This window comes from Neofelis nebulosa, chromosome X (genome assembly GCF_028018385.1).
Source record: "Neofelis nebulosa isolate mNeoNeb1 chromosome X, mNeoNeb1.pri, whole genome shotgun sequence".
Taxonomy (NCBI): domain Eukaryota; kingdom Metazoa; phylum Chordata; class Mammalia; order Carnivora; family Felidae; genus Neofelis; species Neofelis nebulosa.
In genome coordinates, this window is record NC_080800.1 from 11771461 (window position 1) to 11893356 (window position 121896).

The window sequence follows — 121896 nt, forward strand, 5'->3', positions numbered from 1 at the left end:
AAGAACTGACATTCTAAAAATAAATGAATAATTAAATACATGTAAAAAGTTTCACAAAACAAACACTTGAAAGACGCTTTTGTGTAGGGACATGTTGTCTGACACTGTAATTGGGTGGCCATGTTGTGAGCATGGTACCTAACCTATAAACTGTCACTTCAGTTTAGTTATTGGTTAGTTCACAACAAGTGGCCTCAGTTAATCTGGCCTTTCTGAGCTCTGCAACTCTTGTCCTCGAGCAGGGAAAGGTCTTCCGAATATATGAAGAAAAGAAGGGGACGGCGGAAAATTTGCGACGAAAGACATGATGGGGAACTCCTATCCCCTCAAAGTCCCCTCACGGAAAGAGGATCCAGACGATATCTAGCTGCTTTCATAGCAGGGCTCAGATTTGAGTTTGATGTCATTGTTAGAAAAACAAGGAGAAGCCCATATCTGGCATGAAGACGTTTTGAAAGTGTACCTCCATGTTCCAAGTTGAAGCGCCTTGACGCGGTTGGTCGCTTTGTATAGCTCTTTTCCCTTCTCCTTTTGTGCCATCTGCCTTACGCGTCCGGGATACCTGGACTCCGAAATGCTGCATGAGCTGCTCTGGTGTCACTATTGTGCGGCTTTCAGCAAAGCAATGGAAGTGAGAGGCACAAGGCAGTAATTGGCTTATCTCACGTTTTGGCAGAGAGACAAATCTATTCACTGCTGTTGTTCACGGGAGGCGTCTCCAAAATGTGTGGCTTTGATGTGAGATTCGTCTGGCGACTGGTAAAGACTCCAGGGAGGTTGGAATTTATCAGCCCAAAATGAACTGACATGAAAGGGTGAGTAGAGAGAAGAGGAATATGCAGTTAGAATACAAAGCCAGGCTGGGACTTCACTGCTTCTGTAGACCTCGGGGGCTTCTCTTCCTCTTCTGACACTGGGAAACGAAGGAAGCATTTCCTGCCTGGGCCATTTCCGCTTGGAGTGGAGTGATGCTTTCCAACGCTAGGAGTTGCTTTGAGATAAGTTATTCGGGTCACTATCTGTGCCTCAGTTTCTTGGTTCAGAAAATGGGGGTGGCAGGTGGACAGAGACCTGTCGCAAGGGTAAATGAGTTCATGCCTATAAAGAACTTAAAACAGTGCCAGGCACCTTGGAAGCTCGGTCACTGTTAGCTGTGGTTGTTCATGATGATCATACTATTATTGCCACCAGAGCACGATACAGGGAGGGGGCTTTTGAAGTAAACAGAGCACAAGGCTTTGCAGTCAGAACACGTGGGGCAGGGTACCAATTCCACCACTCGCCAGTTGAGCGATTTGAAGGAAACTCTCAGTGGCCTCAACAGTAAAGGGATTAGAGGTATGGATGAGGCTTATAAGAGAAAAACGACAGATTGTTCCATGTAAAGTAACCATTATTTTTGTCAGCATTAAATTAGTGACTGGCAGAATTTAGTGATGTTCTAAGCTCTGTCACGTCACAGGCTGCACTGGTGGCCGTTGGTCCTTTTCTGTAACGTAGGAGTGGATGGCCTTAGACATACCCTGAAAAGCCAGGGGCGGAAGAATCTTGAGAATCACCTGGCTTCCTTGTTTGGGACATTTTAAGCATACTGCCGTTGGGCAGTAAACTACACCCAAACCTCCGTTGGGTCAGGTTTCTAGCCCAACCTTCTCCCAATTTCTGAGATCAGGCCGAATCCAAGTAAACGAAGCCTGGCAAGGTGGTTGAAGGCATTTGGGTTACAACGAATAGAATTTTCCCAGCTGTGTTTGTTTCATTTGGTCAATCTACCCATTCTTATTTAGAGACTGTTACGTGACAGCTTTGAGGCACACACACACACGAAGAGGGGAATTAGTACGCAGGAACTGTGAGGCCCAGGACTATAGCCTTGCTTGTACAATTTTATGCCAGGACTCCGCAAACGACAGCCCCGCACTCTAAATTCAGACCATCTTCTATATTTGTGAATAGAGATCTGTTGGAACACATGCAGACTCACTTGTTCATGTACTGCCCATGGCTGCTTTCCTGCTATAACAGAGTTGGGTAGTTACAACCAACACTGTTTGGCGCCATAAGGCCTAAAATATTTACTCTCTGGCCCCTTAGAGAAAAGGTTTGTTGACCCTTGACCTTTGCAGTCTCACTCCACAAACCAATGCAGTAGACAAGAGCATCAAACACCATTTACTTAAATGGGTATCTTTTTAAAAATGTGGGCACCAGGCTTAGAAAATTTAGCATAAAATCCCTAATTCTCAATACTTCTTAAGGAAGGAATGCCACTTGGTAAATTTGTTCTCTAAGACCAGTGCAATAAAAAGAAAATACGAAACTCGAATATGCTTGTGCGTTTGGAACATCACAGAAATGCAATAAAAATAAACAGCTATGAGGTATTTCACACTCCTTACGAAAGAGATACTATAAAAAAGCACAGAGAAATAGGTAAACGGGCCATGTGTCATATGCTTCAAAGCGTCTAATGCCCGTCAAGTTATTCTCTCATAATGCTCTTTAAAACTGGACATCAAAAGACTGTGGAAGCTTATAAGCATAATGGGACAGCGTAGACACTTGGAAACTAACATAATGGGGTGGCATAGACACAGAGAAACAGGGTAGATATTACTTTGATTATTAGCATCCCTCCCCTCAAATTCACAAAGAACTTTTAACAAACAAATGATTACAATCATCAGTTCATCTGCTGAAAAGAAAGTTAAATAAAACAATATAACCTCAAAAAGCTTTCTAAAACTCTACCCAAACCATCAGTCTTTCTCAGATAGACTCTCAGGTGCTTCACTTTGAATTTGAGAGAGCAGAAACATTTTTAGCCCTGGGAAGATCATTGTCATTTTCTATCTTTGATCAGGTCAAATCCTTCTGATTTGTGTGACCCATCGAAAAACTTCTGGTTGCTATTTAGATTTAAAAGTTTTTATTTATTTATTTGGGAGAAGGAAAGAGTGAGAGCGAGAGAGGACGAGTGGTAGGGGACAGAGAGAGAAGGGGACAGAAGATCTGCTGACAGCAGAGAGCCCAATGTGGGGCTTGAACCCACGAACTGCGAGATCATGACTTTTCTTTTTAATTTTTTAACGTTTATTTTTGAGAGAGAGAGACAGAGCACAAGTGGGGGAGGGACAGAAAGAGGAGAGGGAGACACAGAATCCAAAACAGGCTCCAGGCTCCGAGCTGTCAGCACAGAGCCCAACGCGGGGCTCAAACTCACCGACCGTGAGATCTTGACCTGAGTCCAAGTCGGATGCTCAACCGACTGAGTCACCCCAGCGCCCCACCACTTGGATTTTAAAATACTGCATTTTCTCCTGCAAAACTTCTCATTCACATATGAATTGCATTTCCCAGTAAGCTGAGAGGCTTGTACAGAATGAGGAATTTGGACTGACCATCTGCTGTCATGACTGAGAACTTAGGCTCTGGAGTCAGAAAGCCCTGGTGCCACATATAAGATTTTATGCCAGGTACGTAGAAAAGTACCTGGACGGAGGAAGTGCTCAATACTTTTAACTGTGTGCTTAAACATTCTCTTTAGCATCACTTTAATAAAGTTAAAATGAAGAGCACTGCCATATTTGTCGTAGGAAAATCTAAGATGAAATGTTGAGGGGTGTGTATGTGCTTACGCGCACACACGTGAGTAAGAGAAATCCTCTCTGCAAACGATTCTTCTAATCTTGTTAAATTTTACCAGATTTTTTACTACACATTGCAATCACCTGGGTACACTTAAATATCCTGATGCCAAGGCCACATTGCAGACCAATTCGATCAAAGTCTCTGAGTGTAGGGTCTGCAGCATCTTTTAAAATTCCCAAGAGATTCCAATGTGCAGCCAAGATTCAAAACAGATCTAAAGTGACCTTTCTCCTGAGAAGTTAGGAAGATGTTGACATCACAGTATGGCTCCTAGCTGAGATACAAACGAGAACCCAACGTCGCTATCTTTCCACAAATCCCCTAAAAAATAGGTTTTATTTTACTTCTGGATTTCCTATCAGTGAATGACACCATCAGTGTAATTCTACATTTCTTCTTCTTCCTCACTCTCTATTTCTCACATACACCGAGGCTCCAAGTTCCATCAGCTGGCATCCATCTTGGTATCTTGTAACCACCACCTCTTCTCTATTACCTCAGCCTCATCTGAAGTTCAGATCATTATCTTCTCCATCTCAGGTGGACACAAGTATCTCACAGATGGTCTCTATATCCCTGATATGTTCCTATTCAACTTCTCTTAGCTTAGGCTCTCCAGAAGCAGATCCAAAGACAAGGATTCAAGGACAGTAGTGCGTCTAGGAGGTGAACCCAGAAAACATCTGGGGGAGTGGTTTTAACCCATAGGGGGTAATAATTTATGCCCCCGGGGACATTTGGCAATACCTGGAGATATTTTTTGTTGTTACGATTGGGGGAGGGTGCTATTGGACTGTAGTGGGTAGAGATCAGGAATGTTGCTAAACTTCCTACAATGCACAGGACAGTTCCCCCTACAACCACCAAAAAAAGTATTGGCCAACTTCAAACGTCAAGAGTGCCCATGTTGAGACACCCTACAGTTGGGAAGTAAGGAAGCAAAATAAGGAAGAGAAAGAAACCAAATAAAGGTATATTATCCAACTAGTTAGTACTGTGGGCAACCATAGCTCAGTCCTGCTACTCTAGGAGAGAGTATAGACCACATGCCTCGAAGTTATCCCGCACCAGGGATGTGAGAGCAAGGGTATTTTTACACTAATCCCTGTAACTTATCAGTGAGTACTGCAGCAGTGGATGTAGGAGTCATAGAATGCTCTCATATTTCTAGTCTGCTGAGCACAGGAGCAGAGGAAAGATAGGGTTTCATCAGTCAGAGAAGCCCATCGCACAGTTGGTCAGAAGTCTACAGCGGTAAATTCCAAGGTATATGAGTGGGACAGCACCTGCTGAACATCCTTCACACGAACGCCAGAAGAATCATTCTAGAGCCTACCCATAGCATTCTTCCATTGATTTTACATTGTCCTTAAGACAAAAGCCAAGTTCTATAAGGTGATGTACCAGGTACTCCATGATTGAGCACTACCCATTTCATTGGTCTCGAATCCTCTGTATCAAACAGAATTGGACATTAAAACTCTCGGACTCACATACACATTACCTCTAGAAGAGTGATTATCAACCTGGATGCACATGGGAATTACCTAGGGTGCTTTAAAGAACTACTCTTCCCGGAGACTTCCGGGGAAGATGGTAGAGTAGGAAGATCCTAAGTTCACCTTGTACCATGGATACAATATTTAGGATAAATGGATGCCTGGGATAAGTAACCCCCAGATGGCCCAAAGACTGGCAGAACAGACTCTCCACAGCTGAAGGTAGGGAAGAGGCTACATCGAAGAGGGTAGGAAGGATGGAGACACGATTGGGACTGGCTTCCTGTCCAAGGGAGGAACACCGTGGGCACACAAAGGGGAGAGAAAACAGACCTTCGCACAAAGCACCACAAGGCGCAGGGAATCCCCCCGGGGACAATGAATCCCCATAACGTTTGGCTTTGAACACCAGAGTGGCTGAATTTCACAAATTCTTACAGCCAGGGGTGCTCAACACCTGGAGCTTTGAAAATCAGTGACTTTGACTATGGGAGAGCCAGGAGGGTGAGAGGAAACTGAGTCCCCGCCCTTTGAAAGTAGTTTGAAAAACACCTGGGGCACATGGGCAGGAGATTTATTTACTGATTTCAGAGCATGTGCTGGAGGGGCAGAGATCTTTAAGGGACTTCTCCAGGAAAAAAGGAACTGGCAGGTGACACTGCCCTCTCCACTAGCCTAGATACTTGGACATCTGTCGGAACCAACACAGCACCACACTCTCCACCCAGCTTGCTCACAGTGTGGCCTTCCCCTGCATGTTCTGTGGACACGTCTCCTCCAGCCAGGGCTGGGACCCCGGTCTCCTACTACAGCAGACCATTGAAAACCCTGCTAATGCCACATGCCCCAACACCATGGTCCTTCCGCAAATCTGCCTCCTGCAATGCCAGCCTCTTCCCAAGTTGCTGCAGATCCCCTCCTGCAGCAAACTCGTGCAGGCCTTTCTAGCGCCAGGCACTCTGCCCCCACGCTCTCTGGTGGGTTCACCCCCTCCAGCCTGGTGGCAGGAGTCTTCTAAAGCAGCTTCAGACAGCAGACCTGTGCAAACCTTGTTAACACCGTGTGTCCTGCCCCTACATTCCCCTGCAGTCCTGCCCCCTCCAATACGACCTTGGCCAGAGTCCACTGAAAGCAGTGCCACAAGCTTGGCAGGGTGCAAGTAGCCCTGATGTGGCAGCACCCCTCCAAAGTGACTTCTGCCCTGGAGAGAGGAGGGGAAGACAACCACAGACACCGGTCTGACTATGCCTCCGGCAGTAGACTGGGAACAGACATCTGGTCTGATTGTAGGTCCCACCCAACAACTACAGCTTCTTAGGGGACAATACAAGGAAAGCACACTGCAGTTCTATTCTACTGCATCTCTAGCCAACACCTGGTTTGACTCAACTCAAGCCCAAGGGGGCCCCAGATTGGCCCACTAACAACACAGGGACCAAACCCTGTCCACACAGGCAAAGTGAACCATTGCAGATGACTGGACTGAAGGCAAAAGTGGCTCAGTCACAAAAGTGCAATCCCTATGTAAATACCAATAACATTTTTCACACAACTAGAACAAAGAATATTAGATTTGTATGGAACCACAAAAGAGCCCGAAGAGCTAGAGTAATCTTGAAAAAGAAGGACAAAAGCGGAAGTATCACAATCCCAGATTGCAAGATACACTACAAAGGTGTAGTTATCAAAACAATATGGTACTGGCACAAGAAGAGACACATAGATCAATAGAACAGAATAGAGAGCCCAGAAATAAAGCCACGATTATATGGTCAATTAACCTACGACGAAGCACAAAAGAATATACACTGGGAAAAAAGACAGTCTCTTCAACAAATGGTACTGGGAAAATTGGACAGCTACAAGCAAAAAAAATGAAACTGGACCACTTTCTTACACCATACATAAAAATAAACTCAAAATGGAGGAAGTACCTAAATGTGAAGTCTGAAACCATAAAAACCCTAGAAGAGAGCACAGGCAGTAATTTCTCTGACATTGCCCATAGCAACATTTTTCTAGACATGTCTCCTGAGACAAGGGAAAGAAAAGCAAAAGTAAACTATCAAGACTACATCAAAATAAAACTTTTGCACAGCAAAGGAAGCAATCAACAAAACTAGAAGACAACCTACTGATAAGAGAAGATATTTGCAAATGACATAGCCAATAAAGAGTTAATACCTGGGGCACGTGGGTGGCTCAGTCAGTTAAGATTCCAACTTTGATTCAGGTCATGATCAGTGAGTCAGGTCAGTCAGTGAGTTCAAGCCCCACATCGGGCTCTGTGCTGACAGCTCAGAGCCTGGAGCCTGCTTCGGATTCTGTGTCTCCCTCCCTCTGCCCCTCCCCCACCCACACTCTGTCTCTCTCAAAAAGGAATAAACGTTAAAAAAACTTTTAAAAAAGAGTTAATACCTAAAATAGAGAACTTATACAACTCAACACCAAAAAACACAAATAATCCAATTAAAACTGGGCAGAAGACATGAACAGACATTCCTCCCAAGAAGATATCCAGATGGCCAACAGACACATGAAAAGATGCTCACCATCACTCATCATCAGAGAAATATAAATCAAAACCACAATGAAATATCTCCTCCAACCTGTCAGAATGTCTAAGATCAACAGTGCAAGAAACAACAAATGTTGGAGAGGATGTGGAGAAAAAGGAAGCCTTATGAACTGTTGGTGGGAATGCAAACTGGAATATCCACTGTGGAAAACAGTGTGGAGGTTCTTCAAAAAACTAAAAATAGACTTACCATATAATCCATAATGCTGCTATCGGGTATTTAGCCAAAGAAAATGAAAACACTAATTTGAAAAGATATATGTGCCTTTATGCTTATGGCAGCATCTTTTACAACACCCAAATTATGGAAACAACCCATATGTCCATCTATAGATGGATAAAGAAGATATAATATAGATAGGTAGGTAGGTGGGTAGATAGATAGATAGATATAAAATGTAATATTAATCAGCTATAAAAGAGAATGAATTCTTGCCATTTGCAACAACATGGATGGATCTAGAGTGTATTATGCTAAGTGAAATAAGCCAATCAGAGAAAGACAAATACCATATGATTTTATTCATATGTGGAATGTAAGAAACAAAACGAATGAATAAAATAAAGACTAACCAAAACCAGAGCCTTCAGTATAGAGAACAAACTGAGGGTTACCAGAGGGGAGGGGGTGGGAATGGGTAAAATAGGGGAAGGGGATTAAGAGGAACTTATCATGACGAGCACTGAGTAATGTATAGAATTGTTGAATCACTGTATTGTACACCTGAAACTAATATAACACTCTGTTATCTACATTGGAATCAAAATTAAAAAATAAAATAAAGTGGGCAAGGAGGCTCACAACCTATATGACTACCCTGTTAACAAAATAAAAGAAATACTTTTTCTGGGGTGACACCCCAGAGATTTTGATTTAAGAGACATGGTCTGGACACTGGCATTCCTTATAGCTTCTCTGGTGATTCTAAGGTATAGCCAAGGTTGAGAAGTAACATGCTAGAATTTTGTTTCTTGGGGACAGGATGGTCTTATTCATCTGGGTATTCTCCCTATGACATTCCCCAGAGTGATCCCATAATAGATACTCAACTGATGTCTGTTGAATCAATACAATAAAACGAGTGAGAGAAGCAAAGCTTGAATGAAGGCGGGTAAAGCTTAGAATCCCATCAGTGGAGCATTCTTAGTACTGGGATTCTTAGCACTTTAAATGCTTTAGTATCTGGGGTCACTGCAACAGCCTTGCGTAGGTAGATGTTTTTCTGCTTTGTTTTTTTCTGAGGCAGATGTTGATATTCAGAAAAGCTAGACTGACTCATTCAAGATCAAGGAGCAGAGCCAGGACTCAAACTTTAACTGCCCTGACTCCAAAGACCGGGTCCTGTCTCAAACAGATAATGGCAAGTAGGGATTCCAGAAGAGCGTGATTGCTTTCCTCTTACAAGGACCTGAAAGGAGTGCCATAGGGCACTCCTAATGATACTCTATATACTCAGTGGTGGAGATTACACACCGAACATTAGCGCCATGGCAGGCAATGGAAAATCAGAAACCATCATCTCCAACAGGAGCTAATTCAGCACTGCTGAGATGTGACCATAGGACCTTCTTCAATGAAATCCCAGTCTTTGTGTGCAAGCTTTTTTTTTTATGATTTGAGCCCAGTAAGCAAGAGGGAGGACAAATAACTCTATGGCTTTAACCCTATGAATCAGAGATAATACAAATATAAGCATCACTAACCAGAAATAAGTTTGCAATGATTGATAGGTAGGCTGTAGAGAGTGAGGTTTCCTTGTCTGAACATCAACTGTTTATAAAACACAAAACATGACAGAGACTGTGAAGCCTCTAGTTCTTCTCATTCTAGAAAAGATGGTGAGGGAAAAGGGCTACTGGTCCATACACATGCGATTAAACCACAGAAGGCTTCCATCTGTCTTGGCATTAACTTCTCCCCCACCACATCCACAAAAGAATTTATCTTAATGGGTATGGCTTGAGTAGAATGGTGCACGTCATGGGGTTAGAAATTTCCAGCTGCTGTTCCACACACTTCGCGAGGGGGCAACCAACAGTAACAGCAAGCCGCCTTTGGTTTCATAGACTTAAATCTTGTGATGTACAAACGGAGACACTTTGTACAACATAAACACAACCTGACTATTAACAGTAATACGAGGAAACACTGCTATTTTTTTTAAAATATAGAGATTTCTCCCCAACCTGCTGCGACGCTTTCTTCCTACAAAGCCTGGGAAAACAAAAAGTCGACAAGTCTGACAGGGACTCAGAAATGCTCTACTCCATCGCTCAATTTCTGTGTCTTCTGACTTGCTGACAACCTTTTGATGATGCGTGAAGTATCAAATCTGAAATGCATGGTAGATGTCACAAATGCAATGATGCTCTCAATCTGGCCCCTTTTCAGTGGAATATATCTATGCCCGAGAGCTGCAGGAGCAAGTCGATTTGTATGTGTAATTCAATAATGTGGTGCTTCAGAATGAAGACAAATTTAAAGCTCTGTGTTACGACACTGTCATCATCTCAATGAAATGAGAAATGGCATGTTGAAAGAAAGTTAACACAGGGCCAAGAAAATGGTAACTTTTAGGTCAAAGCATAGCCATGTCTCCCGGTTCACCATTAACTTGTCCATCAGAAAATCCTCACATCTAAGGTGAATTGCCCTGTGCTTGCTGGCCTCTGTGTATTCTCAAACCCGAAGCCTTTCAGGCACAGTAATCAATAAATGTTGGCCTCCCTAATCAGGTTTTCAGTGAAGACCAAACTCTACCCATGTCTCCAGTTAAGTCTATTTATGGTGCCAAAATCAGGAGACAAAAATGCTGTAAACAAGCTGTTGAGTCCCTCCCAGCACAAATGGAACACAGAGGACATTCATCAGAGCAGAGACGAATAAATCACTCTCCCAACTGTCTCAGATAGGCAAGCCAAAAATTGTCTTACTTTCAAGCGCTAAAATATCTGTTGGTAAAAATTTTTTTTTATTTTCCCACTCTGTATTTTTAATCTATCCTTTCACGGAAAGAAAAGATATATTTGAGGTAACAATAGCAATCAGACACGAAGTTTAAAGGAATACTTATGCCAGAGAAGCCTCGGTGTTAGAAGCCTTAGTAGGATCTTGAGCCAAAGTTTTGAAAATTAAATTTCATAAGGAGAAAGTGAGTATGAATATTAAAGTCACTTTGCTCATTCGTGATACTATTTAAATAGGTAAACTTCTATTTCTGGCCCAATGGATTCTAGAGACAGGAAAACGGAAGACTCAAGATTGATCATTTGAGAACACTCGTGTCCTATAAGAAAGGGAAAATTTGGAATCAGCAAAGTGTTCAGAAAAAGAGGTTGGGAAGCAAGGCAAGACGCCCTTCGGACCCTACTACCCTACGTAGCAGTTCTGTGGAGAAAACAGGACCCCCCGCCTTCCCAAGGACCCACATCTTCTCATCCCCTCACTTTCTCTCCATCTTTCGTACTCTCCCTTATCTGGCAAGTCTTTATCTAGTCTGCTTGGCAGGAAGCGTAGCCCTGTCTTATCACAACTTATTCTCTGTCTGTGCTCCAAGTCCCCTTAGGACCTAAGCTTATGACACGAAGTCCTGCTCCTGTCCTCCCGCCGCCCCCTTGTTGCAACATCCCTTTCCACCGGCTGGAGCTGCCCAAATGATCAAGAGGGCCAGAGAGGGTAAGGGATATACATCAACAACAAGGGGGGAGGATGAGAGCTCTGGGCACAGCTGCCTCTGCTTACTCCTAACCATGGACATTTGGCCACAGCCTCATCCAGGTCACATGCTAAACCTGGGAGAGTCACAAGATACCAATGGTCTCTCTCCGGATATGTGCTTGGTAGGACGAGAAAGGGCTTCCCTTGTAAGGTTTCACTCCTGGATTTATTTATTTCGTGCTTTTTACTGAGATCTAACACACACACACACACACACACACACACACACACACACACACACACACACACAGTAAGCCGTGTAAAGTACGCAAAAATGCACTGTTCCGAGGAGTTTTACCAACGTTTACACCAAGTGACCACCACCTAGATCAAAGACACTTCCAACGCCCCAAGAGGCTCCTTCAGGCCCTTCCCCTGTCAATAGCCCCCTCCCTCCCCATACTCTACAGCAGTAAACACCATCGTGACTTCCGTCACCACTGCTTACTTTGGCCTCTTCCTGAACATCACGTATAGCACACACCCTCCGTGTCTGGCTTCATCCACTAGAGCGTGTGCAAGGTTCTCCATATGGCTGCACACATCAGCGGTTCTTTCTTTTTCATTGCTATGGAGTATTCCATTGTACGAATACACCACAACTTATGTTTCATTCTCCTCTTGATGGACACATACGTTGTTCCCCGGTCGGTGCTAATATGAACGAAGCTGCTATGAACTTCCTTGGCCCTATTTTTTTTTTTTTTTAATGGGCAGAAGCACTCATTCCTCTCGGATATATATCTGGGAGTATAAAATTGCTGGGTCATAAGGTAGACATTTGTTTAGGGTTAGTGGACACTAAAGGGCTCCCCGTTGAGAAGTTCAGATACCCTCTGCAGCAGCAAGTTGAATCTCTTTATAAACCTCTGAGTCATGTGACTTCACAATGCTACCGCCAACAGTAAAGACTTAGTGATGGAGAAAGCCATTGAACAGAAGCCAGGCAAGATGCTTGAACGTGCACGATTCTTCCAGAAAGCAAACCCCGTTTAGTTTCCACCAGTGGTATGCATCTATACGTTTATCCCCCGGGAGAGAAATTAGAATCTTAAGCATTGGAGATTTTATCTTCCCCAAATTGCAATCTCATTACGCAGTATACCCAGTTTGTAAACGAGTTTCAGCTACTTGCCATTTTCGCCAAGACATTTAATTAGTTGTCTCTGTTCTCAGTGCCCTGTTCCCTCTGGAGATACATAGGTAATAAAATAAATGAATTAAACATTCTTTAATATTCACTCGGCAACATGTGTCATTTAGCCTGCAATTAAGAGAATACTTATACATGAGACTGGTTAGTTTATACATATTTAAAAATTTCCCCAAATCAATTGTGTTGTCGCACTATGGAGTATAGATTTCTCAGGAAACTTACACTGGTCTCGTGTTTACTTTTTTAGGTCTCTGTAATTAATTCTATGTGGGATTGTGAAAAGAAGGGAGGGAGGGAGGGAGGGAGAAAAGATCGATTTTTCATGTAGCAATTTCATTTATTTATTTTTCACGTAGCAATCTCATACTCACATTCCGTTTCAGGTCGCCCTTCACCCCACTGTCACTACATCAGTGTAATGACCTACTAAGGACCCGGCACCAAGTTTGTCCTTACAAATTCTGTCCTCAGAAATCTCAGCGGCTTTTGACAAATTGTGAGCCGAATTGCCTCCCCATGAGTTCTAAAAATATCTCTAGATGGATATTGGGTACCTCAAAATATAGAAGCAATAGATCAGTAGATGAGACAAACACCCAACTGACTTCAATTCTCTATGTTCACTCAGGGAGAAGTAAAGCACTTCTGGGGATGGAGGTATAGATTTTTGCCGGCCCACACTATTCAAGAGGTACAGAAATTTAGGAAGTTGACAGAGATCAGAGTCGCAAATCATAGAAAAGAGATGTCCTAGAAGCTGTGTCAATTTCACAAACCAAACAACAAGAGATATTATAAGCCAGGTTATTGGAGCTGGATTTCCATAAGGTAGGATACAGGAAAAAATCCCGTCAAATCACAGAGTTGAGAGAAACTTTAGACATCACCAAAAATGAGGAAGTTCTTGGTCAAAAGGTGAAGTAATTTGCCTAAGAGAACAAAGAGAAGAAGATTAATATAATTATTATAAAATTAACAAGAATAAGTTCCTGGCCATTATATCTTATGCATAATGTGTGTTAAATATTTCTGCAGGTAAGTGTCGTGTGTATGTATGTGCATATCTTACCATATAGGTATATGATTATTCCTAATTTACAAACTAGGAAGAAGTTAACAATAGTTACTCCTGAGGATAGGGATAGGAGTGGGAAGTATGACATTATTTTAATTTCTTACTTTATAAATCTATTTAGTTTTTGAATTGACTATTTTAATTGGTTGCTTGAGGACAACAAATAATGTATTATTTCTAATTTAAAACTTACTGATTCTGAAAGAAAGACACAAAATCCAGACCCCACAAAGGTCATTACATTTGACTACTAAAAAAAATTCTGCACGGGGAAAATTCCCAACAAAAGAATTTTAAAATATATGTGCATCATTTACATTATGGCATTAATTTCAAAGGGTTCATTCTAATGCAGAAGAAAAAGCAGGACAATAGAAAAATAGAAAAAGAATATAAACAGGCAGTTTCCAGGAAACAAATTATAAATAGCCAATAAACATGTGAAAACATGATGAAACTCCTCTGTAATTTTGAAAATGCAAGTCAAGAGATATTTTTTCATGCACTAAGTCAGCACAAATCTCACAGGTTTTTCTTGATACCCAGTATTTTTATGCCACACGCGTTATAAACATTACTATCTCTTTAAAATTTTTTTTTTTAAGTTTATTTTTGACAGAGACAGAGTGTGAGCATGAGCTGGGGAGGGGCAGAGAGAGAGGGAGACACAGAATCGGAAGCAGGCTCCAGGCTTTGAGCTGTCAGCACAGAGCCCAACATGGGGGTCGAACCCACGAACCCTGAGATCATGACCTGGGCTGAAGTCGGACGCTTAACTGACTGAGCCACCCAGGCGCTCTGGACATTACTATCTCTTTTAAAAGTCATAGCAATCCTACACGTGAAGTAATTATGAAAGGAAACGTACATGTACAAATCTATATATTATCTTTTTTTCAGTTAGAGGGTGTTTTCCTAGGTTAAGACCAACAGTGATCTGCTAATTAAAAAAAAAAATTAATTATAGGGGCGCCTGGGTGTCTCGATTGGGCGTCCAACTCTCGTTTTCCGCTCAGGTCGTGGTCTCACAGTTTGTGGATTCGGGCCCTGCATCGGGCTCTGTGCTGATTGTGCAGAGCCTGCTTGGGATTCTCTCTCTCCCTCTCCCTCTTCCGTGGCTATCTCTCTCTCCCTTCCTCTCTCTCTCAAAATAAATAAATACACTTAAAAAAATAAAATATAGTATGCTCTCCAGGAAATTAAAATACACGCGCATTGCACTAAACAAAAGATACCCAGCATTTCCGAGAGTGTAGGGGAAACATGCATTCTCATACATTGTTAGTGGGAGTATAAAGAGCTCTGGGGGAGGAACTAGGTAGTATCTATCTAATACAGAATTATGCAGGCTCTTTATCAATTTTTCTCTCAAAATTTGTCCTATGCGTCTACTTCACCATGCATAGGTAGAAGGATGTTTATGACACCATTTCTCTGAGTGACAAAGAACTTGAAGCACTTCAAAGTCCATCAGCAGGGAGCTGATTAAGGAAAGTATAAAACATCAATCCTGTGGAACTTTATGGAGCTTTAAAAGAATGAGGTAGATTTGTGTGCTTATGTGAAAGGTAGAGAAAATATATCATGCAGTAAAAAAGTAAGGTACAGAACAGCTTGTGTCATGAATTCCTCTGGTGTCACGGAAGAAAAGTGTGTGTCTATATCTCTCAATATCGCTATAAAGATAGATGCACAGACATATAAACTATATATTCCAAATACAGATAGATGATAGGAAGATCGAAAAAACTTTTTTTGTGCAGGGCTGGGATCAGGGTGAGGGAAGTGAGGCACTTCAAAAGGACACCAAAAAACGTAGTCATCAAAATATGTAATATTTTCTTTTCAAAATCAAAATGCAAAAACTTCATGATGAAAAAATATCAAAAGTTTAAATAAAGATAGACTGCTATTTGTTTGTTTTATGACCTATGGTATCAGGCAAGGCTGTTTTCACAGCCCTGGAAGACAGAGTTAGTGTCTGTCTCCAGGACAGGAGGCAGGTTTGTTTGCTGTGCGATATAATTAAGATAATGTTCCTATCTGGGACAAAATTTAGGCAGGTTTGCTTGCAGCCTATTATAGAATATTTTAGTTTCCTAAGATGGGGGCTCCTCAGCTATGACATGAACCCACTCTGTATGCAGCATTCTCTGGGCCACTCCATGTTGCCTTTGTGGGACCCGGTGGGCAAGGGAAACTGGCACAAACATGAAGTTCATGCTTCTTGTTGTACCACAAGTAATAAAGATGTTTGTCTCTGACTCAGGGGTTTCGTGTCTCCTCACTACATCCATGAAATCCATGCTAACTTGTATAATTGCTAGTAGGGCAAAAATCACAGAACCTTCACAATTCTTGACAAGAAGATTTTCTTTTCTCCAATTTTGGGAAAAAGGAATAGTTTATATAAAGATTTGGGGTTCCAAGAGAAGTAAAGCTTGGATAAACTTAAAAGGTAGCGTGAACAAAGGGAAATAACTGGAGATCAAGACAGAGAATGGGATTGAGGCTGGACCTTGAAGAGTCCTTTGGGCCACGCAAATAACCTGAACTTTGGTTCATAGGCTTCACGCAGCCAATCAACATTTTAAGCCAAAATAGAAGTTTCACATTTGTTTATTAGAAAGATCACTCAGTGGCAAAGTAGAATGTTGATAGGAATGAGGAAGAACCATTAGGAAGCTGGTGAAATAATAAGATAATATAATAAAAATAATAATCTGGGGCACTTGGGTGGCTCAGTCAGTTGGGCGTCCAACTTCGGCTCGGGTCATGATCTCACAGTTTGTGGGTTCGAGCCCCGCGTCGGGCTCTGTGCTGACAGCTCAGAGCCCCGGGCCTGCTTCGGATTCTGTGTCTCTTCCTCTCTCTGCCCCTCCCCTGCTCATGCTCTGTTTCTCTCTGTCTCTTAATAATAAATGTTAAAAAAAATTTAAATAATAATCAAAATTGCTAACATGTATTGGTTCCCAGGTGCCAGACACTGTGCTAGACTCCTCAGCTAGGATTATATTCTTTATTCCTGTGAGAAAAGAAATGATTATTTGTATTTTATACATGAGGGAAATGAAGTATAAAGTAAATGAACTCATTCAAGTCAATGGCAGAAATGAGATCGAGACTCAAGCTGACAGCAGATTCCAAGGTCTTAATCACTGAGTGGAATTTTGATTAAATGTATTCAATTTTGGGGGCACCTGGGTGGCTCAGTCGGTTAGGCATCCGACTTCGGCTCAGGTCATCTTCTTGCAGTTCGTGGGTTCGAGCCCCGCATCAGGCTTTCTGCTAACAGCTCAGAGCCTGGAGCCTGCTTTGGATTCTGTGTCTCCTCCTCTCTGTGCTCACCCCCCCATGCTCATGTTCTGTCTCTCTCAGTCTCTCAATAATAAATAAACGTTAAAAAATTTTTTTAATGTATTCAATTTCTGCCATTTAAATTCCTATATTGTCATCTTGTCTCCAACATGGAGTACAGGCTCTTTATATTACACTGAATGTTTACTTGTGCTTATATTTAATCTGTAATTCTAGCTATTTTTGGCTATACTACCTTCCAAATATATTACTATCACAGTTGTTTTATTTCCTCCAAATACATTACTTTGTCATCGAACAGGTTAAATCCTCATAGCTTGATTCTTATCCACATCAACTCAAACTCTCTAGATCTATTTTTATAACTTTATCAGCCTCCCCAGTGTGAGAAAGCTTTCTAATTGGGTATCAGTGGAAAATTTAATGAGCCTGCTATTTATTCTCTCTTCCAGACCAGTAATGAAGACTTAAAATAAAATTTCCTTTCTTTTTGTGTCATCATGCGTTACAAATTAATGCAATCCTCAGAATGTTAGGAGATTCTGTATGTATTAAGAAATGTAAGTAGAAAACGCTAATTAGGCACGTCTGTAAAAGACTACCAAACCTAATACATATTGACCGTTAATATGGATTATTCTATTAATGAATGACAGCAAGCACCATTAGATAATCTGTAATTCCTCACATAATATAGATGGAAATTGCGAAACAATTCCCAAATCAGCCCAGTTTTTGTCAGTTTGTTGTGATTCATTACGATTTATTATAATTTATCACTCAAGGGGAAGTTGTCACGATAGAAAACAACACACTTTAGTAAGAAAGAAAATGGGAGGGGGGAGGAAAATTAGATGGAGATACTCAAACCTTTCTGAAGGAAAACACCAAATCAACTATCTTATAAATACATAGCTCCATTTTCTACTTCACAGTTGGGATCATAAACTATTAGTTTGAGGAAACGGGACCATTTCATGTTGCTAGATATTTACCCTTCTTCTGTAACAGATTTATTTGGATACCACTCACATACCATAAAATTAAAATACATAATTCAATGGGTTTTAGGACATCCACAGAGTTGTGCGATCAGTGCCCAATTTGCAAACATTTTCATCACTCCCAAGAGAAACTCCATGCCTTTCAATTATCACCTCCCAATTCTCACATCCCCTGCAGCTCTTGGTAACCACCAGCTATATTCTGCCTCTATAGATTTGTCTATGCTCGGAATTTTATATCCTTGGGATCATATAATATGTGATCTTTGGTGACCAGCTTCTTTTGCTTAGCATGACGTTTTCAAGGTTCGTCCATCTTGGAGCCTGTATCACTGTTTCACTTCTTTTTGTGGTCAAATATCATTCCATTGTATGGACGTACCATATTTTGTTCATCCATTCATTAGCCGATAGACACCTGGATAGATTCCACTTCTTGGCTATTATGAATACACCGCCATCAACAGTTGCATACAAATTTTTGTGTGGACACATTTTCCTTTCTCTGGGGTGTATATGCAGGAGTGAGGAACTACCCCATTCTTTTCCATAGTGGCTGCACCACTTTACATTCCCACCAGCAGTGTGTAAAGGTTCCAACTTCCCCCACGCTTGCCAACCCTTATTGCCTTAATTTTTTTTTATTATTATACCCATGCTAGTGGGTGTAAAGTGATATCTAACTGTGGATTTGATTTCCATTTCTCTCATGACTACTGATGTTATCTAATTGTGGATTTGATTTCCATTTCTCTCATGACTACTGATGTTGAGCTTCTTTTCATGTGTTTATGGGCCATTTGTGTATCTTTCTTTTTTTAGAGAGAGAGAGAGAGCACGCGCACATATAAGCAGGGGAGGGGTGGGGGGGGAAGGCTTAATCAACTGAACCACTCAGGTGCCCCTTGTGTATCTTCTTTGGAGAAATGTCTATTCAGACCCATAGCCCATTTTTTAATGGGGTTATGTCTTTTTATCACTGAGTTGCAAGAGTTCTTTATATATTCTAGATGGAAGTCCTTTATCAGACACGTGATTTGAAAAATCTTTTCTCCCATTCTGTGGGTTGTCTTTTGACTTTCTTGATAATCTTCTTGGAAGTGCAGAAATTTTTTTAACTTTAATGAAGCTGAATTTATCTAGTTTTTCTTTTGTTGCTTGTGCTTTTGGTGTCATATCTAAGAATCTACTACCAAATTCAAGACCACAAAGATTTAGTCCCATGTATTTCTCTAAGAGCATTAAAATTTTTGCTCTTACATTTAGGTCTTTGGTCCATTTCATGTTAATTTTTGTATATGCTATGAGGTAAGGGGTCTAACTTCATTCTTTTATATGTCGCATCCTTGTCAAAAATCAATTTACCAATATATTTACTTTTAAAAGTAATCTACCTAGGGGCGCCTGGGTGGCTCAGTCGGTTGAGTGGCCGACTTCAGCTCAGGTCACGATCTCGCAGTCTGTGAGTTCGAGCCCCGCATCGGGCTCTGTGCTGACAGCTCGGAGCCTGGAGCCTGTTTTGGATTCTGTGTCTCCCTCTCTCTGACCCTCCCCCATTCATGCTCTGTCTCTCTCTGTCTCAAAAATAAATAAACGTTAAAAAAAAATTAAAAAAAAAAAAGTAATCTACCTATACTTACTTCTCTTTTTTATACATAAAATTTTCTTTTATCTTATTTCTGGTAACATCACTCCCATTTTCTCTTTTCCTTCTTTGCTTATGACTCTTTAAGGGAGAAATTCACACTCATGATACATAACTCATCCCTGGCCAATCAGGACATTTCAGTCCCTCAACCACAACTACTATTGGTTAAGGGATATACTTGTGACTCAAGTGAAGCCAATAGTTCCAGTAAGAGTCAAACCCTGGTCTTGGTGAGAACTACAGAAAAAAACAATCTTTCCCTTTGGATTTGAATCTGGGATGATGAAGAGTCAAGGGATAGAGCTTCTTGGGCTAAATCCACTTTGAGTTGGGTTTCCATCTCTTGAAGCAAAGAGAGTCCTAACTGATGCATAAGCCAAGTGACTTTTTAAACAAAGAGAGGAAAAGAGTCTCTTTCCAACCCTTCCTCTCTAAAAACATACCAGGAGGAAAGTTCAAGGGGGTTCATATTTCCCTTAATGGAGAGAATGCAGGCAGGGACCACATATATTCAGAATAACCATGACCCAAGCTTCTTATATGAAATCAGAGCACCGGTGCTTTGAATTCAAGAGCGGGATTTGGGTTTTCAATGTCATGTTGTATTTGTGCACCTAGCAGAATATCCAACACATGATAGGCTTTTAATAAAGATAATGGATGAGTGATTAGTTGAAAAAGTATCCCATCTGCCTGTAACCTTTTGATACAAAGGTATTTATCCCATCCAATTCTTTCCAGGACCATGACTCCGTGTATGGCCCTGAAGCGTTTAGTTTTAAATTTTTTTTTTTCAACATTTTTTATTTATTTTTGGGACAGAGAGAGACAGAGCATGAACGGGGGAGGGGCAGAGAGAGAGGGAGACACAGAATCGGAAACAGGCTCCAGGCTCCGAGCCATCAGCCCAGAGCCTGACGCGGGGCTCGAACTCACGGACCGCGAGATCGTGACCTGGCTGAAGTCGGACGCTTAACCGACTGCGCCACCCAGGCGCCCCTGAAGCGTTTAGTTTTAAGGTCTACTTCTGGTTGTATTAGTCAGTTATTGCTACATAATAAATAACTATATTCATGTGTCTGTGAGTTGGCTGAGTCTGGATGTTCTAGGTTGGCCTCTAACAGGCTGTTCTGCTTCAAGCTGTGGGACCAGCCAGGACTTGGCTCTGTTCTGTTCAAATATATTTCATTCTTTAGCCCAGGCTGAAGATGTACCAACTCCCCAGAGGAAGTTCTTCTCACAGTGACAGCCGAGACACAAGTGTGCACACCCAACCCCCAAGTAGGCTTAAAAACTTTGCATCATGCCTGCTAACACCTCACTGGCCCTAGTAAGTCACATAACTAAGCCCAACATCAATGGAGCTGCAAAATGTATTCCTTTATTGGAGGTGGAAAGAAGGAAGAGTACGTTATGAATGATAATTCTATCACAGTGTTGTAGAACTCTTTTCACATCAAGGGTTAAATCTTTTTTCTTGAAAAAAAAAACCCATCTTTGGTTGCTCTAAGTCAAATGATTCCATTCACTTATTCACTCATTCACTTATTAAAAAGCAATTCATTGAACATCTACTAATGCCTTGTGTGTGTGTGTGTGTGTGTGTGTGTGTGTGTAGGAGGGAAACGGGAGGGTTGAAAGTACTTCTCAGAATAAATCTACAACTATTCAGAGGTTGACCTTTTTTCCTCAAGGAAAGCGCTAATACATCCTGTACCATCGTCTCCGGGACAATGGTTCAACAGCCTGATAACTCTCAAGGAAGAATACAAGGAAAGCAGGGGAAACCATGGATGGCATAACAACACGCTTTGTCTTCCTGTCATCAGGCAGTTGAATTATCCTCGTGTTGACAAAGCAGTACCCAGATTCCCAAACTAAGCCCTCTTTGTGTCCAGTCGTGCTGCCAACATAATCCAGCATGGCTCCTTTGTGGTTCGCAATAAAGGGAGGCTTCCACGAATCTGCCCGCTTTCAAGGGGAAACTGCAAGAGCAGATGTGCAGTCTGGGATGGCTTCCAGAAGCTGACAGTGCTGAGTTGACAGCAGCTCCTGCGTCCACCAGGAGAGGTCCACCTGTAAAGACGCAGTCACCTGCACCCACATTTTAACCAACGTTCACGGCCACTGGAGCACAGAGGTTTGGCTCTTTCCACCTAGCAACTCCTCCCACAGACCTCTTGTTCAACACAGACTACAGCCTCCAAACGACATGCCATTCAGTAGAGCCAAGCTGAATTTGTCTTACACCTGCTTGTGAAGGCCAACTGTTAAGATGCCAGGACTGGAGACTCACCTGGTAAACACAGCCTATGTTAAAAATTAAAGGACACAAACTTACAATTAAATTCTTTTTTTAAAGTTTTGTTAACGTTTATGTATTTTTCAGAGACTGAGAGAGACAGGGCGTGAGCAGGGGAGGGGCAGAGAGAGAAGGAGATGCAGAACCCGAAGCAGGCTCCGGGCTCCGAGCTGTCAGCACAGAGCCCGGCCCGGGGCTCGAACCCAGGAGCTGTGAGATCACGACCTGAGCCAAAGTCAGACGCTTAACCGACTGAGCCCCCCGGGCGTCCCATAAACTTGCAATCAAATTATTTTAAAAGCAAGGTTAATACTCAAACCTCATCACTTTCTAATTATTTTACTACCTTATAGGATCATGCTCTTGAGACCGAGTATATCTATTATTTCTGTATGTTGGAAATACCACATAACGGTGTTACTGTACTTCTCTCTTCCCAAGTTTTCAATGATGCTATGTCAGTAGCTTTGTACCTGCCACTGTGGGAGTATTTATACCGTGGAAATCAACAAACGCTACAAATCAGACATCTGAAGTTTTTTTTTTTTTTTTTTGAGAACTGGCTGCTCAATGTTTACAAGCACATTACTAATGCCCTCCGGTATCTACTTTGTATAATAAAGGCATATTTACATTTTATAAATATTAACCCCTTTTAACCTTCATAACAACCCTATGGGTAGGCACTCTTGTTGGCCTCACTCTACTGTGGCATGGCGGAGTTAAGGGACTTTCCCAAGCTCACATAGCTAGTAAGTGGGGAGTCTGATTCCAGGCTCCATGTTTTTATTCACTGTCTACTCAGCCTCTCCTTTCCTGAAATCACAGCATATTCTAGGGAACATTCTACCTTCACTCCTAATTAGAGCCTGAGTTGTTCTCATCATCTCCAACCTCCTTATTATGCTCACCCTGGTCCTAGGCCCACTCTGGTAACTGGTCTCAATCTACAGAGTTCAAAGCCCAAATCCAGGGCTGGCCACCTGGGTCCCTACGTGCAGAATTCCCTCACCACCTTCCTCTTCCCCTTCTCACTCCATCATGCCTGTCTGGTTTGCCCACATTGCTATTTTCAGCAATGGATGGGTAACATATGCCAAGACTTTGCTGTGCGTCAAGCAAGTTTGAGTTGAATTCGAATGGGCTGCCACTCACCTCCACACATTGTCCCCTCTTTAGCTTAGTTTGCAGGGATCCATCCTGCTGGCTTCACCCTGTCTAGAATGCCTTCTCAAGTCATCAAGAAAGCGATGGGGGATCCTGCTTCTAGACAGGATTTCTTAGAGAGTAATAGTTTCTGCAAAGATGCAGGATTGCTGGATGGGTCTGCGGGGTCAATAGCCAGCCTTGTCCTCAACAGAAACGCAATCCATTTTGGCTGCCTCAGTGGGACTCCTGGGGCTTTGACCCTATGCAAATGCAATCCCTGATTTTCACTTAGCTCTGTGAGTTCGCTCCTGGCCCTCGCCATTATCCCCATCTCTCCAAGACTCTTCTGCAATTCAGCCTCTTTGTGACAAAAACTGCCTGTGGGTCTCCTCTCCAGGCTGCCTCTGATCCACTGCTCCTTCTCCGTTGGCCAAATACACTACTCCTTTGTGCTCTGCTCAAACTTGTTAGAAAAAAAATTCTTCCAACAGCTGGGACCGGTGATTCAGAGCTAACTCTGTCAAACAGAGCAGGACTCAAGCCCCTCGTTCTGTTACAGCCCGAGTCGGCAAACTTTATAAAAGCAGACAGTAAATATTTTAGGCTTTGCTGGCCATACAGTCTCTGCTTCACTTACTCCATTCCACTGCTGCAATGGGAAAGCAGCCACAGAAAATAAGGGAGCAAATGGGTATGGCTGGGAGACAGGGAAACTGTATTAGCGGACCCTAAGATTTCAATGGCATATAATTTCACACCCCACAAATACTATAATTCTTTTGATTTCGGGGGGGGGGCATTTAAAAACATCAACTATTTTTAGCTTACGGGCTATACAAAAATGGGCCATTTGCCAGATTTGCTCCATTGGGTCATAGTTTGCCGGCCGATGCTCCACAGGAAATCTGCCATGGAAAAACAGTCTAGGGGTTTCATGTTATCTTCCCAGGGTACCAGGCATCCAGACCTAACACCTGTGCCTGAGCCAAGCCGTCCATGTGTGCTTATTCACTGGATGCTGTCAGTTTGGGGCAAATACCTCTTAATGGCCCTTTGAAGTGTTTGAAAGGCAGAGAAGGTATTTTTTTTCTAATTTTTACAAAAAAAATTTTTTTAATGTTTGTTTATTTTTGACAGAGAGAGAAACAGAGCATGAGTGGGGGGAGGGGCAGAGAGAGAGGGAGACACAGAATCCGAAGCAGGCTCCAGGCTCCGAGCTGTCAGCCCAGAGCCCGGCGCGGGGCTCGAACTCACCAGCCGTGAGATCACCACCTGAGCCGAAGTCGGATGCTTAACCCACTGAGCCACCCAGGAGCCCCAAGGTATTTTTTTTTAACCAGATTTCTCTGAATCAGTGAATTATTCTTAAAAGAAATTTTAAGTAACTGTTTGGTCACCGCCCAGCCCCTGTCTTCGAATCAGTTCCCTAGAAGCCAGGCCTGGGACCGTTTTGAAAGGATGTGGTTTATTGAAAGGAGAGCCCTCTAGAGAAAGGGAGGGCCGGAAGTGGATAGGGTGGGATCGGGGGAGGGGGCTTGGCTGGAGATCAACTTCGGTCTGACCCCATGGGAAGCTCCGGGGCATAAACAGCACCGCGGAGCTCTGCATTCTTTCAGGCCCTCATGGCAATAGGTCATCGGCTGTGGACTCTGGGGGTGGCAACAGAGGCCTTCATTTCCAGGTGAGCCAGCTGCCATCCAACCGAGGACACGTCTTCAGAGAAAAGGGTGGCTCTGAGCTATTGGGGGGCCAACATTCACAGCACATGGGGGATGGGGGCCTTAGCCCAATAAAGGGGATCCGGCTGGGCCACCTACAGAGTTAGAGCCAGCCGACAGCAACAAGAACACATGGGCTGCCGTCCGTTCTGGCTCCTTCCTCGCCACAGACTCCCCTCCCCAAGACTTCCTCCTGAGCCTTCCAGGAATGAGAAAGGATGGAAGCACTCTACTTCCCGAAGGCCTGAGAGGTGTTGGCCGCCTCAGGTGTGGGAAAGCTTCTCTTATTCTGAAGCAGGTGGCTCATAAACCAAGGGGAGGGAAATTCTTTCTTTTCCATTCCGGCTGCCACTCTCCCACAGCCAACCCGTAGAAGATGCCACCTTCCCTAACCTCCTGTTCTGGTTGCTGTCCCTTCCAGCATTTCCATGACAGATGCTTAAACTTTCATTCTAAGTAGAAAACCTAGTCGAGATGCCACAGAGGGTTCCAAAACCTTGAGGACGTAGTAACCGATTCAGCATCACCGCCGAATCTAATGTTTCTACCTTTGGCTAAATGAAAAACCACAACCCTAATAGGTTTATCTTAAGAAGAAAATCTTGTCACGCACGTAAAAAGCAAATGAAAAGTACAGAACACAATCCCTAATCCACCCCTGGGGGAAGGCCCAACGTGTGTCCTTTCCTCAAGGCTGAGGGCACAGTTTGGATATCCCCAGGACGTGAAGGCTGCGAATCCGTACCCTCGATTCTAGAGCAATGGTTACCAAAAACATGTTGACAGGATAGCTACAAACCTACGTTTGCTGTAGAATTTCTCGAACCGCGCACAGAGGGATGTGTATAGCACTTAGAAGAAATGAGAATAAAAGCATTTTGACTGGTTTGCCCTTCTTCCCTCTCATCCCCCCACCTCTGCACTGGAGCCACAAAGAACCTCTCAACGTAGGAAACTGATCTTGTCACCTGTCTAGTTAGCATCATCGGGTGGCTTCTGATGCCTCTTCCAATGAAGCTCCGAATCTGTGCCATGAACCCTAAGGCTCTATTTAGCGCAGCCCAGCCCTCCTTTTGGCTTTTACCTCATAATTCTCTTCTCACTCTCCACACTCCAGCCACAATGACTGCAAATGAGCCACAGGTCTCTGCACACGCTTCGTAACTGCTTAGGACAGAGTTGCCATCATGCTTCTCCTAATGCTCACTAATCTTTCAGACATCAGCTCAAATGACACATCTGTTGGGAAACTTTCCGACACCAACTTCACTCCCTCAGACAAACTTAAATTTCTATTTTATATGCACTTAAGAGTCTTGTGTCTCTTTCTTTCAGAGAGTACTTATCACAGCATGTATTTATATTTTGCTTCTGTGATCATTTGATTCTCTGCCTCCCTCATTGGATGGTTGGGATTTTGTCTACTTTGATCACCATGATTCCCAGCACCTAGAATGATGAAATAATTTGGGGAAACTCAGAGTTAAAGAGGAGGATGTGGGTCACATGGAACAGAAGCAAAGCATCTTAGCCAAGACTGCCCCAGATGAGCAAACCCCCAGCCACTCAGCTAAATATTTTTTATGCCATTGAGATTCTGTGGATGTTTGTAACCCAGTATGATCATGGTCATGTATGACTAATATGCAGAAATTTTCAGAACTTTTATCGTTATACTCATAAGCAGAGTAAATCTCCAGGAGGGAATTTAAAATATACAGCATCCCAGGGGCACCTGGGTGGCTCAGTCGGTTAAGTGTCCAACTTCCGCTCAGGTCATGACCTCACGGTTCGTGGGTTTGAGCCCCACATTGGGCTCTGTACTGACAACTCGGAGCCTGGAGCCCGCTTCCGATTCTGTGCCTCCCTCTCTCTCTGCCCCTCCCCAGCTCGCGCTCTGTCTCTCTCTTTCTCAAAACTAAACATTTAAAAGAATAACAAAAAATTAAATATACAGCATCCTTCACTTATATGACCATCAACTCACTTTTTTTTCCTCATGGACTATGTTATGGGAGTACTTTTCTGATGACGTGGGAAATGCTGTTTTAAGGACGTTACCAGCTCTAACATTAATTCTGTGATTCCAAACAGCACATAGCTTAGTTCTTAGGCTTAACCTGAAGTCCTTTTTTATTTAGATAATTATAGGTATCCCTATGAAATTAGAAGAAATAACACAGAGAGTTCCCATGTACACTTTACCCATTTCCCCCATGGCAATATTTTACAAGAGTATAATGTAATATGACAACCAGAATATCAATGGTGATATAATCTACTGATCTTATTCAGAGTTCCTCAGTTTTACTTATACTTGTGTGGGTAATAAGTCTACACAATTTATCACAAGTATAGATTTCTTACAAAACTACCCCCGCAGTCAAGAGGCAAAATACTTCCAATACCACAAGTTCAAGGACGCTCATGTTTTATAACTACATCCAAAATTAACTGAAAGTGAGTCACAGACCTGTATATAAACCACAACACTACAAAACTCTTAGAAGATAACATAGGAGAAAACCTTTGGTTTGGCGTTGGGGCAGCTCATTGAGAGGACACAATTACCAGTTGAGCGGTGAGCTGGACCCCAGTAATCAGAGGCTCCTTACCTCTCCCCTTATCCTTGGAATGTGGGTTCCACCTGGGCCTTCCCTGCTCCCAGAGGCTGTTCCAAGAACACAGCTTTGATTTAGTGATGTGGTGTTAAGACCATCCAGACAGTCATACATGACTGAACCCAGTTAATTCCTCTATGTAAACTTTCTAGAGTTGATGGGCAGCTGTGGAGATCTACTTGTCTTGTTGTTGCTCAAGACAAACCTCACAGGTAAGTTCCCTTGCTTATTAAACCTATCCATTACCAACCTGGAGCAGCCAGCCTCTTTCTCTGGTCTCTCCTTGCCCTGTAAGTATGGGAGCCAGTTTCAGATTATACCTGGGATGCTCCTACAGAGCTTGAGCACCCACAGTTGTCAATGACTTTTAAAAATTTTTTTAATGTTTATTTATTTTTGAGGGAGAGAGACAGAGAGCCAGTGGGGGAGGAACAGAGATAGAGAAAGACACAGAATCTGAAGCAGGCTCCAGGCTCTGAGCTGCCAGCCCAGAGCCCGATGCGGGGCTCGACCTCACAAACCATGAATTCACGACCTGAGCCGAAGTCCGACGCTTAACCGACTGAGCCACCCAGGTGCCCCAGCAATGACTTTTTAAATAGAACACCAAAGACATGATCCCTAAAAGAACTGACAAGCTGGACTGCACTAAAATTAAATTTTTCTGCTGTGCAAAATGACATTGTCAAGAGAATAAGAGAGGTGAAGGAATGCGAGGAAGTAGTTGCAAAGGACACATCTGATAAAGGACTATTATCCAAAATATACGTAGAACACTTAAAACTCTATAATAAGGAAACAAAACAACCCAATTAAAAAAATGGGCCAAAGCCCTCAACAGACACCTCACCAAAGAAGCTATACAAATGTCCGATATAGAGAATATGGAAAGATGCTCCACATAATAGGTCATCACAGAAATGTAAATTAAAACAACGAGATACCAAAAAAAACAAAAAAAAAAAAAAAAAAAAAACAACGAGATACCCCTACATACTGATCAGAATGCCCCAAATCTGGAGCACTGACAATACCAAATTCTGGCAAGGATGTGGTTCCAACAGGAACTCTCACTGCCAGGGGGACAGCAAAATGGTTTAGCCACTTTGGAAGACAGTTTGGCAGTTGCTTACAAAACTAAGCATACTCTTGTCATACAATCTATCACTCACACTTTTTGGTATTCACCCAAAGGAGTTGGAAACTTATGTCCCCACAAAAACCTGCACATGGATGTCTACAGCAGCTTTATTTATAATTGCCAAAACTCGGAAGCCACCAAGATGTCTTTCAATAGGTGAATGGATAAATAAACTGTGGTACATCCAGACAACAGAGTATTATTCAGTACTAAAATGAAATGAGCTATCAAACCATGAACAGACACGGCAGAAGCTTGAATGCATATTAACTTGTGAAATAAACCAATCTAAAAAGGCCATATACTGTTCAATTCCAACTATATGACATTCTGGAAAATGCAAAGCTATGAAGGCTATAAAAAGATCAATGGTTACTATACGTTGGGCAGAGGCAAGGATGAATAAGTAAAGCACAAGAGATTTTTAGGGCAGTGAAACTCTTTCCCATGATACTATAATGATGGACACATATCATTATATATGTTTGGCCAAATCCATAGAAAGGCAATCTCTCCCTCTTTCCTACCATATTATATCACATGGTTTCTCAGCACTGCTCTTCTCTGCTCATGTATTTTATTCTTTTATTTCTTCAGTTATCTTGGTTTCTCTGTGCTCAGGGCCATCCCTCCACAGACCCTAAATTACCATGTCCTTAGTTCAAACCAGACACAGAGGATTCCTATCCTTCTCTGAATCCTGATTCTTTTTTTTTAATATGAAATTTATTGTCAAATTGGTTTCCATACAACACCCAGTGCTCCTTCCAACAGGTGCCCTCCTCAATGCCCATCACCCATCCTACCCTCCCTCCCACTCCCCATCAACCCTCAGTTTATTCTCAGTTTTTAAGAGTCTCTTATGGTTTGCCTCCCTCCCTCTCTAACCTTTTTTTTTCCTTCCCCTCCCCCATGGTCTTCTGTTAAGTTTCTCAGGATCCACATAAGAGTGAAAACATACGGTATCTGTCTTTCTCTGTATGGCTTGTTTCACTTAGCATCACACTCTCCAGTTCCATCCACGTTGCTACAAAAGGCCATATTTCATTCTTTCTCATTGCCACGTAGTATTCCATTGTGTATATAAACCACAATTTCTTTATCCATTCATCAGTTGATGGACATTTCGGCTCTTTCCATAATTTGGCTATTGTTGAGAGTGCTGCTATAAACATTGGGGTACAAGTGCCCCCTATGCATCAGTACTCCTGTATCCCTTGGGTAAATTCCTAGCAGTGCTATTGCTGGGTCATAGGGTAGATCTATTTTTAATTTTTTGAGGAACCTCCACACTGTTTTCCAGAGCGGCTGCACCAATTTGCATTCCCACCAACAGTGCAAGAGGGTTCCCATTTCTCCACATCCTCGCCAGCATCTATAGTCTCCTGATTTGTTCATTTTAGCCACTCTGACTGGCGTGAGGTGGTATCTGAGTGTGGTTTTGATTTGTATTTCCCTGATGAGGAGTGATGTTGAGCATCTTTTCATGTGCCTATTGGCCATCCGGATGTCTTCTTTAGAGAAGTGTCTATTCATGTTTCTGCCCATTTCTTCACTGAATCCTGATTCTTAATCCTCAGGACAGGGAATCTAGTTGCCCTAGCTTGGAACACATATTGTTCTCTAATAGTTAGCAGTGGATAGTTGCTGGGAATGACAGTAAGGCACCTGTCACAGAGAATTGATATATGACTGTCACCCTTGTGGGGTGGATCTTCATGGGCAGGTCAAATCTATCATGAGCAGTCTACTCAAAGCCCTACTCTAATTTGGTGGTGATATGGCATTTTGTTAAAACATGATACTCTTTCCTCTAGTGGAATTAGGTGTTGCATTTCAAGTTGAAATAAAGACATGTTTGTGTTACATCTTAAAATTATGAAATCCACCTAGATAAAATCTACTTACATTACCCTTAAAATCTACCTGTACCCAATTTGGGCCTTTGGGAAGGTGGCAACAACAAAGCAAAAGAAGGTTAAGATAGTCCTATATTCTAGCCTCCCGCCCGCCCCCATACTGGATACCTTTGGCCCATACCTTATAGGACATCTGTGGATGAGTATAAGGTACTTTAGGGTTGTTTTTTTTTATTGTTTATTTATTTTTTGAAAAAGCGCAAACAGGGGAGGGGCAGAGAAAGGGGAACAGAGAATCTGAAGTGGGCTCTTCCCTGACAGCAGTGAGCCTGGCATGGGGCTTGAACTCGTGAACCATGAGATCATCACCCGAGCCGAAGTCTGACGCTCAACTGACTGAGCCACCCAGGTGCCCTGGTACTTTAGAGCACCCATTTCTTACTATTGGTAAGGACAAGAAATAGAGCTGGAGAAGGGCATCTAGAAATGGTTGCTTCCTACTGACCAAGCTTTTATCCACGTATGAATTCCCCAAATGGATAGAACGCTAATAATTAATAACACATGGCTATAGCACTGTCCTGAAGACTAAATGAGAAGACACATGTAAAACACTTAGAATAATGCGTGGCACTGAGTAAGAGCTTGATAAATGTGAATTATCATGTAGCATCTTAGCACCGTCAACCATCAGTCACCAACCAAGTGGAATGGTTGAAATTCTCAAGGAACACACTAGACTCAACTCTTAAGTGGTCAGTAATGAGCCACACTGATGGGTATTGCTATGCAGGGTGGTTTGCTCATAGGCAGAAATGGCCTCATTGAAGAAGTGGTGGGTTTCCATTCATACGGGTGTGTTAAGCAGATATACTTAAGGACTGGTCATCGGCATCCTTTGTATCCTTCCAAATTAGACACAGACATTCAGAATTGACCATGAATTCAAATTCCAAAACAAAACCAGCATCAGTAAAAATTCCTTTTGTTTCTTGGCCCTTTTCATTCTCCTTCATAATATATGGATGAAAACCCTTTTCGAGAGAGCTGGCAATTTTCAGAACTTGGTCTACTGCCATGTGGGCAAGAGTGCTCTTTATCATTCGCTCTAATTTTCAGGATGTATTTTTGGCCCTAATTTATATGTTCTGACAAGGGAAATTTGTGTGTGCATTGGAGGAGTTGAGTGATTTTAATTTGGTGGGACCCGGGGAATAAGACACTGCTCATGTAGATGGTATTTTTTCAGGGTGTAGTTATCAGTGTTTATTAGGGAATAAATGAGAAAATCAATCTTTTCTCCACAAGTACATGGAAATACATTTTAGCTGTATTAATGAGGGTCAGGCAAAAGGTTTTCGTGTACAGATGTGTTATTAGTTAAAACTGAGTCTCTTTTCAGTGTTTGCTATTGGGGGAGCTCAGTAACAGTCCAGTTATATTTTAAAGGTAGAGTCACAGTAAATTCTATTCCAACTGGATAGTCTAAGTTCATTGCTGGCTTTTAAAAATAAAGGCTATTACTTCCTTAAATTCTTACTTGGTGCTGACATTGCACCCTATAGCTCCTATCCAAAAATACACAACAGGATGACACATAAATCCATCTACCATATGATCAAAAAATAAATAAAGGCTCTGGATTGCTTTCTTGTCTATTTCAGTTCTTCAAAAGAATTATCTAATTTCCTCATCGTTGTGGTTATACTATAGTTCCTGGAATAATAAACACCAAAACAAACAAAATAGAAAAACAAAATCCAAAAGTGGTGAGAAAAGTCTATTAAAGTCATAAGCTCACAGGAGTTCTAAAGGAGGACTTCTCCAAGAGAAAGGAATTAATCCCTTCCCTTTTTCAAGGCATCTGGGAATCTAGAAAACTGTTGAGAGTCTAAAGTTAGGGTCATGCAGCTCTGGAATAACGTCCCAGAACAATGAATAAAGTATGGCAGGTGATGTCAATTGGTACAAAATAGCCATCCCAACCCTCTTCTCCTTTGCTACTTTCTATTAAAGAGGTTAAAAAAAAAGCTTACATTCCTGGTCTCTCCTATAGATACAGATGTCCTTGTGACACCGATCTGGTCAGTTAGATCGAGAAGAAGCCTGCTGGGAACTTCTGGAAAAGATCTTTTTTCCTTATCAAAGAATAAATGTGCCAACAGTACTCTCTGGTACAGCTCCTTCACCCTTCTTCCTGCCCTGAATGTGGACACGGGATGCTCTGATGCATAGAACTGCAGTAGCCACCTTGACTTAGGTAACTACCTTAAAGAAAAATGCACCCTATGTATTTATTCTTATATAATTTTTATTTACTACATAGTATTCAGTTGATGCATATGGCAGTTACTTCATCCACCCTATTGGCTATCTAGGGTTACTGTGGTTCTAGATATAATTTTTAAAACCCTACATAGAAAACCTTGAGCATTGTATAGCTAAATTTTTGTGCATAGTGATTATTTTCTTAGGCTTTTCCTCTAAGATCAGGAACAAGACAAGGATGTCTATTCTCACCACTGGAAGTCATAACCACATAAATCAGACAAGAAAAGGAAATAAAAGGCATCCAAATTGGTAAGGAAGAAGTAAAACTTTCATTATTTGCAGATGACATAATACTATACATAGAAAGTCCTAGGAATGCCTGGGTGGCTAGGTCAGTTGAGCATCAGACTTCAGCTCAGGTCATGATCTCATGGTTTGTGAGTTCGAGCCCTGTGTCAGGGTCTGTGCTGACAGCTCAGAGCCTGGAGCCAGCTTTGAATTCTGTGTCTCCTTCTCTCTCTGCTCCTCCCCCCGCTTGCACTCTATCTCTCTCTCTCTCTCAAAAATAAATAAACATTAAAAAAAATTTAAAGAAAATCCTAAAGACTCCACAAAAAAAAACTACTAGAACTGATAAATGAATTCTGTAAGGTCACAGGATGTAAAATCAATATACAGAAATCTGTTACATTTCTAAACACTAATAGTGAAGTAGCAGAAAGAGAAATTAAGAAAACAATCCTATTTACAATTGCATTAAAAAGAACAAAATACCGGGGCGCCTGGGTGGCGCAGTCGGTTAAGCGTCCGACTTCAGCCAGGTCACGATCTCGCGGTCCGTGAGTTCGAGCCCCGCGTCGGGCTCTGGGCTGATGGCTCGGAGCCTGGAGCCTGTTTCCGATTCTGTGTCTCCCTCTCTCTCTGCCCCTCCCCCGTTCATGCTCTGTCTCTCTCTGTCCCAAAAATAAATTAAAAAAAAAAAAAAAGTTGAAAAAAAAAAGAACAAAATACCTAGGAACAAACTTATCCAAAGAAGTGCAAGACCTGTACTCGGAAAACCATAAAACACTGATGAAAGAAATTGAAGAGGACACAAACACATGGAAAGATATTCCATGTTCATGGATTGAGAGCACAAATATTGTTAAAATGTCCATACTACCCAAAGCAATATGCAAATTTAATGCAATATCTATGTAAATACCAATAGAATTTTTCACATAAATAAGACAAAGAATCCTAAAATTTATATGAAACCACAAAAAAAAAAAAAACAAATAGCCAAAGCAATCTTGAAAAAGAAGAACAAAGCTCACAATCTCATATTTCAAGATATACTACAAAGCTATAGTAATCAAAACAATATGGTACTGGCATAAAAATAGACACATAAACCAATGGAACAGAATAGAGAGCCCAGAAATAAATGCATAATTATATGGTCAATTAATCTCTGACAAAGGAGGCAAGAATATGTAATAGGAAAAAAGTCTCTTCAACAACTGGTGCTGGCAAAACTGGACAGCTGCACGCAAAGGAATGAAACTGGACCACTTTGTTACACCATACACAAAAATAAGCTCAGAATGGATTAAAGACCTAAATATGAGACTTGAAACCATAAAATTCCTACAAGAAAACATAGACAGTAATCTCTTTGAGAACAGACAGACATTTTTCTAGATAGGTCTGTGGCGACAAAGGAACAAAAGTAAAAATAAACTTTAGGACTACACCAAAATAAAAAAGCTTTTGCACAGCAAAGGAAACTATCAACAAAACAAAAAGACAATCCACCAAATGGAAGAAGATATTTGCAAATGATATATCTGATAAGGAGTTAATATCCCAAATATATAAAGAACTTATACAACTCAACACCAAAAAACCCCCAAATAATCCAATTAAAAATGGGCAGAAGACATGAACAGGTATTTCTCCAAAGAAGACACATAGATGGCCAAGAGTCACATGAAAAGACACTCCACATCACTAATGATCAGGGAAATGCAAATCAAAACCGCAATGAGGTATTACCTCACACCTGTTGGAATGGCTAAAATAAAAAGCAGAAGAAACAACTAGTTGTGGGGAGGATGTGGAAAAAAAGGAACTCTCACGCACTGTTGGGAATGCAAATTGGTCCAGCCACTGTGGAAAACAGTATGGAGATTCCTCAGGAAATTAAAAATAGAATTACCATAGGATCCAGTAATTCCACCACTGAGTTTTTACCCAAAGAAAATTAAAAGACTAATTCGAAAAGATATATGCACCCCTATGTTAATAGCAGCATTATTTATAATAGCTAAATTATGGGAGCAGCCCAAGTGTCCATCCATAAATGAATGGATAAAGAAGAAGTGGTATGTGTACACACACACACACACACACACACACACACACAGGAATATTACTCAGCCATAAGAAAGCATGAAATCTTGCCATTTGCAACAGCCTGGATGGATCTAGAAGATGTAAGGCTAAGTGAAATAGTTCAGTCGAGAAAGACAAATACCATAAATTCACTCATATGTGGAATTTCAGAAACAAAGAATAAAAGGGACAAACAAAAAAAACCCCAGACTCTTAAATATAGAGAACACATCGGTGGTTGCCAAAGGGGAGGTGGGGAGGAAAGGATGGGCGAAATAGGTCAAGGGAATTAAGCGTATACTTATCGTTATGAGCACTGAGTAATGTATATGATTGTTGAATCACTATATTGCACACCTGAAACCAGCATAACACTGTATGTTAATTACAATGGATTTTTTTAATTTAATAAAATACAATAGTAAGAAATAACAATTTCCTTAGGAAAAAAGTCTTAGAAATTGAATTGTGAGGCCAACAGATATGAATGTGTTTAACAAATTCCCCATACACAAAAGTTCTGTCAATTTTCACTCCCACCAGCAGTTGTAGGTGTGTGTCTGTTTTTCCACACTGTCCTTATCATGGAAAATTACTTACGCTTTCAATCTTTTACAATCTCGTGGGTGAAAAATAGTATCTTCCTGTAGATGCAATTTGCATTTTTAAAAATTTGGCAAGGGTGAACTTTAGAAATATGTTTATAGGTACATCTCTTTGGTGAATTTCTTATTTGTATTTCTTGTTCTCACGTTCACTGAAATTGTTGTTTTGTGAGTATTCTTTATATATTAATACTCTTAATTTCTCTATTATGTATCTTACAAATATGTTCCCTAATCAGATGCTTTAAAAATTATGCTTTTTGGCGTTCCTTGACAGAAGTTTTTTTGTTTTACTTTATAAAGTCATACTAATCCATTTCTAAAAAATTTATAGCATCTGTCTTTGCTGTCATAGATAGAAATGGAACAGAACCTGTAATTTTTTATGCCTTATGTAGACTAGCAGAACTTTTTGTCTAATCAATGTAAACAAATTAAAAAGGGGGAAATAGGATGCATTATGTGTATCTTAATTATTGTGCACAACTCTAGAAACTTTTTTCTTTTTTAACATATTTAGCCCTTACACTGTAGAGGGTGCTATGATTGGGCCTACTTTTACAGATGAGAAAACTGAGGCTCAGGAATAATATTATATTCATTTATAGGATTGGGAAATGAATTTGCTATTTTATATTATCCTGGAAATTTACATTTGTTTCTTAACTTTGATGGCTATGACTTTTCCAGTCATAGTTATTTGATACTGTGGATCTGATCACGGATCTGACCCAACTGTAGTTCTCTCTCAGAACAAAACTGGACTCCTGGACTGCTAAGAGCTAAAGAACACAAATCACAGAACTTTCCCAGCCCTAGAGAGGTTACCTCAGTGCCCAACTCAAATGCATATTCTTAGGGATGGGTAGCAAAACTCCAGGTGTCAATTTCTACCACCGGGATGGAGACAACTGGGTTTAAATGCATCTCTCTTATGAAATCAGGACAAGACAACATTCTAAGGAAAGCCCAGAAGAAAACATCCGAAACTTCCAAGTTTTAAAGATTTCTCTTCTGTTGATTTCATCCATTAAGAACAACCTGGAAGCAAACTGCCTACATAAACAAATAAGCTGATGTTTATGACATGCGACAGAGCCCCTGTGCCCTCAGTATTCCTCGGATGCCAGGGTCTTAGTTAACAGCAAAACAATCAGCAGGTGTCTTCGAGACTGCTCAGTGCGAAAGGTTGTGCTAATGAGGAAAGCTGCGAAAGGTCAAAGCGGCGAGTGCACAGAAGGCATGTGTTCTCAGAGAAGCAAATGCCTTTGGAATTCCCTGGAGGGAGCTCGCGTTTTTGTGCAGGGTAACTGTGCCCAAGACTCAGAATTCTAATTTCATAGGATCTTAGGGTTGACAGATCCCTTAAAAGTAATTCAAGCAGATTAATGGTCATTTGGCACTTGGGCTGGGTAACTGGGATTGACTGTGAATGGGCATGGCGGGGCTATCTTGAGGGTGATGAAAATGTTCTCCAACCGAATTGCGGTGATAGTTGATCATCTCTATAAATTGACTAAAAATCATTGAATTGTACGTGTTAAATGGTGGAATTTTATGGTATTTCAAGTACGCCTCAATAAAGCAATTTTTTTAAAAGTAATTTGGTCCACCTCTTTCCCCAATGCTTACAGCCTCTTTTATCCATTGCCTCACCATCTCTCCTCTGGCTTTCTCTGATCTACCCCCAAGAGAGAAAGTCAGATAATTCACTCTATGTATAGTCTCTGATAATGAGGGATGGGGGTTTGTGTACAACGGTGTTTCCAAATTCTTCAACATGTGAAACAATACATTGAAATACTTGGGAATTCTCGGGGGTTCCCCCAAATTATAAATTATTCTTTATTTTTTATTTTTATTTAAAAAAATTTTTTTAACGTTTATTTATTTTTGAGACAGAGACAGAGCATGAACAGGGGAGGGTCAGAGAGAGAGGGAGACACAGAATCTGAAACAGGCTCCAGGCTCCGAGCTGTCAGCACAGAGCTCGACGCAGGGCTCGAACTCATGGACAGTGAGATCGTGACCTGAGCCGAAGTCGGATGCTTAACCAACTGAGCCGCCCAGGCGCCCCTATAAATTATTTAAATACATCCATGTTCTTCATACTCTTTACTATTACAGGTATCTAAAAAACTTTAATGAATGATACATGTTAAGTGGTATTTCCAACGAGCAGTAGCCTACGGTGAATATTTGAAAACCAGAAATATGAAAATTATTGCATATTTCTTGAACATTATTTGAATATTCTGATTGTTCAACCAAGTTAAGAGCACTCCCCAGGATCATATATTTTACTCAAAATTTAAGTACTTATTTTGCTTCTAAAACATGTTGTTCTAATGTACAAATCCACACGCTCCTGTTTTTGTTCCCGGAAATGTTGACCTTAAACTTTCACTCCATGAGTAAGCTTTGGCTCATGCTTTTGCTCTTGCTTTTGACTTAACATCAGTAGATTCCTTTGATATCATAAAGTCTCTGGATTGAAAGTTAACTTTTAATTCTTACAGGAGAATTATAATACCCCCATTTTCCCAATGGGTTTATCTTAGAATGTGGAATTCAGAAAAACACACAGGTGTCCTAGGGAAATTCTGGGGAAGAAACTCCACAGGGAAACAGTAATAACAGTGGTTCTCAAAGTGTGTTCCCTGGACCAACATCATCAGTATCACCTGGAAATTTGTTAGAAACGCAAATGATCAAGTTCTACCTCAGGTGCACTGTACCAGAAAGCAAGGAGTAGGACCCGGCAGTCTGTTTTCACAAGCCCTCTGGTGATTCTGATCTAAAGTTTGAGGAGTAGTGTTGTATAAATATCCTGGCTCTCTCACCTCTAAGGAGAAATGACCAGAGGAACGTGTTCTACACTTACTCCCAGAGCTTCCCTCACCAACTGAGACCTGGTTGCCTCTAGTGCTAACTGGCTTGATAACATACCCTTTATTGACTGCCTTCTCTTTCCTTTTACTTCTCTACAGATACTTCCTTGGGTCACCTCCCAAATAAACTACTGGTACCAGAGTCCTTGTCTCAGGGGAAACCCAAACAAAGATACTTTCCACAAGCCCCAACAGGCAGGCGAAGAAACAAGACCAAAAAGTTTTGGTGTTGGACAACCCTGGCTCAGATTTCAACGTGCCACCTAAGTGCAGACTTTCTCTGAGCCTGAGTTTCCTCATGTTACCTGAGGATCTTGGAGAGTTGTTAGGAAGACAGATGATAAGAAAGGCCTGGAGATGCTTGGCAAGTGGTAACGATTACAAACAGACATAGTCAAAAGCGAGCTAGGCATAGTTTGAATACTTCCAGGTGTCGGACAGCTCAAAGTTAGGAAATTTCTCTATGGCCTCTCTTGTTGCCTACAATTATAATCATAGTAGGTTAAGCTATATTCAACAGTAACAAAATGCCCCTAAAATCTCAGGGGTGTGTTGCAACAAAGGTTTATCTTTTGCTGCCATCACAGTCTAACAATGGTTGAGAGGGACCATTGGCTCTTGTCAGAGGAAATGAGACTGAGCAGAAGATTACACATCAAGTTTTGTAACCAAGTCAGTAAGTAATATGAACTCTTAAGCCTACATCCGATTGGCCAGATCCCAATCAGATGGTCTCAGAGAGCTGTACCTAGAAAGTGAGACAGTATTTGGTCAAGAGAAGATTTCCTCTGTCACAGTTCATACACCTACTACGAGAAACTGATGGGTTTTATGTTTTGGCTCACCAAGGTTATTTTTCCTCCCTTGTTTGTATGTTCTGCCCAAATGTCACATCCACAGGTATGTCTCAATGTCCTTCAATATTGAGAATGTTCTTTGAATCACTATGTGTCTGTCCCTGTAAGCTTAGTGTGTGGTCTCCATTCTTTCCATACTGGAAGGGATAATCTACTCCATTCGGTTCAGTTTTTGTTGACCGATTCTTCAGGTATTGGTGCAGGATGTACAACCAACCACATTTTCTGCCTAGCTGCAGATGTGCTGTTGAATGTCCCAGTTTCTCTCACCCTGGGTCATTTTACCGCTGTTCATCTTGATTGGTCATACTCAAAACTCAAAATCTGATTCCACATCTATGTATATTTCCAACAGAAATGTGTATACAAAGTCACTAAAGAATATCTTTTAGCATGTTCATAGAAAAATATTTGTAATTAGCAAAACCCGAGAACTATGCAATTGCCCATCAGTAGAATGGATAAATTGTGGAACATTTACATAATGGAATATCATATGGCAACGAGAATAAATGATCTACAAATATGTGCATCAATACGGATGAATCTTACCAACACAGTGTTGGACAAAAGAAGCCAGACAAAAAAGAGAGCCTATTGTGTGATTTCATTCCTACAAAGTTCAAAACATACAAAACTCTTATGGTATGAGAAATCAGATGAAGGATTGCATTTGGGTTATCACTTGATCGAGGAACAAGGTGGGACCGTCAGATGCTGGAAATGTTATGTTGTCTTCATCTGGGTGCCACTTACATGGAAGTTTATTCAAATTTGTTTTCACCTGTGGGGCACCTGGGTGGCTCAGTCAGTTGAGGGTCTGACTCTTGATTTTGCCTCAGGTCATGATCTCGTGGTTCGTGAGTCTGAGCCCCGCATGGGGCTCCACGATGTCAGTGTAGAGCCTACTTGGGATTCTGTGTCTCTCTGCCCCTCCCCTGCTTGTGCTCACTCTCTCTCTCTCTCTCTCTCTCTCTCTCAAAATAAATAAATAAGCTTAAAATTTTTTTCAGCTGTATGCTTAGGATTTGTGCAGTTTTATGCACGTATGCTATGTTTCTGTAAGTAATTAAAAGCTACCCTGCTTAACCTTTTTCTTCAATAAATCCTCACCATATGTTCCTTAAGTATAAGGATTTAGTTTTACTCATTTTCCTCTCCCAAGCACATAGTAGATGCCTAATTAATTTCCATAAAACTGAACATAAAATTATTCTATTCTGCTTGGGTCAGCCTGTTACAGCTTACTACTGAAAAAAAAATCAATTAGATTCCATTTCATTTAATTCAATATCTGATTGTTGAACAGTTAGATAACCTACAACCTAGCAAGAAATTAGATAATAAAAATAATGTCATCATAATATCACAATAATAACTTAGTCGAGTGCTGGCTTAATATGCCAGGCACTGAATTTAATACTTACAAAAACTGTGTTATAAGTTGTATATTTATTCTCATTTTATAGATGAGGAAACTAAGACACACAAATTCTCAGCCCAAGGCCCTTGACTAAAACAAAGTGGGTCAAATCCCAGAACTCCTTCTTTTAATTATTAACTATATTAGTTTTTTATTGTTATGTAATAAATCACTGCAAACTCAGTGGCTTAAAACAACATACACTTATTGTAGTTTCCACGGGTCAGGAGTCCAGGCACAGCCTAGCTAGGTCCTCTGTCCGGAGTCTTGAAACGATACAATCAAGGTGTTAACTGGGCTACATTCCTATCCGGAGGCTTGACTGGGGAAGAAGCATCCACTTCCAAGCTCTTACACATTTTTATTTTATTTTTTATTTTTTCACAAGTCATTTTAGTTTTTTGTTTGTTTGTTTGAGAGAGAGAGAGAGAGGGGGAGGGGGAGAGAGAGAATCTTAAGCAGGCTCCATGCTAGGCGTGGAGTCTGACATGGAGGTCGATTTCATGCCTGTGAAATCATGACCTGGGATGAAATTAAGAGCCAGACATTTAACCAACTGAGACACCCAGGTGCCCCTAAAGTATTTGTATTTTTTAAATTTTTTTAAGTAGGTTTCACGCCCAGTGTGGAGCCCAATGTGGGGCTTGAACTCACGACCCCGAGATCAAGACTTGAGCTGAGATCAAGAGTCAAATGCTCAACCAACTGAGCTACCCAGGCACACCTAAATTCATTTTCTTGCCATTAAATGACTGAGACCCCCATTTTCTTGCTAGCTGTCAGGTGGGGCCCAGTCTCAGCCCTCGAGGCTGCCCTAACATCCTTGCCACATGGCCACCTCCAGAGGCCCTCTCACAACATGGCAGTTTACGTCTTCAAGGCAAGCAGCAGAACCTCTCTAATCTCGAGACCCTCTTTTAGAAGCCTCACCGATTAGGTTCAGGCCCATCCAAGATCATCTGAATTTTCATTTCAATTAATTCAAAGTTAACTGATTAGGGATCTTTATTTACCTCTGCAAAATCTCTTTACCTTTGCCATATAATGTAAGCTAATCGTGGGAGTGATAGTCCATCATATTCATAGGTCCTGCCCACACTCAAAAGGTGGGGGATTATATAAGATGTGACACCAGGAGGTGGGAATCTCAGGGACCATTTTAGAATTCTATGTACCATATCTTCCTATTTAAACACAAGCATGTCGGATGTTAGGAAAGATGATGTGGGAATATCCAATACTAATTGATCCTGAAATCACCTTCCATGGGGAGACTTTGGGTGATGGGGCCAGATGGGGCCATTGCCCCCCTGGCCGTGCCATGTCCATTGTGAGGCAGGGGAGACATGGGTGAAAATGCAAAAGAAGTGGGGCATGGCACCTGCCTGTAAGTTCTCCCCATCTTCTTTAACATCTCCCCCATCTCAGGAATTGCACGCCATTCCAGAATCCTGGAAGTATCTTCAGAACCATCTGGGACAGACGCAGGCAGTGTCCTGCTCTATAGCCCTCAGTGCCGCCACTGAAGGAGACGGTTTCTGCTGGCTGCCAACTTTCTTCCTCGAGTACTCGCCTCATGTCTGTCTGAGCACTTTCACAGGAGAAGAGCTCGCTCGGCCACCAGCGCCTAACACAGATGCACAGGGGACTCAGAGCCTCAGGGAAAACCCTCCCGAAGGGGTGCAAGTGAGTAAATGCCCCTTCCTTCTCATCACCTAACTTTGAGGTATGTTCCACACACGTCCTCAGAAGGTACCAGTGGCACTGAGTCTCCCTTTCATCACTTATACTTTCTGGAGCCACCCCCCCCCATAACTGGTAGCACCCAAGCCTTTGTTTGCTTTAGGGGATGGAGAGATCAACAGAAACTCCCTTTCCCTCCCTTATGCCTCATCTTTAATTAATACCCCAATTCCCAAGTATTTCTTGCATCCCCAATAGCGTTTCCATAATTTACATCTGCGCCATTTATTGCTGGGATGAACACACTGATCTTCTGATCTCCTTCTCCCTCAGCCGCTTGCAACCAGGCTTCCCTTGGCTGTCAGCATGCTCTTTCTAAAATGCAAAACTTATCTTGTCAGCCTCCTTGCTCACAACCTTGAAAGGGCTCTTCTCTAATAATTAGAATCTAAAATTCCTTAGAGCAATATACAAAATGATTCAGTCATTTATTCAATGAGTAGTGATCAAGCGTCTCTTTTGTGCAGGCACTCCGCTAAATGCCAGAGAGAGAGAGGCACACACGATCCTCCCTTCATGGGGTTGAGAGTTGAAGGAGACACACATTTAAGCAATCACCCACGCAGGTGAACACGCAAATACCACAGCAAAGTGGTTTGAAGGAAAAGCACAAGACTGTAGAGTTCCATTGTCCAATATAGTAGCCACTAGCCACATGTGACTATTTAAATTTAAGTCAATTGACATCAGGGGGCGCCTGGGTGGCTCAGTGGGTTAAGCATTCGACTTTGGCTCAGGTCAGGATCTCACGGTTCATGGGCTCAAGCCCCGCGTCGGGCTCTGTGCTGACAGCTCAGAGCCTGGAGCCTGCTTGGGATTCTGTGTCTCCCTCTCCCTCTGCCCCACCCCGACTCATGCACTCTCTCTCTCTCTCTCTCTCTCTCTCAACAGCAAATAAACATTCAAAAAATGTAAATCAATTGATATCAAACATTGAATGCTTCAGTCTCACTGGCTACATTTCAAGTGCTCATTAGTCACATGTGATGTATTGGACGGTGCATATATAGAATTTTCCACTGTCACAGGAAGTTTCATTGGATAGCGCTGCTAAAGGCCTGTCTAAAAGGCAGACTGCATCAAGACTTGGAGATGGGAAGATCTGCAGGTCGGAGGGGGCCTCTGCAAGGAAAAGCCATTAGAGGTCAGACTAAAAGGATTGTAGGAATTGGCCAGATTTGGGGGGGGAGGGGGCTGGGCAGGGAAGGAGACAGTGAGAAGCCTGGAGAGTCCACAGAACAGATGGAACCTGATGGTTGAGAGAGGAGGTAGAAAGAGATACAAAAACTGGAAAACAAGGTAAAGCCAAGTAGGGAGGGGTCTGTGCAGCTCATGCCAAGGATTCTGAAATTTTTCCTTAGAGCAACATGAGGACATTTCCCCAATCTTAAAGCACAGCCATGTTCCTGGTTTTAAAGGGCCACTTATTCTCTGTGCATTTATGCAGGAATGAGAAAAGACTAGAAAGGTTCTCTTTTAACATATTTTCTTTATGTAATACTATGTTTTTCAAGTATATTTCAAAGAAATATTAAATGTATTCATTTTAACTACATTAAAGGACTTCATTGTGTAAATAAAACACAGTGTACATTTTAAAGCATTCAAAGCAATGCATTATGTTAAGGTTCTACACATGGAAGTAAAAGCATACAATTGTTTATAGGAGTCAAATACCCCATCTTCAGGGAAAAGGAGGAGGTTAAAAGGATAGGAGAGAGGGAAGGAGATTTAATTCTTTTTTTAAGCGTATTTAGAGAGAGAGTGAGAGAGCACAACTAGGGGCGGGGCAGGGAGAGAGGGAGAGAATTCCAAGCAGGTCAGCACAGAGCCCGATGCGGGGCTCAAACCCATGAACCATGAGATCGCGGTTAACGATCTGAGTCGAAACCAAGAGTCAGATGCCCAACTGACTGAGCCGCCCAGGTGCCCCTAAAGAGATTTAATTCTATTTTTACTGTTTTCTTTCTTTTAAAAGGGATCCAAATCAACAAAAGGAAAAATACTTATCTCTGTAAAAAAAAAAATAACATTTTTCGCTGTAAAGGAGTGATCATATTTTTCTGATTTATCTACATAAATGTACATTTTCTCTATAGTGAATATTAAAATACCTTCTGTTGAGAGTTCTCATTATTAGTTTCTAAGTCCTAGAAGCAACCTGTAGAAAAAGGTTCTCAAATATTTAAATCAGCCATTTAAAACAGGTAAAGGACTTTGCGGGGGGGGGGGGGAGGGGGATTTGAATATTGGCTCTGCCAGGTTTGCTGCATGATTTATGATGAATTACTTCACTATTGTGATGGTCAATGTCTTTGTCTATAAAATGAACAGGACAAGAGTACCCTTCTCATATCGTTTTCATTACGAGAACTGCGTCAGTAAAAAAATATCTACTGTTCCTATATACCAGAGATATTTCTAGATGGGCTGTCAACTGCAATAATAGAAGCATTACTTTCTTAAGCTTAAAAATGATCAGGTTTTGGCCATTTAATATTTAAATGTCAAAAGAAGTTGTGGTTTGTATATACAATGGAATACTGCATGGCAATGAGAAAGAATGAAACATGGCCCTTTGTAGCAATGTGGATGGAACTGGAGAGTGTTAGGCTAAGTGAAATAAGTCCTACAGAGAAAGACGCTTATGTCTTTCACTGTTATGTGGATCCTGAGAAACTTAACAAAAGGGAGGTTAGAGAGGGAGGGAGCCAAACCATAAGAGACTCTTAAAAACTGAGGGTTGATGGGGGGTGGGAGGGAGGGGAAAGTGGGTGATGGGAATTGAGGAGGGCACCTGTTGGGATGAGCTGGGTGTTGTATGGAAACCAATTTGACAATCAATCAATCAATCAATCAATGTCAAACTATTGACATTTCCTAGCTAAAGTATTCTAACCCCCAAGGAAGCAATGAGCCTCATTCTGAAACGTTTGGAAAATAGGAAAAATCCCTCAAAACAACAGCAATTCTACGGCTAAGAGCAAAGCTGCCGACTGATTTTGCTGATAAGAAGTAGTTGAAAAAATGGTGGTTAAGGTTGCTTTTTCCGAGTGATGCCGGAAGGTTCCTCAGCCCGTGCTCTGTAGCATTAGCAGTCCTGTGTCATGGGTGTTAAAGGACTCACACAATAGGAATTGTACTTTTGAATGTAGTGCTTGGATTGCCTGAGATAAGAGCTGGCAATGGCTGTGAACCCTAAGCTATTATTAACAGGCCAACTTAGATAGGCCAACCTCTCCATTTCGTTCCCTCACACAGTGATTTTCCCAAAAGCCAGAACATTACGGTTATTTTTGCCTATTTATTTCACTTAGCTTGGAATGATCTTTGGTTCTCCAATTGGCCTATGAAGAAAACAATACCTAGGCGTGGTGTTTTGATTTTTAAAGGCTCACAGAAAATCTTACGGGATACGTTACTATCGTAAGATGAATGAGCACATTTTAAAATAAGTTATTGCCTTTTCAAGCACTCCAATTAATCTTCTATTATCATTCTATGGCTTCCTACTTGTTAACACTTTTACAGAAACAAACTTGCTCCGTCTTCTCCTAAAAAACACTGGGAAGATTTTTTTTTTTTTAATGAAACCCCTTCATCTTCCAAGCTACACTACATTAGGGAAGCAATCCCTGGACAGTTGGGCCCCAACTCTACCACGCTCGGGGTTCTCAGAGCTGTCATAGCAAGCTTCTTCCCAGCGACGCTTTCCTCCCCACCCCAGTGACTCTCCAGGCACGCGTGTGGGTGTCTTAGGCTGTGGACCCCAGTAAGCTGGCCCTGAGCTTACTGTGCGTGTAAGCACGCACTACATTAGGGAAGCAATCCCTGGACAGATGAGACAGGAAAGGGGACGAAGCCGACGTGGTCACTGGGTACATGACTGCTATGGGCACAGCGGTGTCACTCCAGCTTGAGACTGCTGGAGAAGATCTAGAACATGTCTGAGAACTGTCCCGCCTGAGGGGCAAGGAAGCTAGTGTGTTCACTTTATGAGTCAACGGCTGAGGGTGTTCTTAGAGGCTCCACTGCTTGGCACACATGGCTGGCCCAGCGCACGAACAAATCTGCTTCCAGAGCCCGAAAAAGTCCTCAGCCTTCTAGAGAATTTAGTATCTGAGGAGAATGCCTTTGGGGGGTATATTAGTCTCCTCTTATCACAAACTTAGTAGCTTAAAATAACACAGATTTAGCATCTTGTAATTTTGAAGATCAGAAGGCTAAAATCTGTTGGCAGGGCTTCAGTCTTCCGGGAAACTCCAGGGAAGAATCCATTTCTTTGCCTTTTCCCACTTCTAGAAGCCACCTGGATTCCTTGGCTTGTGGCCTCTTCTTCCGCCTTCAAAACCAACAGCATAACGTCTTCAGCCTCTGTTTCCGTCACCATATCTCCTGCCCTGCTTCCGACCCTCCCTACTCTCTCCAGTTCTCTCCAGTTCTCTCTCCCAGGTTCCGGGAATCAGGACATGGACACTTGAGGACCCGTTGTTCTATACCTACCGCAGGTGACACAAGAATATTGAATGCCCAGGGGATATGTGGGGCACCGACAGTGTTTCCTCTCAGACAGAGTTAAGACTCCGCAAGATAAATGTCCTTCATCAGTCTTTGAATACGTTATGGAAAGAAAAAGTAGGTGCTGCACAAGAGCTGTTACTTTCATTTGACTGACATCCTTTGTGGCAGAACCCTAATACACATCATATCAAGGGGGACATCTAGTTGTTATTTTGGCATTAGAGTTAACATGTTTGGAGGCCCGGGATCACAGAGGAAAGCAGAACGCCTGAATTTCAATTTCTCGTCACATTCATGAGGGAACAGAAAGCCTCAAGACGATCGCATCTTAGTTTAGGGGCCCATCTAATTTTAAGAAGTTTCATCAAACGCTAAAAATGCGTTTTCCTGGGGAACGCTGCTGCTCTGTTTATGAAAACAAAAACAGCAGGTGTCCACACAGGTGTTGGGAAATATAGGCAGATGAAAATCAAAGGAAGGACTCTGCCTGCCTTGATGAGCTTTTGCCAGAGGAACCAGGAGCTCCGAAACCAAGAAAGCTTAACAGTTGCCAAAAAGAATGAGGATGAACAGAGGAGAAAGGGGGAAAGCCCTGGGAGAGTCACCACCAAAAAGGGACAGGTGTTTCTTGCTATTCCTTCTTCTTCTCTGAGTGGAGCTTTGAGAGCACTCTTCGCATCCTTATTTATTTTTTTGTTCCAAAAGAATTCATCGAGCCATTTATTTCCGGAAGAATTTCCTCAGTACTTCCGAGAAATGCAAGTCTTACACCAGAGACAGAAGTTAAGAGGCGAGCAAGAAGTGGGCTCTGTCTTCAAGTTCACCAGTCCACGCTAAATAGTTAGAGGCAGCCAAACAATGTCAGCACGCGGCGATACTTCCTGTCTGTAGAACATTGAATTCTTTGTCTTCAAGGGTCTTCACTCAGCTAAGGGGACATTAGATACCCACTTCCTCACCAGATCTTCTTGACGGACAGTGACTTCTCTGCCCCCACCCCCCGGCCGAGTTTGGGTTTCACTGTGCAACTTGCTTTGCACAATAGGATGTGAGCGGACATGCTACAACCAGAGGCTTGACGTATGTTTGCTCTATCAAGCTGTCTTTTTCAGTCTGGTGCCCTGTCATGAGAAGTACATGCCCCACATAGATACTGCTTCTTCATCTTGGGTCCCTGGATGAGACGGGTTGGGTTCGTCACATGCCCTGGGTAACCGCTAGTCCACAGAAGATGAGAGGCATGCCAGACAGAACTGGATTCAACCTGGAGCCTCGAACCTGAAGTCTGGAACCTAGATCTCAGAACCGGGAGCCCAGACACCAGCGAAGCCCAGTCCAGATGCACCCAAACCACAGACCTGTGAGCACTAGAATGATTACTACTTAAAGCCACTGAGTTTGGGGGTGGTTTGTTATTAAGCATTATCATGGCAATATCTGACGGGTACACTGTAACAGAAGTTGGAGATAAAGGATCCCAGAAGGTGGAGGAAGGAAAACTAATGCTCAATAATGACAGAGTCAAAGAAGGAGCTGAGAAACAAAACAGAAGGCCTCCACAGAAAAACAGAACAGGAAAGAAGTAACCATCCCATGGTAATGCCCTCCCTTCTGTAATTAATAGAGGGCCAAATGAGGAAGTCTTCCAAGTGCCAGGTCATTCTGGGCTCGGCTAACGTGAAAGGCAAGACATGGTCATGACTTCTGCCCCTTGGGGCCTCTCAGTGTGACCTCCTCCCTCCCACCTGTGCTCCGGCCTTTTATAGAAACGGCCTTTTATAGAAATGAATTGGAAAGAATCACAGTCTACAAAGCTACACTTAAAGAAAGCCAAAAGACATAGCTTTTTGTTTAATCCTTTAGCATCTTATGTGGTAATCTCCTGAAATTTGAAAAAAAAAATCACCCTAAATGAGAAAAACAGTTTGCTCTAGCAATGCGAGTCCCACAGTTAGTCACAGATAGGGGATCATATATTTTTGCCGCAACGAAAGACTCTCAGTCTCTCTGGACCCACTAGCTTCATTTCAAAATGTGGAAACTAAGACGGCAACCACTAACATAAAGTGTTATAGTCCTAGGACCGGATATAATTTTTTTAAAAAAATTGGAAATCTTTTCCAACGGCTCCTCAAAACAGTACATGGGGACCTATCAGCCTTTTATAGGTTTTCTGTTGATCAGACTTGTAAGTTTCAGTGAGACAAATATATAAACATTCCTCTCAGGTAATACTTCTGAAATACTCGCCTTCATCAAACCCACATTGCAGATGCATTAAAAACTAAGTCGAGATGTCCACGCTAAGGTCTGCCTACGGACTTGCAGATGGGAGATACACGCATATTAACGTACATCCACATGCTAGGGTCCCTGAGACATTTTCCTGCCCTAAGAGCGGCGTCCTTTTAAGCTGAAATTATAGTTTGTGGGTCTGACTCCTCTGGATTGCCAGCTTTCATCACGTGGTAAGGTAAAGATTAAGAAAGTCGCCCCTATGCACGCCAAGCGCGCGCACACGCGCACACACACACACACACACACACACACACCGCTCACACACTCATGGAGCTGTCAGCCCTCAGGATTTGTTGTTGTCACGATTTCCCTGTCCTCCGTGCCTTCCAAGCCCTGCACCAGGGGTCTGCATGCTTCCGCAGGTAATCACTCTCCAAAAGAGCTGTCAAGGCTTCCCCTTTCTCAGCAAGCCTTCTGGCTCAGGTTCGGAAAGCCGCACAGCACCAGGGAGTGGGGAAAAGGTCATTTTGGAAAGGGTTTTCACCAACTATGCCACACCGTTCACCTACGAGTCCCGTTGTCTCATGGGGGTGGATTACACAACCCCGTTTCAGTTCTTTCTATTCCTTCTTCCCACAACCTCTCTGTAGCTGTGAGATCTGCACGATGGTCTTGCATCAGACCACAAACTGTATCAACGGGCAGCCAAAACAGAAGCAGAACTGACTCCACCTGACGTTGGCTACCTTTTGACTGAAACTCTGGGAGGAAGGGTTTTGGTTGTGGTTTCTGCCTTTCAAGAAAAATACAACTTGGAAACGGAAAGCTGTTCTCAGCGGTGAAGGCAGCCCCAGGAAAGTTCAGGAGACTATCCAAACCTGTTTTCGGCAATTCAGCGTAAAGGGTGGCCCTCTTCTGCCCTTTCTCACTTGGGTTCTTTGCTTCTGAATAAAAGTGTTTTCTATTATGAGAGGTAAGACCAGAGCCCCTGGGCTCTGAAAATAGTTTGTGTGACTGCAGGCAGTTGTCTTTGCAAATATGACACCGTATTCTTGCCCTGGAGTCCACAGAGGCCCTTGTCCATGTTGGGAAATAGGACCCAGTGGTGTAGGGAGCACGTTGGCACAGAGTCTCGGATGCTGTAGGACCAGTCCGAGATCAGCCGGTGAAGGGGGGAGGGGTTGGGCCTCCGGTAACATTCTCCCCTCTGCGCACCATCTCCCTTCCCTCCAAGAGCCATTCCCGCTCTGGAAAGCCAGAACCCCACAGCAACCTTCCCCCGCCACCCCCCTCCTCTGCTCTCAGGGATTTCTCTTCCGTTGTCGCGCGTGTGTGTGTGTGTGTGTGTGTGTGTGTGTTTTACCCAGTTCTATAAAAGTTGCCCTTAATTGAAATGCGCCAGGGTCTCCCTCTCTCCCTCCCGTCTTATTCCGCATTTTCTGCTCATCCCATAGCACTGCAGTCCTCTCTCCAAACAACCCTGGGAGTGGCAAGGCGTGTGGATCCGCAGATCCTGGGCCTCCGTCTGCATCTCACTGCGCCACCTAGTGGCCCCGTGGTCACTGGCAACCCACCCTGGGAACTGCACTTTTTCAGTTGAAATCTTGGGGATCGCCAAGCTGGCCTGAGAGGACTCTTTGAGGAGAAAGTGAATACGTGTGATGTTGTTCTGTAAACTGTTGATTATTAACGTCAAGCTACGATAACTAGTAAATCTCCTTTCTCTGCCGGCTTGGGCTGGAATTTTCTCTTGCTTGAAAACGTAAGCACCTCAAACCCAGCTTCTAAGTGACGCGCTCTGCCTCAATTTCAACCATTTCCCCCCCCGGCCCTTCTCCTCTCCTGCCATCCAGGGCGAAGCTCAGACCAAGATGAGGGATCAGAGCAAAGTCTGTAAGGGGCAAAGACAAGCCAGCAAACTGACTAACACTGGGAACTGGGAAGAACCTCCTGGTGGCAGTGAATTTACCAGTAAATCCAAAGAAAAGGCAAATTTGAAAGATTTGAGACTTGAGGGTCCAGAAGACGAGACTGCTGACCGAAACAATGGACGTGGGAAAGATGGTCTCCAAAAGAGGCCTGGGGTAGGTCTCACATCAGCCTCAGAGACCTCGTTTTCTTAAGGACACCAGACTGGAAACTTATTCAGACTCAGCTATCGATGTTCTGTGAAAGCAAGGAAATAAATGAATTTTTATTGAGGAAGAAGCACAATTCTGTAATTTTGTTCTGAATATGTTTTCCACCCTGAGACTCCTTACCCATCAGGGAAATAGATTCTTGTACTTTGAACAGCTGGCTGAGAGCGTGATGGAAAATTTATATAAAGCTGGAGCTCTGAGGAGACCTTGGGGATAAAGCTACATCCCCAAGGCTGTAGTTTTATCAATTTTTATCTCTTGTCTGGTGGTTATGGATGCAACTAGCCATGAATACAAAAAGGCTTCTGTTTGGAGGCGCTTCCCGCAGTTTCTCACGGAACAACATTCTTTTTTAAAAAATGGCCGTTGCGCTGACCACTCACAAAGTTAGCACCTATCCAGTCACAGCCCTGGCCACTCGACCTCAAGTTCAAAGGAGCATATGCTCCTGAAAATGTCTCCACACTTTGCGGGCGGTGGTGTTTGCTGGTTCGACACACGATCGTTTTGACCAAGCGAACAGGATTGTTCTTAAGGACACCAGCACCACTGTCCATTTCCATAGCCGTGAGCAGTGTGGTCGCCGTCTTGGTCCTTCCAGGGAAAAGCAGCTGTAAGTATTTTTAAATAACCTATGAACTTCCCCGGAGGTGGGGCTGGCCGTCAATAAACAATAGTTTGCTTTCTGGGAACATGTTAATTAAGAGGGGTGTTTGGATCAGGGGATCATATCAAGTCACTTGCAAGTGAATGGAATAGTCTTTCTTGAAGAGAAGCAGACGTGATTTTGGGTAAAATTACTAGTATTGTCTATCAGGACAGAAAGCCCATTTTCCTCTTCTCTAACCAAGATACCTTGTTTAGAGTTCTAGCCCCGCGTCGGGCTCTGTGCGGACAGCTCGGAGCCTGGAGCCTGCTTCGGATTCTGTCTCCCTCTCTCTCTGCCCCTCCCCTGCTTGCACTCTGTCTCTCTCTCTCTCTCTCTCTCTCTCTCTCTCAAAAATAAATAAACATTAAAAACAAAGAAACATGTCAGCTGATGGACTCTAAATGTCTCAGAAACATTGATTTATTGACCCTTAAACCTCCATATCGTATGCTCACCTTAACTGGGGGCAATTTTAAATTATTTATCTTCAATTTATACATACATAAATGGAGAGAAAGGATAGTTAATACAGAGATCAACTGGAAGAGAACAAAACCACCTTGTATTTTGCAGATAATTTCCCTTAAGGATGATATGTTTGGGCTAAGTTATAGCAAAATCAAGTAGATATGAGAAGTGTCACTATCCCATTAACCTGCTCATCTCCTTTACACAGTAAAGTGTGCCCTTGGGCCAACCAAGCATTTATCCAATAGATGATATGTTCCTGGCACTGGAGAGGGGGAAAAAAAACCAACACTTGATATCCTCAAGAAATGAACAGCCAGGGGCGCCTGGGTGGCGCAGTCGGTTAAGCGTCCGACTTCAGCCAGGTCACGATCTCGCGGTCCGTGAGTTCGAGCCCCGCGTCGGGCTCTGGGCTGATGGCTCGGAGCCTGGAGCCTGTTTCCGATTCTGTGTCTCCCTCTCTCTCTGCCCCTCCCCCGTTCATGCTCTGTCTCTCTCTGTCCCAAAAATAAATTAAAAACGTTGAAAAAAAAAAAAAAAAAAAAAAAGAAATGAACAGCCAAGCAGATAGCCTTAACTGTGCCTCATCCATAAAGTGGGGATACTACAACCTGCTTTAAAGGTGCCATATGAAGATAAAATTAAAATTAAAATTAAAAATTAAGTTAAAATCAAAATTACATTAATATGACATACAAACTTCCAATATAGAATGAGTAAGTCACAGAGATGAAAAGCTTGTTAAGTATATAATTGTCTAATCACTATGCTGTATACCTGAAGCTAATGTATATATCAACTCTGCTTCAATGAGAAATTAAAAAGAAATGTGAAATGTAACTAAACGAAATAGCATGAATAAATAAAATCACATGAAATATAAAACTAACGTGAAATCTTGTCAATTCTTTAGCTTAACAAGCTTAACACTTAACAGGGTCGGGTATCCTCATTCCTGCCTGTGGGCGAGGTTTGAAGAAACTTGGCTGGTGTACCGGAATGGAGTACAGATGGCAAGGTTAGGAGTTTACTCTCTGCAAAGAGAATCTCCACTTGGCTTGTTCCTGTGAAGTCGTGATGACTGTATTAGGAGAGCCGGTGGGTTAACATTCACACTGAAAAAAGTTCCAGCTAGGTGTGAAGGATTAAATGGAAAATGAACTGACAAACAGACCCCGAAGGAACTGGAAGGGGAGTAGAAGGAAACACAGGTGTATATTTTCGTATTCTTTGGGAGGGGAAAACGTTTCTACATATGACCAATTCCCAGAGGAAATATTTGAAGAAGAATAAACTGGCATTTATAAAAATGCTATACGTTCACATATCCAAAAATTATTAATGCTAAAGTGCAAATGAAAGATTAGGAAAAAATATCTGTGATACATAGAAGGGACAAAGCTTTTCAAGCCAAAAAGATTTTGTAGCCAACTCAAGAGAAAAAGCATTAAGGAGGTGCACAGACAATTCACAAATGAAGAAAACTCAAAGCCCAAACACATTTGAAAAGATGGCTAAGTCACTAACAATAAACTTGAAATAACAATAAAGAAGCAGAAAGCTATGTGTCAAAAGGTCTGGCAGAACTTTAAAAGGTGGATAATGCCCACCGGAGTAGGAGGGGTAAGGGGGCCCACACAGCCTCACATACTCTTGGAAGAAACGTAAATTCATACAACCTTTACTAGTTTAAGCCAGCGGCATAATCTAGGACTAAGAAATTACCCGTCTAGGTATTTGTCCAGAAGTACTACTTGGAATAATGCACAAAGGTAGAAACTATTGACTATTCACTGCTACTGTAGTCGATACAATTGGGAACGCTCCCAACGGCCACCAGTAGAGAACGTGTTAAATGAATTGTGGTACATCTATTTCAGGACTTCTCAACCTCAGCGCTGTTGACATCTGAGCCAGATTGTTCTTGGTTGTAGGAGCAGTTCTGTGCTCAGGATGCTGAGCAGCGCCCCGGCCTTCACCCCTTTGATGCCCCTGGCACCTTGTGCCCAATTGTGACAAGCAAAACTTTCTCCACTCACTGCCAGCTGTCACCTGGGGAGCAAAATCAACCCCCATTTCAGGAATCATCGATGTAAATGAATATGACGTAGTCTTTAAAAGCAATGGATCAGAGCCACGCACACTGACATGGGAGGACAAACATGGTATGTTGTTAAATTAGATAAGCAATTACTGAATATGACGTGCTATGTAATCTGATTTTCGTAAATAAAGATAATGTTGCATAATTATCTCTGCATACCACTAATATGTTCCTAGGGAAAAAAGGTGGACAAGTCCTGGTAAACTGATGGTCGACAATGATGATCCTGCACCTCTAAACCTAGACATGGAAGAATGTCCGTGTTTAGTAATATGAACCCGTCACTTGACCTCTCTGAGTCTCAGGATCTCTCCTCTATACAGTGTCATTCAGAAAATAAAGGATTCACGAGGAAGACATTCAGAAACTGCCAGGGAGCACTTGTGGCAAGCACAGAGTTGTCACATCACTACGTTGCACAACTGAAACCAGGAACATTTGTCTGTCAACTGTACTTCGATTTCTTTAAATGACAGTCATCTTAGCGAAAATATTCTGTCACTGAAAGGGATCTAACTTTGGCTTGGAGGCCATTGTTTTTAAGCTTTTGCAAAACAGATTCATAATGATTTCTAGAAGAGTCTGTTTGAGGGTGAAATTCCTATTTCAGAACCGATCAGCAGACACTCAGCTCACCCCTCTCCGCTGCCTTTTCCATCAATCCCTGCCCTTCCCTGCTGCTGTATTTACTTGGTATTTCTCTTTGCTGCAATTCATTTTTGTGCTGACCTTTTTTTGTTAAAGAAAACATGACCTTGGAACTTTGGACAGACAAGCCATTTAAAACATGAAGGTCTTTAGGTTTTGTTTTATGTTTTTGCGTGTTTTATCTGCATTGATATCTATCTTACGGACCGTAAAGAAAAATAATTTTCTTGGCTTTTGTCGTTTAAAAATAGGCAATGATGATTATACATCTCGGAATTCAACATGTTTAAAGCTCAGAGAATGAGGGAAGTTGGGCAGCAAATACAAACTGTCCTCGCTGATCTATCTCTAAATGAAAACGGAGAGGGTGACCAGGTTAGCCGTCTAATTCTCTGCACCTTCAGTGGCAAATAAAGGAATCTATTTGATTGAGAGGTTTCCTTAACAGGAGTCCCCATCTGTGATAGAAAGAACAAAATTAACTGTTATGCTTCATTTGTTTTCATTATCCACAAAACAGCATGTCTCAGAGCAAACAGATTTTGCTCTTTTCCTCTTAATGCAGCTATGGCAAGTGTCAGAGAGGAGAGAAAAATCTACTTTCTCTCGCAGGCCAGAGAGCCTATAGGAAATAAGGTAGGGAGTGCATCAGATTGAGGATTTTAACACAAATTAGATCATATGATAGTATTTAAAGGAGAAATTGTTCAGCAGACATCACCCAATGTCGCACATGGACGAAGCCTTCCTGGAAATGATGAGAGATGAGGTTATTGGATGAAGGGAGATTAGACAAAAACTCCACATTATGTTCAAACCAGGAGAGCTATATTCTGCTGAATTACATGCTCTTTGTATAAGTAATTGGGGATTAATTTCAGAGTGCCTTCCTTCAGTAAGTTCTGCTATTGAATCCCCGAAGCAATTCTGAATCATTCAAAAGTGAGTTATAAAACAACTAGCACAGAGAAGATTTTTACTAAGAGTGGCTGCCTTGAAAAAAAACCAGCACAGAGGGTCTCATTTGGTACCATGACTGAAAGGCTACCTGGATCGTGACAGACTCCAACCCTTTACTTCCTTTCCGGGTCCGCCCCCAGTCACGTGTTCTCTGCTCCCGCTCCCTGGGGCCTCTGCAGCATGGAACTTTCCTGTGAAGTCTCCTCATCTGCCTGGTGGACTTCAGGGTTTACACCTCCACGCTATCAGTCCAACTGTATTTTTAAATTTTTCAGATATTCCTCAAGATGTCTGATCTGATAATACCACCCGAGTCTCTTCCCGGAACTGCCATGAGTTTATCGTAATTCTAAAAATTCTTCAGGCACATCAATGGAATTTCTGAGTGCAGAACGCAGTGGAGTTTGCTCTCCTGGTACAGAAGCAACACGTTAGTATTTGGTGTAGTGCTGTCTTACGTAGAACAGACCAAGTCCATTGTTCTTTCTGACTCCTACAGAATTACGGGAAACATGCCCCATATACATTTAAATATTTAGCATCTCCTCCTTGTTCATTTATTTCTTCTCCGTTTTTGTTTTCTCCTATATGAAAATTTCAAAATCTGCGATCATACTTTAATTCTGAAGTTCTTTTTGCTAGGAAGAGATGTCACCTCTTTAGATGAACAAATAATGCACACACCTCTAATGGTATTTTTCTGTTAATATTCAGCAAAGCATTAAATGGAGTCTCTGTGTGATAAACTTATGGAATTGATGAGCTCTGATGCTGGGGCCACATAACAGGCTTACGCCTCTATAAGACATGACCCTGTGCGGAGGGTTTCATATTAATTTCTGAAGTGCTTGGATTAATTACATTTCATTAAGGAGCCCTTAACAAACACAAAGTGTTCACTTTTATGGAGGGATTTAATGGGAACTTAATGGATTTATTCTATTATTTTGTTCATTTAAAAATATTCTTTAATTAGATATTACTATTAATGGACCTATTATGCACATTTCAAGGAGTCTCTCCAATTATTCAGAATTTAATCATTAAAATTTATCAAATCAGATGGAGAAAGCATAGATGAAAACAGTTACATATTTAGATAAGTACCCCTCGATTTGAGACATGTAACAAATGAACAGCTGAGATCTAATAAGGAGGGGAGTTCTTCAATATATTTGAAAAACTGATCATTCGTCCAAATTTTTCTTTTTTTACATACAAGAGTTTAATTATTCAGTCATTTATTAAACATATTATTTGTCTACTGCTAATAATGCGTGAGCTACAGTGATTCAAAAAACAGAAGAATTTCAGAATCAAATGAAAGCAGAAATAGACAAACCCGTAACTACATTAGAACATGGCGTGTTGTAAAACAAAGGCAAAAACGGTGTGCCAAGGAGCAAAGAAGGGAAACTCACTTGACTTTAATGCAAAGGGAGAAGAAGACACTAGAGACAAGGTGACATTTGAGTCGAGTCTTAAAAGTTGACTGAACACTAACCAGCACACGAGAGGGGAGGGACACTGTAGGCAAAGAAAATACTGAAATGCGGAACAGTGTGGGTTTCAGGAGGTCACGGTGCACAAGGGGATACTGTGAAAGCTTGAGCTGATGCGGTAGCCATGAGGATAAAGAGAAGAGGATGAATTAGAGAACTATTTCAGAGCTCGACATGCCTTGGGTAACTGATATATGCAGAATGGGTTGACAGAGAGGCCTAAGGCATTCACCAGATTTCGGAGTCAGGTGGCCGTAGGTACGGCAGTGCCTTCCACACATGCAGGGGACACAGGAGTAAGAGTGCATTTGTGGAGGGGACGGTGTCAGGAACTGTGATGAGTGCCATCTTGGAAAGGCTTTGTAGAGAAGCCTATAAGAAATCCAGATGGGCCAAGCAGCCAGATATTTGACACGTATCTTCCGGAGTGAAGACACACAGTGGCGATTGTTATTATTTTCCCTCAGGAGATCTTCTGATTATAGCCTGAAACCAAGTTGTCGGGAGAGGTCCGAATTTATTTTTGTCGGAGAAAAAAAAAAAAAACAATGGCTGTTTTTAAAATTAGTGTCTGCTATCATCACCTGCCACAAAACAATTAGGGATTCCGGCATTCTGAAAACTAGGCACTCCTGGGACATGGGGTAAGGAACGTGAAAGAGGTCAACAGGGGACCAGAAAACTGGGGGGTTAAAAAGTAAATGATATACACAAATGTTCACAGAAGCAATATTTATAATAGCCAAAAAGTGGAAACAATCCAAATATCTATCAACTGCTGAATGCAGTATATCCATTCAATGTAATAGGAGTCAGCAATAAAAAGGAATAAAGTCCCGATACGTGCTACAGTATGGATGAACCTTGAAGACACGCTAAGTGAAGGAAGCCAGTTAAAAAAGAACACATATTATATGATTCCATGCATAGGACGTGTGTAGAACAGGCAAGTCTCTAGAGACAGAAAGTAGATTAGTGGTTGCCTAGGGCTGGTGGGGGTAGAGGGTGGTGGAGAGAAATGGAGGGCAGTTGCTAAAGGTATGATGTTGCTTTGGGGAGTGATAAAATGTTCTAAAATTGACTGTGGTGATGGTTGTACAACTCTGTGAATGTATGAGTGTATTAAAAGCCACTGAATTCTAAACACATTAAATGGGTGAATTGTATAGTATGTGAATTATATTTCACTAAAGTTGCTACAACAAAAGAATTTCATGGTCTTATTTAACAAATGAATATTTTAGTAACTAGGTGTTGAGAGCCTACAAAAAAGCAAATTCTGTCCACATGATGAATTATTAAGTGAGCAAAACAAGTTGCAGAGTAATACATATCTTAGGGACCCATTTTATAAAAATAAGCACCAAGGAAAGCCCTGTTATGTGCATTTAGGTCTGTGTAGCATGTATAAGTTACAGAAGGACAAACCTATTGCTTTCAACAAAAGAATAGGAAAGGCAGGGAGAAGGTGGATAATTAGCTTTTTAAAATACATGACTGGACACAAGAAACAACAGGTGTTGGTGAGGATGCGGAGAAAGGGGAACTTTCTTGCACCGTTGGTGGGAATGCAAACTGGTGCAGCCACTCTGGAGAACAGCATGGAGGTTCCTCAAAAAGTGAAAAATAGATCTACCCTAAAATCCAGCAAGTGCACTATTACCCTTTTACCCAAAGGATACAAAGATACAGATCCGAAGGGGTACACGCACCCCAATGTTTACAGCAGCACTATCAACAATAGCCAAACTATGGGGAGAGTCCCAATGTCCATTGACTGATGAGTGGATAAAGAAGATGTGGTGTGTGTGTGTGTGTGTGTGTGTGTGTGTGTGTGTGTGTCGGAATATTACTCACCCATCAAAAAGAATGAAATCTTGCCATTTGCAATGATGTGGATAGAGCTAGAATGTATTATTCTAAGTGAAACACGTCAATCAGAAAAGACAACTACAAGATGATTTCACTCATGTGTGGAATTTAAGAAACAAAACAGATGAACATATGGGAAGGGGGGGGAGAGAAAAGAGGGACACAAACCACAAGAGACTCTTGATGATAGAGAAAAAACCATGGGTTGATGGAGGGAGGTGGGTGGGAGATGCATGACGGGCATTAAGGAGGATGCTTGGGATGAGCACCAGGTGTTGTATGTAAGAGATAAATCACTGAATTCTACTCCTGAAACCGATATTGCACCGGATGTTAACTAAAATTTAAATTTTAAAAATGAGGAAAAAAAAAAGAAAACACATGACCGGATATTTTTCTATTCTTAAGATGAACAGGTTATACTTTTTTATTTCCAAAAATTAATACAAAAATTATAAACAACAAAAGTAAATGTGGCACCAGGCCTCAAGCCTCCTTACAAGGGTAATAACTCTTCTCCTGCTTGTGTGCTTCACTGAGTGCCTGCTCTGACCCTCAGCCCAAGAGAAGTGAACTCAGCCCCACACAACGCACCCCCTACCTTGTATCCACGTGTCAAGACCCATTTGGGCCTAAAGATGGGGAGTGAGAAAGAACATGCGTAGGCAATCAATCAAAGCAATAATGGGGTATTTGGAGATATTTTTGTTAAGCACCTATTCTGCATCTGGAACGTTATATCCATCCTCTAGTTTATAACCCCATAACAAATCTAGGAAGAAGATATTCTTATCTCCACTAAACATACAGACATAGTGAGACTCAGGAAGGTCAAGTGATTGACCCAAGGTCACATTTCTATGGAATCAGAGGGCCTATCTGCCTGGATCTCTCCAAAATCTCTACTAGCTGTGTGTGACAAGAAGCTTTGAGTCCATGATGATATTCAGAGTCAAGGGGGCAAAACGAAGTCTCAAGAAAAGAAACTGGATCAATTTATGTGGGGTAGTAGTGTCCTTTAACAGTAAAATGGGGTCCTGGCTAGAATCAAGGAAAAAGAACCTTGGTAGAAACTCAGTCCTTCAGGCGGGGCCAACACGAGGGAATACTGAGTGGAAAGATCAAAGGCCCAGAGGAACAAGCCCCCCCGACTGTGAAATAGCCTGGAGCCATGGGGATCTTGGGAAACAGGATCTTAAAGGGGCTATAACTTTAGGGATCTCTTTGAGTACTTCAGACTTTTTCCTGAGGATACTGAGGTCTAGTCCCGGTTTGCTGCCGAAGCAACTTCCGTGAAAGAGATGCACAAGAGTTTCATGGTCATGGCTATTATCAGTAAAGTGGTTTAATCCCATGCCTTACCAGATGGAGGTGAATATCAGTGTGGAGGAGGCATTGAGGCTGTAGCTAATCCAGGCTCAGACACATATCATGGCTATGTCTTCTGGGCCACCGGCCCTCCAAACAACAGTATGTTAGAGCCAGCTTACGTTGGCTTGCCGAGAGCTGATTGCACACATATCCTCCCAACTCCAGGTTCACTGATGTCACGATGGTCATTCGTAATCATCCATGGTGGGAGCATTTATCCCATGGAAACTGGCAAATGCTCCAAATCAGGGCATGTTCCCCTAAAGAGCCAGTTAAACATTTGGAGCTGCCTTTAGGTATTAAGACAGATGGGAACTGGTGAGGGAACCTATGAGGAAGTTTGGAGCATCTGGAAGTGGACAGGAGAGAGATCAAAAGGCAGTGAGGATGCTGTTACATCCGTTCCACACACTGACCTGAACGAGGGGGGTTGACCAAATCGAGGGGCTCTACATAGCAGGAACGCTGGAAATAAGCAGCACCATTCAGGTACCTAAGTTGTGACCAGGGCAGGTGGGGAGTATTTTGTCAAGTATTTGCCTTGTAGATGGCTTTGGGAGTGCAATGAGGACTGAAGGAAACTCCATCTCGGGGAATACTTCTGCGAGAGAGCACTGGTAATAATGTCAGTGCCTGGCCGCAGTTCTTAAAAGCTGTAATCAAAGACCAGGATGGACTGATGCACGAGACTATACGAGCTACTTTTGTGGGCTCTCGGAAATAAACAAAGTTGGGGCCCCAGGGCGGGTCAGCAGGTTAAGCGTCCAACTCTTGATTTTGGCTCAGGTCATGATCTCACGGTTCCTAAGATCGAGCCCCGGCTTGGGCTCTGTGCTGACAGCCTGGAGCCTGCTTGAGATTCTCTCTTTCCCTCTCTCTCTGCCTCTCCCCCATGCATTCATGCTCGTGCATGCTCGCTCACTCTCTCTCTCTCTCTCTCTCTCTCTTTCAAAACAAAGAAACTTAAAAAGAGTGTTTTTTTTTAATAAACAAAGTTGACTTTGAGGGAAAGGCTGAACATCGTGGTAGCAGGTAGAGACTACAATCCGGCGATATTTGGGCACACTGATGATGCCACCTCATTTGTGCCTCTGTTTTGTGAAGCATAGGGGAGTTTGGGGTCGTGGTTATTTTATCTGCCCCATCAGATCTGGTTCGCGTTTGTCTGTGTGACAGGCAGGCTTCTGAGATGGCTCAGTCGAACGGCCCTTGAGAGACTGAATCCTGAAAATCACCACGTGAGTGATCTTTCCCCACTGCTGAGTCTATGAGACCTTAGCCTTGGTCCATACCTTGATCGCAGTGTTGTAAGACTCTCAGAGTCAGAAGAGGTAGCCGTCTAAGCTGTGCGTGAATTCGTGGCCCACATCACCTTTGAGATAATAAATGTGTGTTGTTTTTAAGCTGCCAAGTTTTGGGGGAGTGTGTTTTGCAGGGGTAGTTAGGTAATACGGGCTGGGAGGCCATAGACGTTCGTGCGTTCAGTTTCAGGTTGTCACTAACACTCAATCACAAATCCTGCGGCAGAAAACGCTGAAAAGGATAGTTAAGAGATGGCAGGCTATTAACCAAAATAATATCCCATGGTGTAAAGAGCCACGGTGACAAGCAGATAGACTTTGGAAAGTCAGACCAGGCCTGACAGATTCGACCGGTAAAGAAACATGAACGCTTTGTACACTCAATTTATTACATAGACACCGAAAGGAAGAATGGTCAAGATGTCAGCTCCCCCAGGTCCTTACTTAGGGAAACACTGAAATAAAAGAAGCTAGGTCACTGTAGCATTGACGACAGGACATTTTCATGCGTGTGGACAAGAGATGTCTGCGTTACTCTCGGTTATCCGCAAGTTAGAGCTGTAAAAATAGCTCCCGTAGAGTCAGAAGCAAATAAAGGCAGAAAGGCACGTCCGTCAACGCCGAAACACAGAGGTTCCTCACATCACTGTTCCAAGCGCTGTGAGCGTATTAACTCATTTACGATTCACAATAACGATTTAAGGGTGGTAATATTATTAATGGCATTTTGTAAAGAAGAAATCTAAGGCACCCAGAGGTTAAACTGAATCATTCAAAGTCATCCAAAGTGAATGGCAGAGCCAGGTTTGAACTGGGCCCACGCTCATGCCCTTCGGACTCTCTGCAGTAAGCCGCTTAGTCAGCTTGGGTGGACAAAGGTCCTGAGGAAGGAACTACTGAAAAAGGGAAGTTTCTAACTTTTATGGTCAGGAGCTGTCAAGAACTGAGAAAGCATAAGTTCGGATGATCAGGTTGTACTTTACGTTCAAGAAGCTGCTATGCCTGTTGCCCTCTATGAAGGAAAAAGGAAGCTAAGAGCAAAACAAAGCGAAGCTTCTGGGCGGGGCCGTGTTTTCTTCCTTCTTCGGGCAGGAAAACCAAGGCACCAAAGCATATGGTGTTCCTGAGATGCTGGCAACTCGGGGGCAGCCCAACCAACTACTGAGAAGAACCTTCTTTGTGTGGCAGCCACGTTTCTTCTTAGGACAATCAGGGGGGCACCCTTAGTGGCAGGTACCGATGAGTTTCTGCGGCTTGGCCTGGAGGCTCAGGGACCAGAAGCACTAGAAACCCCTGCTTGGCACGGAATGTACTTGCTCTCTCTAAAGCGGTGCTTCCCCATGGGGGCAATCCTGCCCTCCCCCACTCCCTCCGCCCCCCACTCTTCACCCCAGGGGATATTTGACGATGTCTGCTGCTTCACACCCGACCACGCACAGCACAGCCTCCACCCCCACCCCCCCACACACACACACACACGATGTGTGGGAAGTCTTGCCCTAGAAGAAGTAGGCTGAGTCACTGACTCAGACACTACTCTGAACATCTGCAGGAAGAGAAAAGCATGGGGCGGGGGAAACAGATCAATGAGCATAAAATCAAGCATTACCTACATCTTTCTTTGGTGACATAGGTTCCTCAAAACAGCCAACAAGACGGGTCAATGGAGCCCTCAATTGTTTTCTGCCTTAAATTATTGGTGTTATGGATCTCCTAGAAAAATCAGATATCTGGCTCATAGCTGGAACCAATAACTGAGAATCATGCCATGAAATTTAGTCTAAGTCATCTTTCTTCCCACGCCTGCAACATCCTCAGTCAACAATTAGGATCATCTGGTACCTTATAAAATACCTGCATATCCATTTTCCTGGTTTCTAAGTAGACAAAGAAATACCGGAAAACCTGAGGTGCTTCATTATTCAGCAGCAAAATCGATTCACGGAGCACCCACAAGCACGGCCACTTTAACTCAGTAAGTGCATTAGAATAATTTGAACAGCGCACTAGCAAAGCCAAAAAGCCACTTGGTAATTGACAGATACAAACAAGCCCAAGCAACTTAAAAAGAACAGCCTTCCCCAAACAAAACCGAAACATATGTCAGGGAAATCAAATTAATCCTACCCCTTGTATCAATATAGAAAAGAGAAGGAGCACAGTTTATTACTACCAGGTTGATGTGCATGAAAGGAAGCTCAAAAGTATCCACCACGTTCAGACAGAATTTTATACAAGTTTCTACAGCGAAATAGAAGACTCATTCAATCTTCTCCTGTCTCCTTGAGAGATAAAGGGATTCACTTTGTGATAGTCTCCTCTATACCCCGTGAGAAATTTAATCGTGGCGGTATGGGTGCACAGTGTCAAGGATCAGAAGGCTTCTGACTTTTCACTGTAAAATAAAGAGGTCAGGCCATCTTATTGGCCCTAGTAAGCTTTCAAGGAAACACCCTAAGGAAAGGAGGTTAAAGAAGAAGCTACCTCTCCCCCTTAAAGAAAATTCATCATTTTACTCGTATGCATGGGAGAGAAGTCAAGGGAACAAGTATATATTTAGCCCCAACTAAGTACCAGGCATTTAGAGTATGGACAATTCTTGCTTATACATGGTGGTTACATTCTCTAAAATCACCATAAACACTGAATTTGCGAAAACGAGGCCTCGGCGCTTAGGGGAGACACAGGGTTAAGGTCCTGTGATTGTCTGGTCACAGCGTTTTCATCAACTAATACGTAACCTTTTTGTGTGTGTTTCTGTTTAAAGACACCTTATGCAATATACATTGCTGATTCATTAACGTGGAACTAACAGCCAGAACACATATTTTTTCCATAAGGCACGCCACAGCCTTCTTGTGCTTAGAAACGATAGTTTTAGCCCTATGCTTGAAGGCCGTTTTAAACAGTGAAATCACCCCCAAAAAGAACAAAGATGCAAAATATGTGCAGTAAATAGATTTTTTTTTTAAAAAAAGGACACTTATTTAGTCTGAGAGCTGACACTAGAAGGCAGAGGATTGTCCTATTTGACCTCAGTCGGGAATGTGTGCTTTGAAGGACTCGAACTTTTTGCCACCCTGCATTCCTGTGAAATGATTACAAAAAAATGTATGTGTCGCTTATGGGTTACAAATAAAATTTACCCACTAGGCAAATTCACAAATACAGAACTGCGAATAACGAGGGCTAACTGTATATTACCCTGTTGAAGCTTTACAATGACCTTGCAAAGTAGGCCTCGTCATCTCTATCATACATGAAAAGAGTAAGTTCAGAAAGGTTAAACAACTTATCTAATACCAAACTAGTAAGCGATCAATTCGGTAAATAATTCTTAGGTTTCCCTTGTAGCACACTGGGACTTGAAGCCCACTGAAGCCATCCAACAGTGGCAGTCAGGCCAAATATGAAGGACCAGTGGACTTACAGGTCAAGAGACACATTTGGGGGCTGTCGCTCAGCTCCTATTCCAACACTTCTTAAGTAATATAGTCAGACACACCTTCCAGTCGCCATATTTGTGTGCTCTTCTCTATGAAAAGGAGCAGCTAAGTGGGCACTGTCCTTCTGGAAAAGCAGTGAAACTACCTCAACAAGAAAGTTGAGGCCCAGCCAGAAAAGGACTACTTTAACTAAAATTGTAACTTGAGGGGCAGAAGTTTGTTTCTCCTTAGCCAAGCCTCCACGTTACCCAATATAGTAACTTTGAAGATTTCGCTGTTACTAGAAAGATCAGCTGACACAAAGGTGAGCAATGTTCTCCAACCCAATGCTTCCCTTACCTCATACAAATGCTTCAATTCTCAGCCTGAAAATGGCATATTGGCTGAGTCTCACCTTTTGGAAACTTCCATTGGGTGTTTCAGCTATTCCAGGGACCTCGAGTTTTCCGGCCCATTGGATCAAGCAGTCTGGTGTCATGGTTTAACAACTGTTTTACCAACGGTTGGTAAACAACTCCAACAATGGCCTCACCTTGTATGTGGAGTCATAGTCTCTCCTGTTCTGAAGGTCAATCCTTTGGTCCTCTCTCTTCTGTAAGCTTCCTCTCGTCTCTTCTTTCACTCAACTACTTCTCAGGCACGTAAAGCACCCAGCAAGTTCGTCCGGACTCCTAAGTGAAAAAAATAAAGAGTCGCATCACTGACGTTAGCTTGGTCCTGTGCCCAACCTGGAGGAGAATCAGGGCCCCTGCCGCCTCCTTCCTCTCCTTCTCTCAGTGAGGTGACCGCTGGTGCTCCCGGTCCCCAGCCTGAGAAGACACACAGTGACTTGAGGCCAGACCCTCGCAGGGGAACAGGGACCTTCAGGACAGCAGTCCGGAGCCTAGGCAGTTACCAATTGAAATGGCAAAAGACAGGAATGCTAGAAGAGCAATGTTCTCCAGCACACAGGGAAGCTCCAGGATTCCTCTGAGTTTTTCCCGGAGTAGCAGGAGGGACTTGAGGGAAGAATTGGCTTTGTCAATTCGGAGTAAGGGATGAAGGTATACTTCTTTACAACGGAGACCCTATCTTATGACCAGGCCTGGTGAAACATGGGACACGTGTATTGGGTCAATAATGCGCTCCCCAGAGTTCACACAAAGGTGTTGCTATACACAGTCTAAATACGGCACCATTTCTGGAGAGGGCCGTGGTTGTACACATCAGCGCAGGGTTCTAGGAGTGATACATTCCCATAGGCACCGAGTGGGGATATCTCAAGGTTATCATACCTGGCCTTAGTTTAGGGGAATGGAGAATATTTAGTTTTGCCCATATTTGATACCTACATTCCAAACGAGACTTCTTATAACTTATAAAAGCACAGGTAGCTTAAAGAAAACAGGCTAATGGAGAGGACAGATGAAAGGGAATAAACTCCAAGGAATTCTTAGTATTCTTCAGATACTCTTGTTTGCCACCTGCCAAGGAGAAGTTATACTTTACTTCTATAAACATCATTTAGAGAGCAAGAAGTTTCCATAAATGCCAAATGCGGATCTTTAAGAATGTTTTGAAGCAACTTCTGTGAAAACTAACGTCCAGAAGGAGCTGAATGAACCTTATTTTTTCACGTGTTGATGTCTCCAACTAGTCCACTCTCTAGAAAGTCCAAGCTTAAGAAGTAGATTTAAGAAAAAAAGGCTTATTCCTCATTCTTTAAAGATGTCACCTTTTTTTGTTCCAGGAGTGGGAATAAAATGAGATGTTTAAATAGTGTGTAGGGTTGGGGCGCCTGGGTGGCGCAGTCGGTTAAGCGTCCGACTTCAGCCAGGTCACGATCTCGCGGTCCGTGAGTTCGAGCCCCGCGTCAGGCTCTGGGCTGATGGCTCGGAGCCTGGAGCCTGTTTCCGATCTGTGTCTCCCTCTCTCTGCCCCTCCCCCGTTCATGCTCTGTCTCTCTCTGTCCAAAAATAAATAAAAAAACGTTGAAAAAAAATTTTTTTTAAAAAAAATAGTGTGTAGGGTTAAGTGGCCCCTCTTTTCAATACCATCCTTTGAGGAAGTACTATACTTGAGGTCACAGTAAGGTTTTTTTCCTTGAGAATAAAGCAACGAAGCCAGCTTTAATGGCTCCCAAGGAGGTTTCATGCCTTTGTTTAACCTGCCTGTGAGTTACTTAGTTCCCTTGAAAAAAATCATAATCAATAGAAAGAGACATGTTCCCTTTTGTCAGAGCCCGGTTGTAAAAGTTCAAGTAACATAGGCTGGTCGGTCAGGAGACAAATTGCATGAAGCTCTAACTCTAGCTTATCGGGGTCACGTCTTAGTTCTGAATCAACCTCAACCACGGTGCCTAGAGCAAGCAACATGTCGATCCTAATTGGTGGCTTATATTGGGTGTCCCGCTGAATGAATTCATGAATGGCTGATGGCACTGGCGATGCGCTAGGGGTGGGGGACCAGAGGAGGCAGTGAATGGCAATCCCACCAATGAAAACCCAGGGGAACATGTTGCTCCATAAATTCGCTACTTCCTCCTTTGAATCTGGCCTTCTCAGAAAAACTCAACAATTTCACCCCTTTGTTTTCCACTATGGCAGCTTTGCTGTCTCCTTTCTTAAGTAAATGTACCAATAAGCCAAATTCACTTGCACCTGGGCGAAGGATAAACCGTACACGAGGTGAGAACGGGGCTAGGAAAGATGTTAAGCTCCCTTCCCGTAGCAGCCAAAGTCTCAGTGTTGCCAAGCTATCTTAACCAAGTCAATCGCGTGTAAGTAACTATGGTATGTCACCATACGCTAGGATATTCTGCCACGGTACCAATATTCACTATACGTGAGTATAACGACACCGTTACCTTATCTCCACAGGGGTGCAGATATTCAAGAGGAGTTTAAGACAACCCCTTTAATGATGCCCTTCAAGTGCCATAAATCGAATTGTAAGACTTAACGTTCATCTGGATGTTTTCCTGTTTCTAAAAGGCTTTTAAGCTATGGTGGATAAAGTTCCTCGTGCTTTTTCAATTTGATGGCTAACCTTTGACGGGGATTCTGAAAGCCAAGAGAATGTAACTGCTGCCACTACCCACTGATTCAGCAAACATTTGCTAGGCTCCTTGCAAGTGATCGGCTGTGAGCTGGGCACTAGATACAGACGAATAGGCGACAGGCCTCACCCATGAGCACTCCTAGTCTAGGAATCATAACCAAACATCTGCATAAACAATGCTATAGAGACGGACATGAGTTGTGATTAATACACGTACAGTGTGCAGTGAGACCCAACGGAAACCATCATTAATTCTGCCTAGAAGACTGAGGAATGGCTTCACAGAAGAGATGAAATTCAACCAAGCCCTGAGGAATGAGCTGGTCCCAAAGCAGCTTAACCCCTTACAGTGAAGCGGTACTTTTCAAACTTGAGTGATAAAATGATAGCCAAAAAAAAAAAAAAAAAAAGGTTTGGCCTCTTCGAGTTGACTTAGCGTATTTTTTATTCCAATGAGATCTTGAAACATTCACAGGTCAAACTAGGTATAAGATCCTTATGTTTTTATTCCGTTACAAAATCAAAACAAATTAACAAAATAAGTAGGATCAAAGCTATCCTATCAATCGACTCCAAATTAGCCACATTTCATTTCTTGTAATGGATGATGATGTTCTCCTGAAACCAAATCGCTGATGTTGATGAGGTGCATTCTGTTTCTCTGGCTTATCGAACTAATATGTACAAACAGTACATTTAAATATAAAATAGCACAAAAGAGCTGACGATGTATGTAACAACGCAGTTGCCTACCTTTGAAGAAACCACGATTTCTGATTTTGTCTCTCTGATAGGTAGGGTTTATTTCTCAATAATTTGCTTCTCTTGATCATTTTATTTATGTATCAGCCTTATGCATTTTGCATCAACTTGTTGCTGTTTAGATGTAGACTTAACACTCGTATCTGCTACTCACTTCCGCTCTATATTCCACCCAATAGAGTGACAAGAGTGGTCATCTCTGAACATTAAACAGCATTTTAAATCTCCGTGTCTGGAGCTATCAAACACAAGCTCTTTTCTCCTTTCTCTCATTTTATCAGAGAATGCTGTACTACCCCATCCGTCTTTCAGTTTCTTCTCCCTCTCTTTAATCTCCCAACTATTGACAATTATATCTTTCCTCACATAAGATTTATATCCTGACTTGTAACCAGAGTTAACTTTCCTGCGATTTGTCTATAGATTGATCCTAAAGGTTACAAATCTAAAAGCTTTGTTAACACTGGTTTGACCAAATATTGTTCATCTTAGAGCCGAGTGGTGCTCTCCAGAGGCAGACAGACTATTGAAATCCCAGCCCTGTTTGCATTACCTATGTAACCTTGGCTGAGCAACCTCACTGTGCTTTTGTTACTTTACCTAAAAAATAGGGGAGAATAATGTTCCCTACTTCACAGGGTTGCTGTATTTCAGTAAATTAGCATATGTAAAATATATAGGGCCTATCCAAAGTAACCCCTCAATAAATATTAGCTTTTATTATATCTCCTTCCTATGGTTTTCAAAGGAGAATGTCCCCAGGGTCAGGTTCAAGTTGATTATCTTGTTTTGTGTATTTGACTAATAACCTTTTCCTTATTCTAGATCAACTCCAAATGATTCATTTTGGTGCTTTTGCTCATTCCTTTCGTATCTGGACACTTTCCTCATGGACTTTTGCATTCTCTTGGGTCCTTCCTCCTTTGGCTGAGCTGGATGTTAAGTCACCTCACATCTTTGTTAGCCTCAGATTTCCCGTCCCCATCACGGTGGAACTCTTTCTCAGATCCCGGATTTTTTAGACCCCCTATTTCTCTGTCGCTTGCCTTCCTATCTCTTGGCTTATTCTATCATTTTTTCCCCTCTAATACAGACTTCTCCACCCCTGGCCTGTGATCTGCCATCAAAGATCACACAAGCAATTTGGCTGATAGTCATAAGCAGTGGTTTTATTAATTATTTGATTGACGAATGAAGTTTCTCAGTTCTAAGAATAACTTGGTTCCTCGTTTTTGTAATTTCATATAGTTGGTTCTATTTCATCATTTTTAAACTAAAATGTATTCTCAAGGTAACTTCCTAAGAAAAAAAGTCTACATCTAAAAATCAAGCATTGTGCCAAACTTTCTGAAAGTCTTTATTCTGTCCTCATACTATTTTGATAGCTTCTCTATGGAATTTAGGTTAAAATCATTTTCCTTCAGAACTTTGAAATTCTTCTTTAGTAGAGTGACCGTGTGTCCCAGTGTACCTATGATAAGTCATGGTTTATACCCGTTATCCCAGAGGCATGTGTCACAGGTGAGATGTACTGGGTCGGAAAATAAATTACATGGTCCTTGTAGCATTTAGCATCTGGTATTGCTGATGAATAAAAAGAGAGTGATTTAATTCTTGTTCCATTCTAGATAACATATTTTCTTCTTGTAAGCAGACTTTTCTCTTTATCCTCAATGTTCGGAAAAAGCCATAGAGGGGATGCCTGGGTGGTTCAGTCAGTTAAGCGTCTGCCATCAGCTCAGGTCATGATCTCACGGTTTGTGAGTTCGAGCCCCGCGTCGGGCTCTGTGCTGACAGCTCAGAGCCTGGAGCCTGCTTTGGATTCTCTGTCTCCTTCTCTCTCTGCCCCTCCCCGACTTGTGCTCTGTCTCTCTCTCTCTGTCTCTCAAAAATAAATAAATGTAAAACTTTCTGAGGGTTTTAAAAAATTAAAAAATAAAAAATAAAAAACCATAATGTAGGTATTTATTTTATTGTCATGGCTGCTTGGTTATTCCTTTTAATTTGAAGGTATTTTCTTGTTCAGCTATAGAAAATTCCATTTCCTAATTTCTTTGAACACTTCCTATTCTCCATTTTCTCTATCCTCACTTCCTTTAATTCTTAAGTTTCTAGTTTAGGTGACTGAGAGGGTATTGGGGCTACTTACCAAAACAGTGGATATATACAGAAGGAGGAGTAGACATAGCAAAGAAGTCAATTTTGGAAAATGCTTTGCCCATGGGACATCTAGGTAGAGAGCAAGATTATTCTCTACTCAGAATGTTTTCCTCCCCTTTCCTCCCCATTCTCTAAGAATGAGGAGTAGGTCTTATTCGTAGCATTGTTGGGAGAGAAACATTCACTTGGAAAATTGTTTTGGAAAAGTTTATTTACCAAAAGTCCCATGGGTCAAAATATGGTTTCTCCATTATACCAAAGGTCTCGGGGCAGGTTAACATTTTCCAGTCCCTGGAAGAGCCAAACAATAACATTCATTATAGGGAAGGATTAATACTGATTCCCAAGGCACAACACTGGCAGCCAGGGGAATAGAACTGAACAAGATGTTTAAAAGTCATGTCTCTTACATCCTTTTCCTTGCCTTATCTAGTTTCTTCCTTCTTTTTTTTTTTTAACGTTTATTTATTTTTGAGACAGAGACAGACAGAGCATGAACGGGGGAGGGTCAGAGAAAGAGGGAGACACAGAATCTGAAACGGGCTCCAGGCTCTGAGCTGTCAGCACAGACCCTGACGCGGGGCTCGAACTCACGGACCGCAAGATCATGACCTGAGCCGAAGTCGGACGCTCAACCGACTGAGCCACCCAGGCGCCCCTAGTTTCTTCCTTCTTAATCACACATTAGCAACCCATTTCAGCTCTCATATTCCAGGGTAACTTGTAAGGCTTGGAGTACGGTATACAAACACTCCAAGGTCATAAGACATTTCTAGTTGAGTATGCCACTTGAAAGAGAGAAGAGACTTGAGAAAATGAAATATTAAAACGCCTCTCTTGAAATTTTCCTGGAACCCTATGGCTGTCACTGCACAAAATGTTCCCTTTTACTACAGGAAATTGAAGCCTTGGGGACCCCAGCAGTTGTTCAGTTCATTTAAGCATTTAGCCCACAGGCATTTTAAGATGGTTCCCAAGGGATTCTCCTTAGTTCCTTCCCGCTGCTATTTCCTTGACACCGTGTTGGCAGACATATATGCTGGAGTGTTTAAGCAGGCTCCAATCCGGCCAAGGAATATGAGGGTATTAGGAAGCTCTAAAGAAGGAGCTGACTCACGAGACTGTCAAGCGTTAGAAGTAGGCTACTGAGAGCAGAACACCATCTATCTTGCACAAGACTCAACTGCTAAGCCGCAGGATAGATTTAGACGTCAAAATGGTACCTGGAGAAGACACGGTTTCCTTTGTGCTAACGAAAAACACGTTACTGTAGATCCACATATGCCAGGAATATTGTGGTGAACACTACAATGGACTTCCCAGATGTGCCCTCAGGAAAGAATGACTTCTATTTCCAGATGCTGGGAGCCCTCCACCGGGACTGCCTCAGCTGCATCTAATAGACCGGCCCAAGTTCACACTCCCTTTCCAGGGCAACTTCATCCAGCGATGAAAAAGGCAGGGGGCATAAAGGCCTTGTCACTGGGACATCCCTGGATGAGTCTGAGGGGCCGTCCCAGCTCCAAATGTCCGCATGGGATGGGAGGAGCCCTTTGTTTAGAAAGCATCCTAGCTCAATTTCTCTCTCGTCCGATCCTTCTTCCTTTCCCTCCCTTCTATAGGCGCTGATCCCCAACGCTCCCCAATAAATGCCTCAGCCCTTAACCCTAAGTTCCATCCTATAACATCTCCAAGTCTACTTCCCAGGTAACCCAGCTTGTAACAAATAGAAAGAGCTTAAGTGTAAGAGGTATCAAGATGCCTTTTAACACTCCAAACCTAGGGGAGCACCCTCGAGATGTGTGTGTGGCATTGCGAAGTTTACGTAACGCTTTCTCATCTCTAATGAGAAATCCACTCTGTGACTTTGGGATAATTTGACCTCCATTTGACAAATCAGGAGTGTGAGTCTCAGAAAAGTTAAGCGACTGGTGTCAATTCACTAAACCATCGGTGAGAAGGTGTGTAAAAAGTGGCCTTGCGGTGGGGAGGTACGTTTGACCGTCACCTCCTGGATTATTAGTTTTCCATTTCTGCCATAACGAATCATCACAAACCCCGTGGCTTGAGGCAGCACAAATTTATCATCTCACAGTTCTGTAGGTCAGAAGTCCTGGTAAGCTCAGCTGGCAACCTGGCTTCATATTTCACAAGGCCAAAATCAAAGTATTGAGGGCCTGGGCTCTTACTGGGAGACACTGGGCAAAGTCAGTTTCCAAGCTCATTCAAGTTGTTGGCCCACCTCAGTTCCTTAAGGTTGTAGAACCGGGGTCCCAATTTCCCGGCCAGCTATCAACAAGGGGCGGGCCTTCGCTACTAGAGGCTGCCCGTATTATGTCTCGTGCTTTCTGTGTGCCCTCTGACCCCAGCATCAGCAGGTCAAGTCCTTCTCATGCCTCAAATCTCGCCAACATTATTTCTGCTGCCATTCTCTGAATGCCTCTCCTCTACGGTCCAAACATCGCTGATCGTTCTTTATGGGCAGGGGTCCCCGAATGTTCCTCCTGATGGTATTCACCTGTTTCCTAGGATTCTCTGCCCTTTCCCACCACCAGGCATTTGTCTGCTCTCCCTGCTCTCTGCAGGCTCAGCTCCCTCCCCGTCCCTCAGGCCTCAGTTGTCACGTTCCCTGAGCAACCTGTCGACTTGAGATTGGTTCTCCTCGCTAGTTACATTTCGTCCCCTGTTTTCATTTCCTGTACAGTGCTGATCATAATCTTCACATATTTTATTCAGGAATTTGCTTGTTTCTTATCTACCGCCTAAACTAGCATGTAATATCGAGCAAGGCAAGGACCATTTTCCAAGTTATCTCTTATACTGAGCACACTGCTTGACACACAAAAAGTGTTCACTGGATAAATGAATGAATGAGCGAATGAGTGAATGAATGAATGAACTGCAGCAAACTCATAAGCACAGCGCTACAGTCCAATAAAAGCCAAAGTCCACTAGGGCAAAAGCATTCCCTACATGCTCATCTGACGGTCTCCTTATTTTCCCAGTAAGAATGTGTGGGAAAAAATAAAGATTTGTGTCTAATTTGAATAAACAAACTGGAGACGTGGATGCAATAGTCACCTGAGAAAAGATTTGTGTAACCTTAGTGTTGCAAGCACTCCTCAAGTTATCGTACTTCCCTGCTTAAATATGTAGCCAAATGCGGATAGACTTTCACGTAAGTGTTGGTGGATAATCTAAACTTCAGGCTAAAAACTAATTCAAGTGTGCCCCAACTGGTTACCGTAAGTACTGTGTCTAAGTCCTATCCTCTGGGGGAGCTAACGCACCCCTGAAACTGATGTTGCTCGTGTATATTTCAGACTTGATTCGTGAGGGAGTAAACAAAATGGGGACTTCCCTCTTCCTTGACCAGCCCCCGGTTCTCTTCTCCCTCTTTCCCTTGTTCTTCTACGTGCCCCAGAAGGCTGACTTCTATGGACTGCAATCACTCAGACCTCTGTAACCTCTGGCTCCCGGTTGGCTTTAGCTAATGGGGGATCACATGAGGAATAATTAGAGCACAGGAGATTAAAAAAAAAAAAAAAGGTCAAAGTAATTATTCCCATAGCTCTCTCCTACCTCCATCCCATTCTTCTGGGATAACAATGCCTATGGGTGGAGGAGGGGGGCTCTTACATGGTTCCAGCTGTCACTGTGCCGGGCACTTCTGTTTCCTCGTTTGCCTCATCAGGCCTAACAGTGCTAATAGCTTCCCAATACTGCCATATTCTCCTGCCCCAGCAGCCCTTAATGGTTCCCTTAACTCTACCCGTACCTCTAAGTAATTCCTTCCTTAAAAAGATATGTTCAGGGGCGCCTGGGTGGCTCAGTCGGTTGAGAGCCCGACTTCGGCTCAGGTCACGATCTCAGGGCTCGTGGGTTCGAGATCCACATGGGGATCTGGGCTGACAGCTCGGAGCCTGGAGCCTGCTTCTGCTTCTGTGTCTCCCTCTCTCTCTGCCCCTCCCCTGCTCACACTCTGTGTCTCTCTCAAAAATAAATATACATTAAAAAAAATTTTTTTAAAAAGACATGTTCAAAACTCCCAACTAAGCGTACTGTTTTCTTCCTGAACTCTTACCTATATACTCATTTTCCCTGGCCCAATTTCCCATTTCATGTGTGTGATTACAACACTAGAGAAGCTGAGGGGGCATTCCTAGGGTATCTTCTGCTCCGGACCATTATATATGACCCTTCAGGATGCTAGGCAAATTTCTTCTGTCTTCACACTTCTAATGTTTTAAAAGGCTGAGAAAGGCAAAAACAGTTCACAATTAGGGGTTTTCTTCTCTGCTTAGCAGAAATCAGAGCTAAGACTTTAAAGCTAATTTGAATTTTTTAAATGAGGAAGCCGACCTTGAGTACTTATATTTGAACGCTTAATTGTTCAGCTTTAGAGCATTTTCATTGATTTGTGAATGATAATCAATCATTTGAGTGGACTATTTTGCTTATAAAGAGCTTCATTTGGCTGTATTTCAAGACATGCAGCACGGCAAACAATACTTGTGATATGAATGGTTCAGAAAACAAACAGAGAAAGAGCTAATGAAATTTCCATTCTTTGAATCCCTATAAATGGGTCCTAGTACTTGAACAAAGCTCATCTAATGAGTATTTACCATTTTGCCTAATTGCAAAGGGACCACTTGCTACAAATGAGTTGTGAAATACCCTATGCCACTGCATTTTTAGACAGATAAATGAGGTATTGCATGGAAAATGCTTTGAATCTTAGGCAGAAAGGAGACACTGGTGTACAAACAGTGGACTGGAATCTATTCTATCCCATGTCCTAGAAATAAGACTTTGAGAAGTTACTTCATCTATCATTCTGTGGGTTTCTCATCTCTGAAGCCATAGTAAGAAAACCTTCCAGCTTCATAAATAATGAGTAAATATATTAGTTTTCATTCCCTCCTGTAAAGCAGGAGTGAGAGAACACGAAGAATGGGGAAAATGCAATAAAAAGACTTCGTGAATGGCCTGAACCCGCACCCACGGGGGACTCTCTGAGCATCTGTGTAAAATGATTCTCGGAGTTGTTTCTCTGAAGGACGCAGAGGGCAGCGGCTAAAGCATTTCTCCAGAGACTTTGCACTTGTTGAAGGTTGCCACCAGATGGTAACTCCCTAGGGCCTGCAGGTGTGGCTCCTAGAGGTTAAAAGGACCTCTGAAGTCCTAGGGCAGAAAAGAAAAGCAATGCTTGAGGCCCGATGCTTTTGGGGTACATGGAACCGTCCCCCTCAGGGGTGCTGAAACCAGAGGGATGCGACTTGGGACAAAAAGGTGTCTGTTAAAAAAAAATGCTTTTTGTTCACGGCCCGAACTAAGGCAGTTGTGGTGGGGATAGGAAGGAAGGTTTCAAGAGACATCTGAGGTAGAAATTACAAGGCTCATGACCGGCCAAATAGAAAAATCCAGAATGAACTAAGGTAGTAATTTGGTGCCAAATCAGTTTTGTTCAAGAAAAATAAAGAGATCTCTGTTAGGCAACACTTAGTTGAGGATAAGGAATCCGTTCACTTTCTAGTTTCCACAGTGTTAAGAAAGGCAAGTCTTTTATCATCATGATGTTATTCTAGGATTCTAGAATTCCTTGTGGCGACAGCATTCTCAACCAGGACAGTCAGTGGGAAGTTAGTGGAGCTTCCTTTTCTGTAGGAAACGGGCAGTAAGATGGATCAATGAATAGATTTCACACTAAGTGACGTAGGGGTTGGGAGTATCTAGTCCTCTCCATGTCTGGCATTTCCTTCAACATGGAGAGATCTCCATTCGTGCTGTCCTTCTGGCCTCTCCATCTGAGAATGACTTCTCAGCCACACCCTTTTATCAGAGACTTGTGGTTTTCCAGGGTTACTGCTGCCTTGGTACAGTAAGTCTGATTGTTTCTGGAACTCAGTGTTAGGAAGCCCGGTTGTCCACAAATATAAACCACATTCTCCAAAGTCCTAAATATTGGTTTTCCCGGTGAGTTTAGAGCCCAGGTAGTAAAAAGGGATGCTATTAGGGCTCCTTGAATACCTACAAATGAAAGCTGCTCAACCAGAACCTCCCAAGTCCTGCTCACAAATTGCAGCTCATTTCAGAAAGGTCTTTGCAGTAAATAGAGACTTAATAATTACTTACGAATAGGTCAGGTTTTGGAAATGAAATAAGAGAGCACACGTTTCCAGGAATTTAACAAAGGGAGAAGCCAGAAATCTGGACAGAGCTTTGACCTTGAATGACTCCACCTGACCAAGCATACAATTATGTATGTAATCAGAGTGCATGGGTAGAATACACTGAAATACTGGAAATACGGAGGAATAGAAAGAAAATGAAATATTTCCCTTTGGAACAGAATGTCTTTATAGGACATACTGATCTAATTTACCAGAAGGGATAGCATTTTCTGGCTATTTCTCTTTTGGAGTCAGACAGCCAATTTTCCCTGTTACCAAGCATCTTGGCAGAATTAATATCTCTTTGTGCTTGAAAGGTCCTTAGAAAATTAATTCAGCTCCCTTATTTTCTGTTCCCACTAAACCAGGGTGGACAAACTTTCTTATAAAGGACAAGTAAATACTTTGGATGCCACAGGGTCTCTATCACAGTAATTCAAGCCTGCCATTGTGGCATCCAAAGCAGCCATAGAGACTATGTTAAGTGAACGCCTGTGGCTGTGTGCTAAGAAAACTTGGTTTCTAAAATGGGTGGTGGGCTTGTAGGCTATAGTTTGTCAATCCCTGCTCTAAGCAGGTGCTACTTAAAATATGGCCATGGGCCAACGCCCATCTAAAACAAGTGTTCGTCAAGGGTCCACGATGAGATAGGTACAGAAATGGACAGTAAGCATTTAGAAACTTACATTGCCATTAGACACTGTCAACACCCAAGCACATGAATTTTTGTTAGTAATTCATTCCTGCTGTGTTTCACAAAAGTATCAGGTCGTGATGAATTAGAGGAAAAAAAGAAAACAACACTGAGCCTTCAGTCATACGGTTGGAGAACCAAGATTCTAAATTCCAAGCTCATCCTCATTTTCCAGACAGGTACTGAGACTCCAAGAACGGAACTCTCAGTATCATCCAGCCCGTTAGGGGAAGAGTCAGAATACAAACCCAGGTTTCCTGATTCCTAGTCCAGTGATGCTCCCCCACATGGTACAGATTTCACAAAAATCCCCCATATGGGACAAAGTCTTATGTTAATGACTTTATGCCTTAACATCTTTTCACAAGGCCATACGCTATGGCTTTGCGCCCTTTTGGCCGCTCGGAAGGTTACACGATCCCATGCTAAACAATTTTCTGTGAAGGTAGAGAATAAGACCCTTCGGCTTTTGAACTTCTAATTCTGTGTCTGATGCTACCCGGAGACAGGCTGCTGCTCCAAGCCAGTCTGCCTTTCTCGGTTATTAAGATTCTGGAATTTGCAGGCCAAACAGCTGTGAGAACATAAAAATTAATTCTAGTACCCCTTTTACCTGCACTCACGCAAAGGTGCTGGGTTATAAGGACCCTACATATCTCAATGAAGCAAAACGCCACACTATCCGAATATTCTATCCCCCTTCTAATCCCTACCATGCACCTACATCCACCCTCACATGGGAAAAAAATAGCTACTTAAGTATGCAAAGACAGCCCAGATAGCTATTAACAATACAGTGAGTAATGAGGGGTAAATGCAATGTCAGTGGAAGATGAAGGAGGGCTCTTAAAGGCCTACAAATCTAAATGATGCCAAAGATTCATTGACCGTGTTAGTGCTACCAGCTTAAAGAATGGTTACTTAAAAATGAATGAAAACTGGGGCGCCTGGATGGCACAGTCGGTTAAGCGTCCGACTTCAACCAGGTCACGATCTCGCGGTCCGTGAGTTCGAGCCCCGCGTCAGGCTCTGGGCTGATGGCTCGGAGCCTGGAGCCTGTTTCCGATTCTGTGTCTCCCTCTCTCTCTGCCCCTCCCCCGTTCATGCTCTGTCTCTCTCTGTCCCAAAAATAAATAAAAAACGTTGAAAAAAAAAATTTAAAAAAAAAAATGAATGAAAACTATTGATTCCGAAATGAAAAAAAAAAAAAAAATGACTCCTGCTCACCTAATTCAGCCTGTAGGATAAAATGGCCACACCGCGGTAGGTCAAGGATCAGTTTTAGAAATAACTGCCTAAATTGTATTCAGAGGACATTTAAATGCAAAAGTCTCAATTTCAGATTCCGCGGATTTAATTAACATCATTGGTGAAAAGATTGGAGACTTGGGCCAAAGTTGGCTTCTGCTGAATGAACTCCACAAAGATTGGAGACAATTAATATTAGACACTTATGATGGACTTGATTCAGACTTATAGACTTATTTCTAGTTTCACTCCATTTTTCTCTGTTCTTAAATAGAGCCCCGAAGAGCCTTTGCTACAGGACATGGCAAGCTTATTTATTTCTACATATCTTCATGAAACAAAAGGCATCTATTTTAAAATATCCCCTAATTCATATATCCAAATGGTTCTGATAGGCCTTTTCATTTCATTAATCCAGATTCGTGTTGCCCGGGACGTTTAGAATCACCGTATTGTTGATCTATCTAGGGCATTGAGAACATCCAGGCTTACATTCACTCAAAAGATCTCACCAAAAGGGAATGTAAAATAGCGTGTCCACATGGAAAACAATATGGAGATACTGCATATAAGTGGAATAATACAGTATTTGTCTTTTTGTAACTGGCTTATTTCACCTAGTATAATGTCCTCAAGATTCATCCATGTTGTAGCATGTAACAAGATTTCTTTCTTCTTTAAAGGCTGAACAAGATTCCATGTCATGTACATCAAGTAGTCAAACTCACAGAAACAGAAAGTTGAATAGTTGTTGCCAGGGGCTGGGAGGAGGGAGAAATGGGGAGTTTGCTGTTTGATGGGTACAGTTTCAATTGTATGAGATTGGAAGGTTCTAGAGATCTGTTGCACAACACTGTGAATATAGTTTACCATACTGAACGATACACTCAGAAACTGTTGGGTTGGTCAACTGTGCGTTCTCCCACAATTTTAAAAATTAATTTTAGGGGCACCCGTGTGGCTCAACTGGTTAAGCATCAGTTGAGCGACTGATTCTTGATTCTGGCTCACAACTGTGAGATCAAGCCCCAGGTCGGGCTCCACGCTGGGCGTGGAACCGGCTTAAGATGGTCTCTCCCTCTTCCTCTGCTCTGCTCACTCTCTCTCTTTCTCAAAAAAAAAGTGAATTTTAAAAAGGCTCACTAATCTTTTTGTGCGTCACCATGGATGAAGAGGTCGTGTGCGGTAGTGAGAAGACTGCATAGACGCCGGCATCAGGAGACCACGATTCAAATTCAGCCCTGACATTTACCAGCTCTGCTGTGTCAGTCAAGTTGCGGTTCCAAGCTTTAGCTCCCTCCTCTAGGAAACACTCAGCTTGTGAGACCATCGATCAGACTAAAAGTAATCATGAACGTAAAGCTTCTAGTATACTCAAAAAACAACGGCTACAACGATGCCGATGATGTTGTCGCAATATGCTAGAGGAGGGGAAAAGAATAAAAGAGGCTTCCCAGCCCCAAGAGCCTTCTATTGATGTTTCAGTTTTTCTCTGACTTGTTTCCGGATCTATAAAGAAATCCCTCCAGTTTTTCCTGCAACGCTGTAGCAAGCCAGCAGAAGTTGCAAACTTATTCCCTTATTTTGTAACAGGGTCATTTAAATGATGAGCCCACAGCCTCTTATTATTCCAAATTCTTCATTTCCCAGAAGCAAAATAACCTCCTCAAATAATAACCTGCACCTGGCTACCACTAAAGTTTATAGGCATTGGCTACGAAAGAGACAGTCTGTGTTCAAAAGCCAGGAGGGAAGTACTGTATACCGCATATCACCCACTGCATCCTTGGATAAATTTATCTTCATGTTTATACATGTTAGCTGTCATGCGGCCTACATGTTTTATGACTGGTAGTCACAGATTATATGCCACGTGCTGGAGTTCCTCTAGTATTTTTCTCCAGTGCAGATTATTTTTAGGGCCTTCTTTTTGAAATTTTCATTTTAGGAAAAACTTGTCAGGAAGCATCATGATTTGGGCTCTAAAGAATTTTTCATACAATGCCCTGGGTGCTCATGAAATGTGAATGAGCAGAAAGTAAAAAGGGCCAGATGGCTCAAGAGTGGTGGGGGTTTTTCTCCTCCCCATCTTAAGGGATCAATACAAACAAATTTCTTAAATAGGTTTCAGATTTTGATTATCTAGGCCAGAGGCTGGCAAAGCGTCTCTGTAAAGAGCCAGATCGTAAATATTTCAGGCTTTGCGGGCCACAATGCCTCTGTCACAACTATTCGACTCTACTGCTGGAGCATGAAAGCAGTCATAGGCAACACATAAATAACTTAGTGCGGTTGTATTTATGGGCACTGCACTTATGGACACTGAAATGTGAATTTCAAATAATTTTCACTGGTCATGAAATATTCTTCTTTTGACTTTTTCAACGAATTTAAAAATGTGAAAAGTTATTCTTAGCCTGCACGCTCTACAAAAAAAGGCCACGGGCCAGTTTTGACCTGGAAGCTACAGCTTGTTGACACCCCCCCCCCCGCCCCCGCCGGTTTGGATAAATTGTCCTCTGGAACGCTGTCAATACCAAGAGGTATCCTAAATATCCACAAAATCAAATCCCAACATCTCAGTCTAACATACCGAGCCTTTTGCTATCTGACCCAAATCTCTTCTCCCACTACCGCACTCCAACCTCTTCCATCTCTATCTGTCTGGTTTTTCATCATTCCGGAATATACCATGGACCGATGCGCTCCTTCCTGATCACCCAATCCCACAAGCCCTTGTGAAATGAGAAGGTGGAGCTCAGAAAGAAGACGGAACCCACTACCTGCACCACCCCCGTTGCAAGTCAAGCCTGGGACACAACTGGGTCAGAGTGTGTTCAATGCCCCTTTGCTGAACGTACATTTTCTTTCCTCACGGGTAGATATCTAGGAGGAGAACTGCTGAGACAAAAGTAGGTGTGCGTTTAACTGGGTAAGAAAACTCAACTGTTTTCCTAACCGTTTGTGCCATTTCACACCTCCACCAGTAACGTGTGAGGGAATTCAGTTCCTCCGCCCCCTCCCCACACGTGGTATGGTCATTGTTTTTTAGTTAGCTGTCCCGGTGGGTGGTGGCACTTCCTGGCACCATGGCAGAGGTCCCAGGGAGCATCTGACACATTTTTCATTTGCAGTTCATTTGCATTTCCCTGTTGACTAATAGGGTTGAAAACGTTTTCATGGGCTTATCGACTGCTCGTAGGGTGTCCTTAGGAAAGTGTCATGTTTCAGTCTTTTGCCCCCTTCTTATTGAGCTCTGTGTCTTTTTATTGGGCTGTAGGGGTTCTGGAGCCTGCCATATTTCAAAAAGAGCCTTGCAGATCGTCTTGAGAACATTTGACCAGAATAAATCTATGACGGCTCACGGTATTTTATTAATGTCTCACTCACATATACAATTTATGCCCCCCCCATCCTATTCCCAAGCAGTGATACAACTGCCTATTTCTCTGCTCACTAAACTGACTCATACTTTCGACTTGCAGCCAAAACACTCAATTTCTGCCACAGATTCCCACAAAAAGCCACAATATTCCAATCCAATATGTGAAAATAGATGTGAAATAAATTGAATTTCTCGTATCGTCATCAAGCCCGTTGACCAAAAGCTATTTGATTTGCAAAGCCCTTCCTGCGTAGATGGGTCAGTGTTTATTTTCATGGATTTTGCTGTCCTAAATCAAATCAACCACCAGGCCTTTATTGAGTGCTCTAAGTCATCTCTGTGAGGCATTTCATGCATTACATATTAAATTCCAGTTCACAAATTCAATTCCTCTTTTTTGACCCAAGTTTTATTTGCATTCTTTTGACAGCCTGTGTTAAGCCTTCTCATCATTTTCAGCAGCCAGATTTCCAAATGGGAAGGCAAATTATTTCCCTGAAAGTTGACATCATCATAATTCCAGTACAAGTAACAATGATAACAACACTAATAAAACCTTAAAGTTTTGTTTTTTTTTTTTTAATTTTTTTTTTTAGCATTTTATTTATTTTTGAGACAGAGAGAGAGAGAGAGAGAGCATGAACAGGGGAGGGTCAGAGAAAGAAGGAGACACAGAATCTGAAACAGGCTCCAGGCTCTGAGCTGTCAGCACAGAGCCCGACACGAGGCTCGAACCCATGGACTGCGAGATCATGACCTGAGCCGAAGTCGGACGCTCAACCAACTGAGCCACCCAGGCGCCCCTTAAATTTTTGTAATAATTCATAGCATGTGCATACAATTCAACTACACCTCACTACCACTCCATAGGGTGGAAATTACCTCTCTGTTTCACTGATAAGGAAATAGCTTCAAGAAGTAAAGAAACTTACCTGAGACCATGTAGCTACTGACTCAGAAGGAGAAAATCTGAACCCTTGTCTTACCAATGAGCCCACTCGTCTTTCCACATTGTGAGGAATATTTTCCAAAGTGGAGTCTATTCCAAAATTAGACACAAAACAGCAAATGTAATTCCTAGTAAGTGCTGCTACCAATTAGGCAACCTGGGAATTTGGTTCCTTTTTCAGCCCATATACACATATCTTAGTGACCTATTCTCGTTATTTAAAAAGAGAAGTCAAAGAATCAGAAAAGCACAAAGATATTACAAGTCAGTTGAAGTCACACCACAGTTAATTATTTGGAACGTTTAGACATCCTTCCCAATTGCCCACTCTCAGTTTCCCCTCCACTTTGTCTCCCATGGTCTATACACACACACACACACACACACACACACACACACACACACCCTATGTGGAACCACTGAGGTCACGCACCTATATATCTTTATTGCAAGTGTCCCCCACCACTCTTAACAGAGGCCCCAGGGAGCACCTCATGGGTGATGGGGCGCACCCTCCACTCCAGCACCCCTGCTACATGGCCCATGTGCCGCCTGCCCTATTACAGAGTATTGTGAGCAGGGTCCTGGCTCTCTAAGGCACTGCTATCCTGGCCAGGTGACCACTGCTGTTTCCCAGCTTTTCACAAAGGAATGCTATTATCCCATCACCATCTTTATCACAAGTGAGGAATATACCCCATTCCATCGCGCTCATCAGCATTATCACAAACCAGGCTACGCCTTTTCATAAGACTCTCCTGTAAAGCTGGTGATAATCAAAAGAAAATTTTAAAAAGAATCATTTGATAGCAGTACCCAAATGAAGACCCCTCTTTAGGGCCCCTCCGGAGGGGAGTTCTCAGGTGTGCCTCCAGCCTCCACATGGCATCTTCCACCTTCCTCCCCTATAGGAGCATGTACAATCCTGACCCTCAGTTCCAGAAGGAGAATTCCTCCCTCCACTACAATCTGACCAGTCACCATTTAACACGCCAAATCAGCCTCTTCGCGGGCTGATGACGAGGAAAAATGCCATGCTATGTAGGTCCATTATCCCACTACAAAGACGCGGTCCAACCTTATGGCCTCAACCAAAGTAAGAGGACACCTACACTAGAAAAGTTTATTATAAGGCACTGAGCACAAGACTATGAGCACATCCAGTGACTGATGCAGGGCCCTCGAGAGTCTTAAGAGCCCATCCCAAACTTGTACGAAATCAGCTTCCTGCCACCAATTGAAAGGCATCCTATCACGCCGAGCCTGCCTCTTGTGCTAGCCAGAGGACTATACTCACGATCTGTCTTACTTAGTATACTTCCTCCTTTCTGCGCTGTATTTCACCCTTCTAATTTTTGTTCAGACAGATGTGAACTCACACCTGAGCAACACAGCTCTCCTCTCACGGGCAAACAACAAATTCAGTTACGGAACTACTTTGATTTTTTTTTTTTTAACCATTTATCACCTAAGTCCAATTCCTAAAGTTCCCATTACTCAGTCTTAAATAAAATCACATGGAAGAACGAAGAACTCAACAGCCCGCTTCTGACTTGCTCCGCCAAACTTCTCAGCTTTTTTGCCCCGAGTTCTTTTAACACTCTCTGGAAATTAACACTTACATACATACACACACATACATGTATATGTTATTTTACTTAAATGGAATCCTATTATAAGTACTGATTATTCTCAATAATGTCATGAACATCTTTCCATATCAATAAGTATAGATTTATAACATTTTTTTCTAAAGGTTAAACAATTCTCTATTGCATTTACCTGCCATAATATTTGTTTTAATTTTTTTAATGTTTTATTTATTGAGAGAGAGTGTGAGTGGGGGAGGGGCAGAGAGAGAGGGAGACACAGAATTCGAAGCAGGCTCCAGGCCCTGAGCTGTCAGCACAGAGCCTGACTCGGGCCTTGAACTCATGAACCACGAGATCATGACCTGAGCTAGAGTTGGACACTTAACCGACTGAGCCACCCAGGTGCCCCTGTACCCTTTTTTTTTAATGTTTAACGTTTATTTACTTTTGAGAGAGAGAGACAGAGCACTAGTGGGGGAGGGACAGAGAGAGGGAGACACAGAATCCGAAGCAGGCTCCGGGCTCCAAGCTGTCAGCACAGAGCCCGATGTGGAGCTCAAACCCACGAACTGTGAGATCATGACCCGAGCCGAAGTCTGACGCTCAACCGATGAGCCACCCAGGTGCCCCTACCTGCCATAATATTTTTAATCAGTTCCAACCAATGTACATTGAGGCCATAGATCAGGATTCTTTGGCCACAAGTGACAAAACCCAATTCAAAATAATTTATGCAAAATGGAGAATGGGACGGATAACATAACTGAAAATTTAATGGGTAGATGGAGAATGACTGGATCCTCGAGCTGAAACACCATCAAGGACTGATTTATAATGATCTCTCACCTCTATTCATCTCTGCTTCTCTTTACTCTCTGGATTTATTATCTTTTCTCTCATGTTGCTAAGGAAGCAGTACCAATATGCTCAATCTTAGGAAGATTATGATTGGCTTCTGTTGGGTCATAGACTGGCCTATAAAGTAATCACTGTGGTCAGTAGAACACATTAAATTAATTGATTTCCCTGAGTCTCTATCTCACTGATATGGAAGAAAAAGGTGGAGAGCCATGACAGAGAGACTTTCTAGAATCTTATGGCATGGGGGAAGGCGATTCCTCAAGTTCAGACTGCATTTATCAAATAAAGATAAAATAATGATACCAAAAGCTGATAAAGAAAGCAGTAGAAAACTATAGCTAAATCCCGGCAAACGGGATGTAAAACTATTAAGCAAAATATGCCAAAAAATCTAGGACATCTTAACAAGTTTTCATTCTAGAAGTTCATGATTTTTTTTTCAATATTTGGATATCAACAGTTATAAATTACAATTACTACATTGAAAGGCCAAAGAAGAAAATACATATGAGGTCAGAAAAACAGGATGAGAAAAGGGCACTGGCCTCCCATCTGAGTTAGGTTCCTTTAAAAAATTGGGAAATTGGAACCCATGCACACTGTAGGTGGGAATGCAAAATGGTGCAGCCACTTTGGAAAACCATTTTGTAACCAAAATGAAACCTAAGCCAGGGTCAATTCCTTTCTTTTTGTTACAATTTTTTTTAATATCTATTTATTTTTGAGAGAGACAGAGACAGAATGCGAGTGGGTTAGGGGCAGAGAGAGAGGGAGACACAGAATCCGAAGCAGGCTCCAGGCTCTGAACTGTCAGCACAGAGCCCCACGCGGGGCTCGAACTCACGAGCTGTGAGATCATGACCCCAGCTGAAGTCGGAAGCCCAACCGACCGAGCCACCCAGGCGCCCCTGAGTCAATTCCTTTCAATGCCTCAAGGTTAAGAAATCAAAACTGAAGAACCACCAATTACAAACAGCCAACTAGGCTTTCCCAAATAGGGTAACCACTTAAGCTACAGCCAGTCAAATAATTTCCTTGCTTTGGGCACCTGGATGGCTCAGTCATTAGAGCATGTGACTCTTGATCTTGAAGTCATGAGTTTACATGTTACAGGTAGAATTTACTTAAATATATATATATATATATGTTTTATTTATATTTTGTATATAAAATTATGTATTATTTCCTTGTTTTACTTATGCATCTGCTCTGTAAAAGCCTTTCTCTTAGCTCCTGTTGGTGGAGCTCCGCAAACAATTTCACTCTGATGCTGCCTGTTTCAAATCGATGTTTGCTCAGCCTTAAAAAAGAAGGAAATTCCGCGATATGCAACAACATGGACAGACCTTGAAAACTGTATATTAAGTGAAAATAACCAGATACGGAAAGAAGTACTGTATGATTCCATTTACGTGAAGTATCGAGGATAGTTAAAGTCATAAAATCAAAGACTGGAATGATGGTTACCAGGAATTGGGGGTGAAGGGAATGGGGAGTTAGTAATCAATACACATAAACTTTCAGTTAAGTATGATAAATAGGCTTGAGATCTGAACAACGTTGTATCTGTAGTCAACAATAATGTACACTTCAATGTTAAGAGGATAGAGGTCATGTTAAATGTTCTTACCACAATGTAATTACAATAGAACAACTTTCCAGGAAAGCTGACCCAACGATTTCTGCTTATCTTTTATTGAGCCCTCATCAGCTTCAAGGAATGGTGAAAAAGACAATTTATTTGAGAGTCCGGGCACATTGGTATTCCTGATAATCAGGGGGTTCTGTTCCTAAGAAAGACAGGAGGAACAGCCAAGGAGAAGCGTCTGCTCTAAATCTCTTTTTATGCATGTGGGATTATACAGAGATTATACTCTTCCACTATTATCCCATTTCTCGAAAACATTTTTTGTTGTATTTCTTATTATGTTAATTGGGATGTAATGGCCTCTAACAGTCCTATCTTCGCGGTGGATTCTACCCTTCACTGTTTTAAATTTTTTTTTTTTTCAACATTTTTTATTTATTTTTGGGACAGAGAGAGACAGAGCATGAACGGGGGAGGGGCAGAGAGAGAGGGAGACACAGAATCGGAAACAGGCTCCAGGCTCCGAGCCATCGGCCCAGAGCCTGACGCGGGGCTCGAACTCACGGACCGCGAGATCGTGACCTGGCTGAAGTCGGACGCTTAACCGACTGCGCCACCCAGGCGCCCCTACCCTTCACTGTTTTAAAGTGAACCTTTTTGTCCTACTTAATGCTCTTTAATCTCTAATGGAACCCTTACTTGCTTTGTATTGGTCTAACGTATTTCCCACATTCTTTTATTTTTTAATCATTCTGATTCTTTTGTAGAAGTTTATCTCTTACATTCAGCATATAACTGTATTCTAGTTTTTTCTTATACAGAGCATTTACTTTTGTTTTTTAAACATTCATCTTAGTGGGGCACCTGGGTGGTTCAGTGGGTTAAGTGTCCGACGTGGGCTCAGGTCATGATCTCGCAGGTTCCTGAGTTTGAGCCCTGCGTGGGGCTCTGTGCTGACGGTTCAGATCCTGGAACATGCTTCAGATTCTCTGTTTCCCTCTCTCTCTGCCCCCACCCTGCTTGCATTGTCTGTCTCTCTCTGGCTCTCTCTCAAAAATAAATAAACATTACCAAAAAAAAGTCTGGGGCACCTGGGTGGCTCAGTCGGTTAAGCATCCGACTTCCGCTCAGGTCATGATCTCGCGGTTTGTGGGTTCAAGCCCCACATTGGGCTCCGTGCTAACAGATCAGAGTCTGGAGCCTGCTTCAGATTCTCTGTCACCGCACCCCCCTTCCCCTCCCCCACTCATGCTGTCTCTCCCAAAAATAAACATTAAAAAAAATTTAAACACCCATATTAGAGCTTTATCTTTTAATATATAAACTTATTCTTTCCATTTAATAAAACAAATGTTTGATTATAATCTTTCCATGGTATTTATTTTTTAAAGGCTTTTTTGACATTTTATGTTTTCTTTTTTACATAATTGCTTGGTCAGCTCTTAGTCCCTTTTGTAGTAAGATTATAGTTATACATTTTATTTGAAGTTATAAAATGTCACTGCTTCTGTGATTTTTATTCCAATTACATACATTAAAATTGTTTACATCATTGCATCGGGAAATTTCAGATTCAGCTGCAAACTAGAGACTCCCAAATAAGGGCTTAAACAAATAATGCTCATCTGTCATTCTTGCTAGGAGCCGCTGACACCTCAGCTCTGCCCTGGTCTGGTCCTCAGAACCTTCTCTCACCTTCCATAATCTCACACTAGCCTCACACCCAGGAAAAGTTGTTGTTCGCTCCAAAGTTTTCTCAGCTTGGACTAATTTTATTGTACCTGGTCACTGCTCTCCAGACACTTGGTGAAGAGTTACCGTCTTCCCTACCTTCCACATAAGGTTTTGAGTTAAAATTGTGTTGTGTACATCTTGGTAGGTATTGATTGGAAGGTCCAGGAGTAGGTGCCTATTCTAATGTATTTTCTAGAAAACATCCTCAGTTTACTTTTTATAAAGTAATATATCTTTATTGTTAAAAAGGTGGGAAATACTAAAGTCATAAAGAGAAAAATCAAATTATTTTTACATGTTAGTATATTTCCTTCCAGTATTTCATATATCTGTATGTAAGTATGAGGGAAGGAGGGGGGACAAAATGTTTTTTACTTTTTGTTTATAAAATTGTGATTGAAATTTATAATATCTTTTTTTACTTAATTCACTATAAATATTTCCTATGCCATCATATGTTCTTTCAAAATATTTGAAAGCTATGTAAGATTTTATTATATAGATGTACCATGATTTCTATAACCATTTTTTGTCTTTAAATATCTTACTTCTAATTCTCTGCCATAATAAATAATGTTACAATGAATACTGTTTTCCATAAAGTTATCCTTACATTCCAAACATGTCCTTAGAATAGATCACTGGGAAATGAGTATCTAGCTTTTTTTTTTTTTTAATTTTTTTTTAACGTTTATTTTTGAGACAGAGAGAGACAGAGCATGAACAGGGGAGGGGCAGAGAGAGAGGGAGACACAGAATCTGAAACAGGCTCCAGGCTCTGAGCTGTCAGCACAGAGCCCGACGCGGGGCTCGAACTCACGGACCGTGAGATCATGACCTGAGCTGAAGTCGAACGCTTAACCGACTGAGCCACCCAGGCGCCCCGAGTATCTAGCTTTTTGATGCACATTTCCAATCTGTCCTCCAGAAAAGTTGACAAATTTGGACTCCCCTACATCTATTTTTAACGATTTAACCACACCCTTAACACTACAAGTATTATATGTTAAAGGGGGGGGGGGGAAATCACATTTTTGGATTGGCAAAAAAAAAATCCTCACTATTGCATAAGTCACATGTATGGCATTTGACCACTAATGAGGTACAGGTTTTCCATCTGTATTTCTTATTTTCTCAGTTGTATTTCTAGGGCCCATATTTTTCAATAGGGATTTTAATGTTTCATTGATTTCGTTCTTTGGCCTTTTACACCCTCACTTTTCAAAGGTAGAGTACATCCAAATTGCATGTTTTCCTTGCATGTTGCAAGAAAAATTCTGTATTTTATTCTATAATCTAGAGAGGGAAAAGAAGGCAATCCATTTTTCAACAGCGACTTTTCTCATTCTCTTCCAGAGCCCGAGGTATATTACCATGAAAACTGTGTTGCCTTTATGAAAGCAATGTGTGTTCCAGCCATGGACACAAGGGAAAAGCTAATTAGCTTATACTGGGACACGGCTGTATTTCATCTTCTTAAATAAAATGATATGAACTAAACTCAGTCACTTGAGATTTGCTCAGCAGACTCCTTATGAAGTTTCTCATCACATTGTTATGCCCAGAATTCGTGATCCCCAAAGACCACCAGGGAGCCGAGTCCGATGCAAAAGCAAAAGAGCCTTTATTCGAGCTAGCTCAAGCTCAATCCCCTACCTGCACCGACGCAGCGGTGAGATACCGGGGAGAGAGAGCGAGTTTCAAAAGCACAAAGGTTTTATAGGGGTCTAGGGGCAGTTGGTGAGGTAATGGCTGTGGCCTCAGCCGATTGGCTGGGGAAGGGTTGTGGCCTTGGCCGATTGGCTGGGGAAGGGTCGGAGTCCTGTTACGCAGGTCGCTGAGCGTGTTTTGATCGGGAAGTTTGAACAGGTGAACGGGAGGTTACTCAAGGGGAGGAGGCGCGGTCTGAGGTTTCTGCGATTTTCCCGGAAAAGGGGTCATGTCGGGGACATAGTCACTCAAGGTGGAGGACACAGAACAAGATGGAGTCGGCTGGCGTAGGCCCGCCCTTTCAACATAAGAAGTTTGTTCTTCTTTATCTTTATTTGAAAAGGATCCCAACAAGGACAGGAATTGATTTGGGAAATGAAATCCTAAGGCCTCCAAGCAGGAATGGTATTAAAAATAGTTTATGACCAGGCAAGATGGAAACCAACCAATGGAGAGGATGCCAGCTATAATCAATGTTTCCTCCAGCTACATGGGTGTGCAGCTGCTGAAAAAAAGTCCTACCAATGCTAAGACTCCTCTCATAGAATGACACATATCCAGGGGACTTTAGCCACTTTCTCTTTCTTTAAATCCTATGATTCTTCTTTCAGTTGGTATTCTACCATCAGTTTAAAACCCCCTAAGCATAAAATGACATATCGGATAAACGGTTAGCATCCAAATTCTATAAAGAACTTACCAAACTCCACACCCGAAAAACAAATAATCCAGTGAAGAAAAGGGCAGAAGACATGAATAGACACTTTTCCAAAGAAGACATCCAGATGGCCAACCGACACATGAAAAGATGCTCCACATCACTCATCATCAGGGAAAAAGAAATCAAAACCACACTGAGATACCACCTCATACCAGTCAGAGTGGCTAAAATTAACAACTCAGGAAACAACAGAGGGTAGCGAGGATATGGAGAAAGGGGAACCCTCTTGCACCATTGGTGGGAATGCAAACTGGTGCAGCCACTCTGGAAAACAGTATGGAGGTTCCTCAAAATATTAAAACTAGAAGTACCCTATGACCCAGCAATAGCACTGCCAGGAATCTACCCAAGGGATACAGGAGTGCTGATGCATAGGGCACATGGACCCCAACGTTTATTTATAGCAGCACTTTCAACAATAGCCAATTATGGAAAGAGCCTAAATGTCTATCAACTTTAGAATGATTAAAGAAGATGTGGTTTCTGTATACAATGGAATACTACTTGGCAATGAGAAAGAATGCAATCATGCCATTTGTAGCAACGTGGATGGAACTGGAAGGTATTATGCTGAGTGACATAAGTCAGGCAGAGAAAGACAGATCTCATAAGTTTTCACTCATATGTGGAACTTGAGAAACTTAACAGAAGACCATGGGGGAAGGGAAGGGGAAAAAATAGTTTCAAACAGAGAGGGAGGCAAACCCATAAGAGATTCTTAAATACAGAGAACAAACTGAGGGCTGATGGGGGGGGGGGGTAGGGGAGAGGGGAAAATGAGTGGTGGGCATTGAGGAGGGCACTTGCTGGGATGAGCCCTGGGTGTTGTATGTAAGCGGTGAATTACGATATTCTATCCCCAAAACCAAGAGCACACTGTATACGCTGTATGTTAGCCAACATGACAATAAAATACATTTTTTAAAAAACCAAGCGTATGTTCTAGCCTGACAATCACAAACAAATCGCAACCAGTTAGTGAACTCCTCTAGGGAGTGACTAAAGATGACAAAAGAAGTATTAGGGGTCATAGTTTTATGGGTAAAATAAATATATCATTAAAGCAGAACCAGGGATAGAAAAACAGATTGTTGTGAAAATAAAGAATCAAAGCATAAAAAAATAAAAAATAAATCAACCCCCCCCCAAGCATATTTAAGAAAAATAACTGGAAGTTGTGGGAAAGAAATTAAGAGAAGTGGAAATAGATGAAATAATGTCAGCCAAGTATCCAAATTCAATAAGTATCCATAATTGAATATTTCTAAGTGCATAATTACTATACAAGTTTACACAGAGGCCATTATCTAAAGACTGGAGAACCAGTTGAAAATTCAAGGATTAGTTCTCTGAAGAGGTCCTTCAGGGACATTGTGAGAGGTGGCTACTCATGTCCATAAAAACTATCGGTTTCTGGGGCGCCTGGGTGGCGCAGTCGGTTAAGTGTCCGACTTCAGCCAGGTCACGATCTCGCGGTCCGTGAGTTCGAGCCCCGCATCAGGCTCTGGGCTGATGGCTCGGAGCCTGGAGCCTGTTTCCGATTCTGTGTCTCCCTCTCTCTCTGCCCCTGCCCCGTTCATGCTTTGTCTCTCTCTGTCCCAAAAATAAATAAAAAACGTTGAAAAAAAAAATTAAAAAAAAAAACTATCGGTTTCTTCTGGAACTTAAAAAAAGTTAAGAGTTCAGAGTGTCAAAAAAGAAAAATAATTCCTCCAACTGAAAACAACCGGAAACAAATGGACCCAATTATGTATCAAACTGGCATCATAACCATAGAAAATAATTATTTCAAGTGTCCCTGAAACACAGCATTTTCATTTTGCATCCTTTGGGTATACGTTATAAGAAAAACAGAAATGCAAAATAAAAATCTTAAATTTTATTCAGTTTTATGGTTAGTGGTAATACTGTATTGCTATTTTGAAACCATTTTTGTGTGTTAAAGGATAAAGTAAAGAAATGATAGAACCCAAGATTTTTCAGGGCAAGAGAAAAGAGCCCCAAGTATAAAAACAAATAAGAATGCTATAAAAATCAACATAAACTCATTGTGGGTGCCCATGTGTTTTAAGGCTGTCTGCTGATAGCACCTGGAAACGATACGCCAAAAACTCCGATTCCTAAATGCCATTAACTACTAAAAGGACGTGGTGCTCTTTCGAGAGTTGTTTCTAGATACACGATATGGAAAATGCTAGGTGAACATGGGATGGCCTGCTGAGCTAGAAAGCCAGAAAGTACTCAAAGACTAACCAAATTTGGGGCTAAGAATCTAAGAGTAGAATAAAGATGAATGCTTGAGTAATGCAAACCAATTTTCATAACATTCTAATCAAAATTAGCTGGCATGTTTATAAACCTCTGCTGCAATAAATGAAAATCACATGCCTTCCAAAAATATGTGCCTATGATTGATTGAAATGCATTAACTGTATTAAAATGCACGGGTCTATAAGAGGAAAACAACAACAAAACACTCATTTCCCATCACTAAAGGGGATTATTACACCTACTCCTTACTTTGGAATTTGCATTGAAGAAAACACTTATCCTGGTTTGCGACAGGAATTATATTTCAGAGTAATCAAATTGAGGCAGCTGATGAGAAAGCTCTTTCTCAAAGTAGAATGACAGCTGATAAATGTAGAATGAATGATTGAATTAGAAAACCACCAATCGGTAGCCTCTTCTGTAGTCCTTCATCAGAGCAGGGATTAACCACAGATGTTAAAACCATTAAGTGAATTGTTAATGGGGAATTGGATAATCACAGGGTATGGGAGAATCACCCCAGAGATTACAAACTGCTTGCCAGGGGGAAAATGTAACTTTAAGAGGGAGGGGCCAGGTTGTCACCATTTTAACCCAGTGATCAATCAGCATTTTCAAAGAATAATGGGACAATCAGACCTTATGAGCCCCCTGAGGTGATGTGGTAGGAAATACACACCATCACTTATGAAGCATTCTGCCCAATAAATGTTTAATATTAACTGAACCAAGCCTGAAGCTCTGACTTCCATTTTTATAGCAAACACAGGGCTCAGCTGGAGAAGTGAAATGGCCCGGAGGTAAAACTTGAACAGGACCAGGAAGTAGAACTATTAGAGAACTATTGTTTGAGGCAAAGATTCCTGTTGGACCCTACTAATCATCAAAGGCTGTGGACAAACACCTCTGATCTTCCCACGATGTAGGCTGGAACTCATAAGCCAACGGTTTCTACAGTAGGATGTGTGCACAGCAGACAGCGTCATGGGTGAAATTACAGAAAAAGGGACTCGATTTCATGAGTGACTCGCAGGCGGAACGAGTCTGGGAATCCTGGCCTCGGGAAAGTGGTCACTAAGTACTGAGGCAGCATCTGCCGAGCAGAGGGAGAGCCACCAGCCCCAGGTAGCAGGAAACCTGGAAAGAACCACCAAGTGCCCTTCAGTGGACAATTCTTCTGGTCTCCTTAGGGGATAATCCCCTATGGGGACTTCTGCCCTGGACTCTTGAGGTCAACGGTGGGGCGTGGGGGAAGAAAGAGGAATGGGACTTGTAGTTTCTGGGTCTGTGTATAAGGAGCTTGGAAGTCACCGATCCATCCTAACAACAAGTGAAACACTGAGCCAACTGAAAAATCAACAGCTCTTCTTAGATCTGTAAGAGAAGGTCACAGGGCAAACCCCCAAACTGGAGAGACAGGCCAATAAAGAAAAATGACCATTTACCTGAGTAGAAACTTAGGAGCGGCAGCGTGGGCAGGAACGGGTGTAAGAGCAGGCACACCAGAACTGTAATTGACCAGTAGCTAGAGGCTCAGAGTGCACAAACCTGAGGCTTAAAAACTCCAGGGGGGAGCCAGTCGGAGAAGGGCCCTGACACATTTGTGATTTTTAACTCCAGGAGCAAGACCAGGATCCCACAGTCAACTTCGGAGAAAAAACCCCCCTCGTGCTTCTGACGGGGGGGGGGGGGGGGGGGAACCATTTTGAAACCTGCCAGAGCACCGTCTTTCTTAACAAGGTCTACCCTCAGGCGAAGTCAATTAACCGGAGCCCAAATGACCTGGGAGAAGGGAAAAACCCAACTCCAGCCAGCCCTCTCTAGCCGTCCTGTTCCACCAGGGGAGGAAGGGGAAACTGAGAAGCACTTGTGAAATTCACAGTCCCGAAGTACAGGCTCACTGCAGATTGAGACCTAATCCTAGGGCTATAAAACACTTCCCCACACCCACACTGTATCAGCAAATCACTCAAGGCGTGTTTATATCAGTTTCTTTTACCCCGTACATCACGTCTGGCTATCAAGTAAAAATAACAACGCATACTAAAAGACAAAAATCACAGTTTGGAAAGACAGAGCAAGCATCAGAACCAGACCTGGCAGAGATGTTGCAATTACCAGACGGGGAACCCAAAACAACGATGATTAATATGCTAAAGGCTCTAATGGATAGACATCATGCACGAACAGATGGGCAATGAAAGCAGAGACATGGAAATCCTAAGAACCAAAAAGAAATGCTGGAGATCAAAAACACTGTAGCAGAAATGAAGAATGTCTTTAATGAGCTTATTAGTAGACTGCTAATAGTCGACAGCTGAGAGATGCATACTGCGCTATTTAGGCAATTTAGCTATTGTCATAGTGTGTTTAAGTTACTTGAAAATAGACAAATAGATGAAGCAAATATGGGAAAAAAATCTAGTTGATGGATGTCCATTATATTTCTATTTTTCTCTGTCTTTGAAAAATTTATATATAGTCCAATAAGTATTTAATGAATGAAATCAAGCCTGCAGATTTATATATTTAATTAAGTATATATCCAATATATAATATGTTTACATTACATTTACATTTAATTATATGTAAACATAAAAGAATAGAGTTAACTATATTATCATTTTCTACCAAGTACTAAATGATTGCAAGTAAGCTGAAGACTTTAATTAAAACAACATCCGTAGAAGCCTGAGCAGGACTTGAAATTAATAAATGTGCTAATTGGATAGTCCTGCTGAGAACCTTAGCTCTTTTGGACTTAACTGTGGCATACATTATTTCTAGTAGGAGACTTAATGTTTGTACAGCTCTTTGTTTTTATAGCTTTGTTTTAAAACACGATCGAAACATTGAAAGTAAATATCTTAGGCCCCCATTAGCCATCCTCAGAAGGAAAACAGCACCAGGTTTTTTTCCACAAGTTTTCGGTGCCGATTCGTTGTTAGATTACTACGCTTATCATTATCCACCTTGCTTTTTCATTTTTAGTTTTTAGCTTTTTTTTTTTTTTTTTTAAACGTTTATTTATTTTTGAGACAGAGAGAGACAGAGCATGAACGGGGGAGGGTCACAGAGAGAAGGAGACACAGAATCTGAAACAGGCTCCAGGCTCTGAGCTGTCAGCACAGAGCCCGTGTGCGGGGCTCGAACCCACGGACCGTGAGATCGTGACCTGAGCCGAAGTCGGACGCTCAACCGACTGAGCCACCCAGGCGCCCCTAGTTTTTAGCTTTTGACTTGAACATTTTTAGCTTCAGTTTCTAACTTTCAGTATTGACTTTTTATTAGGGAAAATTTCATTCAAGTAGCAAATGAAACCCCATGTACCCATCGTCCGGATATAATCATCTTAAACTCAGGGCCAGTCCTGTCTCATCTGTGCTCTGCTTTCTGCCCACAGATTAATACATCATTAACCTTCATAATCTATAGATTCTTATGAAGCAAATCCCAAACACCAGATTACTTCGCCCAGAATGTTTCATTAGGCTACTTTGATATATAAAGGCTCTTCTTTACTTTTTTTTTTGTTGCAAATTTTTGTTTAAATTCTAGTTAGGGGCGCCTGGGTGGCTCAGTCGGGTTAAGTGTCTGACTTCAGCTCAGGCCATGATCTTGTAGTCTATGGGTTCGAGCCCCGCGTTGGGCTCTGTGCTGACAGCTCGGAGCCTGGAGCCTGCTTCAGATTCTGTGTCCCCCTCTCTCTCTGCCCCTCCCTCGCTCATGCTCTGTCTCTCTCTGTCAAAAATAAATAAACATTAAAAAAAAGAATCTCTTATGGTTTACTTCCCTGTTTTTCCCCTGTTCCCCTATGTTCATCTGTTTTGTTTCTTAAATTCCACATATGAAATCATATGGTATTTGTCTTTCTCTGACTTATTACGCTTAGCATTATGCTCTCTAATTCCATCCACGTTGTTGCAAATGGCAAAATTTCATTCTTTTTGATGGCTGAGTAATATTCCATTGTGTATATAAAGCACACACACACACCCATCTTTGTCCATTCATCACTTGATAGACATTTGACATTTGGGCTCTTTCTGATGTTTAGTTATTGTTGATAATGCTGCTATAAAAATTGGGGTGCATGTGCCCCTTGGAATAAGTATTTTTGTAGCCTTTGAGTAAATACCTAGTAGTGTGATTGTTGGGTCGAACGGTATTTCTATTTTTAACTTTCTGAGGAACCTCCACACTGTTTTCCAGAGTGGCTGTGCCAGTTTGCATCCCCACCAGCAGTTCAACAGGGTTACCCGTTCTCTGCATCCTTGCCAATATCTGTTGTTTCCTAAGTTGTTAATTTTAGCCATTCTGACAGGTGTGAGGTGGTATCTCATGGTTTTGATTTGTATTTCCCTGATGATGAGTGATGTTGAGCCTTTTTTCATGTGTCTGTCAGCCATCTGGATGTCTTCTTTGGGAAAATGTCTATTCATGTCTTCTGCCCATTTCTTAAGTGGATAATTTAGCTTTGGGGTCTTGAGTTTGATAAGTTTCTTGTAGATTTTGGATACTAACCTTTTATCAGATATGTCATTTGCAAATATCTTCTCCCATTCCATAGGCTGCCTTTTAGTTTTGTTGATTGTTTACTTCACTGTGCAGAAGCTTTTTATCTTGATGAAGTCCCAATAGTTCATTTTTGCTTTTGTTTCCCTTGGTAAAGGCTTTTCTTTAAATATAACTTCACCACCATTATCAAACTGAAAAAAAAACAATATTTAGTATTATCAGAATACCCAGTTAGTGTTCAAATTTCCCCAACTGGCATATCAATGCACTTTTAAAGTTGACTCATTATAAACAAAGTCCACATACTGCATTTAGTTGAAATGTCTCAGTCCCATTAGTCCCTATCTGCTGTTTTAATTAATGATGCTTCATAGAGACCATTCCAACAACCTATTTTTCTTGCCTGCATAGTTTGCCATTGTACAAGTGTCCCATAATATATTTTACTCAGCCCCCCATGATGGGTGATGAGGCTTTTTTCAGCCGCTTACTGGTAAAAAGCATGCTGCAATAAATCATCTCAAAGATATAGCTTTGTATGTATATGTAAGACAGGTTCCTATGCAAGGAATTGTTGGTTTAAATGGCAAGGGACTTTGCAATTTCGACAGAAACGAACAAATTGTCCTCCAAGGAGAATGCCTCAAGGGTATATCTGTTTCCTCATACCCACACCAGCCTCCGGGTGGTCTAAAATTGTGTGCCAATAGAAGAGGTGAAAAATGGTAATTGTTCTATTTTCATTTTCTTAACTACGAATAAACCATTATCCTTTTGTATATTTTTAAGACACTTGTCCTTCATTTTCTATGAACTAACTCTTTGTGACCTTTGACCATTTTTCTATCGGATAATTGGTCTTTCCATATTGATTTGCATTACCCATTTACAGAGCAGGCAAATTAGTTCTTCTGATAACGTGTTGCAAATATTTTTTCTTGTTTGCCTTTCAATTTACTTGTGTTACCTTTTGATAGACAGGATGTTTTCCCCCAAAAATCCACATGCTCTCTTTCGTCTACTCCATGACAACAACATTTCTATGTTTTCTTTATACACAGGGTATTAGAATTTCCAAAGGCTCTGCATGTGTTATCCCATTTGTGACAAAAAAGAGTGGCAAGAGTTGGCTGAGCAACTCAGCTCACATCTCTTGTCTTCATTGTGAGCACTTCTCTGGTGAACATCGATAAACGCACAAGCGTGTGTTTTCCCCGAATGCATCTCAGATGTGCTCTTCAAGAAATGGACACTTTGGTCAAATCATTTTTAGAAATACTGGGTAACTTCCCAGATGGCCTCTATTCTCCCTTATTCTGCATAGTGATATCACTGAGAGTGACTGAAGGAACTGGTGAGTGGTGGTGTTTTTCCTGAATATGAATAGAATTTCCAACAATTATTCATTGAGGAAGGCATTTGGTGGGATTGGTTATCTAAAAAAGTCCTTCTAAAACCAAAGCAAAAACAATTTCTAATGGGAGAAGCTAGAAGTCATGTTTCTTTGCCCTTTAATGCATAAGACTGGATAATGGAGGAGATAACTTGGTCCCTTTCAAAATGAGAAGCTACTCAGAAGTCAAATGAGTTACCCAAAGTCACCTACAGAGTAAGTGCTGGAGCCAGGATTCATACCCACATTTTTCAGTTTGGATTGCAGCCACTATTCCATTTTCTCCAAAGAATAATCCAGAAACCAGAGAGGATATTCATGTGAGGCAAAGTATACATTGAAAGTAAATTCTGGATATCACTGATCCCCATTTATCTCGAAACCCAATAGTTTCCGCCTCTAATGCAAACTACTTCCCTTATACGACCCACGAAGCGTTTGTTTGTAGGAACTTGCTTTTCACTCGCACGCTCCTCCTGCCCACCGTTGCCCAGGCATCACACCATGCCTTCTAAGCCCCAGAGGCTTGGTATTGGCTGAGGGGATGCTCACTGCTACTCAGAATCTCCAGGAAGATTCAGTGGTCAATTGTCAAATTGTGAATCTCGATTCTACATATACATGCACACGTATTTTAAGATGTCCACACCAGGGAAAGAGCCACTTCTCTATTGTGAACAGAACAAATCAGTTGATTAAAGACAAGTTTCCATCATTAAAATGAAACCCGGAGCCTGAGCTAAGCCAAGGAACTAAAACACAGATTTTCTTTTTTAATAAGCAAAATTAGTATATGTATGTATATGCAATGTATAAATAAAATACAGAATTCTGCAGCCCCCAAAAGAATATATATCTTAGCCCATTAAAATCTTATGCGTAAACTATAATTCTAACAACTTTTACCAAGCACTCTCCATGTGCTAGGCACTGGATTAAGACCTTATTTGGGGGGCGCCTGGCTGGCTCAGTCGGTTAAGTGTCCAACTTCAGCTCAGGTCATGACCTCACAGTTTGTGAGCTCGAGCCCTGCATCTGGCTCTGTGCAGACAGTGCAGAACCTGGAGCCTGTTTCAGATTATGTGTCTCCCTCTTGCTCTCCGCCCCACCCCGCTCACACTCTCTCTTTCTCGAAAATAGTAAAATAAACATTTAAAAAAGACCTTATTTGGATTATTTCATTTCATCCACATGACAACCTTTTGACTTATATATCAGCACTAAAAAGAAATGAGCAATCAAAGCTGTGAAAAGACATAGAGGAACCTTAAATGCATATTCCTAAGTGAAAGAATCTAATCTGAAAAGGCTACATACTCTTTGATTTCGACCATATGACTTTCTCAAAAAGGCAAAGCTATGGAGATAGTAAAAAGGCCAGTGGTTGCCGGGGTTTTGGGGGGGGAAAGAGACGATTAGGCAGAGCACAGAGGATTTTTAGAGCGTTGACAATATTACGTATGATACTGTAATGAAGGATGAATTTCATTATACATTTGTCCAAACCCATAGGATGTACAACACCAAGGGTGAACCCTAATGTAAACTATGGACTTTGGGCAATGATGACGTGTCAATGTAGGTTCATCAGTTGTAACAAACGTACCGCTCTGATGAGGGATGTTGACAACGGGGGAGGCTGTGCGTGCATGTGTGGGGTGGGGGGGCAGTATGGGAAATCTCTGTACCCAATTTTTCTGTGAACCTAAAATTGCTCTAAAACTAGTTTAATGCCGGGGGGGGGGGGCACCTGTGGTTCAGTCAGTTAAGCATTCAACTCTTGATTTCGGCTCATGGTTTGTGAGCTCAAGCCCCACGTTGGGCTCTGCGCTGACAGTATGGGGCCTGCTTGGGATTCTCTCTCTCCCTCTCTCTCTCTGCCCCTCCCCTGCTTGCACACACACTCTCTTTCAAAATAAATAAATGAAAATTTTAAAAAACCCAAAAAACTAAAGTTTAATGGGTGACGGAGATTAAAGAGTACACTTATGATGAGCACTGAATAATGTATTGAATTACTGAATCACTATACGATACACCTGAAACTAATATAACACTGTATGTTACCATTACTGGAATTAAAAAACTTCATAAAAAATTTTGGCAGCACAAAAAATACACCAAAAAAATGAAAATTAAAATAAGTCTATTAAAAATCGCACTATAAATTATAACAATTTATAATGATAAAATTAAGATAATCCAGAATGAAAATATGTGTACATTTCAACCTTCTCTAAATGCATCATGGTTTCTGTTCTCCCTGCCCTCTCCATGTAACTTTCTTGCAACATTCAACACACTGTATTTTAATTGTCCCTGTGGACTCTGCAAAATGGGTAGTTTCATCAGGCAAGGAAACGGGCAGAAGGCCTTGGCAAAATCAGACGTTATTAATATTTAACATGCATTAAACATTATTGCTCTGAGTAGGGTGCTATAAACTGGCCTTGTAAGAGTTCGACTTTCTGCCAGTGGAATATGTTTAAATTCTAACGTTGGAGCCAACATTTCAGAAAAGCTCCTTCACCCTTTGTGAATTGAAAAACCAAAAAGCCCTTCCCGGAGATGTCCCCTCCCGACACGCGGGCCTCTCTGATTCTCAGAAAAGGTACAGTTGGGTGTATTTGCAGTCTGGGCCCCTGCCCTGCGGGTGTGTGAACAGTCTGGAACCCGTGCCTTTCCACGGCCTTTCTTCCCATGGCCTCTCTGGACGCATCTCACAATCATAAAATGTTAACTCAGGCCGAGAAAAGAAAGATCTATTTGGGAGGTTCTTCGGAGGAGATAAATGGACAGAAATTCAGAATTCTAACTGCAAGTGTCTCAGATCTTTAGAGAAGTTTAATAATATAAACCTAATGAGGCTCTGGGCTTTTTAAAAAGGGAAAATTGTGGAGATTATAGAGATGTCCTATAATTATATGAAAATCGCTGCTCAAATCATAATTATTTTCTCAGTTCATTTTCAGGTTCACAGTGAAATCTCAAAGAACCAATTTTCGTCCACTACACATAATAAGTGATTATGGTTTCTTTTTAATGTACAATGGAAGTAGATTAAACCGAGAAAGAGGTTCTCACTTGATTTGTATATATGACATGTTGAAACAATGTTCGCCACAAACAGAAGTCTCACTTCTAAGCATATGGTAACTAGCAAGATCGCCACTCATGTTCTCAAGTATAAAATGATCCCCAGTATAAACATATTTGTTTTGATTTTTGTTATAACTTTTTGTGGCAGGCGATCTCGTTTTGCTGAGATCTAAAGCCTTGGGGGTACTTGTCCAATTTATCTATATGACTCTAACTGCCACATAACAGGGGAGCTCTCTTTCCCACCTTTGCCTCCAGCTCTACCTTTGGCAGAACCCTCAGTATCATCCGACGAAAAGGAGACTGATTCAGAGTATAAAGCTCTAGATGAGTGGTTCTCAACTAGGGGTGAATTTGCCCCCCAGGGGACATTTGCAACATCTAAAGACATTTTTGGTTGTCACAACCAGTGGCGGTTGGGGATGTTATTGGCTCTAGTGGTCAGAGGTCAGGGGTGCTGCTGAACACCCTACAATACACAGGACAGCAAGGAAACGAATTCTTCCCCAAAGCTTCTAGAAGCAGTAGAACCCTGCCATTTAATCCACTGAGACCCATTTTAGACTTCTGACCTCCAGAACTATAAGATAATAAGCTTGTGTTGTTTCAAGCCACTACTCCCGTGCTGATTTGATACAGCAGCATTTAGAAAAGAATTCATACAGGAACAGGCAATTTATAGAAGAGGAAACATAAATGCCTAATAAATATATTTAAAAAAAACCCCTCAAATGCAGAAATTCAGATGAGACACTATTTGAAAACCCATAAATGCAAAGAAAAGATGTGGGGCGAAGTAACTTTCGCCACTGCTGGTGGGAGTGAAATGGACATAACCATTCTGGGGAACAATGTGACAGCATTTACTCTCATTAAAAATGTGCATGGCTAGAACTCCACAGTTCCACTTTGAGAGATAAACCCTAGAGAAAAGTCTGGCACAGAAGCATCAGGAGAATTCTAGAACAATGCACATTGTAGGATCATTTCAATACAAAACAACTGGGAAACACGCTAACTATTGGTCAATTGAGGAATTTATAAATATATTACGCTACATGCATAGATTGAATACATTGCCTAGAATGAATACATGAACTATGTGTCTCAACACAGATCTTGAAAACATACCACTGAGGACACAGAGCAATTTGCATTGTGATACACACAGTATAATAGCCTTTGTGTCATTGTGAACACACACAGGGCTATTATATGTTTTTCACAGATGTCTACATGTGTGGTAAAACACAGAAACACAGACTGGGAACATTCATGTCCTTCTGTGCTGGTGATAGACACTGGAGGGGATGGGAGATGGGACTAGAAAGGACGACAGAGGGGATTTCAACTCCACCTGCAATGTTCTACTTCTTAGACACGTAAAAACACAAAAATAAAAATGGCACAGAAGATACCAACTTTTGTGCACAGATTTTCTTCTTACACTTTTCTTTCTCTTTTTGCCTTAAATTCTTCTCGAAATATAAGCATAACACCCAAAACAATGGACGTTAAAAGGAGAGTGATCATATTGAAATTGGTTTCGAATAAACCCTGGCTTAAAACTTACATTCAAGCCACCTGGGCGGCTCAGTCGGTTAAGCATCCAACTCTTGATTTGGGCTCAGGTCATGATCTCATGGTTTGCGAGTTCAAGCCCCTCATCAGGCTCCACGCTGATGGTGCAGAGCCTGCTTGGGATTCTCTCTCCCTCTCTCTGCCTCTCTTTCGAAAAATAGATAAAATTTTAAAAACTTACATTCAAAACTTAATAACTCACTTTGTCTTTCCAATCTCAGGAAGTATCTTGACACATTAGTTCAGACCTAATATCTTTAAGAATTAAATTGATATTGGATTAATGGGATAATGGAATAGGTGCTAGATTAATGAATGGAATAATACCTGAGTGTTACTAAAATCGGTATCACATTTTCAATCAAGAAAAGTGTCTGACATGCATCGCCTAACTGATTTTCCAAAGAACCCCATCAGTGAGGTAAGGCAGATCTTCTGAAGAGTCCTGTTTTCGGGGTGAAAAAATGGAGGCCTAAAGAGGACGATGACTGGTTCAAGGTTGAAAAGTGGTAAGAACCAGAGCTTGGGCACATGTCTTCTGATTCTAAGCGCCATCCATGCTTTTTGTACTATATCAACTACCACCTGGGATGAGACATGGATTATTTAATAGCTGTTCCTATTTAAGAAAAAAGAAGGAAGAGAGGGAGGGATGGAGGGTGGAAGGAAGGAAGGGAAGAAGGAAAGCAAACCAGGATGTTTTAGATGTTCTAGATGTTCTAACCGGCTCAAATGCCGTTAACGCCTGCTCTGTGAACTGGCTGTTTAAATGAGCAAGGAAGCATGCAAATGATTCTTATTCTGGGTTCATATCTAGTACAGTGTTCACATCAAAAGAGGGACTGGTCCTAACATTTAAATTTTATTGGGTAAAGTCCTGGGCAAGCAATATCAAGGTGGCTAATGGTAAAAGAGAAACAAGCAAGAGTTACAAAGATAATGTAGAAATCATGTTGAATTTGGAATCATTAAGGGAACCGGTCATGTTTCACTGGGAAAAGAGAAACCTTAGGGAAAGTGATACTTCTAAAATATAGAGCTGTCAAAATATTAAAAAAAAAAAAAAAAAAAAGGAATGGGTTGCCTCAGAGGAGTTCAAGCAGAAACTGGATGAATGGTTTCCAGCAATGCTTAAAAGGAAATGTTTATTTTGGAAGAGGCGCTGAACTAGATGAGAGACATAGAGTCATTCTCTGCCAATCACTCTCCCTAACACCGGTCTAATGGAGGGAAGCAAGAATCCACTCGAATAGTTCCGGAGGCCCCTCCAGCAAGGGGCATTGAAATAACAGAGATTCCCTCCAGATCTCACAAACGTCACGCAGGTATGTGCGTGTCTCAAAGGGAGAGTGGAAAAGATACACCGAAGATCTTGGAGAGGGATGTGACTTCTGCCTTTGTCATCTTAACCTATTCTTGTGGGGTCTCTGAAGGCTGAGGTCAGGTATGCGACGAAGAATGTCACACTAGAAGACAGAGATGGGTAAGAACCAGAGGAGATGGGTCTCATCCGTCATGGGAACACCGGTGCCCGGCAGGTCCACACAGAAGCAAGTTGACAATTGCCATGAATTGAGGTCAGGTGCCCAACTGGGAAATGGCGCGAATGATCTGGCAGGTAGCTTGACTGGTGGTAGTATCGTGAATCACTGTATTACTCAGTATGAAATCTAGAACTGGGAAATGCGAGAGAGGAATAAGTCAAAGCAACTTGGGTAACTGAGGTCGTCTGTAATATCTGATGGAGCCTTGCGTGGGAAGAGGAGTTAGCTGGGTGAAGTCTTGTGGACAACAGAGAGCAGATCCAATCTTCCATTTCAGTCCTCCACCTTCTCTAGGAATACAATACACAATTGCAACTTCCCACCCTCGTCCTAGTGTGCTGTCATCTCACCACGCTCTCCTGGAGCTTTCCTTGCTCTTATGGACATTAACATAATCCTTTCTGAGGACCTGCCCTACCAGAATCTGTGCTTTAACAAGATCACGGTCACGTGTATGCACATTAAAGGTGGAGAGGCCTCGCCTCAAGGATTTAGAACTGTGGCCCAATCAGGACTGTATTTGTGAATTAGCTTAACCACACAGCAACCAACCAATAAGGAGTTATTATTTTGAACCCAAACTTTTCCAGAGTTATCAGAAAACCTAGTTCTATACGTGAACAGAGTGGACCGTGGGGGTGAAGGTAAAAGATGTTTTGAGAAGACACGACCCCTTCCTTTTTGCAAATGTCAAACCAAGAAAATGAGAATGAGATCAGAGAACAGACCTAGGGAAGCTTTCGTAAGGGGCTATTTCCCTAAGCGTGGCCTATTTTGCCACCGAAATCTTTGGGACTACAGAAACTGATAGAATGATAGGTACTCCCACTTCTAATGTTGAGGGTTTGCAATGCATCAAAGGAGACTGGCTTTGTGAAATTAAATCCGACTTCCTGGGATTACTGCAGTTTTTCAGAGAGGGCTTCCTTAGTGTCCTAAGAAGGTTTAATATTGAGCCAAAAAATGTAATAGTATGGTGGAGAGTGAATTCTCCAGAATCCATTCCACCCAGCCAACCGTGGAAATTCCATCCCTCTTGCCAGTAATTAATTCAGGGCTGGGCAGGCCTAAGCCTGCCAGTTTGGACCAGAGAGGTGCTCGGAGAGACTTGCCGAGCACATCTGAGAAAGAAGCTGCCTCAGTTTTAGAAGAGACCTAGGAGAAGCCTCCCCTCGCTTGATAGACATGGACAAGGGTGGATGGGGGGGCAGACTGCAACCTGGGTAGCCATCGTGCAACCACAGGCACATGCCTTAGGATGAAGCCAACCCTATAGGCTTAAGAAGAAATTCTCTTTTTCTCCCTTTCTGCAAATTTCGAATCCTCGGATGGGGGAAATAGAACGCAAGTCCCTAATGGCACTATCGAATCCCCGAAACTCCCTCTACTTCTGGACTTTCTGTTGCACGTGCTATTACATTAATTCCCTAAGTCCATTTGATGTGGGGTTTATTGCTGCCCACAGCCATAAACATCCTCACTGATACAAATCATCGGTGAGAATCCTCTCTTTATGGCAGGCAGACACTACGGCACAATTAGCACGGATTCGCGATCCTCATTTCTGAAGTGATGCTATTTAAAAGCACATGCTCTTATGCCAGGTGAAAGAATACGATTTTTACCAACTACAATGAGATTCGACAATGACAGCAGAGTAATTTTGCAAACAGATGTCATGATACTCCCATCTTGTGGAAAGCTTATTTTAGTATCTTTATTGGCAATTTTTCACCAGGTGCTCAGGGCTGCGGTCGCTGTAATTGATAAGACTGATTGCATCATGGAGAACATTAACATGCTAATTTCACTTCGACTTTCAGATCGTATTTATTGAGTCGATTCTATGCGAAGCCTTCCCCTGTTTTCACTTGAAAAGTTCAAAATGGGACTCTACCTTTAACCATTGAACTTTTGAACGTTTAACCATTGAGGGTGCCCCGTGTCTTAACATGTCTGGAATTTGCAACTCAGGGAAGAAGGTGATTTTAGAGGCTTCTTGGCCAGCTGGTAACTGATTAGATCTGTTAGGGTGGGAATTGAAAGTCTGGGGCCTTTATTCCTTTAAAAAAAAAAAGAGAGACAGTGAATTCCATTTTTGAAGTTAACACGTAAGCCACTTGTCAGGTATTAATGTTCATGATTCTCCATGTGGGAGTTCTCCTCCCTTGCATGCTCTTGCTTGTTTTCTCTGCTAATTCAAATTTTAGCTATCCCCTGGTTTTTAACACTTAGTTCAAGTACAACTCCTTCTTTAAATCTTTGTAACTGACTCATGACATAGCCTGGAGGATAAGCTGGTACCACACTGAGACCTAGAACTAGACCCATCTTGACTTCTGAGCCTTGGTACTCTCGCCTGTAAAATGGGGGAACTGAAAGCGCAGGCATACCTCGCTTTATTGGGCTTCACTTTAGAGTGTTTTGCAGATACTGCAATTTTTTTTACCAACTGAAGGTTTCTGCAGCAATCGGACAACGGGTAAACTGCCATTTATCCAACAGCATTGGCAGACTTCGTGTCTCTGGGCCACATCTTGGTAATTCTTGTGATATTTCAAACTTTTTCTTTATTATTCTACTTGTTATGGGGATCTGTGATCGGTGACTTTGATGTTACTACTGTCATCGTTTGAAAGCACCACGAATCGCACCCATATAACATGGCAAAATTAATCAGTAAATTCTGTGTGTGTTCTAACTGCAGAGGTGGTAGAAACAGAAAGAGAACAAGAATCAGAAATGGAGCCTGAAGACGTGACTGAATTACTGCAATCACATGATAAACTTTAACAAATGAGGAAGTGTTTCTTATGAACGAGCAAAGAAATTGGTCTCTGGAGGTGGAATCTACTCCCGGCGAAGATGTGGTGAAGGTCATTGAAATGACAACAGAGGATTTAGAATATTACATAAATGCGATTGATAAAGCAGCGGCAGGGTTTGAGAAGATTGACTCCAATTTGGAAGAAGTTCTACTGTGGGTAAAACGTTATCAAACAGCATCACACGCTACAGAGAAAACTTTCATGAAAGAAACAGTCCATCGGTGTGGCAAACTTCCTTGTCATCTTATATAAGAAATTGTCACCGGGGCGCCTGGGTGGCTCGGTCGGTTAAACGTCTGACTTCGGCCTAGGTCATGATCTCACCATTTGTGAGGTGGAGCCCCGCGTTGGGCTCGGTGCTGACAGCTCGGAGCCTCGAGCCTGCTTCCAGATTCTGTGCCTCCCTCTCTCTCTGCCCCTCCCCTGCTCATTCTCTGTCTCTCTGTGTCTCTCAAAAATAAATAAATGTTAAAAATGAAATTGCCATAGCCACACCAACCTTCAGCAACCATACCCTGATCAGTCAGCAGCCCTCAATGTCAAGGCAAGAGCCTCTGCCAGTAAATAGATTATGACTTGCCTAGAGCTCAGATGATGGTTAGCAGCTTTTAGCAATAAAACATTTTGTAATTAAGGTATGTACCTTGGGGTGGTTTTTTTTTCTCTTAGATATAATGCTATTTCACATTTAATACGCTACGCTGTAGTGTAAACACCACTTTTCTATGCCCTGGGAATCCAAAAAAATCACTTAACTCATTTTATTGTGATATTTGAGTTATTACAGGGCTCTAGAACCGAACCTGCAGTATCTCTAAGCTATGCCTGTATTCCATGCCTGGATGGACCACAGTTTATGTATCCATTTGCTTACTGGAGGACATCTTGATTGCTTCCAAGTTTTGGCAATTACAAGGAAAGCTGTTACAAATAACTGGGTGCAGGTTGTTGCGTAGATATGTTGTCAACTTGTTTTGGGTAAGTGCCAAGGGGTGCAATTACTGACTCACGTGGTAAGAATATGTTTCGGTTTGTAGAAAACCAAGAAACTGTCTTCCAAAGACAGTTGCATTCCACCAGCAATGAATGGGAGCCCCTAATGCTCCCCATCTCCACCATCAGTTGGTGCTGTCGGTGTTCCCGATTTGGGCCCTTCTAATAGGTGTGGAGTGATATCTCGATGCTGTTGAAATTTGCGTTTCCCTTATGATGTAGGATGCAGAGCAGGTTGTGGCTGAAATCTCCATTGTCCCTCCTCGTGGAGGGAGCATAGGGGTAGGGGGGTAGAGGCAGGTCTTGATAAAGGAGCATAGGCCAGAATTGGAGAACTGTAATTGCCCTGGAAGAGGCTGGCTTTCTCTGGAGGCGATGACAAGTCCCTAAAAGGGATGACATGATCAGATTTGTTTCTTAGAAAAATCACTGTGGCTGCATGCAGAGCATAGACCGACCAGTCGCATGCAGAGCATAGACCGACCAGTCAGAAGATAGAAATCAAGGGAACAGATGATACAAGACATGGAAGGAGGGTTGGAATTAAATGGATGGATTACAGAGCTCTTTGGGGGAGGGAAAGACAGGACTTAGACTGATGCCCTCTCTTCCAGCAAGCCCTCCCTGATAGCCCTTGCCCGCGGGACAGCAAGCCTCCGTGTGCTGTGCTTCCCGGAACCCCATTTGTGCTTCTACTGTCATTCCTCCAGCATCCAGCTTCATCCACCAGGGGGGGGGGAGTCAAGTGCAAAGAGGGAGAAGAGAGAGGCACAGAATGGAGGTCAGAATGCCTGGGTTTGTATTCCAACTCTACGACTCGTGGCTTCCGACATCTTAGGTAAATCGCTTAACTCTTCTGTCGAATCTCCATTCCCGTATCTATGAAATGGGAACTGCTTAAAAGCTTGTATCATAAAGTTGGTTTGAGACACGAATAGGATAGTGCCATAAAAGTGGTATAAAATAAGAAGCAATTGTGTCTTGCTATTATTGCCTCCACAACCCACACACGCACGTGCACAAACACATTACGCGGAAGACAACAGCTTGACGTAAACAAAGATGATATGAACTGACAGCCCAAGGCCTGACTTTGTATCTGGCTAGATCTATGACTATGGGCAGGTCAAGGTCCCCTGGAACCTTGATTAATAATAGCCAACATTGCCTACGTAGAATTTAAGCTAACGTTTTCTAAATAGAACAAGTTAGCTGTAACTGCTCTGCATGTTCGAACTGACTTAATCCACACACAACAACCTTACAAGGTAGGTACTGCCGTGATTCTTCCCATTTTACAAATGAGGACACTGAGGCACAGAGACAGTAAGTAACGGCTCAAGGCTACACGGCTAATAAGGCTAGAGCTGGGATTCAACCCCAGGCAGTCTGTTTCAAGAGCTCAACATCCTTTTTTTAAAAAAAACTTTTTTTTTTTAACATTTTATTTATTCTTGAGACAGGGAGAGACAGAGCATGAACAGGGGAGGGTCAGAGAGAGGGAGACACAGAATCTGAAACAGGCTCCAGGCTCCTCTGAGCTGTCAGCACAGAGCCTGACGCGGGGCTGGAACTCACGAACCGTGAGATCACGACCTGAGCCGAAGTCGGCCGCTTAACCGACTGAGCCACCCGGGCGCCCCAAGAGCTCAACATCCGTAACCACGATGGGCCTCTTCCAGCTGTACGAGTACGATTCCATGGTGGCACCTTGCAGAGCTATTTGCACCTGGCTGTTTCACGCTTTTTGAAAGAATAGGTTATTTGCATTCTCCATTGTCATCTTTAGCTGTCTTCGAGAATTTGGTGACATGTACATTTATCTCATTAATTTCTCTGGACTAATCTTCCCATCAGTATTTCAGGGCTAGACAAACTCTCCTAAGACACGCTATGTGTCATCCCTCCCTATTTCAAATTACTTGATGCTTGGTGATTTCAGCTATTTCTCTAGGGAGACTTGTTCTACATTTCATATTCCAGTAATTCCTTAAATGAAACTCATTTCTAAAACCATCTTCTCAATTTCCTTTATCACTTGTTGCAGTCACAGTTTTATTTGGCCCTTCCTACGTGTTCTTAAACACAGTCACATGACCTCACAGCAGCCCTTGATCCTGGTAATCCACAGCATTCCTGTTCTAATATCTAAAGGTAAATAGAAAAAGCAAACTTGACTTTAATGAATATTTCATTCAATGAATATCTATTTTTTCATGCTCTGGCACATGCACAAAAAAACATCGAATCACGAGACCTTTGCAAGCTCTTTAAAAAGTAGATATTGAGGGTGTCTGTCTGTCTCTCTCTCTCACATACACACACACATGCATGCGCATTTAAAAAATTTTGAGGGGGGGCTCCTGGGTGGCTCAGTCAGTTGAGCGTCCAACTTCGTCTCAGGTCGTGATCTCACGGCTTGTGAGTTCGAGCCCCGCATCGGGCTCTGTGCTGACAGCTCAGAGCCTGGAGCCTCTTCAGATTCTGTGTCTTTCTCTCTCTCTCTGCCCCTCCCCCACTCACACTCTGTCTCTCTCTGTCTCTCAAAAATAAACATTAAAATTTTTTTTTAATTTTTTAAAATGTTTATTTTTGAGAGAGAGAAGGAGACAGCATGAGTGGGGGAGGGCAGAGAGAGAGGAAGACACAGAACCCAAAGCAGGCTCCAGGCTCCGAGCTGTCAGCACAGAGCCCGACGCGGGGCTTGAACTCACAAACCGCGAGATCACAACCTGAGCCGAAGTCGGACACCTAACTCACGGAGCCTCCCAGGTGCCCCACACATGCACATTTTTAAAATTCTCTCCCTTTAAACAGAGACCAGCGAAAAATTTTCTAAAACTCAAATAAGCACCTCTGACATTTCACCCCTGTGCTCACTCACAGCTTCAGCCATGAGAAACCACAGGATGACACATGAAGAAGCCTTTTTGTTTTCAAAAACAGATAGTATCTAGCCCAGCAGTTTTCGACCTGGGGTAATTTGGCACCACAGGGATCATTTGCAATGCCTGGAGACATTTTATTTGTCACCATTGTGGGGGGGGTGCGGAGGGGGTGGCTACTGGCATCTAACATCCAACAACGCACAGAACAAAGGATTATCTAGCCCAAAATGTCAACAGGGTTAAACTTGAGAAACTCTTAAAGCCTCTGTCAACATCTGATACAATTTATGCTTGTACAACTCAACGTCCTCAAAATGTGCCCTTGTAATAATTACGTAACATTTCAGCCTGCGGACAACTTTGGAGCCACCAGAGGTCCCCTCATAAGTCCTTCATTCTGGAAATAAAAGCATGGACACATCAGTCTATAAAGACAAACCAGGCCCCAAGACTTAAGGAATCGGAAAATCAGCCATCCACAAGGCCATTTTGGGAATGTTTCTAAAAACTTTTTGTGTTTCAAAACAAATAAGGCAACTTTAAAAAGCAAGCCAAATTTCTTCTCTTGTGATTTAATTTCCTGTTCTCAGAATTTCAAGTTTCTAATGCTTAGTGTCATCTGATCTCACTTTTGTCTTGATTCCGTGTTCCTACGAAAGGCTACGTGATAACAGCCCTCTTGAGTTTCTAAATGGGAGAATCTAATGTTCTGACATATGACCTAGCCTCAAAGTACACCTCCAGATGAGATCCAAATCTGAATCATGAGGGAGAGGCTACGCAGGAGAGGAGGGTTGTGTCTTTTTAGTTCTCATGCAGAAAAATTCTATTTCTTCTTATCGACCTCATTTCCATAATGAATCACCACTGGAAGGACATGGCAGCCTCTCAGTTACCCATGGCCACAACCTTCTAAACCCAGCTTAATGGCCCTCCTTTGCTTGGCCCAGTGCCACCAAAGACTGTTGGCTCACGCCAAAATCAATCCTCTTGGCTGCTCTCTAATTTTCATTTAGTAAATTTAGAATATTATGAAGAGCCCTTCTAACCCCTCTCTGGGATAATGTCCAGGAGCCACTTTGCCTAAACAAAGTCATTGATTTTAATGGAACAAATGAGAGAGCAATTTGTATTGCATGGCACCCTGACAGATGGGGAAATGCTAGGACTCATTTGTCCCCAGTTCTATCTTGAATGATAATAACGACTCTGCAACCAAAGCAATCTTTTACGAAAGAAAATTAGATCACGTCACTCCCAGGTTAAACCTTTTCCATAGTTTTCCATTACTGTTAGGAGAAACTCTGAAATCTGTCGTACAGCCTATAGAAGAAGACCATTCCCTAGGCCCTGCCTTTCTTGCCAGTCTCAACGCACTCCCTCTCCATCAAATTCTGTGCTCCCTTATTCTGGATCTCTTCAAGTCCTCTTCCCTCTTCCTGGAAAGCTCATGCTTCCCATGCCTGCCCCCTTGCTTTGCTTAGCCGATCCCTTCGCATGTTTCAGATCATGGCTTCAATTCGTTCCCTCAAAGAAGTCCTTTCTGCTTGAATTACGTCTGCTGAAAATTCCATTGGCCAAAGCAAATCATATGCCAAGTTTGAAGCCAAAGGTGAGGATATAGACTATGATGAGGCCAAGGCAAAGAGTAAGGATGTAGGGCAGAGGGAGGCATTGGGGCCATTTCTGTAATCACCGCCAACCTCTTCCAGGTGCATACAAGTGATGATTAGGCACCGCCTCACGATGGTTCGTGTGTACCAATGCTCATCTGAACACAGTCAACTCATGTAGACAGCTGAAGAGTCGTCTGTTTCCAGTTCCTTGTCTGTACTTGTCCTCCACCTGAAGCCCTATTACACCTACAACACCTTAATCAGATCTGGTAGATTTCCCCTTTTCTCCACATACCTCCACAATGCATTCTTTCTTTGAAATTCCACTGAAATCCAATCTATTGAGGGAATTAAATACAGGAGACCAGGGGCAGGTCTGAAACACAGAGGCAGCCATGTACCTGAGGAAGACAGCCCTATTGGAGCCAATCCCGATATTCTCAACTGGTCGTAAGCAAAGCTGACAAAAGAAACAAAATGAACTAGGCTCAGACAAGGCCACCCCGTGAGCATGTCTGGCACGAGGCCAATCCACAACCACAAAAATGATTAAACATTCCTCTCTTATGATCAACATGAGTGACTGCCGCTTCTTTACCAATGACCACTCAAGCCTTGCTTTAATCCTCCTGTCTTGTCTCCTAGATAAACATTATTAAAGTACCCAATCCTCAAATTGTCACAGCTCCTTGAAAACAGGCAAGCTAGAAGAGGCTCTGATTTCTTAGATCCTCCTTAAGGATTTCACCTAAGCCCTCTAAGGAGGCCTTCCCAGACCCCTCTTACTGAGATGTCCATGGTTCTTCCAGGGAATGGTACTTCTTGTGGCAACAAGAACAATAAACCTGACATTGTTTGACTCTAGCTGTGTTCTTGGGGTGTTTGTTCAGTAAGCTTCAATACCTTTAGGTAACTCATTCCCATTCAAAGGGTTAAGTGCTCTGACATAGGCCTCGTTTGAAACACTGAATTTCAAGCACTGCTCAAGAGCACAAAGAAGATTTAAATAATATCACCAAGTGAATTTAGGATTTACCCAGGCTGGGCAATGTGCTGAGACCAGACAGATGCAGGAAGCATTTGCTGATAACACACAATGTCCCTTTTCTGTAAGTTCTGAATAGAATAGTCATAATGTATTCAGAGTGACTGAATTTATTCTCCCATCAGTGCCTAGACTCCAACAAGATAAAGCGAGTTTCCATAGGCTAAAATGTGGATTTTTTTTTCTCCCCACATTAGCTGCTTTTAAGACTCAAACCTGCGTATAGTAAGCAAAATCAGTTCTTATAGGGGCCCAGAGACCCGTTCTTTAGAGTTAGTGTGGCCCGAATTCCTGGTTCATTTACCTTCACATTTTTTCCAATAAGTATTTTGTACTTTCTTACACGACACTGCTTTCATTTTCGGTCATTGAGGAGTGGAAATGAGCAGTAAATTCTCACTTCTGCCAATTTTCCAGATGCCATCAAAATCGTACACTATCGTATTACCAGGAGACACATGCGCCTTATTGTAGAAATGTCATTGATCATAGTATTATCAGTAATTGGTATATTTTCTCAAAATAAATTTTATTTGGGGAAAAAAACAGATGTGTATTCAGCATCGGCCTGAATACTTTACCAGATAAGAACTGTTCCATCCTATTGAAATATTTCCCCAGGTAGTCAACCAAAAGAGCTCTAGAAATGAAGATGACCGTTTTGTACTTCATTGAGGAAATGGGTAGGTGAGTCACTTTCAAATACTGATGGAGCTTTTATGGAGGTTACCACAGAGGTCTGAGCTCCAGTTTTCTCACTTGGCTTTCCCTTCTTCATTTCTTAATTAAAAAGAAAATTGCGCAAATGTGGTAGACATTAGGGCTGTAGGCAAATTCACCTCTCTCTGGGCACAGGGTCTGTTTGTTATTTTCCTACCCGCTGGGACCCAGGGTGGCCATGAGACTCGCTCTGACCAATGAAATTCAAAACTGTGTTAATTTTTGAATGTGTGTTAATTCCTTCCAAGAGAAAGGCTTTAGATGGCCCCCGCAAGACCGCGTATCATCTCTTTCCTCTTGCCACGGTGACGAGTGAAGCTGTGTGTCATCCCAGGCATAACCTAAACCATGCCGGCAGATAGGCGTTTTTATTGTTAAAAAAGTAAGGCTTTTTTTCAAGCAATATAAAGATATATAGAGCTTCACTTGCCAACACATTAGCCACTAGTCACACATGGCTATTTTGATGGGAAAAAAAAATAGTTAAATTAAAGATTCATTTCCTCAGTCACGCTACCCACATTTCAAGTGCTCAACAGTCACATGTCACTAGGGGCTACTGAATGGGACAGCACAGGTACAGAAAGTTCCGCTGGGCAGCGCTGAAGAGTTGGACAGCAAAGTACCCAAATCACTGCCCCCACACCCCTTCACCAACCCCTCCCTAAATGCCACCACTCCTTACGGATTGTCCTTCTTCTACCTTATATTACTTTTCCTATGGTTTCACATTATAAATATAAATACATCCACATACATACATATGCATAATGCTTGGTGACCCGCCTTTTTAATTCAGCCAATAAAAGGTCCCGGAGATCGTTTTTTTCCTGCTGGATATTTAGGTGGTTTCTACAAGTAACCACTTCTTAGCACATTGATAGGGATCCTTCTAGCTCTTTGTCCGGGAATTTTTTTCTACCTTGACATAATATATAATATGTATTATACTGTGATTTCTTTTTCCAGTTAAGTAACAATAAGATTTGGAGTTTATTCCATTCGTTTATATTCTCCTAAACCTTTTCTAATAATTTTGTCATTTTGGTTTTACGTTTAGCTCTGGAATCCAACTGACATTTAGTTCTTAGGAAATAAACAAATAATTGAAATAAAGATAGAAAAATGACAGTGGTGTGAATTAGGAATCTAAAATATTGGTTTTCCACATAGAGAGCAAATCATATCAATTTCATTTTCTAACTACTCTATAATACTTAAAACTAACAGAAATGGATTTATAGAACAGAAAAGAGAATTCAGAAACTGATGCATGTTTATTTGAAGTCCTGTGGCTTCATAGGGCACTTATAGTTTGTTTCTCATATGGCCAGTTATCCTCAATATTCTTTTTAAAAAACTCTCTTGGTTCCTTTCATTACATTTTCACTTTTATATGAATTTTAGGGTTGAATTGCCCCCCTTCCTTTTACCATTTCTTGTTGGACTTTTGAGTTGGAAAGCACATTCAGAAACATGGCATGACTACATTTTTCAGGTATTATTTAATATCCTTCAGTAAATAGTTCTTTTTTAATTTCTTCAACTAAATCTTACAACTTGCATTAGATTTAGCCCTGGTTGTATTTATTTTTACTGTATTTGCTATTGTTGATATTGTGAAACTAACTTTTTAAAATTCCATTTTTTTTTTTTTTAAATTTTTTTTTTTTTTCAACTTTTTTTTTTTTATTTATTTTTGGGACAGAGAGAGACATAGCATGAACGGGGGAGGGGCAGAGAGAGAGGGAGACACAGAATCGGAAACAGGCTCCAGGCTCCGAGCCATCGGCCCAGAGCCTGACGCGGGGCTCGAACTCACGGGCCGCGAGATCGTGACCTGGCTGAAGTCGGACGCTTAACCGACTGCGCCACCCAGGCGCCCCTAAAATTCCATTTTCAGAGAGGTGATTGGTAGTATAAGAAGGCTATTAATGTTCATATTTTTATTTTCAATTTCCTTAACTATATGAACATTATTCGTAGGTTTAATCATTTTTCAGAGAAACCTTTTAGATTTTTCAAAGCAGATAATCAGCATTATCTTCAGGCAAAGACACTTTTCTCTCTTCTTTCCAATATTTACGCCTTTTATATCTTTTCCCTGTGTCCCTGCTTTTGGACATTTTTGAGGTACCTGAATGTTAAGATTATCTATTTACGTCCTCTTTATTTTTCTTGCTATCACACTCGTTAAAGGATAGACTGTTTGGGAGATCTTTTAAAAGAATCAGGTTTGTGGGGGCGCCTGGGGGGCTCAGTCAGTTGAGCATCCAACTTCAGCTCAGGTCACGATCTCACAGTTTGTGGGTTCGAGGCCCGCATCGGGCTCTGTGCTGACAGCTCTGTGTCTCCCTGTGTCTCTATTCCTCCCCCCGCTCATGCTCTCTCTCTCTTCAAAATAAATAAACATTAAAAAAATTTTTTTTTAATCAGGTTTGTGTTCTATTGATTAACTCTATAATTTTTGGAAAAGTACCATTAACATCTGCTTTGCCTTTATATTTATTTTTCCAGGTTTTTCTGTTGTTCTTTTACTGGGTTTTAGATTTCACTGCTAATTTCATTTTCTCTGCTTCTCTAGGGAATGCATTTATAACTGCCTATTTTTCTTCGAGCACTTTTTTGGCTGTACTCCACATGTTTCTTTTTTCAATCATTAAATAGATACATTTTATTCAAAACCAGTATACCAAAGCTTAATTTCCATGATTTCAAAATCAAGTTGATTGTAGTGCAGATCGCTGTGGGCTTTGTCCCCTCCTATTTTCTGCTTTGGACCCATTTTTATATTTTGTACTTGTGGTTACAATGCCCGGGAAAAAAAGTTTCTGCAGATAGTCTTGTCTGACCACTCTGGAGTGGTGAACTGTTAGTCTGGTGTAGGCATCTTCTCTTTTTTTAAAATGTTTTTTATTTTGAGAGAGAGAGAAAGAGGGTATGCAAGAGAGTGGGGGAGGGGCAGAAAGAGAGGGAGAGAGAAAATCCCAAGCAGGCTTCGCGCTGTCAGTACAAAGCCTCCCTCAGGGCTCGATCTCACGAACCGTGAGGTCATGACCTGAGCCGAAATCCAAGAGCCGGAGGCTTAACCGACTGAGCCACCCAGGCGCCACCTTCTTCTCTTTGATGTCCTCGTGACTCCAGAGTCTGTCACCCATGGCACTTGCCCACGGCCACAATCTTGGAATGAAGTAAGTTGCATCCACAAATTCTCCCCATAGACAAGCTTCTCTGCCAATGACAAGTTTTTTTCTGTTCTTGGGAACCATCAAAATCAAGAGGGTCCACATTATAGCAATGTCCACAATCTTGTCCATAACTAATCAAATCTAAGCACCAAGGAGGAGAAAAGATCACGGGGAAACCAGCTGCTGTGTTTTCACCCTGTTCCTCACGATACGTTTTATCTTTCCATACTTGAACGATTGTGCCTGACCAAAGCTTCACACGATCATCAAAAACCTCTTGCCAGGCTATGGGTCCCTTGTTTATGGTTGACACAAAACCCAAAAGCTCTTGAATGCAGAAAGATTCTAGTCTTCTAAAGTCTTCGCCAAAGCCTTTCTGCTTCATGAAATAATTCGATTTTTGGATTGGATTCTCAACATTGAAATTCCACTTCGTCACCTCCCAAGTGAATGAAGTGATCTGGAAACACCGTACTAACTTCTTTGAAAAATTTTAGACAGGGAGCTCTAAACTGAATTCAGAATAGAGTTTATAGCTCTAAAGATCCCAGACTGCTTAGGTCTCCCCAAGAATGTGTATGTCCAGGGCTATAAAGCTCTGGTATGACTCGAATCCCTCACAACCAGGCACACTCGATCGCCATGGAGACATCATTTGGTGTATAAACACGAGACAAAGAATGTCTTCTTTGGTGCCTAACTCAGGGAAAGCGGATAAGGGAAAGGCTGGTCATCAACCATGTGCCAGTGCAGAACATTAAACTCATTAAAGGCTATGGCAGCCTTGTAGTACTCCCAAACTCTGATGGCCTTGAGGAAAACCACTGGTCCTTTCACAAGCAAAACACAAGAGTCATCCGAAGAGCCATTGGGGAAAACATCACACTCCGAGTCAAGGACAAGTGAGACTAGAAGTTGCTGTAACTCGACCGCAGTATTAAGTTTAGCAGGGACGCGACACCACTTGTAGAAGCCAAAAATATTGTCATGGTATCATCGAAACACTTCAACTTTTTGTTTTCATTCCAGTTAACACAGTGTTATATTAGTTTCAGGTGTACGATATAGTGATTCAACACTTCCATACGTCACCTGGTGCTCATCAGGACAAGGGCATTCCTCAATCCCTTCTTGCAGGAGGGAGCAGGCCGGGCGGCAGTGGACGAGGGGCTGTGGCTGAGGAAGTTCCAGGGAGAGAGGTGCAGCAGCTGTGGACACATCTGTGCCAAGAGTGGCATAGGTCACAGAGCCTTGCCCGTGGGCGGAGACGGGGTGGGGGCCAGTGCCACCAGCAGTGCTGGTTTTTTGTAGGACTCTCATGACCTTGATGAACCTTATAATTAAGAAGTAATTCAGGTTAGGGGCACCTGGGTGGCTCAGTCGGTTAAGCGCCCGACTTCAGCTCAGATCATTGTCTCACGGTCCATGGGTTCAAGCCCCATGTCGGGCTCTGTGCTGACAGCTCGGAGCCTGGAGCCTGCTTTGGACATGGATCTGTTGTCAATATGATCTCTCTTTCTCTTACTACTGTTGGCTTTCACTTTTACAAATATTAATATTTCTGCCCTTGTTTATCTCTTTCATTCTAGCATTTTATGATAGATCTTTTCTAACCTTTACTTTTTCATCTGTTATTTCGCCTGAAGCCTACTTTTAAATTATTCCACCAATCTGTTTTTCTTTTAAAAAAAATTTTTTTTTAACATTTATTTTTGAGACAGAGAGAGACAGAGCATGAACAGGGGAGGGGCAGAGAGAGAGGGAGACAC

The 121896-nt window shown here is 42.2% G+C and overlaps 1 pseudogene; it reads right to left on the reverse strand.

Annotated features, from left to right (window-relative positions):
* Positions 1-51835: 51835 nt before the first annotated feature.
* LOC131503005 (beta-hexosaminidase subunit beta-like) lies at positions 51836-121447 on the reverse strand (annotated as a pseudogene).
* Positions 121448-121896: the final 449 nt, after the last annotated feature.